The sequence below is a fragment of the Xenia sp. Carnegie-2017 genome, unplaced genomic scaffold (genome assembly GCF_021976095.1).
Source record: "Xenia sp. Carnegie-2017 unplaced genomic scaffold, XeniaSp_v1 HiC_scaffold_24, whole genome shotgun sequence".
Classification (NCBI taxonomy): Eukaryota; Metazoa; Cnidaria; class Anthozoa; order Malacalcyonacea; family Xeniidae; genus Xenia; species Xenia sp. Carnegie-2017.
This window is the reverse complement of record NW_025813487.1, coordinates 9,885,882-10,010,178: the sequence shown is the minus strand read 5'-3', so window position 1 is coordinate 10,010,178 and position 124,297 is coordinate 9,885,882. Positions and strand designations below refer to the sequence as shown.

The 124,297-nt window shown below is 34.6% G+C and overlaps 6 protein-coding genes, 10 long non-coding RNA genes and 2 pseudogenes across 17 annotated transcripts; 8 read left to right on the top strand and 10 right to left on the bottom strand.

Moving 5' to 3' along the window:
- Positions 1 to 1,095: 1,095 nt before the first annotated feature.
- Positions 1,096 to 1,965, bottom strand: LOC124451341. The gene is made up of 2 exons (XR_006950419.1): positions 1,891 to 1,965; positions 1,096 to 1,583 (listed from the first exon to the last, which is right to left on the bottom strand). It is a non-coding gene; the product is annotated as an uncharacterized LOC124451341 (long non-coding RNA).
- A 16,046-nt stretch (positions 1,966 to 18,011) lies between these two features.
- On the top strand, positions 18,012 to 36,023 carry LOC124451172 (acrosin-like). Of its 2 annotated transcripts, XM_047001804.1 has the most exons (6): positions 18,012 to 18,180; positions 18,261 to 18,419; positions 29,350 to 29,559; positions 32,901 to 33,080; positions 33,599 to 33,751; positions 34,860 to 36,023. In XM_047001804.1, the coding sequence occupies exons 3-6, from the start codon at positions 29,415 to 29,417 to the stop codon at positions 34,952 to 34,954; spliced, it is 573 nt and encodes a 190-aa protein (XP_046857760.1). In that variant the 5' UTR covers positions 18,012 to 18,180; positions 18,261 to 18,419; positions 29,350 to 29,414; the 3' UTR covers positions 34,955 to 36,023. The 2 variants fall into 2 exon arrangements, with proteins under 2 accessions (XP_046857760.1, XP_046857759.1); XM_047001803.1 differs by lacking the exons at positions 18,012 to 18,180; positions 18,261 to 18,419 and having other exon boundaries at positions 28,273 to 29,559.
- A 17,208-nt stretch (positions 36,024 to 53,231) lies between these two features.
- Positions 53,232 to 54,144, top strand: LOC124451591. Its single transcript, XR_006950557.1, has 4 exons — positions 53,232 to 53,275; positions 53,341 to 53,480; positions 53,861 to 53,945; positions 54,048 to 54,144. It is a non-coding gene; the product is annotated as an uncharacterized LOC124451591 (long non-coding RNA).
- A 153-nt stretch (positions 54,145 to 54,297) lies between these two features.
- Positions 54,298 to 54,716, top strand: LOC124451843. Its single transcript, XR_006950696.1, has 2 exons — positions 54,298 to 54,480; positions 54,560 to 54,716. It is a non-coding gene; the product is annotated as an uncharacterized LOC124451843 (long non-coding RNA).
- Positions 54,717 to 62,999: 8,283 nt separating this feature from the next.
- On the bottom strand, positions 63,000 to 64,670 carry LOC124452108. Its single transcript, XM_047002700.1, has 2 exons — positions 64,206 to 64,670; positions 63,000 to 64,094 (listed from the first exon to the last, which is right to left on the bottom strand). The coding sequence occupies exons 1-2, from the start codon at positions 64,668 to 64,670 to the stop codon at positions 63,000 to 63,002; spliced, it is 1,560 nt and encodes a 519-aa protein (XP_046858656.1).
- Positions 64,671 to 70,792: 6,122 nt separating this feature from the next.
- On the bottom strand, positions 70,793 to 71,332 carry LOC124451489. Its single transcript, XR_006950489.1, has 2 exons — positions 71,144 to 71,332; positions 70,793 to 71,059 (listed from the first exon to the last, which is right to left on the bottom strand). It is a non-coding gene; the product is annotated as an uncharacterized LOC124451489 (long non-coding RNA).
- On the top strand, positions 71,248 to 71,755 carry LOC124451490. The gene is made up of 4 exons (XR_006950490.1): positions 71,248 to 71,281; positions 71,359 to 71,412; positions 71,488 to 71,508; positions 71,659 to 71,755. It is a non-coding gene; the product is annotated as an uncharacterized LOC124451490 (long non-coding RNA).
- A 1,779-nt stretch (positions 71,756 to 73,534) lies between these two features.
- LOC124452107 lies at positions 73,535 to 78,734 on the top strand. Its single transcript, XM_047002699.1, has 3 exons — positions 73,535 to 76,400; positions 76,745 to 76,812; positions 78,303 to 78,734. Exons 1-3 carry the CDS (start codon positions 73,535 to 73,537, stop codon positions 78,732 to 78,734), a joined length of 3,366 nt encoding a protein of 1,121 aa, XP_046858655.1.
- Positions 78,735 to 88,743: 10,009 nt separating this feature from the next.
- LOC124451162 lies at positions 88,744 to 89,554 on the bottom strand. The gene is made up of 2 exons (XR_006950350.1): positions 89,222 to 89,554; positions 88,744 to 89,056 (listed from the first exon to the last, which is right to left on the bottom strand). It is a non-coding gene; the product is annotated as an uncharacterized LOC124451162 (long non-coding RNA).
- A 586-nt stretch (positions 89,555 to 90,140) lies between these two features.
- Positions 90,141 to 92,239, bottom strand: LOC124450998. Its single transcript, XR_006950300.1, has 5 exons — positions 92,215 to 92,239; positions 91,935 to 92,005; positions 91,657 to 91,758; positions 90,521 to 90,678; positions 90,141 to 90,452 (listed from the first exon to the last, which is right to left on the bottom strand). It is a non-coding gene; the product is annotated as an uncharacterized LOC124450998 (long non-coding RNA).
- A 457-nt stretch (positions 92,240 to 92,696) lies between these two features.
- Positions 92,697 to 96,725, bottom strand: LOC124452106. The gene is made up of 3 exons (XM_047002697.1): positions 96,624 to 96,725; positions 92,874 to 93,289; positions 92,697 to 92,802 (listed from the first exon to the last, which is right to left on the bottom strand). Exons 1-3 carry the CDS (start codon positions 96,723 to 96,725, stop codon positions 92,736 to 92,738), a joined length of 585 nt encoding a protein of 194 aa, XP_046858653.1. The 3' UTR covers positions 92,697 to 92,735.
- A 1,187-nt stretch (positions 96,726 to 97,912) lies between these two features.
- On the top strand, positions 97,913 to 100,200 carry LOC124451043 (annotated as a pseudogene).
- A 735-nt stretch (positions 100,201 to 100,935) lies between these two features.
- LOC124452105 (threonine--tRNA ligase 1, cytoplasmic-like) lies at positions 100,936 to 102,875 on the bottom strand. The gene is given in 5 exon segments (XM_047002696.1): positions 100,936 to 101,325; positions 102,428 to 102,542; positions 102,676 to 102,708; positions 102,710 to 102,723; positions 102,869 to 102,875. Coding segments are annotated over 5 exon segments (318 nt in total). The 3' UTR covers positions 100,936 to 101,176.
- A 917-nt stretch (positions 102,876 to 103,792) lies between these two features.
- Positions 103,793 to 105,337, bottom strand: LOC124450848. The gene is made up of 3 exons (XR_006950225.1): positions 105,148 to 105,337; positions 104,825 to 104,908; positions 103,793 to 103,975 (listed from the first exon to the last, which is right to left on the bottom strand). It is a non-coding gene; the product is annotated as an uncharacterized LOC124450848 (long non-coding RNA).
- Positions 105,338 to 107,224: 1,887 nt separating this feature from the next.
- LOC124450847 (threonine--tRNA ligase 1, cytoplasmic-like) lies at positions 107,225 to 109,261 on the bottom strand. Its single transcript, XM_047001511.1, has 6 exons — positions 109,177 to 109,261; positions 108,717 to 108,821; positions 108,480 to 108,552; positions 108,241 to 108,346; positions 107,536 to 107,701; positions 107,225 to 107,465 (listed from the first exon to the last, which is right to left on the bottom strand). Exons 1-5 carry the CDS (start codon positions 109,251 to 109,253, stop codon positions 107,556 to 107,558), a joined length of 507 nt encoding a protein of 168 aa, XP_046857467.1. The 5' UTR covers positions 109,254 to 109,261; the 3' UTR covers positions 107,225 to 107,465; positions 107,536 to 107,555.
- Positions 109,262 to 110,608: 1,347 nt separating this feature from the next.
- Positions 110,609 to 112,019, top strand: LOC124451291. Its single transcript, XR_006950396.1, has 3 exons — positions 110,609 to 110,823; positions 111,082 to 111,180; positions 111,719 to 112,019. It is a non-coding gene; the product is annotated as an uncharacterized LOC124451291 (long non-coding RNA).
- A 1,989-nt stretch (positions 112,020 to 114,008) lies between these two features.
- Positions 114,009 to 115,778, top strand: LOC124451293 (annotated as a pseudogene).
- A 2,145-nt stretch (positions 115,779 to 117,923) lies between these two features.
- Positions 117,924 to 120,741, bottom strand: LOC124451426. Its single transcript, XR_006950456.1, has 3 exons — positions 120,554 to 120,741; positions 120,314 to 120,379; positions 117,924 to 118,258 (listed from the first exon to the last, which is right to left on the bottom strand). It is a non-coding gene; the product is annotated as an uncharacterized LOC124451426 (long non-coding RNA).
- Between the last annotated feature and the right edge of the window lie 3,556 nt (positions 120,742 to 124,297).

Here is a 124,297-nt window from a genome sequence, read left to right as displayed (position 1 = left end):
GGCTGCCATGTTTGTGTGTCAATTTATAAGAATTTTGATAAAGTTTTTTTTAAAACACCAATATATGGAGGCACAGCATCCTAAATGATTAGTGATGATAATTCTTATTTTCAGCAACGCTATTTTGTACACAGTGTCGTCGTAAAACTTAATTCACACTATCTTCAATTTGAATACACCGACAGTACTTTCGCTCATAGACATCGAAAATATGGCGGAATCTTCATTGTGAATTGTTATAAATAATTACGCCCTCCCCCAGAAATGATAGCTCCTGTACGCCTGTGCTTTTGCTATTCGTGCTGCAGTTCCGTAATTAATTTATTGGCTCATATCGTGTTATTATAAAAATAACAATAACTCCAAAGAAGCATTTCGCGCGTAGGCTTTTTTACGATCTTTGCTTTGTTGCACAATCAAGTACCAATTTTCCAGTACAATGTTCGAAATGACTTTCGGTGTACTGCTCCAGCAAGAATAGCCAATGTGAAGAAAAAAATGCAATTTTAATGCTTATCTGCTTCAGCGTTTTAATAGTTTCTCGCATCTAAAATGTCCGAACTTGTAATAAGCGTAACGATGTTCCCTTTTTTTTTAAAAATATAAAAAATTAAATTTCCCCTTAAGTCCTTAAGTGGTTTATTCCAACATGCTTTTCTTCCGCCTTATCGTTACAGATTAGCGATGTCTTGAAAAAGAATAGATGTAACAATGAATATTTAATTCACGTCATGTGGATTGAATGGATTAATACTTTTATTAAATATAAGATAACAAAAGGTTTACGCGCTAAAAATTCGAATTATGAAGACACAACATAATCATCGTTATGAAAAACATTCTTTATTGATTTGAAATCATCACCGCGAATTAAAGCTGGGATCAAGTAACTTTTTCAAAAGCAACAACACCAACTTGTTTTGTAGTTGAAATCACAAACAACAAAACCATAATAAATTTGTCCAAATTTGTTTACACCCAAACTATGGCTAGTATATGGGGCATCGAACAAATTCCCTTTTTCCAAGGTCGAATTTCTTTTGTCACTCTTACTCTAGTCTCGAAAAGCTTTATAAGACGAAAGTGTGAATTTGATTTAAACAACAAGAAATTAACTCATTTATTAACACAATATGTCTTTCAAGATTCATAATGAAAATTTGTAATACAACTTTCATATTACTGAGATACAAAAAGTTGCCAAATATTGTTAATCACGATACTAAGTATATTCAAAACTGGTGTTCAATACAAGAAAAACAAGGACAATGACAAAGAGAACCCAAAATGCTTTCACTGGTGTATGTTTTGCTCCTTCTGTTACAGAGATCAGATTTACAACATGAACCAGTACACGATTTTAAATTCCATTTATCAGCCAATCTTTGGCAAGGATTCTACCATTTGAACAAAATCCATCAGTTGATAAATCGTCACATCCCTTTATAACGACATCTGTTCCGTTATGAGTAGTGAATTTCAACGAGAGGCAATCTCCAGCATGGAATTGTTAAACCAAAGCATCTTTAGTTGTTTTGGAAAATAGAAGTGTAAGCGCACACATAACATTGGTTTGGCCCCGCCTATAAATATAAGGAAACGTAGGGTTTTGAGCATTCAACCAATCTTACTACATTTAAGAACCGAACAAAATTGTTTTTAATTAGTACAACGCAATTTGCAATTTTGACTAGACTTTACTCAGTTTATGCTGACATCAGGAAATAGCAGATCAAAGTCACTTTCAAGGAAAACAAATATTGAAAACAAATTGAACGTGGTCAGCGCAAAAGATGTTTCTGTCGGCTGTATAAACAGTCACGAACATCAAATTAATTCTTTACCATATTTACACTGGAAAAACTAAACGATAGATCATTGAACACAAACCTGAGCTAACGGAGATCATCATAAGCAAAACAACAGCAAAGAGTTTGTTAAACATCGCCATTATTTAACTATAGTGGAATAAAAAAAGAAAACATCGATAACTGAAGGTGAATTGATGTTGAGTTGATATGAAAATTAAAATGTGACTTGTGCAATTTCGGTCATGGTATTTATGTCTTAATGGATAAAAATTTAAAACATAAACACCCTATTTCCAAGCCGCTTGTTCTTGAATACACTCTGTCTTACTTGTTGTCGTTGAAAAGTAAGGGCCGATAAAGAAAAAAGCTGACCAAGAACTCTAACAGGAATTTCAATGAAGTTGCTACCTAGCTACCTTTTGAAAAGAATGTACACTAGAATAGAAAGGAATGCAATGATTGTTGTTTCGGAAACACCTCATCTCATTTATAACCTGCCCAAATCCTACTATTCCACCTGTTACAATCAACCATCAGCAATTTCGGCTGAGTTTATGCTGATATCAAGAATTACACTGGTCAACAAAAAGAAACTTTTTAAAAGGTGTCTGATATTTTTTGACTGATTTACTATATTTTTGCTATGCTAAATCTAGAAATAACATTCATTTTGCTTCGGAGGTCAAATTTTTGCAAATTTGAATTTAAAATTATGCGACTTTAGTTATATTTTTTTAAAACAATGTTTTCAAGATTTACATGTTTTCAAGATGTTTCAAAACAAAATGTCAGTTTTTATGATAAAATTGCAGTATTCCAAGAAAGAATCATGTACACTTCATGTACAGTACATGTAACTAAAAATGAAAACTTAATGTTTGCATTATTACGGTCTAAATTTTCGTTTTTTTTGATTGTCGCGAATGTTTTGGTGCTTGCACATCTCTTTTTAAATTCCAACAGTAGTCCGCCATCATCACCATGTCCCACCTTTCTTAAGTCATGGTGAGCGCTCTCCTTGCTCATCGCTTAAAGAGCCAAGATTTTCGGGATCAATACCAGCTTTTAATTTTTCAGTTGACAAATTGGGGAAGGTTTTACACGAAACTGAAAACATAGTTTAGAAAACTCTTTATGTGCAGTGGAGGAAATAAAATACGTCCCGTCAACTAGAGGCTTGTTTATCACATTTTTGCTCTACAACTAGCAAGCTCTTCACGTACTGGCCATTCTTTTCACGTAATGATGAGTACGATCCCTACTATCCCAGAGGCATAAAAAGTATGGGTATTTGGTAAATCCAGACTGTTGACCAAGCAAGAAGTTGACCATTTTTAAGTCAACGCAAATCAGCCATTTATGTTGGTCATAAGAAATTTTTTCTAGGACGTACTTAATTGCTTCATGCTGTTCTTTAATGTTGTCGAATGTGCCAATGGCACAGATGCAAATTGATTTCCATTGTGTAACAACACACATTTCAAGGACCTTTTGCTGCTGTCAATAAAAGTCGCCAGTCCTCTGATTTGTATTCAGGTAATCGAGATGTTTCAGTAGCTCTACTATGTCATTGCGATAGACTAATTCTTTTCTTGAGCAAAATATCTTAAAATTCCTGGTGCCTGGTACGGAAGAAACTTACCTTAACTTTACCATTTAGCATGTTCTTGTCCTTTAAACGAGATGCAAGAAGTTCGGCAGAGTCTTTTGGCAACAACGAACAAGATCGTTTAGTTCGTTTTGGAAAACAATTTTGGCTGCTCATCATTGTCATCGGGAAAGGATGCATCATCGGTAGTGGCAATGCTTTGAGTTTCATCCTGGCTACTACTGCTTTCTTCAATACTTGTATCTTCAAATACAAGTACGGGAATTTCTTCACTATAAGGAGTAGGGCGCATAGCTGACGGTAGATTGGGATACTCCAGTGTTGTGCGATTTTTTCTGTTAATTCACATGACATTGATAGCACAAAGTAGCATCGGTTGCATGATTTAAGGCTCTCGCCAAATCATGGGGATGCCAAAGTTCATGGACTTTGCGTGCCTTGCTCCATTGACGGAGATGCTCTGTGCATCTTTTGCAAACCATGTGAGGTGCCCAACGTTTGTCTTGATCGCCGAGCTTCATGCCAAAATATGCATAGTAAACGCGCTTGATAAAGGTGGTGACAGTATTGCGATTTGTGCAAGGTGTATTCACCACAAACATAGCAAAAACATCTGGCTTATTTTTATTATTTCTACTTTTTATTAGTTTTACTTACATTAATATGTTGGTGTGTTTTAACAAGTTTTACCATTGAATCAGTATGGGCTAAATAAAGCCTTATTTTATCTTTAATATCCCATAATAATCGCAAAACCTTAACTCCCTAATTGAAATTCAATCAATAATTGCTTATTCAAATGCTTTCTTTGTATTGCTAGTGCTAAAAATTTAAATTTGTTCAGATAATAGAACTTTAAAAGGTAAATGGTTAATACTTCTGTTGTACCTTTCTCGGGTATTTAAAAGTTAAAAAATACAAAATTAACGATAGCTTAAAAATCTCGACCTGACCCAGCAAAAATAGTGTTATTTTTGGACTCAGCACATCAAAATTGTCCAAAATCAGTTTACAAAACCGAGACACCAAATTTGCTGTTGACCAGTGTTATTTAGACCGAGGTCACTGTTATCCGCCGAAGCGAAGTTGAGGTGGATAACATTAGCGAGCTTTAACAAGAGTACGACTACGAGTACGAAGTTTGACCGTGTAAGGGAATGGCACGAGTAAGTTTGTTGTCGTTCCACAGATCTCGAAATAAGACTAGGTCAAGCAACTGTGTATTTTTAGTAAACAAATTTTGAAGCCACCGCCGCCGTTACTAAGGAAACAACACATCGAAAGATTTTTTAACAAAACTATGGAAAACAATTCTATCATGTTGAATTGCCTAACCCCTTGGTTAAAATGTTAATTAAAGCAAAATGACGTTTATACTCTGGGAAACGATCATCGGCCTTTGCCAGACAACATCGTCAAAACACTGAAGCATGTAACATTTTCTCAGGATTTGAAAATATTTATGTATTCTTTTCTGCACTTTGCACTACCAATCACCTCATGTGAATGTGAGATCAATTTCAGCATTGTGAATCTATAAACCTACCAAAGGAGCACTATATGTAGAGGAAAGTTTTAAATGCGATTAATCCTGACATAGAAAGAGCTGATCGATAAGTTTGCCTAAAGGTAATACGCGTTCGAAATTTGCTTAATGTGTTATGGCTACGTTACTGTAGAAATATCAGAAAACGCAATTGGCTGCTGTAAATTCGCCTTCGTGCATAAATCAGATTATGCAACTGGTCTCTGTGATGTGCCGTTTCTGAAGAAATTGATAATTTGGGGGGAGGGGGCAATAGTTATGTATTCTTATTTTTTAATCTTCGTTAGCCCATAGCCACAATTAATTTTAATATAAGTACTACGAAAGTACAACATACATATATAAATATTACCCCATCCCACTATCGAATTTGCGTGGCCTCTGGATCGATTTACAAAGGCTTGTACGTACGTGGGTCGAATTGTCTGCAATCAGTTTCAACTACAGCTTGTTTTTTCTATAATCAGATGTTCAATGGTGATCTGATTAATAGTTTAATCGTCTTTTCTCCTAATGCGATACATTCAAGTGTGGATCTATTGAAATCCGACATCTTCAATATTGTGGTTAGTTTTTCATGCAAACTGTGTATCGATATGGAAGTTCATTAACAGAAGTAAACACATAGAGATAATAATTAATAGAAGGAGTGGTGCATCGTATTATAATCTATATTCCAAAATATAGCGTACGTTTTTGGGGCAAAATCGATTCCCGTATGTTAAACTACCGTGGCCGAGTAGAATTTTTGACGTTTTGATATAATATGCAATGCATTTTGCAAAACTTGTCATGTTTGTGTTGCTTTATAATCACTGGTAAATTATAGTCTGAGAATCATTGCTTGAAAAAAGGCCTTTTCCTCTTTAACCTAACTGCTAAAAGACTTCAAAAACAGATATATTTTATGTCATCCATACCGATAAAAATATTTCTTCGATTGTTTCGATCGGTCATCTCTTTCTTAGATGGTTCAGGAATCAAAGCCACATCAACGGTTAAGATAGCATCTTCTTTAATCTTCTTTGAGTTTTGTATTTCTTGCACGCTCAACTTAAGGTCAAAACAAGAATACTCAAAATTTGCAGAACAAAGACACGAAATAGACGAAGCCTCAAAGCTGGTCGATGTTTCGCACAAAATATAAATTAATTTTCGTCTTTGTGGCTTTTTTTTCTTCATTGGGAAACAGATGCACTGATATTCCTTCGGTTTTGAACGCTTGGCGTAACTTACTTCCAATAAAAGTTTTTCAACTTCGCCTTTGGTTTTGAATTTTCATTTTCTTCCAGTTTTGTTTATTTTCTTGTCACGTTTCATTTAAATTATTGTTACAATCCCAAAGTTCGTCGATAATTCTTTCTATATCTTCAGATATAGTTTTAGTGACGTCAGCTTGAAATCTCATCTGATTGCCCACTGCCAGAATAGAGCTTTTGTGGATCGTGACCATTGAGCTCTATAAGAACTGGAGGAAAAAGGGCCTGGCCTCGTGGTCAAAACATGGCGGTAATGGCGGATTTTGGTTGTCAAAACTTCCACTTTGAGAAAAATTTTAACATTCGCTCCCTCCCGAAACGGATCTCTATTACTGCTCATAGTAATGACAACCAGCGAAAACAACCACGATACCGTAAGCATAAAATATTGAAAATAATGCTTCAGGTTTTTGTGAAATAGACACACACATTTAAATGAGGTAAATCTACTGTAAAATAACGTATATTTTTCAAGTAATGCTTTAGCTATATTAGAAATAAATATCAAACGGCATTCTTTACACTGTCAATGTGTTGTTAAGCTTTAATGCATAATCCCATGCGCATTACTTGTGTTTTTGACTGTTTGTGAACAGCTTGGTGCAACTGTCTTCTTGAATAGATGGGTAAATCTTAGTTAAAATGTCCAAAAGGAGTTAGAAAAGTTAGCTTACCCCTACGACTTAAGTCGACTGGAAATATATTAGTAGGTATGTAATTTTGAGTTTTTTGGTATTGATTCTGGATGTCTTATAAAGTATTATGATATTCTGATAAATCTACTGAGAACTTATGAGAAAATATCTTGAACTAGGAGAGCAAAAGAACGAAATTCAGAAATTCTATAATCATGTTGCTGGTTCTGTTTTGAGCCAAGATATTAGAAACTGGATTGTTATTGACAACCATGGATCTACTACTGAACAGAACTACGTTATTTCCCATTGAAAATACTATTTCTTAAATTAAAGTGCATTGGTTTCTCTGACATAACACTTTTCTTATTGCTGCATGAAGGCAAACCTGTTTAAATAATTATAATGTAGGTGAAGATATTTAGCATGTTGTATAATTGTTATTATACAGACATTATTTATAATATTATGGCCTTGTGTAATGTATGTCAAGAACTTATTAATTCTCAAAATGCTAACCTTCTTGCACTACTTTTCTTTGTGTCCTTACAAATTACAGTTACCTATACTAATTTTTCTAGGTTCAAACAACTTGACAAATTTTGAATTTTACATTATGCCTTTGAATTTCTTTTTGTCTTTTGGTAAAAATATCAGTGAATGACTTAAAATCAAGTTTATCTAAAATAGTATTTTGTACAAAGTAACTATACATAATTGGAAAAGTCTCATGTTGAAGGCAGATGTGGCTTTACTAGATTGCTACTCTTATTTTTAAATGATATCGTAATTCTTCAAAAGACATAAAAGTTCTTGCCATCAATTTTGCTTCTTCCACATTCAACTTCATTGCAACCAATGCATCTTATGTGAATTTTAATCACCTGGAATTGAAAACGATGGATTTTGTCAGATGATGCAGTACTGTATTTAATGTTTCATGCATGCCATTATAAGCTTTTCTTGAGCAAATATTTCAAGGTAGGAGCAAAATTTGGCACATTATTGAACAAAGTAGTTTTTATCTTGGTTTTGATGTACTAACCTGTTTACTATAACAAACAATTCATTTACAGAAACACAGAATGGCATTTAAAACTTTTAGCATAAAGCAAGCCTTTACACACCATCATCATGATTGTCCATAATCTGTCAAATTGTTCAGGCTAGCTGTTTAAGACAGGTATTTTTTATTGTACGGCATGTACCAAAGAGTTCATTAATTAATCCTGCACTGCATTTGATTTCAATACAGCTCTGTTCTTAATATTTGCTTCATAATTTCAGAAAAATATCATGAAAAATCCTCCATTTCAACTCAGTTGAAACAAGGAGTTTTAAGATATGCATATCTCGATAAGAACTGGTTGCTTTGCCTCGTCTAGCAATCGATTAAGTAAAGAACAAATAAGACTGGATAAACATAACTTAAATTATAACTTAGGAGTAAAACATTCACAAAATATATGCCATCACACTCAAGTATTGACTTAAACAAAACACTGAACACTTTAAATAGTAAACAATCTTACGTTGCTTACCGGTGTCATGAAATGTTTTTCTGGCATTACTTCAGCATCCGTATACCAAACAAGTTTGCAGCATGTTTTAAAGATAAAATTTCTAAAAGTTTTTGTGCTTGGCATTGATATATTATATAATCGCAATTGTGGTTGTCAAATCCGGGTGGGCGAAAAAAATTTCATTTTATGAGCCCGCGTCTTTCCGCTGACTTTGACAACCAAAATCCGCCATGTTTTTGACCACGCGGCCGCGCGCAATAATTTTATAGTAATTTTGTTGACGTTTCCTCCAGGTCTTTAGATCTCAATGATCGTGATTCAACATACGAGCATTATTATTTATAACATATGAAAGTTGATACGAGTAACATACATACATACGAGTAACATACGAGGCACATACGAGGATACGACTATTTTTCTGTCAACAAATGAGAAAAATACATCTTTTCAATACATTGATATTATTTGTGTTTATTTTCTAAAATAGGTGATTTTTGGCAAACATGACGGATTTAAAATTTGTGCGCTGCATTTTATTTTCACAATTTCACATTTTACTCTGTATGTTTTAGCTGAATTTTGTTATAGATATTTTGTCGATGCGATTTGCCAGTATTTGAGCGCTTTTGACACACACTTCCTCCTAGGAAATACATATTTATGAAAGCGATTAAATAAACAACGTATAAATAATGCTTTCAAAACGCGCTACATGAAATAAATGTACATTATATACATATTTGAAATTAAATGAGAGTTGCACTGTTACGTATAGTCCTGAGACGGACTGTTTTGTTGTTGTTGACTGACGTTTCGACAACCTAGCGGTAGTCATCTTCAGAGTCAAAATGAATGTATAATCGCTTCATAAATATGTATTTCCTAGGTGAAAGTGGTTCAAAAAGCGCTCAATACTGGCAAATCGCATCGACAAAATATCTATAAACAAATTCAACTAAAACATACAAGTGAATGTAGTATGAAAACAAAATACCTTTTCATCATTTAAATCCATCAAATGGTTGCCCCAAAGTCCACATAAATACAAGGAAATAAACCCAAATATCACCGTATTGAAGAAATTGTGTTGTTTCTCATTTGTTGACCAGAAAATAAATGTATGTCACTCGTATGTATTTCGTACGTTACTCGTATGTACTGTATGTTACTCAGATGTACTTTGCATGTACTCGTATGTACTGTGTGGTGCTTTAGTCACATCACTGTGCACTTCATTTTAAAACTACTGGTTGTGATGTGTACATCGCATAGTTTGCAAAGCAAGACTAAATAAACGGGTTGGAAAGGCCCCTCGGTCATCCAAATTTTGTGTTGAAACATTTTATTCCTTCAATGCCTCTTGTTTTCAAATTTTCAGTGAAACAATAGCACTCAGGTCTTTGTTGACAAAATCTCTTGTGTTTATCTTCGACAAAGTCGACTTGTAGAGTGTTTGATAGTTGTTTGCTTTTAAACATATCGGCTTCGGCTCTGTTAAAATGAAAAATAATCAACAGTCTTAACAATATGAAGATGAAAACACCAAACAACACTTGATCGAAAAAGTATAACTGATTTTAATCAAATTTAGCGCTTTTTATAACGACACAAATTTCTTAAAAGTATACAATGGTTTGTATTTTCAAGTTAGCAAAAGAATGATACAGTTTATAAGATTTAGTAATAAGACTTATATTACATCTTGATCGCTTTTCCCAATTTCAATACTCAACCAGTGTGGTAGCCTATCTGCAAATGTTTTCTTTTGATGAAAATTTCAGGACATTATTATTATATGTTTCTACATACAATTAACTACTTGTTTTTTACTTTTTCTTGGTTAGTGAATGAAAAAACTGTTTAGCAGGATAAATAAAATGGTTGCCTGCTATCCACCGTACTAAATGCATATGAAAAATACTGAATTGTAAGAATGAGCTAGTGTAGTCCTTTGCTTACTTGTGCTCTACGAAAAATACGACTAGATTTAAGCATTCTTTTAGAAGTGAAAGTTGAAAACAAAGACAAAACTTGTGTTTTTATTCATTTCCTTGCTCTTTTTGTAAACATTGCACACCTTTGCAATAGTTCTTCATGGCCATAAATTTTTGAAATGTTTCGAGGGCTATCCCGAAATCATCCTCAAGGTCGATCTCAGTGCCATGGTGTATTAGAGTTTTTAATATGTCAAATTTTCCAGCTTCAGCCGCACAATGGGCTGGTGTCCAGCTTCCAGTCATTCTGAGTAAGAATTTGCTCCCGATTCCAACAGTAGCTTTACACACCTCGTGTTTCCTTATGAAAAAAATAACTAATAGAAGAGAAGGGAGGAGAAGGGAAGGGTTAATTCAGGAGGAGAATTTAAATTTAACTAAGGTACTCACCTCTTTCAGCAGCACAATGCAATGGAGTTCTATTTCATCCTTCGTCAGTTATGTTGATCAAAAATCGTTCCGCGTTTTATGAAGGATTGAAGTTCTTCAATTCATATCATCACCATTTGCTGCTGCTTCAGAAGCAACAGTTCCATTACAATATGAGAACCATTAAATGACCACCTGATTACTGACATAGAGAGGACTCCGGTCTTGTATTTTTTACAACGATAGAATTATGACATATGGACAATTGTAATGAATGGATTAGACAGAACTATATAAGGAATGAAGTTTTAACTTTAGTACTACGTTCAGTACTACGAGAGCCCAAAAATCAAAGTAAGTTTTTAAAGAAGTAGACTAGATCAGGAGCTTGTTGGGTGCTACTTACGCTTAATATAAGTCCTTTCTACTTTGACGTGCTTTGTTAGTTCTACCTAGAGTTAAATTGCACTTGAACTAGATTAGGGCCTACACTAACACGCTGCTGATTATAAAGGGTGGTGTGTATATTTACATATTAAGTTGTGCTCGACTGATTTCTTTTGAAAGTGAACTGGCTTTCTGAAGACGTCAGTCGACCACAACTAATTATGAATACACACCACCGCCACCCACAATTAGTTTATCATATAATTACCCCGAATGAACGAGATACACGGGACTATAAAACTGCTCTACGTTCATTTTCTAAAAGGACGACAGCAAAAATGATTATTTTTCTTACCGGGTAGTTAAACTGCTATCGTTGGACTTGTTTAGTTTGTTGTCAAAATTACACCACACCATAAAACAGCAGTTCCACATCCGTTGAGAGTGCCTTAGTAGTATGATTTTTTGCAAATCCTGGTGGATTTAATAAGGCAAACAAGACAATACAGTAATATTTATGCACTTAGGGGAGCTATTTAAAACAAAGTTGATATTATTTATACATAATTAAGCTGTCAATTTGTCTTAAATTGTCCAATTAAAAGTAATCCCTGCTAAAGTGCGATATAAATTTTTAGTCTCTCTATCAGGCGCTTGGCAATCTTGGCAAAAACTTTCCTGGCGTGAAATGATCCAATTTTAAAAATAAAATCCGTATCGTCAATTAAAGGAGAGAGTGAAGAGATTCGCTTTCAAATACATTTTATAATGTTATTCTTTATATTTTGAAGAACAATCAAATAATTTGTTTCTCCTCACCTGTCAAATTAGCGTAGAGTCAAATATCTGCTTGTTTATTAAGCGTGTTCATTACATATTTTGCTTAATTTGAAGTGTTTATTAGTGAAATACTTAATCGCCTAAAAAACAAGTAAAGCCACTATGTAATCTGAATTTCAGAAAGGAATTTTCCCATGATGCTTAACAATGAGCAAATGCGTATAAGAAGGGTAAAAATTAGTAGAGCAGTGAGCAGACATGCCAAAACAGGTATTGATTTTATTATTATAAATAGCAATGGTTACATTATTTGTTGAAAGGCATCTTAGATTTTATTGCCTTAAAATGTAGTGTTGTCCTACTGTCAGGACATATGTAGTAGATGGTCCACCAGCTCTATTTGACAGCATCCCTGGTTAGCTTGTTATTACAAAACCCATGATTCATAAGGCAACTAAATTGTTTCTGGGTCAAGTGGTTCAACAATTCTTGGGCAAATGTGCAACATCTAGCATGATTTAAATTTCAACAACGTAGTTGGATAACAGCATTTGTACATTTTTGAAAATTTGCAAGATACAACAAACTCATGTAAAACTGCCTAAGTACCACCTTACATATCCATTGTGACAATTCTATCTTTAAGACTGCTCATGTGCCAGTTTTATCATGTTGATTTTCTTGATCTTAATAATTATCATCAAAAGAGTTTTCATGGAAGAAGTAAGCTACTACCTGTATGAAATTCTATGAATGCAAACTGCAATTAAGAGTTAACATTGATAATTTACATTTTATGTTTTGTCTGTTTCGGTTCACCCTATATACTTTACATGTATTAAATAAGTTATTTAATAAAAATAAATTAAAAGAAGTATTCAATCAATAATTCTATTGAGTAAAATTAAATTTTATTTTCAAATGTGAAAATAGAACAGCCATTATATAGCATGCCTGAAAAGCTGAGTGTCATATATGTATTGTAGTAGACGTTACGTCGATATTTTTTATTTAAACTATAGTACAAAATGAAAAGTCCACGCCGAATACTTCGACATACACGACTATAAAACGCAGTCTGGCAGAGTGAGTGAATTGAAATCTTTCTTCTTAATTCCACAAAGCCATTTTTGACGCTTGTCGATATTGTTTTTTTCCACTAGGGACCAAGTACGTTTCACACCCTTTGTTCCTTCAGTATGTATAATTAACACAATATAAAACCGAACTTTTTTTAATTTAATTCAGTTAAACGATAGTTTTGTATTGCGCTCAAGGAACAAACATGTCGGCGAGTGACCTATTTAACCATATTCACTTAAACATCTTGCAGAATACAGAGAACAATACATGCTTCATTTTTCTCAATACAGGGCTCTCGGTACATATACTTATTTTAAAAAAAGTGCTTTTGTGGGATACCGTGACAGTTCAAAAGCGCCTTCTTTGCCTATTTACAGTTAACACTTACGTAACATGTTACAATTCTTTTTAGCGTTAAAGCGGATCTCCACTAGACGATTTTTATGACGATCGTCTTAAAAATTCGCTGCGCCACATGCGCAGTAGAAAATAAAAATAGTCAATTAAATCGTCAAGCGCTTGACGATCGTCGTAAATTGAACCAATGAAATTTCATCCCGTGAAACTAATTACCATTTCTCTAAAGTCAAAATGAATGACTGCCACCAGTGGAGAAAACGAATTCCAACTGAACGGTACCAATCCTGTAGAAAATATACCGTCAGAGATTCAAATACTTGCATCTCCGAGGAATATCTCAGTGGTGCAACATTTTGTTGATCAAAATGTGGTACAAGATGTTGGAGAGCTCGATAAGGAAATGTTTTTGCAAGCTCTCCGAGACTATAGTTGCTTGTGGGATACAAGCAATATAAACTACAAAAATAGGACCATGAAACTTAATGCATGGAAATCTTTGTCTCGAATGTTCCAGCGAGAAGGTAAGTGTTCTAAATTAATGGAGGACTTCAAGAAACTTGAGAATTTCACTTATGTCCAGGACCAGGTCAGCCTTCTTCAAGCTGTTCAAGCGTATCAGATGAGGCAAAATATGGTAAAAGAAAACGTCCTAATTCTAACGATCAACTAGACCCATTTCTTGACCATGTGAAGAGTATGGACCAGAAAGTGGTAAATTATTTAGAAGGAATGTCAGGTAAAAGAGAAAATGAAGATAAGGATGAAGCAGAGTTATTTTGTATGAGTCTTGTTCCAGTTTTAAGAGATATGGAAAAAAAGCAACTCAGACAAGCTAAATTAAAAATTCAACTGCTTTTGTATGATTTACAATATTCAGATACCTAAAGAAAATTGTTGTAGAACTTCACAGATGGCATTAAAAATTAATAACATACTCTCACTTATACAAGATACATTCCTTCCAATGAATACAGATATATAGCAAGTGAAATCATTTATTTTTAGAATTATAGCTTAAACATGTATTGCTAACTACATAAGTGAAAAACCCCTTTCGTATGAAAACCCATCACATCACTAATGCTCATATTGAATATAAATGGCTTTAAATTTGTTTTTTATTTTGAACACCTTACTATATGCCACTGCCAGTCAACTGCTCCTTCATTATTAAAATAATCAGCAAATTGTTCACGAACCCACTTAGCTTCTGCACCATAGTTATTTGATAAACCAACATCTGTAATGTCACCCAATCCATTCATACAATTTGCATCTTGTCGCCACTCACCAGGGTTAAACTCATTACCCATTTGCCCATCTTGATCAGCAAATGATGGTGGGCAGTATAGATTTGAATCGTCATCTTCATTTATGCTCACAAGGAAGTTATGCAATGCCACAACAGCTTTAGTTATGGCAATCACGTTATCAACTTTGGCAACTATAGGCCTATGAAACACACGAAACCGACTAGCACATATACCAAAAGCATTTTCAATGACACGTCTGGCTCTGCTTAGCCTGTAATTGAAAATTAGTTTCCTCTCAGACAGGTTTGAAAAAGGATAGGGCTTCATCATGTGGCGTTTTAGGCCAAATGCATCATCCCCTACAAATACGTGGGGTAGTACTTTCGTTGAATGGGTAATCTTGCCATCTGTGGGCATGTTGAGAAGCTTGTTTTCAATAGCATAGCCAAGATTGCTGTTGGCATACACGCTGCCATCACTTTGCCGCCCACTATCACCAATATCAACAAGTGTGAATTTATAATTTGCATCACTAACTCCCAACAAAACAATGCTATGAGTCTTTTTGTAATTAAAAAAACTTGATGCCTGTCCAGCAGGAGCAAACATCTGCACATGCTTTCCATCAATTGCTCCCAGCATATTAGGAAAGTTCCATCGATCTTCAAAATCTTTAGATACTTTTTCCAGTCTTTTTCAGTGCAAGGTGTTTTCATGAACCCCATTTCCTTTAGTTTGTCCCAAAGTGCGTTGCATGTTTCGTAGATAATTCGACCAATAGTCATTGAGCTCATTCTATAATTGGCAGCGATAGTTGTATGAGCATCCCCAGTTGCCAAATATCACAGAGTGACTAAACGTCTTTGATCTACACTTATTGGTTCTCGCATTTTCGTCTTTTTCTTTCTTATCATCGGGGCAATATACCCCAACAAGGTCTCAAAAGTGTCAGGTAACATCCTGAAATATCTGAAAAACATTTCATGATCGTCTAATCGCAAGTCTTTAACCAGCAAATTGTACTCTCCTTTCTCATTTATTTCCTCGTACAGTTTACGCATCCAAAATCTTGGTCGTTTTCGCTTTGTTTTCATGGATCTTACTCTACATGCATGCAGTAAAATCAAATGCCTTCGAAGAATTAAATAATGCATTAAAGTTTGATTCACATCCGCCATTTTCTCAATTTCACATTGCAATTTGCAATCGTCTTTGACGATTTTGTTGACGATTTTGTTGACGATTTTATTTCCTACTGCGCATGTGGCGCAGCGAATTTTTAAGACGATCGTCATAAAAATCGTCTAGTGGAGATCCGCCCTTACTTAGCCTAAGCAAAAAAACAAACATCATTTTTCTTCTCAGCCTCGTTTCCATTTTTTGCATTTTTTTACCATGCGCATAAACTCAGGCGTATAGGAGCTTATCATTTCTGGTGGGGAAGGAGGCAGTGAATATTTTCCCCAAATTATAATGAAGGTTCCGCCATATTTTCAAGCGACTAACGGTTAAAATTTTCCCAACTTTTCAATCTTCAAACTTTCATGGTGGGGTGGGGCAGCTGCCCCTTTTCTCCCCATCATGTAAGCAATGCGCATAACTAGGAAGATAGGTTATTTCACAGATGCCTCTATATCCAAAATTAATAAGAACATCGAGATAAACATATGCTTGCCAAATTTTATGCTTTTATCACAAAATGAAGAATTGTCTCACCTAACAGCTGGACTATGTCTAGGAATGTGATAATTTCATTGAGCAATAAGTGATAACAGTAGGAACTATCGATTAATGGTAGTTCAGATATGACCTATAAGAATTATAAACACTAAGGTGATGAAATATTGCGTAAAATGTTTTTCTAAAATTTAGCCAATAATTCTGTAAGTAGCTGAAATTGAAATTTGGGTTAAGAACTATGAATTTAGCGTTGAAGACGACGTGATTCAACAAATCCTGTTGGCATTTACTATTTGTGGCATGCATGTTACGTCCCGGCCGACATCTTCGTGGATACGTCGTTGGTGATCTAAGAACTTTTAAAATAAGAATGCTCGTATACCTGAGTGCAGCCAAATATTCGTGGCATGGTGTTGTCAATGCAAGCTGAAAAGGCTCTCAATCATTATCAAGCAAGGTCACATTTATCAGCGAACATTTTGCACTCAAGCTGTTGGAATATATTAATAATATCTAAAAGTGATGTGGACAATATGACGGAGGTCTTGCACAATGAAATGGTTTGGTAGACGCAGTAGCAGATCCCAGACTAGTTGCATACTTGTATTATCAAAAAGAGATTCCTATTTCTTTTTATTCGGGGTCAAAGAAAAAGCAAAATCGTTGATTCAAGTTAAAATTTCTTTAATGTCTTTCTTTGATCGATATTTTCCTTGGTTTATGCACGAATGTCATTCACAATTGAGAAAGGACAATTCTATCTTCTTCTGTCGAGATTCGAGAAGATTCTTTTCAAGCGCTCTTATACTAGAGGCGATATGTCATGTCTACAACCTTATAAGAGCAAATCTTTCAAACGGTTGACCACATTGTCTCAATTGTTGTTTGTTAGTAAATAAAACATTCAAACGTAATTCAAGTAGCTTAAACTGCACGTTGCAATTGGGCACTGCACAGTTCTAATGATGTTGTAATTAGACCACAAAGCAATTCGGCAATGCTACAAAAACTTATAAAAAGGTTTTTATTTTAAACTAGCGCCCTCCTTTTAGGATGGAATAAAGAATAAAATACAAAACTTCCTAAAATCTATAACTTTTTGATTATAGAAATCTCGCAATGATCAAATTCTCAAAGAACCCATCTCTTTTCTTGCTGTTGGCCATTTGGAAAAAATGCCGATACAGTCAAGGGCACATACTGAATCAAAACACTTAAAATTCCATGCACAATTATAACAAGGATTTTTAAGAAATGGTCCCCCCCCTCCCCCCTCCCTGCCTTCTGCTTGACTCGAAACACTGTTATTTGTTTTATTTACTAGATTCCAAAGTTGCTGCATGGAAGCTACATATCTAAGAAAAATATTTAGCTAAGCGTAATTGATAACGCAGTGGTCTGTTTTTTCCATCGGGAGGTAAAAGAAGTTGAAACAATTAACGGGAAACACGATTTTTTGCTCAAAGTTTTAGAGTTCTTATATTTTCAGCAAGAAGGATTACTAACTTTATTTAACGTTGCCAACAATTTTTGAGACTCCTCAGGAAACAAAATCAGAAAATGTCAAAAAGCACCACAAAAAGTTCATAGCAAAGTCTTTCGAAGCACAGCTGTTCTAGATATGTCGTAATAGAACTTTCAGATTGGCCAATCGTGCTCCCGTGTCGTCATTAAATATTTTAAAAGCTTCAAATTGATTCACAGCTAGCGTCACAGTGGTAAGGGCTCAGTATATAAAAAGGTTCTCAGGTTGCAACGACGCAAAAACGAACCATTTGTCTGCAATCTTACGCGGACGCAAATACATAATACATGAAAAAGGACGAGAAACTGAAAACAGACAATGTGGAAGACAGTCTTTTATGTTTCAGTGCTAATCTTCGTGAAAGTGAGTATTGACAGAATTTCACTAAGTCCAATTTTCGTTGCCACAAATCCTCCTCATACTAGCTTCTATTTCTATTTCAGTCGTGCACTTCAGTCATTGCAAGTGCACTTTCATTTCAGTCAAGCGCAAGAAGAGATAGGACGGGTTTTTTCATTAAGCTTTTATATTAGCTTAAATAGTGAAATAATCGCTTTCATCTTCAAGACGTCTCATTACAGAAGAGTGAAATATACGGGCAGGTGTTTTTACAGGCGTTATTGCGTTTGCTTATTTATTTATTTGTTTCTTATCACTGCCAATAACATGGTAGATACACAGGAAACAGCAGCATTCATAAATGGCAGGAAATACCCATTGCCTCTCACCGTTTAGAACGAAAATAGATGGCAAATGTTTTTCGTACATCATGAGAACAATTTTACGGTATATTAAACACAAACTTGGAGGTGAACAAAGAGTTGCGAAATGTTGCAAAACTATACACATGTCTTTAACACTGAAACCTACTAATTTCTTGATTGATAAGTTTCTCACACACTTTTCAACAACAAAATGCCAAAAATGAAAAGCATTTGTAATTCGTTCGTCATTTGGCAAAGTCTTTTGTACAATATCTACTGATCCAAATTTTAATAGTTACGTATATAAGTAAAGATAGCGCGCAGAAAACACTTTGTGATATATATATATTTATATGAAGTGTGAATAGGAAATGTATAAATTTAGAGGAAAATTTCACTAATCCGACACTTTCTTACAAAACAAGGAGCTAATGTATGTTGTCTTTCATTACTTTCAAATTAGCAGGAGTTCTTGAAAATTAAGTTGTCAATATTGGGGGCAAATGATATCGCAGCGCCAGAAGCAAACACAAAGTCAATATCACACTGATTTTTACGCGCAGAGCTCACTAAGAGTTCATACAGAGCTCACAGCAGTAATGCCAATGCAACAGCTGGAAAATTCACAAATTTCTTTCCAAATATTCAAGAGTGTTCGATGATTGTTTCTAGCTAATTAATCTCTTTCCACGCATAGACGAGAAACAATTGTCCGCATTATTCAAATTATCATCAACTTGTGACATTTGCATTTAATTTCAAATGTTGCCAAAGTCAAAGCCGTTTTCCCACAATTTATAAGCTATCCGATAAACTTTGCTATTATAAGCTAGTTGCGATAAACTTTGATCTCGAGCTTGCAGTTTGGTTGGATTGAACATCTTCAAAACTGCTATCATGCTATCTTTCTCAATTGTGCAACTTGTGAGCAAGTAAGTAGATGATTTTCATAATTTCCACAAGCCTTTCCAATATGTAAAGAACTGCATTAGGAGTAGGCTATAGTCTAGGAAATAAAATGCAAACGGCTGCGTTACTTGTTTTTTTTTTCTTTTTGATTGCTTTTTGTGCTCAGGTAGCTAGGACTTTATGAAACTATGGTTTATTTGAACGCATACTAGAATGTCGAGAGAGCTCGATACAAAAGTACTCAAATATAAGATTTATCGTCCAACTTATTTTTCATGCGTACTCACGTGACAATGTTAGATTGTTCATACGTCATAGTGTAAAATGTGACGTATTTAATTACAATACACATGTTTTTATACAGCAGTAAAGGAGATACGATTGAGGTGTTATATGACTAGGAAAAGAGAAAATGTTAACTAAGTTAGATCAATATGTACATACGACCTCATTAAAACTAGAAGTGGTTTCGGGCTTGCACTGATCTGCTCTCGTGTTCTCCCAAAGGTCTCCTCGGTTTGCATAAGCCTGTGTAAACACAGTAAACATCTTTTATTTTTTAATTGAAACATTGCAAAAAAAGTTCCTATCGCTTTTAGATCGTGACTAAAACACCACACAAGTACATACGAGTACATACGAGTACATACGAGTACATACGAGTGACATACGAGTACATACGAGTAACATACAAGTATATACGAGTAACATACGAGTACATACGAGTGACATACGACTATTTTCTGGTCAACAAATGAGAAACAACACAATTTCTTCAATACATTGATATTTGCGTTTATTTTTCCTTGTATTTGTGTGGACTTTAGGGCAACCATTTGATGGATTTAAATGCTGAAAAGGTATTTTACTTTCATACTACATTCATTTGTATGTTTTAGTTGAATTTGTTATAGATATTTTGTGGATGCGATTTGCCAGTATTTGAGCGCTTTTTGACACATGTAAACGTTTTACGTAAATGTTGATATTCAAGAAATAGCGTAAGATTTATTGTTTATAGCTATAGTTTTAATTCAGTTTAAATATGGTAATATTTTTTTGGAAAAAAGTTGATTTTCATCGTTGATTTTATTTTAAAAAGTGTAGGAAGTAAAAATTGCAAAACAGATCGTAGTGAGTATTTACAATGGCAAAACAGTTAAACTATACTTAGCCATTCGGTGAAATTCGTGCATTTTGGATCCTTATCTATAAAGTAAATGGTTTGAACCCGGGAGTATCGTTACATGTTTGTAAATGTAGATCGTCCAGGTTGGTATAGTCCTGAGAAGGACTGTTTTTGTTGTTGTTGACTGACGTTTCGATAACCTTAGCGGTAGTCATCTTCAGAGTCAAAATGAATGTATAATCGCTTTCATAAATATGTATTTCCTAGGTGAAAGTGGTTCAAAAAGCGCTCAAATACTGGCAAATCGCATCGACAAAATATCTATAACAAATTCAACTAAAACATACAAATGAATGTAGTATGAAAGTAAAATACCTTTTCAGCATTTAAATCCATCAAATGGTTGCCCTAAAGTCCACACAAATACAAGGAAAAATAAACGCAAATATCAATGTATTGAAGAAATTGTGTTGTTTCTCATTTGTTGACCAGGGGCCGGTTGTATAAAGCTCTTAACTACTTTTCAACTACACTTTTTGCAGTTAAAAAGTAGTTAAATTTAACCCCGCGGTTAAGTCGGTTGTATAAAAAAGTAGTTAGCGCTAAATGCAGTTAAAAGGTAGTTAAAGTTAACTATGCTATGGAGCATAGTTAACTTTTCAAAACACAGTTAAATATGGCGGCTTACCTTCTCAAAGACAATTATGGGCGAGATGTTGTTGATCAACAAGGTTTTACGTTGAGTTTTTTGTCACATATGTATCTTCCATGGCAAAGGCTTTTAGAATAAGACCTTTATGGACAATGTACTACATTCGTCAGTGCTGTAAAACATCCCAAGTTTTGCTGACGAAAAACAGCCAACAATTTATCCACGTAACAAATCCTTTTTTACACAAGAGCAATTGCATTTTTGTATTATCTTTCTTGCGTCCGGTAGCTCTTTGCAACTCACAAGCGAGACTCTCAATTGAGATAGAGCCACTTCTTTAAGATTAGTGCACATAACTCGCTGACATTGTCTTACAAATACGTAAAATTCGTTCAATGACAAGAAAAACGAATGTTATTCGAGCAATGAATCCTATAGCCTTGGATGTATCAAATATTCAAATTGCGGGTTTTTCCCTGTGCATTTTGCTTGATTGAATATCATATGCATCATATAAACTCTTTGCTCTACGGAAAATAAGCTAGATTATGTTAAAACAAATAGGTACTACAGTATAAATGTTGTTCTAAGTATACCAATGATAATACATATAGATACATGACCTTTACAACAGTTTTTATTCATGACTACTCTTTTGTGTATCAGCTGCATGAGATACAATGATTTTAGTTTCTTAAATACATAAAACATTTCATCAGCATGCATGGTGAAGGTCCATGTTGTTGATATATGTACATTATCCATTGCATATTGTTTATTATACAAGAAGAAAATATACATGACAGTCAATTAGTGGGTTTTATTGATATTTCATCAAGTATTTCCTATGTAAAAATTGTTATTTTCAATGTACATACAATCTTGCCTGCCAATAAAGATCTAGCTACTGATCTAGCTGTGAATATAAAATGTCACAAGCAGAGAAGACAGTTGCTGGATTACATGGCTACTAACTATGATGACTCAAAGAAATGTTTTCTAATAATAATTCTTCGCCTGTGAATTAAGTTCAATACAATGCACAAAAAGACTTTATAAACTATTCCGACAAAAATATTTTTGAGAATAGATTTTAAATTAAATAAGTTGAGAGGAAATATTCTATGTACCTGGGGACACTCCAAATCTATAATAAACAAAATGGCATGAGTTTAACAGGATAGAAATGACAATGAAGACGAAATGAATACAATATTTATTCTATATGCTTATGTTACATTTTAATGACTGAGGAAAGATATGTCATAACAGTCGTGAGATTACATTGTAACTATGATGACCTTTAAGAAATGTTTGCTAACAAGTCTATCAATAAAAAGTCTATGACTGTCTTCTTTTGCTCATACAATCATACCTGTGACTAAACAATGATTACAAAACAATCACTCGTCACAAAACAATGATTAATTTTTTTGGTTAACAACATTTCTTCCAATGATTAGCAAAACAATATCTTTCTCTTTTATACACTATTACTGATAGTGTCAATGGCTGTTTAAAGCTATTCAAATACTTACCAAGATGCATACTACATATATTTCCTATGTAAAAATGTTTATTTTTAATGTACATACAATCTTGGCTGCCAATATTTTTCTAAGAGGCAGAAAGCTCTAGCTACTGTTTGATGATTTAAAAAGTAGAAAAAAAAATAAAACTCCCAAGCTTTAGACAAAAAGAGGCTAATAAATCACAAAGGCATGAATAAAAGTTCCATAGCTAAGGCTCATTAACAAATATATCCAATAGTTTTTATAACTCAGTTTTTGAAAGGTAGAATTAAGAACAAATAAGTATTTTGTGTATAGCTGTGAATATAACATGTCACAAGCCGATAAAAGACAGTTGCTGGATTACATGGTTACTAACTATGACAACTCAAAGAAATGTTTTCTAATAATAAAAAAGTCCATCACTGTCATCTTTTACAAATATGTGTGACTTATGTCTGTACAAACACATTTCTTTCAAGCATTTTACTCAGCTGTTATAAAGAGAAACGAAACGACCCTTTTCCTTTGTTACCCTCAATCTCTCAGTTTTAAATTCTGTAAAAGCGAGGCCATTCAATTATTTAAATACTTGCACATAGAACACAATATGAATCAATTTGAGAAGAGTTCATTGTTTCGTTTGCCAAAGTCCATTATATGTAATTGGTACATGAAAGAAAGCAATCCTTGCCGAGATTCATATCATTCGTCAACATCGTACTGTATTACACAGAAGATAAGGGTCGATTTTCTTGAGAAAAGTCCAAAGTATATGCTACAATTTAATCCGGTTACCATGTCATCGTGAATCGTTTATTAAATTTTATTTTCGCATCATCAACATCCGTAAAAACGACAATAGTTTGCCATATTTTAAGATTTTTACAAAAGCCAAGAGATTTTTCTTGATTTTGAAGTCATTTTATAGTTCACTTGCCCTCCATTACAAAGCATAAATTGATTAAACTTTATGTCATTTAACGTAAACAACATTCCACGCAATTTCCACGCAAGTTAACTACGCAGTTACTTAACTATCCGACTAACTACGTTTAGTGCAACGCAGTTAAGTCGAGCAGTTAAGTTACTACAGTTAAGGAGTTAACTACGGTAGTTAGCGCTAACTATAGTTAAAGTTAACTACGTTTTTATACAACCGGCCCCAGAAAATAGTCGTATGTCACTCTTATGTACTCGTATGTTACTCGTAAGTACTTGTATGTTACTCTATGTACTTGTATGTTACTCGTATGTACTCGTATGTCACTCGTATGTACTCGTATGTTACTCGTATGTACTCGTGTGGTGTTTTAGTCACGATCATTGAGTTCTATAATAACTGGAGCGGCTATCTCAAGCGCGGCCTTAGATATCTGGTGACGCCAAAAAAATGGCGGATTTCGTCCGTTGCCGCTGAGATTTACCGAAATTGACCGCTTTTCCGAAAATTTCACAATTTCCCACTCCCTCCTGAGGAAAGAGTGAAGAAAATGTATGTGTGTATTTGGGATTCGGCAAGCAATTTTTTGATGAAAATCACGATAAAAACCTACAATTCGTAACAGCGAGTCAACATAGCTTTCCAGTTATCGGCTCCTACGAGGATGTATTTATAACTATCGATGAAAGAGCTATATGTCGGCTACACATCTATGAATGCAGATATGCGTCGTTTTCTTACCAGCGTCAAACTTGTTTGATCGATTAAACTCTTTAGTCTATACAAAAGTATATCATAGTTCATCTCCACAGTGGTTCACGAGAGAGTTAGCTTATTTTTATCATTGCTATTTTGCTTCTTTTTACTTGTTTCTTTAAAAAGTAAATATTAAATCTCTGGATATTTACGTATTTTCTGTAATTGAGTTTCATATTAAATTTCAAAAGACTCAAGTCTGCATAGGTTTGGTAAATGAAAACAAACAATATTGTATAGAAATTACTTTAAGTAACCTTTTGTGATGTTCTGAAGTGCAACTGCATCAAATACTTGTAAAGTTGTAGCACATTTTGATTTTGTTGTATTGATATATAAATTGGGCAAAATGCAAATAATCATCAAAACACTTATGCTTCCAATGGTGTTTATAATTCATTTTAGTTTTAATACTTCTACCCTTATTTTTCACTTTGTTTTGTTTTTCCTATATTTTCAATATAAGTGCACAATTTGAATGATTAAAACAGTTTTCACTTCAATAATAAATTTCATAAGCAGTTGGTAGTGCATTTTGTTCTCTGAGTATCCACATTTGGTGTTTTCTTCATACATGAATGATGAAATGCATATGGATATGTCATAACAAGGCAATAAAACCAAATGAATTAAATACCTATAGTGTACTTTTATGCTAGAAGCTTAACAGCTTTCTAGAAATTATAAAGTTATTGGATTATATTACCTCTATATCATCAATCTCATGAAAAGAAATAAGAAGCAAAATATTTGTAGAAAAGCTTTGAAAAGTGAAAACATTTATTTAAAAAGCAGCAATGATGCATATGATAAATCCCATTCTGTACTCTAATAGGTAAATAAGCTCAAACTGTTTCTTAAAGAAATATAAGAAATATATAAGAAATATACAGTACAGTAAATTTAAAGGTTTCATCACTGAATCTTTAATGCTTCAGTATAGTGCATTAGATATTAGTAACATTTAAACAACACTCAACTAAAATATTTTGATAAAGATATGCCATGATTTAAACATTATGTTATATAAAACCCAATGGCTTATTCAGTTTAATGCTTCACATCTGCATCAAGTCATCATCAATCTCAGTACAAATGTTTACATAGACACAAACTTTATGGCCTTTCCATTTTATATGTTGTGAATTGACATTTAATTAAGCATCAAAACACACAACCTTCTTGCCATCTTTTTTTGGTTCATGAACTTCAACTTCAAAGCATTCAAGGCATCATTAGTGAATCCATTGTCTCCATCCATAGAATTTGACCATGATCAAATTAAATAACTCTGGATAAGGCAGACAATAAATCAATTATCTTTACAGCATTATCATTTTTAAGACTCTGCCTGATCAATAACATCTTCCAGTCATCTTTACTTCTTGGTCTTCCCTGCATGTTGTCAGCAAATACAACATAACAAGCTCTGCTCCAAATCATGGGTACTGTTGGGGCTGATCATTTCTTCTTGATACTTTTCACAGAGCAAAATGTGTGCAGGGTCTTTTTGCTTTAGGGAAACTATTTTGCAAATAGATAGGTAAATTTACGATTTCATGCATTAACAAATGACAGAAAAGTATGCAGAAATTTATAGACAAAAACAGGAAAACATCAGTATATTTGGCGTTCAAGTCAGTCTTAAAAAAATACGATCTTTAATATGTATTTTATGGCTTTTCAAGTGCATGTATAATTGCTTTTCAATCGTTGACGGACTAACAAAACAAACAACTACCTCACCTGTGGGAAGCGATATGTACCTTTTTGTGGAAACTACGACATCCAACAATTGAACGATTGAAGTGTTGGCATTATAAAAGAAATGCCAAAAAAGAATCGTCACAGAATATGGAACTAACGATATCCATATTCTGTGATATCGTGTTTGTTTTTGAAAAATTCTTTATAATTTACTATAGACACCAGGGGGAGGTCGAGAATATTATTTTTCTGCAAAGCGATCATTTCAGCGGAAATACGTCCGTTGGCCGCCATTTTTTTGGCGACCTCGCCCCAGTAAAGATAGCCGCTCCAGTTATTATAGAACTCAATGGTCACGATCATCGCTTTTAATCATTTCAAAATTGACTTTCTCATTCACATTCAGATTACGAGCTCAAGATTTGTATACAAAGCCATAGTTAAAGTGGGAAAATGTTTTAGTAATCATGCTAGCATTCATAAAGAATAGAGTCGATATTAATAGGTTTCCTTAATTCGTTGTTTTATGCAATTACTGTTGTTGGCAGTGTTTACAATAAAAAGCGAATGATTCCCCCACAAGATTTCGTCATTTTAGTTTAATTTTTGTTTATTTATCTTTAAATATATTAAAGTTGTATTTAATGGTATCTTTCGTCTTCTCTAGAATTGTTTTCTGAAGTAAACAATAAAGTTCTGAAACCTGATTACAACACAAACGGAAGCCATATTTTTTGCCGTTCGCTGTCTAATTAATAAGAATAAGAATACTAGTACGATTCAACTTATTTCCATTAAAACAGGCCAAGCTCGTGGAAAATGTGAAATCATTCGGGATGAGATCGTAAGACGACCCAACTCGGATAAAACTATTTACATTCCAATATGTGACCTAGACGGAACGTTTGCTAGAAAACAATGTCACTACCAGCCCCCCAAAGTAACGTGTTGTTACGTAGACAAGAACGGCAAGTCTATTGGTAAAAACAGATACATCCACGTAATCAGCACGTATAGCAGCCAGTGAACTCGACATTTGAATAACTGGAATGATAACCGAAGCCAAAAATTGAAGCCAAAAAAATATTTGTCGTCATCATTCGTCATCACACGTCAGGCTCTAGTCTCTCGCGTGTTCATTTTAATTTTTTTAAATCATTTGTCCTTTGGTAATGGTAGAGTTCGGATCTTGATCAGAGCGTAAAAATAACGAAATTTTTGGAAGGAAAAGGTTCACGGAAAGTGAATCAAAGTGATAAATCAAGAAGCAGGGTGAGGTGAACTTAGTCGATCTGCTTTTACGCTGCGGTTTTCCTTTAAAACATATCAAAGTCTTTAAGGTAAATGGTTTGAACCCGGGAGTATCGTTACATGTTTGTAAATGTAGATCGTCCAGGTTGGTATAGTCCTGAGAAGGACTGTTTTTGTTGTTGTTGACTGACTTTTCGACAACCTTAGCAGTAGTCATCTTCAGAGTCAAATGAATCAAACGATCTACATTTACAAACATGCAAAGTCTTTAAGGATATTCAATTATTGATATCGAGATGACAACCATGTAGTATTTCAAGCACAATAAAAATCGATGAAAAATACAATCGCTCTGTAAAAAGTAAAAATGCGAGTTATAGACTCAGTATGTTTTATGAAACTGGATATTCAAGTTTCTTTTTTCTTCGGAAAAACAGATCTTTAAATCCACTGAAATGACAAAAAAAGACAAACACTGTCTGACACCGTGAAAATTTACCTTCGGACGAAAGAAAAGTTTATGCTTGAATATTTTCTCGTCATATTTTCTATTGTATTGTCTTTTTAGCATACAGTGTAATTTTCATTTGGCTTTTCCTCGTTACAAGTTGTAAGTTACAACGAACTCACTGTAGTAAAGTTTCAGCTGTAAAAAATAACCTTTTGCAAGGAGTTGGCCTCGTGTGTTGTTTGTCGTGATGTTGTTTATATGTTTATGCTTTCTCAATTTGTATTCAAATTTATATTGGCCGTGTATGTTTGGCACTCAGGGGAATGAAACTGACGTACAAACCGCGTGAATATTCAACTTTGAAGGACTGGAACTGACGTACAAACCGCGCAAGAGACTAGGACTTTGGCTTCAACTTTTTATCTATAAAATGTATTGTTGTTATCATTCCAGATATATATATATATGGAGTTCACTGATAGCAGCACGAGAAAAAAGACAATGACGCTAACATAACAGCAAATGACAAACAATACAAAGAGAACAATTCGACATAAAATAAGGGCGTCAGATAAAGAAATCATCGTAACATACCCGTTGATGGTAGACAAGAAATGCCTATATCAGTAAGGGCTGATTCTCACTGTTTTTCTTCTCAAGTAAACATCCTGCATAGCAATTGTTGCTTTTGGAAAGAGAATCACCTAATTAAAACAACAAGGTCAACAAATGACTTAAGCCTGACTTCAACTAGAAAACATTTCTCGCAAAACGATAAATTTTGAGATGAAAATATTCGTGAAAATGAGTATTTGTCTTCTACAGGTAATAATAAACATGAAAATCACGAACAAACTAATACAAAATGTCTGTATCAAACACTACCTTGACAAATGCTACTGTTTCAAAATAACATGTTATGATTGTTACTGTAACGACGACCAGAACAAAGAAGCTAGTACAAGGAACGGTTCACCATACGTTGTTTATTTGTGGAACGGGCTCTGAAAGAAGAATTTCCGTCTTCTCTTGAGAGAGCTTAATTTTTATGACCGGCAAAATGTTTTCATTAGCATGGTTTGTTTTGTAACTTGTCTAAGAAATTTCTTAATCAAAATGGTCGGTTCCTGTAGAGTATATAGAGTCGTCAGATGGTATGAAAATTCTTTTTACGTGCATATAACTCGAAAACTAAATAAGATAAAAAAGTCAACAAATCAGACTTACTTAAATCTGATTAGCTAGAAAATTTTTTCAGCAAAAAGTGCAAATCATTCGAACTCAAATTTTCGTCTTGCTGAACAGTTTGCAAGTTTCATTAAATTTGCAAACTTCCTTCTTGGAATAAGATAGCGGCAAACCACCACTTTTAAAAGCACCTCCTCTCACTACAAAAAGCCACTGGCTGCAACAGCCCCTCTTTCCATGTTTTTTTCTTTGAGTCAGGAAGAGGAAAGTGCACCCCTGCTTGGCGTAACTGTAAAATGCAAACTTAGCCTAATAACATTTTTTCGAACAGCCGTAAAGTATTTGACAAAATGCGAGAATTTACGAGAAAGAAGACTTCGTCAAGTCCGTCCTCCAATGATGATTCCGAACTGCACCAGAGATGGGGATTTTCAACTCGAGCAATGTAATGTATACAAAACGAAATGTTGGTGCGTTGGAATGAATGGAAAGAAAATTCGTGGGACTAAAGTTCGCAACAAACTTCCGGAGTGCTATTTAGGTGAGTTTATGCGACTCAAGTTTGTTATAAACGCACATCAGGCCTTCACTCAGTCTACTCGTGAACACTGTTTGGCTGTATTTGCGTAGTATAAAATAGTTGGCAAAAAGCACAATAAAAATCACATAATGCAATTTCACATGCAGCAATGTATTATGTAAATAAATCAATTTCATTATATATGTCATTAGCGACACTCACACGTGCAACGCTCTAAGAAACATTTTGATTGGTTCAAGGACTTTGTGTTAGTTACGTGTGCTTTATGTATCTCAGGACTACATAGGAAAATCCGAATTTCAGGCCCATTTCAAACGTCGATAAATATATGAACCGTCCGAATGCATTCAAAACAAAATATATTATGGAATTTCATCACATTTTCTTTTGTTTTTAATACATTGTACACATTCCGACGTTTGAAACGAGCCTTAAACTCGAGATTACGCATTCATTACACAATGAAATAAATTAAAGTGACTGCTTAATTATGTGTCGCTTAATACAGGTTGACAGTATTATTTGACCGCCCGGCATAAAAAGCTGGAAACTAATGTTATTTGTGAATTCACATCATAGAAGTCGTCTTGCATATTTTTTTAAGAAATAGATTTTTTATACATAGACTATTTACATGTGTAATGCGACAAAACATTGTGCTTTTGTAATTAAGTTGGTCCGTATATGCCATAGCTTCTCGGTAGAAATTTGCATCTACTTCATGCAGATCAAGTTTCTCCAAACAAATCCGACTGTTCTCTGTACAAAATGAATGTACAGAGAACAGTCCTCATCCACATAAATGTTAATCTTCTGCGTGTTGAAATGCTAGTCTCTTCTCTATGCTAAAATTACCTTTCTCTATATAAACACACTTCCACTTGACAAAACTAACACCAGTGCAAAGAGTCGTGGTCAGGGGGAAGGGACAAAGCCCTGAATTTGTAAGAGTTGGGAGACGTATTGTTTTCTGCATTTTGAATTTTGATCAAGGTGATTGGGTAGAATGGGTCTCATGGGCATCTAGCCGCCATTTTTGCTTAGCCGCCATGCTAACCATTTTATACTTAGGAGATAAATTACAAAAAAAATGTTTTCAATGATTTTTTTGTTGTGTTATAATAGTTCCAATCAAAGTGATGATGAACAGAAACACACGCCCTTCCTTGTGGCAAAAAACAGTGTTAAAGGCGTATAATTACATCCACTGCATTAAATAAATGCTTTTATATCATTATGACATCTATTAACAACTGAGTTTCAAAGGTAGGGATCGCTGTCTATTCATGAATAAGAAAACACAACAGAAAATTTGTCTTTCCACCATTAAATGCTCTATATTTGCTGGCTTTTGGAACAAAATGGCGGACGCTAAGCAGTTTTACTCTGGTGTTATAACTCTCCTAATACAGGACTCTAAGAAGGGGGTAACTGAACGCAAAACAACTACAACACCATGATAAGCAACTTTTGTCCGAACTTTAAAAAAGACGTATTTAATGTCAAAATTTTATGTTTCTTTCCGTGATAAAAGAGATAGTAATGATCAATTGTACATAGACAGTATGATTTTCGCAATTGATCATTTTAGCAGTTTACTTAAAGTGCCTATATTACCCTCAGAGAAAATATCTATTTTGATAGAGTTGACAAAATTCAGAACATTTACAATATATTTTTGGTCGTCCTTGACTTTTCGAGCGTCAAAATTGGCTTTTTTCGTCTTTACCCTAAGGAGCTGTGACTGGGTCTAGTTTACCGGACGTGACGTACATTGGATAACCCGCTTTTTTTAACGCTGATATTCATATTGAAATTTGTAGCAAAGTCAAGAAATATATTTTTCCTGAACTTGAGTTATATTGCGCGCTTTGTTAATAAATCACTTTGTGATTTTACTGCGTAAAAGCAGCGTGTTTCCCAATGTACCTCTCATTTGGTGAACTAGACCTAGTTATAGCACCACACTGTGAAACACGCAAAAAACGAACTTTGACGTTGAACAAAATAAGGAAACTCAAATTTTCGTCTGATAAAATATATTGCAAATATATTTAAAATTAGTTTTTCTGGGGGCAAGAGCGTCCCGCAACTTCGTTTATAGAGGGGAATATAATTTTAGCATGTAGAAGAGGTTTGCTGTATGCTCGTAGCAACCTTAGGAGAAATAACATTTGAAGATGCAGAAGCTTGACATTTATGTGGAGCAAGTCGTTTTCCTTGGAGAAATGTTGAGTTTGTGCGGAGTAGATTGACTGCACACTCAATTTTTCGTACGGAGAAACTTGACATGCATGAGACAGATGCAAATTCCTTCGAAGAAGCTGTGGTACACACGCTTTTGAGATATTACAAGAAAAATATAGTGTTTAGCATGTTCTAACATGACTTCAGATCTGGGCTCTCTGGACAGTCAAATAATAAATACATGAATAATTTCTCAATTCTGATTGGTATAAAGCACTGATTTTGAAAAGACTGGATCAAACAACTGTATATTTGTAGTAAGCAAATTTTAAAGCCACCGCCCCTTTACTAATGGACTAACACATCGAAGGCTTTTGACAAAACATGGACAACATAGCAACATATGGCCAAATTATGCTTTGAAATAACACAGAAGGTGAAAAACAACCTTTGTGGCGATAGTAAAGCGATTCAGAAGGAATAATAAGCCGTATAAAAGAAAAATGCATATAGGTTTCATTCTGAATCACTCGTAAAAAAGGCTTGTAATTTTAAAGGATTGATCAGTTTATGATCGTAAATAAGATAATTAAAGAAGTTTGTACTTCTAAGGTACGATTCCAACAATTCCAGATATTTATATGCAGTTGTGGGTTATTTTTCTTAGTTTTTCCATACCACAGTAGAGTTACCGACGACAAAAATCGCTACATTTTAAATATAATTCATCATATTTCATCATATTTTTAGCTTTTCTATAAACTGATTTATCTCTTAGTTATCTTCATGTAGTTACATTTTGAACTTTCAGGATTATTCACGTACAAATCCACAATACATTTGCTCCTTATTTTCGCAAGTTGGTCCCTTAGTAATGGCGGCGTTCCTTAATTTTTGTCTTCAATTTTTGTGCTAGATGCTTGATCCAGTCTTATTTCGAGATCAGTGGTATAGTGGCAGTCCGATTCTTATTTAATACCAAAGTAAAATAAGAAACATAGGGCAAAAAATAAGCATTCAGACAATAGCGATAAGCATAAACATCTTGTCTTTAATATTTATCACTTCGAAACAATCAGAAAAATCCCAGGAAAAAAATTATGTTAATTATTTACGTTAATTTCTAATTATGTTAATTCACATTCGCTATGTAGATACCTGTGGAAAAAGATTCAGGAAGGGGCCGTCACGTATTCGTCGCATCGTCGGCGGACGAGAGTCGAGCCCAGGTACATGGCCATGGCAGGCAATGATTCGCTCCAAACACCGAGGTCACATATGCGGTGCGACGTTAGTGCAAAAAAACTGGCTCGTCACGGCAGCTAGCTGCTTTGGTAAAGAACAAGACTTAAAATAAAACTCTCATGAAGAGCTAAGGATAAAGTTATTACAGTAAATTACTCAAATTAAATAAGGAAATCAAAATCGCCGTTTATATATTTTAATGATCGAGTTTAAAAAATCACAAAATCTAATCAGGAAAAGAATAAAGCAGAAACGTACAAGGCTTTCAGAGTTTAGTCTTGCTCTTCGAGCATTATCGATGCTCATTTCTTTGTAGAAATCTATTTTTTGCAGTGAGCGAGTATAGATACATTTTTATTTGCCTAATGCAATGTGAAATGCCCTCTTTTATAAAGATGTATGAATGAAGTCGTCTTCCACATTGCTCTTATCGTATCAAAACTATTTGTTGGGCCTGCAATGTTAGACTAGCAAAAAGCAGGCCAGAATATTGCTAACGTTTAACGACCACTACCTATTGATTTTGATTTCGAATCAATCTGAAACATGTTTAACAAATTGGCTACAAATAGATATGTTTCAAAAATGCAATTCTCTGTTTATGCAGATAACTACACAAAGTGCATCAATGAATGGACGGTAATACTGGGAGCACATGAACTAAACTCCAGCAGCAACACCAAGATAGGAGTTGAAGCAATACACATTCATCCGAAGTATCAACCAGGAAAAGAAACACATCCTGGAGATTACGATATCGGTAAGTGATGACAATAGATGCATGGTTTTTATGAAATGACTTGATATCGGTAAACTGGAAAATAGCATTTCTGATTAAGACACTAAACTAGAGTACATAATAACTCAAGTTTCAACATCAGATCACTCCTGATGAAGACACTAGACTGGAGTATAAAAGGACTCAAACCTTTACATCAGATCACTCCTGATGGAGACACTAGACTGGAGTATATAAAGACTCAAGTCGCAACATAAGATCACTCCTGATGAAGACACAAGACTGGAGTACATAAGAACTCAAGTTTTAACATCACATCACTCCTGATAAAGACACTAGACTGGAGTAAAAAGGACTGAAACCTTCACATCAGATCACTCCTGATGAAGACACTAGATTGGAATATATAAAGACTCAAGTCTCAATATGAGATCACTTCTGATAGAGACACTAGACTGGAGTATATAAGCACTCAACTTTCAAAATCAGATCCCTCCTGAGAAAGACAGAGTAGAGTATATAAGGAGTATTTAACATCAGACCATTCTTGATGAAGACAGTAGAGTGGAGGATTTAAGTTTCAAGAGAATATCTCTCATAAAGATAATACACAGTATAGTATATGATTAAACTTAGAACCAGTGTCAACAACAGATAGCGTTATAGCAAAACTTAAGTTATAGCAAAACTTGTGAAAGTTGAGGAGCAACTCGAAAATTCTGGGAAACACTAGCACTGCGAGCTCGTTCTTGCAAAGCAATTTTTCGTGTCTTCCAAATTTTCTCTCGTGTTTCTATTATAGCGCGTTCAGACTGAGTGACAGAGTATGATAAACTGGTAACCATTCACATTGGTAACAATTTTTGAGTACCGTGCAGGGCACTCAACCTGAACGCGCTATTACTTTGTATTTTCTACTTCCTAAATGCAAGCTATCTTAGAACAACATTTGTGCAACAAAAAGTAGGATGAATAAGTTCAGTACACAGAAAAACCTAAACAGAAGGGAAAAAGCAAAAAATAAATACCCGTTTGCAGAAATAAATTGAAACCCATGCTTTAATTAAACACAAAAAATCTGAGAGGAACCGCGATCTTTTTAACTCACAAAAAATGATTTTTATCCTAGATCATATAATGGTACCATCAACGATCGCTTTGTATGTGCTGGATTTAAATAGGGTGGAATTGATGCTTGTCATTTCGACACGGGAGGTTCGCTGACATGTCCAATGAAGGGCGGCGCTTGGGGATTGGCTGGCATAGTCAGTTGGCGTCGGTCATGTGCACAGCCACACAAATACGGCTTGTACACCAATGTAAGAAAGGTACAACAATGGATTGAGAAAATCCTCACGTAATAAATAAGGCCCTAAAGAATCGCCACCATCACCATCCTGCTTTACGCCCCTGGTAAGGGCATGGCAAGGAAAGATTGACACGAGGAAAGATTGACACGACCGCAATTGGAAAAATATTAGCTCTCCTTTCGTTTTTCGATAACGTAGTTGAGAATATAATAATGTAAATGTTTTAAGAATGAAACATACTCCGATGAATAAAAGACATCTTGGAAACTTAATATATGAGTTAAATGGAAAAAAAATAACAAGATTTAACTTTTCCATTGGTCACTTTTTCGACCCTTTTTCAGAATCATAGTCTGGTCTTCACAACGATATCTGGAGATGGTTTACAAGATATCTTTATTCAAAGAAGTGTGTTTCATCCTATATTTTTTGAAATATAATATAAATATTATCTCATTTAATATAAACGACAAGTCTTTTTAGAATAGACATGTTTCGACATGGTAGAGTTCATCTCAGTTGTTGACATTTGATAGTGGAAAGCAGAGAAACTTTGAATAAACGCCGAGTGAAAGACAATCTTTGAGAAACATAACATCTAGTTCTGACCTGGTAAATAAGTGACGTAAGACATTGTAAGGGTGCAGAATCTAGGGCGGACAGGTAGTGAAATTATCAAAGGTTGTGTAGAAACTTGAAATTTTCAGTTCAAAAACATAAAGTTCAACCGTACTAGTGACTTGTTTGGCAAAAAATGGAGGGAGGGAAATGTTTATTAGTATATATTATAAGTTAATCTGCTGTTTGGGGGTGGTACCTCCAGCAACTACCACATAGTAAATCCGCCTATGGTAGTTTTACAGCTATTTATCATAGTGAAACACATACATAGGGACATACTTAATAATTAAATGTAAGAATAGAGCAATTTAGCATCAATGATTATATGAAGAATGTAGAATGATAACTACTACATTTTGAAATCTTTGTCGAAAACATTTTCCTGTGACATACACACGTACACACAGTACGTAAAGTATTAATGAAAAAATTTAAAAAAATCGCAAATAGTAGGTTAAATGGCAAAAACAATAACCGAATAGCCCATAAAAGAACCATTTAAAACCAGAACTCTAAAACCAGTAGTTCTAAAAGAACTGTTTTAAAAGTTTTAAATTTTCATATAGCGACGTTGTTATATGAGGATTTTAATGTGACCCAGATAAAGTCTCTACTTTATTACAAAAGTATTAATAAATTTAGCATTAAATTATTGTACACCAATTTCAACCTTAAAATACACTATGTATGCAAACGCTGCGTGAGAGGCCTCCTCCAATCCTAAAAAGAGGAAGTTCTTAGAATAGCATGTACAGCGTATGCTATCTGCAAGGCAACAACTAGCGGAGCAAAAAAGAGTGACATTGTCTCTTTCAAGACTCAGATTTTCATACCCGAAGTTGATCCAAACAAAAACAAAAAACTCTTAAAATTTCGTCAAAGCATGTCGTATTTAACATAACACATGGAATTCATTTCTCCTTATGTCAGTGTATTGAGCTCACTAACACGAACAGAGATGTTATGTATTGAAAAGATTGTGAATGACTAAACTTTCCAGCCACAGATGCCTCTATCATCAACAACCATCTGAGCAAAAAATTTATGGTGAAAGTAATAAAATTATGTCTTTTCTTATTTGGTCGTAATGCCTTGATTCTAATGCAACAGTTTTGAATTTTTCACAAGCACATTCTGTCATGTTATCATACCAAGAACGCTCTGCAAAATAAACAGTGCCATCAACAACTACTATGATTCATCGCCATTATTGCCTTAGAACAAATACCAGTATCAATATAAGCACAAATACTAGTATCAGTAACCGCGTGACAAGGAAATTCTTTAAAATGTTCAAGGTATAGACATCGAATGCATAGAACCACCAGCCCAGCAAAAGTTGCTTCTTCAAAAATTTCATACACACGAGTTTCCCATTTTAGAAGAGGAAGTGGAAAAACAACTAAGGAAAGAAATAATAACAAAATTTTATTACGAAACAAGACCATATGTCTCGGGTGTATTCCTACACCAAAAAGAAGAACAGGTCACCTACAACAAACGCATTCAATATGGAACAAAGTGAATCTCCTTAGTTGCCTCTAGTCTGGAAGAGCATAGAATGGCAAGAAGGACACGAAACATAATTATGACCGCGTGAAGAGCGGGTATCACATCTAAGCAATTCAGATCCTCTTTAAATAGATAAAAAGTTTATTGCTAGGAGCGCAATTTTGAAGTTTTTCAACGGGGACTCAAACACTCTATTGAATTTTTTGGCTCAATGTATGCTGCAGGAAATGACTATAGTAACGTAAAACTGCCCACTCGGAACTACAGTACTGGCCTGTATGGACATTTTAAAGTCGGTGAACATTCATTGGTGTGACGATGCATGAAAGGTGCTTTTGAGCTGAAACCGGCTTTGTCCAGGTATTCCAAAATTTGGGACGTCAAGGTAGTTTTGGATTATTTGAAAACATTTGACCATGTTCCCGAGATGCCCACAAAAGAAATTACATGAAGCTCGCCATGCTACTATGTCTCACTATGGGTCAGAGAGGACAGACCATTTAAAAAATTGAAATCAATTGTATGCAAGAGTTAGCAGACAGATGTCGTATAAGTTAAAACAGACTAAACCTGGGCGACACCTGTAACCATTAGAACAACGAGTTTTTTATAAGGTTCAAAAACTCTGTGTTGTACGACCTCTGAAAGAATATCTACGTCGAACTAAACGACACCGGAAAGAACATAAAAAACTACGCTTGAGTAACATTAAAACCTATCATCCTGTTTCTAAGAACACAATATCTAGATGTGTTAAACAGATCCTTACATCAGCTGCAATAGACATTCGAAAATATTCAGTGCATTTTATTCGTGTAGCTGAAACATCCAACTGTAAGCAGAAAGAATTTAACATCAACGACACCTTGGAAGCAGCAGGATGGTCCATGATTAACGAACAGACAATGTAAATTTAAACTTTGGTACTGTTTTGTTAAGACCGTAAATTAGGCCACAGGATTGTAAAGATTTTGAAAGAATATGATAATGTTAGGTTGAACGAATTAGCTCGTAGTACAGAGCTTTGAAGTCTCATGTGACTCCGTGGTGACGTAGACTGATGACAAGATAGAATCACAATCAAACTTCGATTTCCAAGTAAGCCTCGTTTAGTTTTAAAATTATAATGCTTTCATATTTGCTATTTATTAAATACTATTTTAAATATTTCACCTTTGATTGGTAAAAATCCTGCAAGTTCCCAAACAGCCATGTTGAACATGTTCTCATTTTTTATACCTACATAGAACAAAATAAATATCCATAAGCAAAATATAACAGGATATTTGAAAGCCATAGCATAATATAAGGCATAAGAATTAGGTCAATTCGTGATTACAAACGAGATTATTAAAATTTTGCAAGCTCTTTAAATGAAGTTATAAAAGAACTGGCTAGTCTCTTTGAACATGACGTTGTGCAGGTTTTTGTGTGGGTTTTTTTTTATCTTAGATAAACAGTGGGGGCTATGGATATCCTCTAGAAATATGCTGTGGATAATAGGGGAAGGTTGGTGTTGCAATAGGATAACTCGAATGTGCTAACAGACGAGTTTTCAAGCTGCCTGGTCTTTTGAAGTGATCACGTATCAATTTTCTTCTGTGTTTTGCTGAATACTTACGAAAATACTTTCCTATATTTTGTCGTCATAGTCCAGAGGATATACAAATGCGTCTCGCTGCAAGATTTACTAACGAGGCTCTGTTAATGTTGCAAGAAGGCATTCTTAACAGTCCAGTTAGTATGAAGTTCAGCAGCAAGAATAGCATTGGTCTTTCTATGGATCCCCTTAAATGTATCTGTTTACCTTTTTTGTTTTCAGACTTTCGTTTTTGTTTTTGTGTTAGGTTGATGGCGATATAGGAACAGTTTTTGGCTTGGGTTTTCCCCCTTTCCTCGGCGGTAAAGTTGTGTTTTTTTTTCTCAAATATTTGCTAGTCTGTGAAAGTTGTTTAACTGCTTTTTACTCGGGAGCTACCAAAGGTCAGCCCAATTTTAAAATTCGGATTTTCCTGTATTGTCGCGAGACTAAATAAAACACGCGTGACCGAAATTGCCCCTTATAAGAACTATTTAAGAACCGAATAAAACTTTTTGTTAAAGATGTCTGCCAAGTTTACACTGACATCAGGAAGTACAAAGAAAATAAAAATTCGCATTGTAAATAACAAATTGAAACAAATTTGAAAGTGATCAGCCCAAAGATTTTCTGTTGGCTGTACAAAAAGGCGAGAATGTCAAAGAATGGACAAAGTACTAGTCGTCAACGCCATTGGTAAACACATAAGAAACTTTTACTAATTTTCTTTTGCAAAAATTCAAAAGGAAAAACAAAACAATAGAAATGGTTGATTTGAACATAAATCATTAAATACAACCCTGAGCCAACGGAGATCGTCATAAATGAAATAACTACAAAAGGTTTGTTAAACATCGCCATTACATCTACAGTGAAATAAAAAGGAAACATCCATAACTGAAGGAGTAAGGGTGAATTTGATATTCAGTTGACTTTAAAATTAGAATGTGACTTGTGCGATGTTTTCGGTCATAAAATGTATACATTAATGGATGAAATTTAAATAAGATCTTCGGCAGCCCTGAAATGATTGATAAACATGAACACAAAATATTTCAACTTACTTGTTGTCGTTAAAATGAGCTGAGTGTCGATGACCAGAAGTTCTCCCAACAAGCCGACCGTGAACTTTTCCCGGAAATTTATAATTTTGCGACGTTAAATAAAAAGTTTATGCGAGTGCTTCACATGACTTTGAAAGATACAGCAAACTTAATTATCACTCTGAAAGATATTCTTTATTCATTGGAACTCATCACTTCTAGGTATTGCAAAACTTCCCTCTCATTCCCGTCATCATTTTTGTACCATTGTTCTTATTCATATTTCTAATTATTTCATTAAATATGTGTAGCTATATATACACAATACGCGCTCTGAAACCTGAAAATGGGAAGGTAAAAATGTTTGTTTTTTTAAGACATGTCAAAGTATCTTTACTACTTCGTCCCTAGGCGCTTGCTCATAAAAGTAGATAAAAATTTAAGTATATTGAATACGAAAAGGTTTATATAAGGCATAGCGAGCAATATTAAGGTAAGCGCGCAATGTGAGATGTTTTAAGAATTCGTTGTAAACAATGTCACAGTGACTCAGACAAAGAAAACTTTGAGAAACACAAATACATCGACACTATTAACAATCCTGTTACAATTATATGTTTAATTATCAAACAATGATTGCCGTGTTTAGTTGGCCTTATCCAACACTTGGGAATGTTGCTCGACGAAAAGCGCACATCGCTTGCACATACTGTATATTTGTACGAGAATGACTCTAAGTTTTCAACATGTAACTACATGAGCATAACTTAACTTCCCGTATTCTAAAAGCTCACTCACACTCATTGAGTTGGACATAAAAATCACACTCTATCCAAACAAGGCCGAAGTCATTTCTCAATCTATGGCAAGTGTTTTTCTTAGATATTTCAAATCAATAATCAGTGGGATGAAATTGACGACTTCGAATAATTATATTGATTTTGAAACCCCACCCAGTAAGTGTAAGTGTGTGAGTTTTTAAAATACGGGCGAAAGAACCGTTTTAAACGTTGCATTTTACATGAGTCAAATGCATTAAAGAAAAAAGAAAATGAGATAAAATTCCTCATCATTTGTTGTTTTCAATGCATTCGGATCATGTAAAATGCGATGCTTAAAACGGCTCTAAGGAATAAATCAGTTGGTAAAAGTGTTAAAAATATAATAAAATATGATCAAAATGCCGCTATTTTTGTCATCGGTGACTTGAACTGCTTGTTAAGCAAGACTGAATACATATTTCTTCTAGTGACTTTTAGTCGTTAAAAAGCTTCGTGTCGATGATCAAAATACTTCAAGCAAGCTGACCTTGGACGGTACCAGAAATTATAATTTTAGTTTTTACCAAGTTGTACAGAAATTTGACGTCGTGCACTTTGACGTTCTTGTTATATCATCAAAATTGATTTCTCGCTCCTTTGTTTGGAAAGAAGATAAAGACTTTCATTAAATACAAGTCAATTTTAGCATTCTAAAAATTTTTGACGTTATATGAACAATCACAACATGATAATTATCGCCATGAAAGACATTCTTTATTCTTTGAAGTCAAATTTCTAGTTTCAACGCAACAACATCAGTTTGTTTAGTTGTTGAAAACACAAATGACAAGATCCATAACCGATTTCATCCAAATTTGTTTATCGTCGAAAGGTCCAAACCAAACTATGGCTTTTCTATATGGTGCATGATCATGCATCTATGCCTATGACGTAAAATAAACGTCCTCATATGGTTGAAACGTGCAGTAGTGCACGATAAAATCTCTCTGAGATATACCAGGAGCCTCCAGAGATAGACAAAGAAGACTTTCAGAAACATAAATACTCTTATAACTCTGATAAATCCCTTCGCAGTTATATGTTGTTTTCTTTTTGCATCAATATGATATTATTTAAGTGCCCCTGCAGCGATGATTTTTATTGGTGTTAATAAAACTATGTGTGATATTTAACGTTTCAAGGATGATTTTTTTCAATTTGGTTGAATTGTCTTCTTGTTGTGGCAGTTTAAAGTTGCCTTTCACTAGACCTCGTCCGTCGTGGCATGAAGTCTGGGTATAGAAAACTTTTTTTTTCTAACAAAAACAAACTTTCTAATAATTTAAAAAATTTCGCTTTTTCTTTGTAAAATTTCTTTGCAAAACTTCTATTCTAATGTTGAAAGGCTTAAACTTTATATGACAAAAGTGTAAATTTTATTTAAACAACAAGAAATCAACACATTTATCTATACACACATTATAGCTTTAAAGATTCATAACGAATAATTTGCATTACAATTTTCAAATTACTGATATAGTTTATGCAGCTCGTAGTTATACAGTTGAAACACAAATCTTTCAAATTTTTTATTACAGCTGAACTATCTGTGTACTGCATTGTTTTAGCTCACAATTATGTATGAAAAAAATCATTGCTATATCTTAAGTGTTGACCTTTTAAAACCGTCTTTTTAACTTAAACAATTTTTCATTCCAGTTATCGGGGTTCTACATTACAAACAAAATTGCAAAAAAAGTAAGTAAGTATAATCAATTAGAGTATATTTAGTACGTCCAAAAGTCGGTGCTCAATGCAAGAAAACGAGGACAGATACAAAGAGAAAACCCAAAATGGTCTTCAATGGTGGATGTGTTACTCCTCCGTTACAGAGATCAGTGTCACAACATGAACCAGAGCACGTTTTCAAATTCCATTGAGATGTTAGGTTTTTGCAAGTGTCTTTTCCAGGGGTACAAAATCCATTAGTTGATAAAATGTCACATCCCTTTACAACGACATCTGTTCCGTTAGAGAAAGTGTATTTCGCCGAGAAGCAATGTCCGGTGGTACAAGGAATTTTTATATCAAAACATTTTTGAAATTGTTTTGGATAATTGGACTCGTAATAACAAAAATGACATTGGCTTGGGCTGCCTATCAAATTATAGAAACATGATTTTCTCGAGCATTCAACAAAGCTATGTTATAATAGGAATTGATAATCAAATAATTTTCAATATATATTTAAAGATCTATGAGTAAGAAAGTTAATTAAATATGTCTTTAACAAACACTGTAGATACCTGGGTAGAGGTCTTATAAGAACTATTTAAGAAACATGCAAAACTCTTTGTTAAAGAGCGCGGTACTGCATTTCGCAGATTGCACCAGATTTCCTCCAGTTTATGTTGACATTAGGAATTTTAAGAAGAAATTGAAAACCCGCTTTTCGAAAACAAATTGAAACAAAGTCTGCATCACTGCCAATAGTAAATACACATGAAACTTTTTCAATCTTTACATATTTGTCGAACGGAAAAAAACAATAAAAATGGTTGATTTGAAGATAAATCGTTGAATACCAACCTGAGATAACGGGGATTGTCACAAGTAAAACAACTGCAAAAAGTTTGTTAAACATTGCCATTATACCTACAGTGAAATAAAAAATAAACATTAAAAACTGAGGGTGAATTTGATGTCGAATTGACATGAAAATGACTTATGCATTGTTTTGTTCATGGTATTAATATTTTAACTGCTAAAAATTAAAAACATAAACGGCAGTCATAAACTGCTTGTAAAACAAGAACACATATTTCTTCAACTTACTTGCAGTCGTTAAAAAACAGATGACCAAAATTACTCCGAACAAGGTGATGGGTAACTCCACCAGCAACTATAATTTTGCCACATTGAACAGAAAGTATATATAAGTGTTTTCATATCGCATTAACGTCGTTGTGACATCATCAAGACATATGCTATGTCTTCCTATAACGTCACACACTTTCCGCGTGCAGAACTTCTCTTATACTTAATAAAAGTCTTTTACTTTCTGACCAATCAAAATGACCAGAAAAAATTTTGATGATGTCACAACGACGTCAATGCGATTTTTGTTTTTGTTAGAAAAAAAGTTTTCTAGACCCAGACTTCATGCCACGACGGACGAGGTCTAATGAAAGGCAACTTTAAACTGCCACAACAAGAAGACAATTCAACCAAATTGAAAAAAATCATCCTTGAAACGTTAAATATCACACATAGTTTTATTAACACCAATAAAAATCATCGCTGCAGGGGCACTTAAATAATATCATATTGATGCAAAAAGGAAACAACATATAACTGCGAAGGGATTTATCAGAGTTATAGAGTATTTATGTTTCTGAAAGTCTTCTTTGTCTATCTCTGGAGGCTCCTGGTATATCTCAGAGAGCTTTTATCGTGCACTACTGCACGTTTCAACCATATGAGGACGTTTATCTTACGTCATAGGCATAGATGCATGATCATGCTCCATATATAAAAGCCATAGTTTGGTTTGGACCTTTCGACGATAAACAAATTTGGATGAAATCGGTTATGGATCTTGTCATTTGTGTTTTCAACAACTAAACAAACTGATTAAATGAGATATGATCTTCGCACTTAGCTGGACAATTTAAGCAATCGTCTCAGGACCTGAAAAAATCAGGTGACTCAACGGGATTCGAACCCATTTAAATTGTCCAGCTAAGTGCGAAGATCATATCTCATTTAATTTCAAAACACCGCACTGCATAAAATAAACAAACTGATGTTGTTGCGTTGAAACTAGAAATTTGACTTCAAAGAATAAAGAATGTCTTTCATGGCGATAATTATCGTGTTGTGATTGTTCATATAACGTCAAAAATTTTTAGAATGCTAAAATTGACTTGTATTTAATGAGTCTTTATCTTCTTTCCAAACAAAGGAGCGAGAAGTCAATTTTGATGATATAACAAGAACGTCAAAGTGCACGACTTCAAATTTCTGTTCAACTTGGTAAAAACTAAAATTATAATTTCTGGTACCGTCCAAGGTCAGCTTGCTTGAAGTATTTTGATCATCGACACGAAGCTTTTTAACGACTAAAAGTCACTAGAAGAAATATGTATTCAGTCTTGCTTAACAAGCAGTTCAAGTCACCGATGACAAAAATAGCGGCATTTTGATCATATTTTATTATATTTTTAACACTTTTACCAACTGATTTATTCCTTAGAGCCGTTTTAAGCATCGCATTTTACATGATCCGAATGCATTGAAAACAACAAATGATGAGGAATTTTATCTCATTTTCTTTTTTCTTTAATGCATTTGACTCATGTAAAATGCAACGTTTAAAACGGTTCTTTCGCCCGTATTTTAAAAACTCACACACTTACACTTACTGGGTGGGGTTTCAAAATCAATATAATTATTCGAAGTCGTCAATTTCATCCCACTGATTATTGATTTGAAATATCTAAGAAAAACACTTGCCATAGATCGAGAAATGACTTCGGCCTTGTTTAGATAGAGTGTGATTTTTATGTCCAACTCAATGAGTGTGAGTGAGCATTTAGAATACGGGAAGTTAAGTTATCCTCATGTAGTTACATGTTGAAAACTTAGAGTCATTCTCGTACAAATATACAGTATGTGCAAGCGATGTGCGCTTTTCGTCGAGCAACATTCCCAAGTGTTGGATAAGGCCAACTAAACACGGCAATCATTGTTTGATAATTAAACATATAATTGTAACAGGATTGTTAAGAGTGTCGATGTATTTGTGTTTCTCAAAGTCTTCTTTGTCTGAGTCACTGTGACATTGTTTATAACGAATTCTTAAAACATCTCACATTGCGCGCTTACCTTAATATTGCTCGCTATGCCTTATATAAACCTTTTCGTATTCAATCTACTTAATTTTTTATATACTTTTATGAGCAAGTGCCTAGGGACGAAGCAGTTAAGATACTTTGACATGTCTTAAAAAAACAAACATTTTTACCTTCCCATTTTCAGATTTTGGAGCGCGTATTGTGTATATATAGCTACACATATTTAATGAAATAATTAGAAATATGAATAAGAACAATGGTACAAAAATGATGACGGGAATGAGAGGGAAGTTTTGCAATACCTAGAAGTGATGATTTCCGATGAATAAAGAATGTCTTTCAGAGTGATAATTCAGTTTGCTGTATCTTTCAAAGTCATGTGAAGCATTCGCATAAACTTTTTATTTAACGTCGCAAAATTATAAATTTTCCGGGAAAAGTTCTCGGTCGGCTTGTTGGGAGAACTTCTGGTCATCAACACTCAGCTCATTTTAACGACAACAAGTAAGTTGAAATATTTTGTGTTCATGTTGATCAATCATTTCAGGGCTGCCGAAGATGTTTTTTAATTTTCATCCATTAATGTATACATTTTATGACCGAAAACATCGCACAAGTCACATTCTAATTTTAATGTCAACTGAATATCAAATTCACCCTTACTTCTTCAGTTATGGATGTTTCCTTTTTATTTCACTGTAGATATAATGGCAATGTTTAACAAACCCTTTGTACTCCTCATTTGACTCTGAAGATGACTACCGCTAAGGTTGTCGAAACGTCAGTCAACAACAACAAAAACAGTCCTTCTCAGGACTTTATTAACCTGGACGATCATCATTTACAAACATATAACGATACTCCCGGGTTCAAACCATTTACTTTAAACCCTTTGTAGTTATTTCATCTATGACGATCTCCGTTAGCTCAGGGTTGTGTTTAATGATTTATGTTCAAATCATCCATTTCTATTGTTTTGTTTCTCCGTTTGAATTTATGCAAAAAAAAATAGTAAAAGTTTCTAGTGTGTTTACCAATGGCGTTGACGACTAGTACTTTGTCCAGTATTTGACGTTCTCGCCTGTTTGTATAGCCAACAGAAAATCTTTGGCTGATCACTTTCAGATTTTTTCAATTTGTTATTTGCAAAGCGGCTTTTGATTTGCTTTGTACTTCCTGATGTCAATGTAACTGGGCAGACATCTTTAACGAAAAGTTTTATTCGGTTTCATAAATAGTTCTTATAAGGGGCCGATTACAAGGGGCAATTTCAGCCTAGGCTGAGTTTCAGCCCCATTGACCGGTGCTTAGACTGGGCTAAAGCTTACGAAGCTCGTCCGAGGCATGATCGCCAATTGTCGTTCATTTGTTGTCATTTTGTTGTCATAATGATAAGCAATAGGTGCGCAATTACGCAAGCGTGAATATTTTCAGTCCGAGCTGAAACGATTATATGTCAGATTTTTCAGCCCGGGCTGAAATTGCTCCATTTAATCGGCCCCTAAGAACCACATCATGGTATCTACAACATTTGCTAAAGACATATTTAAATTTTTACCTCTCAATCTTTACGATGAAATCTGTTTGTTTATTTATTATTATTATAACATAAAAAAAGGGCGATGATTGGCTAAACTCTCGGAAATTACAATACATCAACTTACGAAAAAATAAAAAGGCGCTAAAAGCAACACAACAAACAGCGAAAGAGCCATAATAAATCGACAAAAAAAGACATTTCAGATTGTTAAGATATGGCTACACTCGTGCGCTAATCGGAAAACCTTCGTGGCTATCGTATCGTCCCAGTTGCTTTGGTCAACTATCGGTGCACAAAGTAAAAAAAATGTTCTGTACGATGGCAATATGTCCCACTGACGGTTTCACTGCTCAGAATATATTAAAAAAACTGAGGACGCTGTTGACAAAACAGCTCGTTCATATTGTGCGTTCATTAATTTATCAGAATCATTGTGCCTCTTCAAGTACGCAATTCCAAAACCCTTCTATTAAACTCTAGATCTTTGTGTTGTAAATTGTTTGATTATAAATTATTGACATTGAAATTTCTGTTTTAGCACAAAGTCTAAGTTGCCTTACATGTTATAGCGTCCTGGCAGGATCATCTAAAGCTCAGCACAGTTGTATAAATAATGACACATAATGCTACTCGGTGAAATACATCCTCTTTAACGGAATAAATGTCTTCGAAAAGGAATTCGACATTTCACAGTTGCGGTTTGTGTAATCACAAAAAACACGCGTATTAAAGTATGTGAAACAAGTAAACGCAAAAACAGTTTGCTGGTAGGGTCACAAGGTAATATTTGCGCAAAAATTTGATCTATAAATTCAAGCACTTATTTCATTTAACCCACTTGCAAGCAGACACTTATCGCAAAAGCACTGTACTAGAAAAATCATTGAAAATGGGTAAATGTCAAAAGAATCGGGTATTGTGAGAGACGACACATGTCAAAAGACGACAAACAAAAATAAAAGAGCAAAAGAGAAAAGTATGAGGCGCGAAACGGGACAATATTCGCGTAATATGGAAAAATTATCGATTGTTGGATTTTTAATTCGGAACTTTAAAATCATATTTCAAACTCGTTTTATTTATATGCTAAATCTGAAAAAAATGTGCGAAACTGCAAATTGTTATTCTAAACTAAAAATATTTGCTAAACTTTAAAAATTGGTTCTAATTATGCAAATTTATGCATGATAATTTACGCGATGTAGTTGATAACTTGATACTGATATCTGTGTTGTTTTCACGTTTGCTGTGTGGAGAAAGTCATGGAAGATGCGTTAAATAAGGCGTTACAAAGAATTTCTGACCTAGAAAGGATAGCTAGGACTCCTAGTATATCTCAATTTGGAAGGGAAAGCGTTGCAATGTCGACAAATAGTAGTTCAACGGCGAATGCAACTACAAGTACGAGCGTCCCAGAGGAAATTTATCGACGGTTTCCAAGCCTACGTAGGCCTCAAGCATCCCCTGAAACATCAGTGTCCCGCACAGGACGAAGAGAACAGAATTTTTACCAGGCCGCCACTGGTAGAAAAAAGTCAAGCACCAGTGCTCGTAGAAACAATAAATATTCAAAGCCTGTACTGAGAGACTTGGTTCTTATCCCCGATCCAGGAGAAGAAATTGTGCCCACGCATTCCACAAGAGTTATGTTGGATAGTAAAGGCTTTGTAGTGCGCAGCTTTCCTTTTCAACGTGAGTGGGATACACAAATACTAACACGTAAACTTGCGGAGGCATTTCCGAAGTATTTGCTGTTATGCTTCGAGTACATGAAAGTAAGTTGAAAATGCTTTTAATCTACCATATGACTGCAATGAAATGGTTATCTGTACATCAAATTATCAGAAAAATGCCTGTTTCTTTTAATTATAACTATAGAACTAAAAAATGTTTTGGTTCATTATCTCTACGGACATTTCAGTTGAGTAGCATTTGTGTGAAAGAAAATTCGGAATGGATCATGAACTTCTCCATTTGTTTGACTGAATCTTCACTAACAGTAATGTAAATTTACATTAGGCATCTTATGGCAAACTCATCAAACCAAACCTTGCACCAGGAGTGGAAATGACTGGTAACCTTTTGCTTAAACTTTCTGGTCAAGGATCTGTCAACATTCGTTCCTATGAGTGTCTGGATGAAGATAGTGATTATGAGAGTGCTCTGGTTGATTCACAGAAGGCTGATAAGTCTAGTCCTACTCATGGTGAGACTTTAGACGTCATTGAGCAACAAACAGTCATAGTTGACGATGATGCTCACCAGCAGATTTCTGAGGTTGGCGGTCAGTCAAATCTGTCAACCAATTTATCTGTTGATGTTGCTTATAACATTACCATCTCTGATGAAATGGATGCCATTGTAAATCCTGAGCATGGCAACGATTCCTTACCTCTTAAAACACAAGGTCAGGAAATATTGAAATTAAATTCAATCAGCATACTTTTATTTTTTTTAAAATTGAACATAAGCATTCTATTTTTTAGATCGACAACTATTCCAGAATGTTGAATATTCTGATATTCAGGGACCTTTAGAAATTCAAGGTAAATTGCAATGTTTTTAAATCAACATTTTCCTTATATTTTTTATGTTTAGACTTAGGGTATTGTGTATTTTGGTAGACCTACCAAGTAAACTACCAGTCAGAGAAGTTCTAATTCACAGAAGCCATGTTCTTAAGGATATCATAGATGAATTCAAGGATCCTGCTATTGTTGGTTGCACATTAAGTATTGCCATTGTAGATGAAAGGGTAATATTGAAGATGGTAGAGGTTCTGGGGTTACACGTGAGGTTGTTAGCCTGTTTTGGCAACAGTTTTGGCAACAGTTTTGGCAACATTTATGGTATTTGGTTATTATACCATTAAGTATTTCCTTGTTTCATTGTCATGCATTTTCCTTATGTCATGTTTGTTTGGGGAAGAGGCAATCACACATGATTTGCTTCTTGAATCATTTTACAAATTTCTACCAATTGATGAAGCTGAAACATTGAAGAAAAGAATGATTTTGATCCCCAGGATGAAGATCTATTAGACATTTTATCCAGCTACAAGTGTTACAAGAACCCCACTAAAGAAAATATTTCAATGATTGTCAGTCAACTTGCTCATCAGGAGTTAATACAGAAGCCACGTTACATTTCCAATTGTTGGGGTCTCATATTACAGCCATTGAAAAATACAAGTCAGTTCAGTAACATTGAGATTATAAAACAATTGTATGATAAGAAAAAACCCTCTCCTAAAGATGTTGTAAAAATACTAATTGCATCCCCATCATCAGACTCTGAAGTCCAAGCATTTGAATATTTAAAGAAGTTTTTCAAAACACTTTCAGAAAGTTCTTTAGAATTGTTCTTGCAATTTACAACAGGAAGTAATATGCTAATTGTACCATCAATTGAAGTGGCTTTTACAGCTGCAGATAATGCACTTTGAGTACCAATTGCTCATACATGCGGACCTACCATCTATGTTTGAACTACCATCTACCTACCAATCATTCAATGAACTCTCAGAAGAGTTCACCAATATCATGGAGGAGAAAGAATCGTGGTCCTTTCATATTGTTTAACTTTGTCAAAGCTACTTGATAGCTACTTTGTTATGTATATATTAGGCTTTTGAATAGTTTGTAATACTTTATTTACTGTTATGTTCATGTTTTGTTTGAAGAAATTAAACTGTTACTGTTTTGTTACATGAAATGAACATCAAAGAGCATTTTTACAAATATTTTTGGCAGCAACAAAGTCAAAATAGTTTTGAAGGAAACAAAATATTTTTTGTAAAAATCATCAGTATGTCATCCAATTACTAATGGAACTCTAAAACGAACAAGTATTCAAAAAAAATAAGGTTTTCTCATTACAAATATAATCAACTTCCATCAATTAATCTTTTGTAAATATAGTTTTTTTCCTTTAAATGCAGTTTGACAAAGTTTTGATTAAATACTCTCTAAAAGTGAATGCATGACAAATAAAGAAATGTTCCATTACTTTCATCATTTGCTGATTCATTGATATGTGGTTTTAACACAGCCCAAACTTCAGCTGAAGAAGTAAATAAAATTCTGGAACAGGTACCTGATAATCACTGTCCTCAATTTGCAATGGAGCATCTAAATCCATGTCAATCCCACTCCCCAGATTTTCATCATTCTTCCCAACCATGCTGGTATCTGCAATGTATGCTCCACTTGAAAAAGTTCCCTAACAAAAAGTTGGTCAGGACTTAGGTTTGACTCTGTGCTCACAGGATGTGAGTTCCATTGGGCAACAAACTCATCAAGTGCTCTTTGAATTCTAGGTATGTAGACACAATGAAGGCAAAACAAATGCAAATCATTCATAGCATCTAATATTCCTTCATTCTCCATTTCCGTGAAGAGTTTTACATATTATGACAACACCCCTTCATAGACATCACGATGTAATCGCTCCACACGAACATTATGGACTGATTTCCCAGTAAGAATACTTCCTCTATTCAATCCTCTGTTATGCAACATAAAACATGCAACCTCCACATTCTCTAGACCATGATCACACCTCACCCGAGATGGAAGCCCCCATTTCTGCACTCCTACTAGAAATTATTCTTTCACTGTGGCAGCTAAGTTGTTGTTTGGACAATGCAAGTAAACAATTAAGCGACTGTAGCCATCTATACATGCATGAATTACCATTCTCCAAGAAATTAATTTATGATTACCGTCTATGTGCCAAAGTGCATTTGGATAGGGCACAGAATACCTACTACGATAGACAGCTTGGTTCCATCGAAGAAATGTTCCCAATGGATCTATTGTTCTCATTATTTGACGAACTCTAAATCTTTGTACATGCGTGCCACGGCTTCGAAGTGCACCAAGCATACGCGCTTGACCTATATTTGGAGTTGTGAGGCTTACCTCTTGCATTACTTGGGTAAGGTCTCCATCACTTATATTTGTGTAAGGTTTATCAGTAATGCCCAATTGTTCTCTGTGTCTTTGAAGCATTCGAATTGAAATATTAAGCAATTTTGCAATTCGCACCCAAGAAAATCTTTTTTCGCGAAGGAGTTCTATTTGGCTTTTTTGTACAGTGTACACTCTAAAAACATCCTGGTTAAAAAATCCTGGTTGAATGAATTTCAACCCCAAATATGTTAAGTTAACTTAGATTTTGGTTAAAGCCGGGTTAATCTTTAGTTCAACACTTTAGTGTAGTTTATGGAAAGCCATAGCTGTCTTAGGTCTTGCAAATTTCACGCGGTGCTTTGACCATTATACGCGGTGCTTTAAGCATTATACGCGGTGCTTTAAGCATTATACGCGGTGCTTTAAGAATTATACGCGGTGCTTTGACCGTTATACGCATATAATGGTCAAAGCACCGCGTATAATACTACGCCTAAGAAAATTTCATCAAATCCAAACGATTTCATTGGTAAATCATACTATCCCTTACCTTTTCAAGCTTCCTCATTAATTGGAAATCTTGGTATTGGTTCTTCTCCATCCTGGGACATCAATATAAACAATAAATCGATCAAACTTAAAATAGAATGGTATGTTGGAAAGAACAATAACAGTTCTCATGAATTCCCAAAATCTCTACTTAACATACTATCAGCCTACAACCTTGTACAACCTACCTGGTCCTCCTCCTTTGCTGAAGCGAAACTGTCTTTCAAGTTTGAATGGAAACTACTCTCTGATGTTACTAACCAACCTGAACAAAAAAAAAACATTCATACGACATTCCTTTCACGAGAAAACATGAGCCCAACAATATTGACCTGCTCACCACTGTGTGACTTCATAGCTCAGTTGGTCAGAGCACTGCACCGGCACAGCAGAGGTCATGGGTTCGATTCCCGTTGAGTCACCTGATTTTTTCAGGTCCTGAGACGATTGCTTAAATTGTCCAGCAAAGTGCGAAGATCATATCTTCATTTAATTTCAAAACACCGCACTGCATAAAAAAACATTTGTATGCTGTTTTGTCATCGTCTTTGCATTTTTTGCAGTTCTTGAATTTCAAACGATTGCAGATTGCATTTTGTAAAAATCTTTCTTTATTACAAATACCATCGTGTTGCTTTTAATACAATTACCCTTATTCACGTTAAACACTAAATTAAATTGAACAATATAAACTTTCTATGGATGCTATTTATTTTATCCAATATATGCATCTTCAAGTCCCGAGTTTACTTATCAGCCAAAAGAAAGCGAGGCAAAGCGTTCAGTAGCAGCAAATCAGCTATATTCGAGAACTGTGGGGCTCAAACTTTTCAACCGAGAAAGAAACCCAGGAATGATTTTGTAAGCATTAACACTTGTAGAGCAATTAAACATCAAACACACTTTTTTATCTTTTTTTTTTAAAGAATATCAAATCGATTTTGGAAGAGTCCGAAGTTGGTGCTCAAGTGATTTGCGAACTGGATACGGATAAATTAAGCAGAAAAAGCAGAATCAAGATGGTTCAGATACTAGTGGCTTACATAATTAATCAGTTTGGAGAAAGGTTTGTGAAAATATGAAAGACTAAATTCACCACTTTTACTGCAAAATGTAAGTCTACCTATGATGTCATCGTAACAGTAAAAAATCGTAAAAATAGAAAATCAATGAGTTGTACAAATTAACACAATAGTAAAATGAGATTTTAGCAATGAAGCGTCGTGTTCGAGAAACATGTAAATGTTTATACTTTTTAGAAAAAGGTAAATTTTTTACAGGAAATAAGCAAAATGTTTCTATGAAATTATTATAATGTGAGATTGATAATCCGAAATTTGACATTTATTACATTTTCAATGACGTCATAAGTACACATGCACGCTACCGTAAAAGTTCTGAATTGTTCAACATCCATAGTAAAATTTAAATATTTCAAAAATACAGGCCTCATGCAGACATCAAAATCCAAATGGCAAAGGCAGTGGTATAGCAGTTTCCTTTCCTTAAAGACGAAGAGGGTCAAGGATATGTACGCGTTTCTCATTACGTTTAACTTTTGATTTGGAATCAAATGATGTATTTTACAAATGTTTGTTTCTTTCTTGTACGTGATCGCTTTTTCAATATTTAGGAAGCTTGGTACACGCCAGGAAAGGGAATTCATTCTGCTACAGGGTGGTTGGAAGAACGGCTTAGAAATGTTAGGAGAAAGAACATAAAACACCGTCAGACTGAACAAGAATTTGGCTCAACTTCAACTTCTCTAAAACACTTGCCAAGATCTCTACGAGGTTAAATTCGTCAATTAAAAAGATATTAGTAGTTTAATTGGTGGTGCTTGTAGAAAATTTGCTTTTTTTTCTTAAAAAGAGCCAGTCTTAAATGGATCTGACCATGATGGAATGAAGCAGTGGATGAAAGGCAACTGGGAGCATATCTCAACCCTAAAAAGTTATATGCAGAAGACCGTCTTAAATCGATCAGAATGGATTAGAAAAACGCCACAACTTACAATACTAGAGGTTATGAAAGAATACCCTCGACTTTTTGATGTCCCTGGCATGGTAAAGAAAATTCTTAGACGTTCTTTCGTTATACATCATCTTGTACGGCTAGCCAAATGTTTTTCAAAAATTTATTCAGGTTGAAATAGACTTTGCAACATTGTATCCAGATGTCGCGGATAATCTTTTTCTGCGTTTTACACCAGAAACAGTGGAGAAAATAATTTGTTACGCAGATACACAAACAGAAAAATGGACAAGATACTTGAATATTGCGACAAGAAACCTGAATTCCGGTAAAAATTGCAAAAACGGTTACATAATGCATAAAACATATTTGATACATGAAATACTTTCTTCATCTAAAGTCCAAAAACACTGACTTTTATTTATAAACTACTTTATAGATGAAGAGAAAAGAAATGCTGCGATCGGTCTCCTTCCATGCATTTTTCCTACTGGAAGAAAAAATAAAAAGAGGTGTACAACTGATGAAGCATTATGTGCTTTTATCGATTGCCAACCGGTATCTATCAAAAATCTTTTCATAACTTATTCACAGTACCTAATACAAATTTTGTCAAAAAAGCACGGGCGTCAATCCGTTGTTAATTGAAGAGGACCATATTTTTATATTCTGTCATGCCCTCCTGATTTTTTTTGAAAGGAAAATTGTTTTGAAAAGAAATTAGGCTGGTGTATGAGTACATGAATATGTTTTTTCCCCCGCATTAAAGCAAGATTGCTGCCATTGCAGAAAAAAAAAAATAACAAAAGCCATGCATTATTGAATTTTGGTACTTTATAGCATTGTCTCGTGCTGCTGTCAGTAAAATGTGTGAAAACATGAGCATTTTTTTCCCTGAGAAAGTTTTTCTTAAGTCCTATGAAACAGTGACAAATATCAATTATTTAAAAAAAGATGAAAGTCAACATATGCATGGACTGTTTTGCACAAAATGCTAGATGATCACCATTTTCAAACATTTCAGTACCAGCTCTGCATATAAGTATAGTCGCATAATCAAACTCGTGTATTTGATGTAAAGTCTCAAGTCTACTGTTTAATTATTTTTAGGTCGGTACAAACATACCCAGATATTTAGAAACAGCCTCAAGATGGCCAGTTGTTTTAGCAATTGGTAGTCGATGCAGCCCAACGCAAGCGTTCGTTATAATCGAAAGCCAGGGCTTGGAGCAGCCTAATCTTGTGAGGGCAATTGATGTTTGCTTTAAACTATTTTACGTACTTGATGTCAATTACCCATGGCAGAGCTGTTCGTCGTGGGAGTTCATACAAAAGGTTTTGTATGGCATTGAGGACAATGGAAAACAGAAGACTACACCTGCTGTTGTTGCAATGAGAGCAGCATTAAAGTAATCGGACCATTGACGCTAGAAATATATTGATATAAATCTAAACTTCTCAAGCTATTGCATGTACCTGTTGTTAATATACATGATACTTGTCTATCTTCTGTTTTTAATTTTTACTAAATGTAAGTTGTGTCCGTGCAATGTTTTTTTCTTAACTAAATATACTTTTTTAGCATAAATACACTCTCTCAATAAATCACTAAGAAACGCACGGGAATTTAACAAGGCAATTAGTTAATTTTAACTGGGACAAGTGTCAAAATTTTAACATTAGGTCGTGGTTGAATTTAACCAGAATAAGGGTTAATTAATTTAACCCCGATCCCTTGTTAAAATAACCAGGATTGCGTTGGTCCCATTTGGAATACTTTCCTGGTTAAAATTTAACCCCATCCTGGTTATTTTTAACCAGGATGTTTTTAGAGTGTAACGCAGACGTCCTCTCCTGCCCAGGGGCGGATCCAGGGTGGTGCAACTGATGCGAGTGCATCAGTCATAAAATTGAATATTTCACAACATTATAACTTACAATCAATACGAGCAAAATGCCAGAAATATATCAGATTGGAACGTTTATAGTTTCTAAATGCTTTAAATACCTTAACACTGACAATATATTGACAACAGATGTACATTGATCATTGAGAAATATTGTTAAAAGCCTTCGTAGATTGTTTACATGTGAGTATCATATTGATTACAGCCGCATTATTAAAAAATGCGTCGCTAAATATGGCGTTTTATGTGTCGACATTTTTGGCGAAAATTTGTTTCATCATCCAGCTACACTGAGCTGAATTTGTACTACTACGTCACGGTGGCTAGATAGTGAATCACTACGTCACGGTGGGGAAAAAGTGCACCAGTTGGTGCAACAGTCCCGAGTCTCTTTGGCCGAGTGAACCACCTAAACGTCACGAATTTCATTGTTTTTTAGCCTACGTCACGGTGGGAAATCGCTGCTGACTGTTGCACTTAAGCCCACGAACACCAAAATTTCATTCTGACTGGTGCACTTGAGCCAGCGTTATAAATCTTCAAACCTTCAAAATTATAATTACATGACTATGGCATTTGGCTTATTTATATCTTGAAGTCATCATGGCTGAAAGTAGGCATATATACGATCTTGGCTCATTGATTCAAGACAGTAAAACCAGCGAGATTTCTTCTGTAAGAAAGGATTATGAAGGAAAAGTCTCTGCTGCCATTCCGACTAAAACAGACCTGTTTCGGAAAGGAAAGCTGGCGAGAAATCTTAACGCAGAGTTGCTTATCCCTAAGCATATGGGAGATAATTGGCGGGCTTTAAAGTAAGTAGCTTGAAGTGCTTACTGCTTACTATGCTTGACATTGTAATGCATAGCTATAGGTCTATACTTGTATTTCTGTAATGCTTATGGCTTACTCTCTTTAATGTTAGGAATATGATGGGAAGGGGCACATGGGGTGTTTATTCCCTGTTGCATTTATTTAAATTTCAAAGCATCCTGACCTGCATTAATCTATGAAATGGAAATTTACTGTATTGTATTTTACAATGTCAATTTTCAAACTTCATGTCCAATATTGTTGGCTCAATGAAATTTAGCCAGTAGTATAGTGCAATGCTCTGGATTTATGCCATAACTAGTGTGCACATAATTATGCATGTTGTTGTGCCAAGTTTATAAATTGTCATGTAACATAAGATCACAAAACATTTTATTCACTACTACATGTTTGAATTTGGGTAATCCTGCATATTTATACTGGAGATTTCTTCGGATTAAAGTCACTGGTAGAAGTCTCTACATACTTCCTGGAGAAATCTCCACTCTAATTGTGCTCACATGGATATTGTGATTTCAAAGTTACTTAATATACATAAAAATACAGGAGATAATAATTTAATATGACATTACTTCAGGATATTTCATAGATTTATAAATATTCCATGTAATATGTTGTAATATGTGCTCAATGTGACAGACAGAGAGGGCACATTTTTCATACATTTTGCTTGTTTATAATTTATCATTACTTGTTGCCTGCCTTTGGTACGATGATTACATCATGAACATTTCTTTGCTATGTCTACGTATCTTTTTCTGCTGTTGGAGGAGTGATATTATCAATGAAAGAAGAAGAATAACATTTATCATTACTTGTTGCCTGCCTTTGGTACGATGATTACATCGTGAACATTTCTTTGCTATGTCTACGTATCTTTTTCTGTTGTTGTTGGACGAGTGGTATCAAGAGTGATTAATGGTCAAAAACTTGTGCTTCATTTGTGAGATATAAAAGGTTTCTTTGCGTTTCACGACAAAAAATGCGCCATGCTTCTACCTTTTTTAAATCACTCGTGGATTGGAATGATACCTTCCTGATTGTAAGTTTTGGCGAAGGTATGAAACTTGATAAATCTGAAAGTAGTAATGAAAATGTTTAAAGGTTAGTAGAATTTTAGATTTTATATCATTGAAATTTGCGAAATGTTTACAAACTAAGTAAAGCCAAGTTTTTTTTAAATTCTGTTGTCAAAACGCAGGAAATCGCATTTCCGACGGTCTAAAATATAAAATTTTCCGGGGGTATCTTCCCAGACCCCCTACAGAGCTAGCGCCTTTGGCGCTTGCAGTGGTGCATCAGTCACGAAAATTGCTGGATCCGCCCCTGCTCCTGCCCGTGCGTGTTAAGGGGCAGGTATAACCTGTGCCAACTGCTTCTGTGCTGTTTCTTAGAATGTCACACTTTTGTCTGATATTATCTTTGATTTGATTTGCATAAACTAAAAATTCATTGAATAAACTTTGCACTGTCCATGTATATTCTCTTCCTTCTGCTAGCAATGAAAAAGACGAACAAATTTCCTCAATACGAGTTTCAAGTACTTCGAACTGGTCTAGAGTCTGAGAGGCTGTACTACAAGCAGCACGAACTTCCACAATTACTGATTTGACAGATTGTAAAAACGAAAGAAATTCTGCATCGAAAACAGTTTGTCCGACTCTTCGGTACACGGGCATGTCAACATCCTGACAACAGTTGCGAAATTATCATGCATAGATTTGCATTAATTAGAACCAATTTTTAAAGTTTAGCAAATATTTTTAAGTTCAGCATATATTTTTTAAGTTTAGCATATATTTTTTAAGTTTAGCATATATTTTTTAAGTCTAGCATATATTTTTAAAGTTTAGCATATATTTTTTAAGTTTAGCATATATTTTATAAGTTTAGCATATATTTTTTAAGTTTAGCATAAGTTTTTCAAGTTAAGCGTATAAATAAAATGAGTTCGAATATTGTCCCGTTTGGGGCCTCATAGAGTATGTCTTCACAGTCAAAAAGTATGGTTTTACCCAGTGATTGCCGCTCCTACTAAGCGCCATCTTTTCTGTCTGTCCCACCCACACTCACAGTGTACGGAGGTCTGGAGAGACAAACATAGCCTTTAGATAGCACAGAAAGCAATCTAATTTGGCTATCTTCCGCATTCTAAAGTTTAGAACTCTGAGTAATACCCATTTAGAATGAGGGAAACGGGTGTCTAAAAGCTCACTCACACTCATTTACTTCGACATAAAAATCACACTCTATCTCAACAAGGGCGAAGTCATTTCTCCATCTACGACAAGTTTTTTTCTTAGATAATTAAAATCAATAATCAGTGGGATGAAATTGACGCCTTCAAATAATTGTATGAAATGATTTTGAAACCCCACTCAGTAAGTGTAAGTGTGAGTAAGTGTAAGTGTAAGTGTGAGTAAGTGTGAGTAAATACGGGCGAAAGAACCGTTTTAAACGTTTTAATGCATTTTACATAAGTCAAATCAATTCATCTCGAAAAGAATTGGCAACTTCAAAGCTTATGACATGCATTTACATAAATAAATGATTGGACCAAAACCAACATAAATTAAATCATAAGTTAGTGGTAAAAAACGTTAACCAAATAAATGCTATCACACTACAAGTTTAGTAAAACAAAATAACAAATATTGAAGACTCAACATTTTTAACGATGAAAACATTATTATCTTGCTTACCGGCGGTCTCATAAAACCATGGAAATGTTTCCTTTTCTGGAAGTTCTTCGGCAACTGTATATTACACACGTTTTCAGCATGTATTTTTGATGAGATTTTAAAAAGATTTTGCGTTTGTAATTATACTTTTGATTTTTTTTTATAATCGCATGGATATTAATGATATTAAATTGTTGGTGGAAATCAGGAGAGGAGAAAAAGTTTCCTTAACCTGAGCCTGTGCAACTCCGCTCGTATTTTCATCCAAATAAGGTATGGCAGCATCCATGTTTTTGACAACATGTTGCGCTTAATAATCTATAATAATTTTCATGAGGTTTCCCGTCCAGATAATTACTATACAGGTCAGTGACTCGAGCTCATCGAGCTCCGATCGCAGAGAGCTTGCAGGCACTATTCGTCAGTGTGTGCGGGAAGAAATCGACTTGCAACGGGTAGGAAGGCAAGAGACAACTAATATCTTACAGCAAACGAGAGACCTTATTGGGAACGCCACAACATCGGTGTCTCGTGAGTTTGATAGACCTAGTTCTTCTCAAAGACAAATATTACCATCAAGTTCATCTACACTACTTCCTATTGGTCCATTAACCTCAACTCCTAACCATGGAGAGAAGTAAGAGTCAACAATCCAATCTGGCCAAAAAGACATTCAACCAGTGTACTTCTGACCCGTGTCGGTTTTAAAAAAAGAAGGAGACAAAAAAGCAACACCAGGGAGAGTTTTGATAAAATCCATATATTTGATTGACGAACCACCTGAAAAAGAGAATGGAAATGATGGACTTGTGCCCGATTATAGCATTTCAGATCCTATGATTTTAGTTAAAGGCTATTGTGATATTTCCACTACCTACACTGAATCTGAAATACGAAAAGAAATTTCTGAAACATTTCAACAAAAATTTCCATTGATGAGCCCAAAGTTATTTGACTGTGAAGAGGGAAAGAAATACTATCATTACACCAGTTGTCAAACCTAGTCATAAATGGGACTTTCCTCAGGTGAAAGAACTGCGGGCCCCGGGAAAATAGTATGTTCGCTTAAATGCGAGTCAAGAGGCACTTACGATGTCTAACGATGATGACCTGGTAATAGAAAAGGGTATTGAAAATACAGTGTACCATCCACAATGTTCATCAAGCCATACCTCTAAAGTAGTATCACCCTATCATCAAGCTGTAACTCAAGCAATTTCCAGACAAAATAGCGAGGGCTATTCTTCTGTTGAAGTTACTATTTACATCAGTCCACCATATTTTTGATAGCATTTTCCGCGATAAAGATTTCTACACTAATATTTTAAGAAATGGTGCAATCCAACATTTAGTGAATCGTATGTACAAATATTTGGCCAAATACTAACTTTTTTTGATATACGTAAAGTAAATAGTTATGTTGATTATGGCTGTTTAGATTTTGTTCCTGTAATATGATACCTTAAAGTGCCCCTGTCAGCAAAAATTTTTATATGCGGTGTAATTTACACATAAGTTTTTAAAAGTGGTCTAACTATACCATTTACATAGTGGTTTAAACTTGGCAAAAACACTCTTTTTGATGGATCTTGTTCGTCATCAGAAAAGTCTGGAACGACTTACATTTGTGATGTCATGCAAGGGACTTGTCAATACAAAATATAAATACCAATTACATTTGATGATGTCAGAATTTAGCTACACCCAAACTCCATTCTACGACGGACAAGGTCCATTGAAAGATAATTATTAACCCCTATAAAAGAGAACAAATGGACCAAATTCAATAGTTTTTTCATTGATATGTTAGACAGCCCACTTGGGTTTCAATATTGCAAATAAAAATTTTCGCTGACTAAGGCACTTAAAGAGTTGTTTACAGTAGTTATCCATACAGAATGGTTCTTTATTTTTTCCTGTAACAAAGACCAATAAAAGATACTATTCTAAGAAAATTGAGACATTGTAACAGTTGAGCAAGTTGATCAGTGGCGAAGCTGGTTGAGATAACAAGGTCATGCTCATACGCTAGTGCACAGCCCACGAGGCGCCACCATGGTTGGCGCCGAGCGTCAAAAATTTTGAAAATTAAATGCATTAAACTCCCGGAAAACGCTTTTTTTGGTTTTTATTTACGAAGCTATAACATGGAACGTCACGCCTCGTACAACCGTTTAAATTTATTTTTCAAATATCCTTCAGTCTTGGACTGTTTCGCCCTATGTCAGGGCTCATCAGCATGCCTAGGAAACACACAACACATCCACTCTGGAAGTATAAAAATGTGATTCCGACATAGACAGCCCTCATTAGAGCCTTTTTAATGAGCAGTCTGGTTTTAAGGCGCCAGATTCTCGCCCTCACACCTCAGTTGAAAAGAGGAATTTGGTTAGAAATGGGAGACCATCTGGGACATTTTTTAAAGAATGAAAATGCTCAATTCTCATCTTATCCCGGTCTTTTTCCAACCCTTTAAAACCATTTCACAATTTTTCCAGAAAAGTTTAACCTTTATCGAGCACATTTTTTAAGCGCAGTTTATTTGGTTTAGTGATTATTGCTGATCTGCTTCAGAGGAGACAAATGGTTGTATCAAGTGCAATAACTAATTATCAAAAACATACATTTTCAAAGATTTGTTTTTGGTTTGCTTAAAGCGGCATTAGAGAGTGAAAAATGAGCCATGCAGACTCATTTGTATGAAAAATTTAGTCTGCGAGGTTTTTTAATAAACTTATCCAGGATGGCTGGATGTAATTGCTTTTGATCGTCTTTTGCTTTTAAAATATCTTTATGAATTGAAATTCTGCATAATGAGCCAAGGCGTTCATCCCCCATTGAATTCCTTAAAAAAGTTTTCACCCTATTTAAACATGAAAACGATTTTTCAGCTGAAGCACTAGAAATGGCAATAACAGCGTTAAGTTTCAATAATTTAACAAATTCGGGTATACACTGGTGAATACCAATGTGATAAATGTATTTCAATAATTCCATGGAGTTATCTTTTAAAAAATCTTTATCTTGGTACACAAAAAAAAGTTGACTTCGAAGCCTAGGTATATTAAAGAGAGGACCATATTTTACTGATAGTTGTTGAATTTTTTCATTAGGAATAGCTGTTTTCCACTGCACAAAAAGTTTAGGATTGACTAAGTCAAGAAATGAAAAGCTCTCTGCATCCGTGAATCATTCCTTAAGCATATTTGTTACACAATCAATGACTTCGTAATAGAGCTGTTTAAAATTTATATTTGTCTCAGATTTTCGAGATGGAGGACCAGTTTTACTTTCAGTTGCATAATAACAAATTTCAAAAGCTGTTTCATTGCGGAGGGAAATTAGAAAATTACCAAATTCTTCAATTTTTCTCATGCCAAATGCATAATCAGTAGACCTATTTTGTAGAATATCATATAAAATGGCTGATCTCTCCAAGATTTGGTAGTAAAGTAGTAAAAGGAAACAAAAAAGAAATGATTCAAGGTAGTGGAGGAGGCCATCAGTACGTGTACTTGTTTCATCAGTCCATTTCCAAGGATTTTCACTTATCTCTGTAAAGGCTTTCACTAGTGTATCATAATTATTAAAAATAGCAGACACAGCTCGAGATTTGAAATACCACCTAGTTTCCCCTGGAGCAGGTATATCAACCCCATGAGATTTCAAATGGGATTTTCTTTCAGGACTGGAATTTGTAAAGGTGGAAAATGCAGAAACATTAGCAAAAAATATTTTCACCTCCTTAATTTTCAAAGCAGATTGACATAAAACCAAATTAAGCCTATGTGCTGCACAATGAAAAAATAAGCATAGGGCCTGTAAACCATTTAGATGACCACTCATCACAGATGCCCCATCATAAGTCTGCATCACTAATTTAGGTATTACAGCTTCTCCATATCTCTCTAAGATGCCTTTAACTATATCACTAATACCTTGTGCACTTCGGTTGGTACTAACATTTCTAAATTTTAAAAATCTTTCCACAATTTCACTCCCTTTATCTAGTCGAATAATGGCACTGAGTTGTGCTTTTGCTGTAACATCAGTTGTTTCATCAACTTGAATGCCAAAAAACTGACACTCTTTCATTTCATCATCAATCTGATCCTGAATGACTGAGTCAATACACTCAATTAAATCATTTTGGACATCAGCTGAAACCCCAGTAAAAACTCCACCTTCATCCACTCTCTCTGTACCTTGCAGTCTACCTTGCAAACGACGGTCAAAAACAGAATCCAATTTTCCAAAGCATTTTAGTAATTCTCTATAATTACCCTGGTTAAGACTAGCCCTGCTCTAATCATGTCCTCTAAATGCTAATTCCTGTTTGGCAAGATATAAAACTGCCTCCCCAATATTTTTTAGCATCTCTCTGTTTTGCCTTACCTCCTCATTGTGCCTCTCTACTGCTTCTCGCCGAGCTCTCGAAAACAAAACATCAACACTCTCCCTCGAATCAAATAACCTCCACTGTTTGTATGCCTCCATGTGAGATTTTGTTTTCTCGAGTTTTATGCTGTCACCACTAAAACTATGCATGTTATGATAGCCTGTTGAAGCCCATGGAGACTTTCTAGGGGAAGAATGAAACAAAAGACATGGCCAGCAAAACAATCTATTCTTCCTCACACTACCACACAGCCAGTCCTTGTTCGAATACCAACTTTCTTGAAAGCTCCTATCATTCGTCTTTAGTGCAAGCTTCGGTATCGGCCTTGACATGCGAGCTATTTGTTTCAGCTCACTAATATTTCGTGAGGAAAACGATCTCTCTACCAGCTCTGCTACTATATCCTGACCATCAAAGGAGGAAAAGGAAATCGTCGATTGATTTTGCTCAACTCCTTCCATGACCGAAATAAACAATCGAAGTAATTATATGATCGTATAATAGCGTATCGTCAAAACAATCAAACTCCTGCGATGAGTTCATGGCATGACTTCCGCATGACTTTTGGCGGAAGTATGCAAGAACTTAGCCTAATTTGGCCAATCAAAGAAGCGTATTTTCGAAGGAGTCATGCTCTCAAGTGGAAAGCAGGAGTTTCAAACGTCATCAATAAGCAACGTATCCAGCGCTCAGGTGGCTAAGGTTTTCCCTAATTGCGGGCTTTTTTGCGTAACACAACGCGTAGTCCAAAAACTCAAGCGCATTTCTTCCATGCACTTTATTGTAAAAGCCTGCAAACCAAAAGCTACGTCTTACAGACAAATCAAAGAATTAATTATCGAAAAAAATCAAAATTGCCGAAAAAGTAAGTCAGCATGACAAGCATGACCTCTAGCTACGCCACTGAAGTTGATGTGAGCATACATCTCAAACTTTCCAAGTTTTCATTCTTAAACAATAAAGCAGCAGCAACCACTTTTTAACAACTTAATGCAATAGCATATTTTCAACATGGCTCGAAGCAGTGCGATAGAGACCAACACCAAATGTTGTAGATTCAGAGACTGGGTCAACCTCTTCATTCAACACCCTCATTATTTCATTTGAAAGGCGTACTTGTGAAACCATTAGTGCTTTTCTGAAAGTACTTTGAATTTAAAATTAAGCAGCTTTAATTTATTTTGCTCGCTGCTGCTCGCTGTGACTACCCCGAAATCCGCTACTGCGTAGTTGCACCATTGAGTTCTATAATAACTGGAGGGGCTAACTTTACTGGGGCGAGGATGCCAAAAAAATGGCGGCCAACGGACGTATTTCCGCTGAAATGATCGCTTTGCAGAAAAATAATATTCTCGACCTCCCCCGGATTGATGTTATTGATTTTCCCGCCTTCAGTTGAAAATTTCAAATGCAATTGCAAGCTGTATGATAAATAAACAATATTTTTCAAGGCCAAAACAATATTTTTTTCAAAAATGCCTAATCGATGTTCAATTGTAGAATGTCGTAATATTGACAACGCGAAGCACATCGCTTTTCACAGGTGAGTTATTCGCTTATTTTGTTTGTTCCTGAAAGATTGAATCGGCATTTATACAATTGAAAGCCCCAAAATCTGTTAGGCCTTATGAAAAAACATTGTCTTAAATACTGCATACACTGATGTTTTCCTGTGTGTTTTTTAAAAAATTCAACAAATTTGTTTATTTATTTGTTGAATCAACGCATGAAAGAATAAATTTACTAATCTATTTCAAATAGTTTTCCTGACGAAGAAAAAAACCCAGCACTTTTTTTGGAATGGGTAAATAGTATAAAGAAATGGTCGCCTCTCACAGTTCTAACTAAGTGGAGCAGAGTTTGCTCAGATCATTTTTCCGATAGCATGAAGAGAATATCAGGTAACAAAGTGTGTCTAGAAGATAGTGCCGTGCCCACATTATTTCAACAGGTGAAGGATGTTGAATGTACGAAGAGCACTGAAAAGGTGAGTGGTCATTTCTCTACTCATGATCACTCGTATTGTCTTAAGTCTCCCAGGAGACTGAAAAGACAATTGGAAGATGTTATAGACCGGGCAGAGTATTATAGAAAGAGGTTAAAAGTGTCTAATATGGAAAAAAGTAGACTGAAAAAAAAGGTAAATGATTTATTGTCAATCATTGATTGCCTTAAAGATGATAAAATGATCAGCTCTGATCAAGCTGAACTTCTTAATGCTTCACTAACTGGGGTTCCTGAAGATATTTTGAGTCGTTTAGTGGCAAACACTCAGGGTAAAAAAGGTGCTCAATACCCCCCAGAATTGCAAGCTTTTGCACTAACTTTGAAATTTTACTCGCCTAAGGCTTATGATTATGTTCGTGAGAAGTTTAATTTAGCCTTACCTCACCCAAGAGTAATTCGATCTTGGTATAATTCCGTGGATGGTGACCCTGGTTTCACCAAGGATGCCTTGAATGCTTTGAAAGTGAAGGTTCAAGAATCAAAGAAAGATGGCACGGAAGTCATATGTGCATTGATGCTGGATGAAATGTCAATCCGCAAACACGTAGAATGGGATGGTCAAAAAGTTTGTGGTTATGTTGACCTTGGTACTGGGATTGACGATGATTCACTCCCTGAAGCAACAGAAGTTTTGGTATACATGGCTGTTGCTCTAGATTCATCTTGGAAAGTACCAGTTGGTTACTTCTTGGTAGATGGCCTCACTGCAGAAGTAAAAGCAAATTTAACCAAGGAGTGTTTGATGCAGTTGCATGATGTTGGTGTTAAAGTTGGAAGTTTAACGTGTGATGGTCCATCCACACATCTTGCAATGATGAAGTTGCTTGGAGTGAAACTTTCACTTAATGATTTCCAAGCATATTTTTTACATCCATCTGATTTAATGTTGAAAATTTATGCATTTTTAGATCCTTGTCATATGATCAAGCTTGTCAGAGGAGCAATTTCTGAATTGAGAACTCTGAAGGATGAAAAAGATGGTTTGGTAAGATGGCAATACTTAGTTGAGCTAGAAAAACTGCAAGCATCAGAAGGCTTGCGACTTGCCAACAAACTAAAGAAAGCTCACATAAACTGGAAGCCACAGAAAATGAAGGTAAATTTAGCAGTGCAAGCACTCATCTCGAGTGTTGCAGATGCTTTAGAGTTCTGTGAAGGTAAGCTCAAACTTCCACAGTTTAAAGGGTGTGATAAAACAGTCAAATTCATTCGAGTATTTGATCGCTTGTTTGACGTTTTGAATTCCAGGAATCCAATTGCTAAAAATTACAAAGCACCAATAAGGAAAGCGAATTACAAGCTGATAAAAACCTTCTTGGATGAAGCAAGGCAATACGTCTTAAATCTGAAGGGTGCTGATGGAAAGTCGATTTTTTCCCATAAGAGGAAAACAGGATTCTTGGGGTTTCTGTTGTGCATTGAAGCAGTGCAAGGGCTTGCTGAGGATCTTGTTATAAGTGAAAATTCTCCCCTTAAATATTTCCTTACTGATAAGACAAGTCAAGATCATTTAGAATTGTTTTTTTCAGCTGTGCGAGCGTCAGGAGGTTGGAACAACAACCCGACATCTCGACAGTTCAAAGCAGCGTACAAGCAGTTGTTGATGCGACATAACATTAAAGGAGGTCATGGAAATTGTGTTGCTCAGGATGGTACCGAAATTCTAAGTAGACTAGAAGATCGGTGTGAGAGTGAACAAATGTCGGCAGATATTTCCGATGTAAATACTGCAAGAAGATACGATCTAGAACTGCGTGGGCCAGAACAAACTGACCACGATTACAGCGACACCTCAAACTACATTCAGCTTTCAGACTACAAGGAAGCAGCAATATCGTATATAGCTGGGTATGTCGCAAAAATGGTGAAAAGGAAGATCCATTGTGATGATTGTATGGATGCTCTGACATCATCTAAAGAAAGAGCACCAGAACTATTTGTGGCATGGAAGAGCAACGGTGGTTTAAAAATACCAACTGACGATCTTCTGAAAGTGTGTCAGGAAACAGAGAAATGTGTAATGAGGATGGTAAATTCCTGCCATGGTGGCTTGCCACATGCAGCAGCAAACATATCGAGTGCAATTGCTGCGACGGTATTATCTGTGTGTGTAGAGAAAAAAGTTTTTAGTATGTTAGATGAGCATGTGTTAGAGTCGACCGTTACAGATAATCATGCTTATAAACTGATAAAGTGTTGTGCTGAGGCATTTGTGAAAATAAGAATGCATCACTTGACCAAAACGCAAAACGATAAGTTGCATGGTCAGAAAATTCGTAAAAAGCTGTCTAAGCTTGTGTTGTTCAATCATCAGTAGATTGAACGTTGCCTGGACACTATTGTGTTTTCGAGGCTTTGCCTGTGCCTAGAAATGGAATTTTTCATTTGACTATTCCATTTTTTTGAGGCTGTAGGCGTCCTGGCACATAGCAATATGTGTTTCGAGGAGAAATTTAATGGTGCCTGCACATATGTGTTCGAGGCTTAAAAATGTAACATGAAATTATAACCTAGTTTACGTAACTAAACAATTAAAAAGAATGAGAAGTAATTCGAAATGCAAGTCTTCTATGTGAGTATTCCTCTACAACATAGTAGAATATAGAACAACAATAGCACAATATTCATTTTGAACTATTTTTTTTATACAGAAAAAAATACTCAACAAAACAGCCCAATTGGACGACATAAGAAAACTATTTTGTGGTCCTAACATTGATAGCACTTTCCTGGCACATAGCAATACGTGTTTCGACAAGAAATGTAATGTTTCCTGCACATTTGTGTTCGAGGCTTAATATTGCAACATGAAATTATAACCTAGTTTACGTAACTAAACAATTAAAAAGAATGAAAAGTAATTCGAAATGCAAGTCTTCTATGTGAGTATTCCTCTACAACATAGTACAATATAGAACAACAATAGTACAATATTCATTTTGAACTATTTTTTATAGAGAAAAAAATACTCAACAAAACAGCCCAATTGGACGACATAAGAAAACTATTTTGTGGTCCTAACATTGATAGCACTTTCCTGGCATATAGCAATATGTGTTTCTAGGAGAAATTTAATGGTGCCTGCACATTTGTGTTCGAGGCTTAAAAATGTAACATGAAATTATAACCTAGTTTACGTAACTAAACAATTAAAAAGAATGAGAAGTAATTCGAAATGCAAGTCTTCTATGTGAGTATTCCTCTACAACATAGTACAATATAGAACAACAATAGCACAATCTTCATTTTGAACTATTTTTTATAGAGAAAAAAATACTCAACAAAACAGCCCAATTGGACGACATAAGAAAACTATTTTGTGGTCGTAACATTGATAGCACTTTCAATCAGATCGAGCGTTGTAGTAAGTGCTTTTTTCAAAATTAAACCAGTCTGTCAATTGATAAATGAATTGTTAACGTTCTTTTAAAAATAAACGTTACTCAATATTAAACGCACGTGTTTAACTTACAGGTGACATTATGAATATTGCCGGGATGATCTGAATGCGGAAGTCCTTGAACAACGTTCGTGATGCGTAACATTTTATCTTTAACATTTTTTTGTACCCTATAGTTCAATGAGTTCACATTGTTTATATAGTTTCTTGAGTTGTAAAAAGCCAATGGTTAAACTTCGAATAACTTGAAAAAAAATTTAGAAGAATGTTACTTGAATGCAGGGGTGTGACTTGAGTCCTGAGAATGGAGAGGGGAGAAACGTTGCAGAATTTGATTTGCCCAGGAATAACGTAGTGTAATTTTGTATGTTAATACCAGCAAAATCGCTTTTTACTTAGTTATGAGTTGATCCAAACGTCATCGCTAATATTTGCCGTTTTAATTTCCGAAAAATTACATGCTTTGCTCAACAAAACTGCTACCTTTTTGAAGGGGAGAGGCTGAGCCACCACATATCAATCCCCTCTCCAGGATTTGCACCCCTGTTTCAACGTTACTGATACAGCAATTTACGATTTGTGCACGCTAAATTTACATGTATATTATCATGGGAATCATCTCTTACAAACTATAAAAAACTTTAAAATTCAATGCAATATTTAGTTCTTCATGGTTAAAAAAAAGTTTGATTTGTTAACCAATCAGAATACAGCATTGGCGTTTGTCATTTGCATTTTTTTCCCGCTTTTTTTTTAAAAAACTATAAATATTTTTAAAACTTGTCTAAATTTTCCTTTGCTTATTTCTTGTTTTTATTGTATTTGCCAACTGTCTATTGTGGTCCATGGATGAAAAAGAGGTTAGTACAGATCAATAATTTAATAATTTCTGATCTAAAAAGCTTCATAAGAAGCTTTCAGCATGGAAGTAAACAAAAAGTGATTCATTTACATGGTTTAAATCCCTTCTTGCAAAATATCTATTTACACTTTATCGTTTTTTTGCATACAAAAACACCAGATGCTAGATTATACAGATGAGGAAAAAGCAATGGACACTGGCATCAAATGTGTATAAAATTTGTTTTTGTTTTGAAAACTGAAAATCACTCAAATAGTTCAATTGCATTCAAACAGGTCAGGGAACTGAAGAGAAAGATAACGAAAATGCAAGTGTGTATTTAGCCAAAAATGGTTATACTGTTTAATGATTGTTTTTTGCATTATTACACAATACATCAATGCATCAAAATGTGCTAAAAATCTACTACTATTTGAGGTGGCTACAATTCTGAAAACCAAAAAAATAAAGAAGGTAAACAGTGCTTTGTATACAATACTGTTCTCGTTCATATATGATATATGCCCATCAGCTCTCTCATGATACTTTTGTCTTTTCACCTGAGTCTTTTCACCTGAATCTTTTCACCTGAGTCTTTTCACCTGAGTCTTTCACCATGAGTCTTTTCACCTGAGTCTTTCACCATGAGTCTTTTCACCTGAGTCTTTCACCATGAGTCTTTTCACCTGAGTCTTTCACCATGAGTCTTTTCACCATGAGTCTTTTAACCTGAAATTTAATCATACACATAACAAATCAAACAGCACCTAACAAATGATTTGTTTATGTAGAAAGCAATGCCAAAGCAAAAAATTCATTTAAAGGTGTGGTATAGTGTATACATGTACTAATTGCCTTTGATGCCAGGCTGATAATTGCCATTGTTTTTTTTTTAATGAAGGAAGATGCTATAATTGTGGCCACAAAGGCCACAAAATGAATGAATGCGAGAAAAGTAATGACAAAAAATGAAATAACATTTCTTTCATGACCATTGTAATTGACAATTATATACTTTTTTTTTGTATAGAGTTTAATCGTATGAGAAGAAGTAAGTTTGATTGACCTATTGATAAAACATCAGCTTGATTAGATGGTTGAAAACTTCAAGTTGCATGCATTATTGTTAACAGAAATAAGCTAATGACACAAATAAATAAAAAGTGTCATGAACTGCAACTTCCTTATAAATATTTAACAGGAAGACGTTGCTACATATGCAAAAGATTGGGCCATGTTGCCAAGAACTGTAAAGAAGCAAACCTACCAGTCAAAAACGTGCTAAACAATTGCAGCAACTGTACAATAAACCTTACGAGAAAATAAATTTTAAATATTTGTTATTTTTGTCATTTAGTAATCTTTATCAGAAATACAAAAAGATTATATATTGTTTTTTTTCTCAAAACTTCATTAAAAGAAAATTCTTATTGCAAATATGTTGTGTAACTTAGTCTGATTGCAATAACATACATTACCACATTGACATAAATATGACTATAGAGTACTCTTTAAGAGTTAAGTAAAAAACAAATTCTGAAGAAACAAGATATCTTGAGATGAAAAAATGTGAATGAAAACAAAACGCGAAGTGAACTGTAAATTTTCGATTTATTTCAAAGTCATCCACAGACAGAATGATAATCCAAACCATGCATACACATATATATTATATCAGGTCAACTTTACCAAGAGTGATCAATAGTAGTTTCTTAATTTGTTTTGATATGGATTCATATGACCTACGTTTGAAGAAACGTGCTGAGCGTAAAAATGCGAAAGCAAAACGTCTTATAAGAAAAATCCAGAAAGAATTGGCTAAGCCTAAATCGGACTTACGCAAAGTCTTACGTTGGCAAGAAAAAACTGCCAAGCTACTAGAACAAAAGTTCAAGCTGCTGAAAAAAATAGATGACCGTTTGGCTGATCTCTCCGCAGACACAATACACTTCAATATGGAGAAGATATCCGAAAAACACGTGAAAAAGTTTGGTGCATCAGCGTGTGTTTTCAGGGCTACGATGGAAAGACCTAGAGATGATAAAGTGTACAAGATTAAAGATATTGCTAAGGAATTACACGAACTTTTTGCCAATACAATTGATCAGGTAAAAAAAAAATACTTCTCTATTTTCATGCTTTTCCCTCACATAGCTTAAATCAAGAAAATGTTCTTTTTCTGCACGCAGGTAAAGAAGGCGTGTGATTTAGTCACACCTCTAGAAGACAGAATGCGAATCATGATCCGCTCGAGTGAACTCAAGTCCCCCATAAGCACGCAACTGTTGCCTGCAATTCAAATGACTTCAAACCGGGTGATGTCCGAAATAACAAAAGTTTTGCAGAGTAATGAAAATATCCCTTTGGATCAGTCGTTTACTGTTGATGTTGTTGCTGTAAGACAGCCGACAGGGTCCGGTAAAAAACATTCTACTTCATTAAAAGTCTTAGATTATAGCAAAGACAGCCTAGTTAAAAAGTCAATTATTACTATACGAAATAAGGATAATTTCTGCTGTGCTCGCGCTCTTGTTGTTGCAAAGGCCATAGCGGACAAGAATCCGAAACTCAAACAATTTAAGCAGGGTAAAGCTATTCAGAAGCGAGAAGCTTTGAAATTATACAAGAAGGCCAATATTTCCTATGGACCTTGTGGACTACGGGAGTTGTCGAAGTTTCAAGGGGTTCTATTAGATTATCAAATTCAGGTTATTGATTTTAATGCTCGAAATACAGTCATTTACGAGGGACCCCCAAAAAATAAAAAGCTTATTTTATACAAACAAGGTGATCATTACAATGTTATTAACCCTGCGAAACTTCCGGCTTTCCACGGTGAACGTTTCTACTGTGACAAATGCTTTCAGTTCTTCAAAAATGGTTTAAATCACCCTTGTTATAATGTCTGTAAAACGTGCAGACAAAAAGACTGCGTTGAGATTTCAGATGAAAAACATATGTGTTCGGATTGTTTCAAGATTTGTCGCTCTACTGCATGTTTTAATCGTCATAAAAAATCGCGTCGGTCCAAAGGGGTTGACTTGCCATCAATGTGTGACAAGTCGTTTCGATGTCAAATGTGTTCATCTATAGTTGACAAAGACAGACAAAACGAACATCGCTGTGGGGAAACTGTATGTCATATATGCAATAAGTTTGTACTTGATGATCATTTATGTTTCATGCAAACGGAAAACCCAAAACCCAAGAATGATAGTCTAATATTTTACGATTTTGAGACAGATTTTTCAACCGGAGAACATGTGGTTAATTTTGCTGTTGCACAATATTTAGACGGTACAGAATTTGTTTTCAAGGGTTACAACGCATTGAACGAGTTTTGTTCCTTATTTTCAAGAGAACATAAAGGTTTTACAGCAATTGCCCATAATGCTAAGTCATTTGACGGTGTTTTCATTCAGAGATGGTTAATTGAATACAGACCGACTGCAGATATACATGTTATTGATTCGGGAAAGAAAATTATGCAACTGACAGTGAAAGATTATCAAATCCGTTTAATTGACTCGCTGAACTTTTTACAAATGCCTTTAGCTAAATTTCCTAAAACATTTGGACTCGATGAAACAAAATTTTCCAAAGGTGACTTTCCGTTTTTGTTTAATACAATAGAAAATCAAAATTATATTGGCCCGATACCTGATATCAAATATTACAGTCCTGATTCAAAGTTCGAAAAAGATCGCACTAAATTGATTGCGTGGCATGAAGAACGAAAGAAAAATAACTTTGTCTTTGATTTCCAAAAGGAAATGGCTAAGTACTGCTCTCAAGACGTTACCATACTGCGTTTATGTTGTTTGCAATTTAGGGATTTATTTCTCGCAGAGACTAAAGTTGATCCATTCTGTTATTGTACCATTGCAGCAGCCGTAATGGCAATTTATCGGTCAAAATATCTTCAACCGAACACAATCGGAATCGTACCGAAAAATATGTATCGAAATTCAAATAAACCCTTCTCTCAAAGCGCAATCGTGTGGCTTGAATTTGTATCTGCGCAAACTAACTGCAAAATACAACACGCTCTCAATGGCGGAGAAAAAAAAGTTGAAGATCCGGAATTAGGTAAAGTGTATTATGTCGACGGCTTTTGTGAAGACACAGACACTATATTTTCTTTTTATGGTTGTCTTTATCATGCATGCCCATCTTGTTACGATTTAAGAAACGATCATCCCTTTTTTAATGAGAAACAGATGGCTGACGTATTTGATGAAACAATTAGACGACAAAATAGACTTTTACATTTGGGTCACGAGGTTAAGACGATTTGGGAACATGACTATTGCAAACTTAAGGAAACGGACGAAATGAAACATTTTTTGGATAAAAATGACATTATAACAAATCTTGAACCACGCGATGCGTTTTTTGGTGGCAGAGTCAATGGGTTTAAGCTATTTAGGGACGCCCAAAAAGATGAAACAATTGAATATGTTGATTTTACCTCGTATCCTTACGTTAACAAAACAAAAGTTTATCCTATAGGTCATCCAACAATTATTCGCGAGAATTTTGAAACAATTTCGAATTATTTCGGACTAATAAAATGCAACGTTTTAGCACCCAGAAATTTGTATCTTCCAATTTTACCTGCACGAATAAAAGATAAACTCTTTTTTCCTTTATGTAAACAGTGTGTTGTACAAAACTCTTCAGTGTGTACTCATTCGGAAAATGAGCGTGCTTTTTGGGGTACTTTTACCACAGTTGAAGTGTTGAAAGCTATCGAAAAAGGATATAAGGTTATTGAAATTTTTGAAATTTGGCACTTTGAAAACACAAGCTCGGATTTGTTTTCGGATTATGCGAATTATTTTCTCCGTATAAAGCAAGAGAGTTCAGGATTTCCGAGTCGTATACAAACTCCTGAGGACAGACAGAAATACGTGGCCGACTATTATGAAAACGAGGGAATACTGTTAAGGCATGATAAAATAGATTACAATCCAGGCTTAAGAGCATTGGCTAAGCTATGCCTTAACAGCTTGTGGGGTAAATTTTGTCAAAAAGACAATCGACTAAATACAGAATTCATTAATGATCCTCTACATTTCTACAGACGTTTGAACGGGGCCGACATTGAAATTCACGATCTCTGCATCTTGAATGATGATTTAGTCGAAATTGTCTTTAAGAGAAAGCATGAGTATGAAGTAGAAAACAAACTAACAAATATCTTCATAGGAATTTTTACAACTGCATGGGCTAGATTAGAACTTTACAATGTGATGGATCTGTTACAAGGTAACCTTTTATATTGCGATACGGACAGTTGTATTTATGTAAATAAACCGGGGGGTTCAAGGCCACTCTTAGGGGATTACCTGGGTAATTTAACAAACGAAATCACTCAAGAACATGGGGTAGGTAGTTACATTACAAGATTTGCATGTGGGGGTCCAAAAAATTATGCGTACGTTGTAAATAATGGGAAAAAACTTTGTAAGATACGAGGTTTTACTTTGAATTTTAAAAATAGCCAAATTCTTAATTTTGATTCTATGTATGAAATGGTTTGTAACTATGTACGTTCAGATGACGAAAATAAGAAAAATAAAATAGATGTTGTAAATAACAGTAAAATAACACGAGAAAAACGGACCCGTCGGCTTGTCAACAAGAAAGAAGTAAAGCAATATCAGATCGTCTACGACAAAAGAATAATTGACAACTCTGGTGAAGACACAATACCTTACGGATATTATTGGTCACCAGCGTCTAACTCTGCTAGTCCGTCTGTAAAGCCCATTATACGTCTTCCAGATTCAATGCTTTATACAATGGTACAGCCCACGACATTAGGGTGTAGAGTAAATCATAGCTGTGTTGATGACAAAGCTAACGATGGGACATGTAGTGATGAAGAAATGGAAGACGTTTTGGTGTATAAAGATGTTGTTAAGGATGGTGATGACGGTGACATGATTTTTGAGAATGAAGAAAACGCAAACGATATTAGTTTATTGGAAACTGACGACGAGGAAGATATGGATTTTGAATCAGAGAACGAATATGATAAAACATTTATAAATGACATTGAAATGTCTGAAGATGAAAATAACGTTTCTTTTTATCGAAGGTTTAATAGTAATTATCAATTTAATGCTTATTGACATCGTATTAATATTTTCAAAGATACATTTAAAAAGTAGTTAATCCATGTCCATCATATTTTCAATGTTCAATTTATAATAATGATGAATATTTACACCCTCATCATTCTCCAATTGTTTGATATTTTTCGCAATTCTATCTTGAAGGTCGTGGACCATTACTTCTTTTGCATTTGCACGATAAACGAAGTATGTTGGATGTTGCATTGCTTTTGGTACTGAGACACGATCCAAGGTTTCTAACATTATTTGTGCCAATAGAATGATGTGAAGGCTTTGACTGTTCATAATTCTAGTTGGAATAATATTGGCATATGCCAAATGCCTTATCAAGTCTGTTATACAATGTTGACTATTGCTTCCTTGAGTTGAAGAAACCCAACTTTTCACAACGTTTTGCCATGTGAACGACATGATTAACTAATCAATTGATGAAAGAAAATGTTTGCGATTGATTATGTGCTCAGTGTTTTAGAGCAGAGCATCCAATCAGCTTCTTGTTGATTAAGTATTTAACTTGTTTATAGAGTATATTTAATTGATATATGCATGATGGTATATAGTCTGTTGTAAAATAATTCTGTTTTCATTTGCAAGACAATGGACGTGCGTTTTAAAACACCAGCTAACTTTTACATTTGCGGGCAAAGCCAATCTGGTAAGAGTCATCTCGTTAGGTCGATGCTTTATAATTTGACCCAGTTGTTTCACCCAGTTCCAAATAAAATCATTTACTGCTATGGCGAACCTCAGATGGAATTTGACGAAATGGTTAAAAGGATACCGAATGTAATTTTTGTTGAAGGGTTCCCTGACAACTTGACCGATATTTTGGAAGGATGTCAAAACTCTTTAGTCATTGTAGACGATCTTATGTCAGAATGTTCTAATGATCAACGAATGTCTGATTTATTCACCCGTGGGTCACATCATCGGGGATATCTGTCATGTATTTAACGCAAAATTTATTCCCTCCGGGTAAACAATCAAGAACGATAAGCCTTAACTCCCATTATATGATCATTTTTAAAAACCCGAGAGATTCTCTAGGTATTTCAACTTTGGCCCGTCAAATGTACCCTAAAAATGTCAACTACATTTTGGAGTCGTTTCAAGACGCTACGAGTCGTGCATACGGTTATCTCATGCTCGATTTACATCAATTAACACCTGACAATATGCGTGTCAGAACAAATATCCTGCCTGATGAAAAGCACATTGTGTATGTACAAAAGCGATAATCATGGACATCAACAATCATTTAAGCACTATGTCTAAGCGAATTAGGAACAATCTTGCGTATTTGCAAGTACTCGCAAAATCTAAACCAAAAGTTCGAAAGGTGATAATTGAGCATGGACCCTCCGACGTTATTGTGTGCATATGTGAATGTGCTATCAATGTTTTAAAAGGAACTGTTCCAGTATCTGCCAGTCAAAAGCGAGTGTTGTCAAGGTACAAGAAACACCTGAGAGCTCTAGCTAACAAAAAAATCTCACGAGCAAAGAAGAAAAAACTTTTAAATCAAAAAGGAGGAAATCTGCTGACTGCGTTACTACCTCCGGTTTTGACAGTGCTAGGTAGTTTGTTGACAAAATGAAGCATGCCAAGCGTATGATTCTTGTACCTGAAGATGTATTTAACAGATACGAAAAACAACAAAAACTTGAAACTAGTCCGATCATGATGAATATGATGAATAAAGACTCGCAGCTCTCATATTCTTCAACAAGACGACATGAGTGACGATCAAAGACAAAAACTTTTTAACGCAAACTTTGAACAATTCCTTAAATTGAAGCAACAGAAAGATAATCAGATACCCATGGTACGTGTGGTGGACACTGTTGATGGGAATGAAAAAAACATAATAAGTGACAACGAAAATCAGACATTAGCTGACTCTGTCATTGTACAAAGTGTGCCAAAAACTATGCGTGAGCGGGCGAAAGCAATATTGCAGCGCCTTAGAACACAGCCAAGTATAATATCTTGGGACGGTTCTGGACAAGTCAAACTTGAGGGAGTCACCATTCCGCAATCAAACATAACAGATCTAATTAGCGATGCTGTGAGAGGAAGGAAAAATTCAATCCTAAAGGGTCTAAAGAATTCTTTCGTGTTTTATCAAAAATAAACATTCCTCGAGATTTGGTTAGGAACGATATGAGATGGAAGGAGGCTCAAATGGAAACTTCACCACGTGAAGAAAACGAAACAGTTTATCCTAGTTCATCAAAAACGAAATTCATAACGCCCAAAGCTTCCACTACACACAAGAAAACTCAATTACGTTGGTTAAGCTATTAATATGTCTTGTAAAGGATTTTTTCTTTAAATAAAAATCGCAGTTGATATCATTTTCCTCTTTGTTGTCAATGAAAATATGTAAATACAAAATGCAAGCAATTAAGTCACACAAAGAACTTTTTATTCATTATTAAACACTTCAATCTTTTACAAATAAGTTTGTACTTGACTGATTTCCGTCGTTAGGGATTACACTAGTTTCTACTTGAAAATGTTTGTTTACAAAATTCGATACCTTCTTATCGTTTTCAACAGTATTACCATCAAACATGCTTACAATTCTACTCATACTATGACCTCGCACTCTTTGGCTTAGGTAAAATATACAATATTGTCCACATACATTGGTCCAAATACTTTGTAATTTGCGTGCATTAAAATCCCAATCATAATGTTTCAAATAGTCTCTAAAGAATTTATGATAAGTCTCAGGCGACTGGCCATAGCTGTCGAAGAATTCGGCTTTTCGTTCAGACGGAAAGTAAAATGCAACCCAATGACTTCCAGGTTTTCCGCTGATATCGGTGTTTGCTATAAACCCATTCGGATAACTTTTGATTACTTTAGGTAAACGATTGGCTGGAAAAACACCAAGAAATTTCTTGCTTGTAACAGGATCCGATCTCAAAGCAGACGATATTTGTGAGGTGTTCATTTAACCAATGTAGTCATAGACAACATTCCTCTCAGAATCGATAAAGATCACGTTTTCAAACTCTCCATAGCACACAAGACTAACAGCATTAGTTGGTGCTGTTGAGAATTGTATGTCAATGGCAAGATTTCCTTTTTGCACTGTATTAAAATGTTCTCCCGTACCACACATATCAGGCGTCAAATCAAAACAGTACAAAGCAAAACCCTTTAGAAACTCGTCACGATCAATTCCATTTCCGGCGTTCAAAAACATTTTTCCAGTGCCAGCAAATTGTGATAGAAATGCTTCTATGTATCTAGGATTGTTACCAAACGACAGCTTGAAAGGCTTAGATGGTAGAGATTCGCCGTTTACAGAAATGCCTAAGGATGAAACGTTGAAATGCTGGAAATTGAATGGGTTTAATTTATAAGCACCATTGAATGCAGCACTTGCAACAAGTCCGACGACAAGTGATTTCGGTACCAAACCGTTGAAAAGATTATCTTTTTGCAACGATGGGTTTCCTGATGGAATGATGAAACTTTTGCAGTCCACACGCCTTACAGGGTAAACGGCTGGGCTTTTTTTCAGTGCAACTTCGTGAGACATAGCTCTACTAGGATTCACTTTAACTTTGCGAACTTTTAGATAAACATCCACCAGTTTCACTTTAAATGCTGCATCGTCCTCGGATGCCATTAGGGCAAACTCGTCACTGGTACGGTTCAATACCACTTTCAAATCAACATAGCTAAGCAGGAGGCGTTCACCGAAGAAAACATCACAAAATATAGGGCCTCCCATTTCGACAATTGCACTTCTCGCACTAAACTTACTTCGTGTTTTCAAGCCATTGTTTGGACTGGCGTTTGCTGGGTCGGCAACCTCCATTTTTGAAGCTTCGTCCTTGTAAAACAACGCAGCTGTCAGCTGGGATTGTTTAGCTGATGGACCATAATTCAAAAGTGTATCGATATATGCACGATAAGGATAAGTTCCTGTCGCTTGGGTTACTAGCTTCCCTTTCAAAACACATCAACTTGCTTAAACAAACTATGCAAGAAATTGTTCACCGGTCCTACTTTAGCGCCATCGTCGAGATTTCCACCGTCAGCTTTCGTTACTTTTGCTCTGACCATCAACATTGTGTTAGACAAGTCAACATAATCTTCTGTACCTGGCGCTAAAAAGGTAATCGGACCGCTTTCAGATACACTAGAGACAGGTGGATGGTCTATCCATCGCCCCTTTTCCAAACTGGTTTGCGTTGGGGTACGAAAAATATATCAAGTTCACTTTTGTACATTCTGCTGATTTTGGATGAACGAACTCCATATTTAACCGAAAATATCTTCTGCTTCTTTAGCTGCTTTATGTCTCTTGGCTGAATGGTAAATGACATGAGAAGACGATGCTTTTCTCTTTTAGCTGTTTTTTTCCTGTTTCTTCTGGGGTTTTCCTCTTCCTGTTTGAGCAAACTGTTGTATACGGTTTACAGCTTTTTCCCTGTTTCTTTGCTGCTTGATTAACACGAGATTTTGCAGACTTTTTAAAACTTTTCCCTGAGATAACATCACCCAAAACGTTTGCACCTGTATCGAGGGCAATTTTACCTAGAGCTTTTGCGCCGGTTTTTGCCAAAGGTATTGCAGCTCTAGCCAATCTACGAAATAAACCACCAAGACCATAACCCATCTGCCCATAACCTTTTTGCCAGGATGCTCCTCTAAAGACAGGTTGTGATCCGTATCCTTTTTGCTGATTGAGATAATATTGAACATAACGGTTTGTTCTACTCATATTTTTTCTTATGTAAAATAAGATAAGGATTGTTTTCTGAAATGAAGTGTCACTATCGACTTCCCTCGTTCAAATGCGATGGGATTTCCTAACTCGTCCCTTAAGAGAATTTCGATGTCCTCAAAAGATTTTGTTTGCACGGGTAAGTATTGGATATTAGTGAATGTTCTTGAAACAATGTCTCCATATTTTCCTTGAATAGCAACTGCCTTTAGTAATTTTACATTGACGTCTCCAACAACTTGCGGTTGTACAATGTTGCAATATACATACATCATGACGGATCCGTGCAAATCACAAGCATAAGGACTTTCGGTTGTTTTGAAAATCTCTACGTCTTTTCCGCCAAAGCCGAGTAAGACCGACATTCGTTGATTAAATGATATTTTGTAACCCTGTCTTACATGCACTTTAATTTTTCTGTTCGCGGGTCAAAGCTCAATTTGATATTGTCTTTTACTTCTTTGTCAAGAGTCTCGTTAACTGATTTTACTAGGTCGAAGGCTTTTCATACAAGCCATAGTCGACAAATACCGGAGTAGGTAGACCTGTTTTGTGAGTTACATATATATGTGTATCCAAACCTTTTTTCAACGTGTACCATGTATGAGGATATGTAATTGAATACAATCCTACTTCCCAATTACCATTTAAATTCACAACGTGAGGTAGTTTTACGCGATAACCTGAAATCTTATTCTCAGGAAATACAGAGAGAGATGCATTACTAGGTAATGTCAGGTAGAAGTGTGTCCCGCTCATCTTTAAGGTATAATGTGAAATGAAAAATCATGAAAACGGTTACGTTTTATATATGTATTTCCCATGCTAGTACCCATGAATTAAATTTGTTAGGGTAGCCAGACCACTTTACAAAATATTGTACATTGCCCCCTCTACCACGTTTCTTAAGTATTTTTTCAATCTCATAAACATCGTCTTTCTTGATGACTTTTTGAAGTTCTTTTTCATAAAATGTTCCTTGAAGTTCGTCCCCTTCATGATCTTTCAGTCTGTATACAGGAGGATTGCGCGGTATTTTTTGACTTACAGTGAAAATTTCTTTTGAAAAATTCGGTAAATACCCCTTCTCAAACCTTCGTTTTATTTTACTTATTCGTACTTGGTTACCTATATCAAACTTATATTTTACATGCATAGGTTTATTTAATTTGCTATCCTCGTATAGATTTTGCCGAATTCTATCTTCATTTTCACTTGTAACGTTGATCGGTTTTTCCTTAATGCTGCGATGCATGCTATGATTATAAGAATACAGTAGATCAGGAAGCATGTCAATGTATCTCATGGTTTTGTTTGCTGTGAAGTAGCGCCACATTTTAGTTTTCAGTGTACGTATCAAACGTTCAACGATGGATGCCTTCGTCTCGTTAAATGTATTAAATAAGGTAACGTTTTCTTCTGCCAAAGTTTCTTAAAGTCTCGATTAAAAACTCCGAGCCTTGATCCGTTTGAATGTGTGTCGGTTTACGCCCTGATGACAATATCTTTTTAAAAGCTTCTACCAACGACGATCCTGTTTTCTTTTTTAATGGAACAGCCCATGCATATTTGGAAAAAACATCGATACAGATAAGAAGATAGCGATAACCATCATTATACTTTTGCAAAGATTGCATGTCTGCAAGATCCAATTGCCACTGGTCGTCAATACCACTCACTACGACACGATTTCTTTCAAACTTTCTTCGAATAGGTTTATGCAAAGAGTATGCGTCTTGTTGCATGAGCCATTCTTTAATTCTTTCACGACTAATGTCATATATTCCTTCTGCCTTTACATCGCGGTACAAACGTTCAACACCTCCGTAGCTTCCAGGACGTTTTGGATTGAAGTATACACCGGCTAAGTACTGGTCAACGTTACTCATGACAATGTTCTCGTGATAATAATTTTGCAATTAGATGTCAATTTCTTTTAACTACTCATTATCGACGGGTTCAATGTTTTCAGTTACAGGCAGTGTTTCTTCTATCGCATTATCTGTTGGAAGTTTAATCGCAGCGGGTCCATAATTTTAACAGTTTTACTTGTGTATCCTGCTTGCAAATGACCCTCAAGATTGAGATCGTTGCGTCCGAAACTTATACCCAAGCGAAACATTTTCTGACGATTATGATTTTTATCCCTTTTGCATTTCTATTTTCACGTTTGCTGCTACCGATTCCCATTTTCACAATGACATGGTCATAAAACAACTGAAGTCAAAATGCAATAACATTGAAATTTATATTTTTATTTTTCTTTTGTCAAAGCAATTACATAGTTGATTTGTATTTCAGTTTACAACTACAATCAGCATAGTCAAAGAGATGTTGAAAAAAAGGAGGACGTTTTGTCTCCGTGTAAATTAACATTAGTTCTACCCAAGTAGCACTAAACAGTTTGTCAAAATATGTCTTGTGAGAGTTCGAAGGTCCACAGTTCTTTAGAAACTTAAAGGCTTCACATATTCCATTCCAGACATGTTCGCGATTAATTGTTTCGACTGCTCGAGCTGCAAAATTGAACCAACGATCTTCCTCAGTCATCATTTCTAAAACGTTTTGATACTCTACCCAAGGATCTGCTTTACTTTCATCCTTTTCAGCTCTTCGTAGCTCTTGAATCTTTTTACTTATAAAATCGACGAAAATCAAATTGATAAGATCGCTGTGACTAACTTCTTCAAACTCAACAGTGTCTGCATATATCTGATTAAACATGTGTGCCATATTTTTTGTCTTTTTTCAAAACGTCCAAAAGCAATGCAATAATGAACAACGCAAATAACATTTTTTAAGACGATAGTTCGACTATATAGTGAATCGTGTAATGAAATACACAATGAGGGCTTTAAGACATTTTATTGGATGCTTTAATAAATTAGATAATATTTCTTGTCAATTGTTTCATTTCCCTTTATTACGATAACCTATCACATTCAACATTCCCCCGCTAAGTTCGTTTCCGGTTTACACGCGCGCGCCCTGTTTACTTCTTAGGACTGGAAACTAATTGACACGGGTAAGAGCTCCGTTTACTTCCGGGACCATACCTGCACCATAACTACTGAAAGTTCCTGTACGCCTATGCTCTTATGGCTGTATATTAGTTTTTTTTTGTTTGATTCAATTACAATTTGATTTGAATTCAAATTGGCCTAAACAACCATGTTAAAAGATTGCTCCAATGGGCATCTGCGTTACACAGCACAAAATCAACACAAACCATTTTTGCTAAATGCGATTGTCTATCAATATGGAACCAGTGGAAATTGACGGTGAAAACACAGCAGAAAATAGCAACTTTAAAATTACTTTTATATTCGTTTCGTTCAAGAGAACGCTCGTATTGACATAGTTGTAATGGCTGTATTAGTTTTTCTGCTTATTTATTGGATATATTAACACTTTACAGTTCAGACAAATGTTTTAAACTTTACAGTTCTGCAAATATTTAAGTAAAAAAGTTCATATGCTGTTCAGAAAATAACTCATTATATATAATAATTCGTACATTAAATTGTTGTCCAAAAATGGGGAAAATTTTTTCCATAAAGTATATGTATTGTGCAATATATTGTATATACACTTTGTATACTACGCTCACTGCTCGTGGGTAGTTTAAGCACTGTCGGATTGTGTAGAGAGTCTCTTATGGAGACGTTCACCGTGTTCGCGATATGCAAAGCTCACTTTTATAGGTTTGAGCGCTGTGGTGACTCTACAATACAATCCATACAACGTGTAACCGTACGTCCTGTGTCCCAAGTGTAGGAGTCACCATTTTACTGTGGTGATAGCCTGGAGGGCACATTGTATATACACTTTGTATATGATAATGATAAGGATTCTCTGGATTTGTTTTAAATTTTTTATTAAGCTTTCAACTCGGTGCTTCGAGCCTTCGTCAGAATGTGACAATATATTATTTACAAAGATTTTGTTACAAACACTTTGTATATATATATATAGGAATAGATATATTATTATGGATAATATTCCTGGATAAAAGAGCGTTTCTATATATTAGAAGAGCGTAAGATAAAATGAACTAAAATAAAATGGACAATTGTTTGCTGTCGCTACTCGGAGTTTCACGCCGTAGGGCGATCTTCAGGCAACTGACAGATTATATATTATTTGCTGACTATATACATCGACTAAAAGGTGTTAAGTTACATGACGGCATGCACTAAACATATCGGAACGTTTATTTAAAATGTTCTTTTTACGTCCTTTCAGGATAAGTAGCCTTTCTTCAAGGCAAAGACGGCAGGTTCTTTGGTTTTTGTTCGGAGGTGGAAGTTGTTTGATGAAGTCCCATTTAATGTTGTAGTTACGTTTGTTTTCTTTCAGTTTTCAGGTTTATAACAGTGAGCGCTGTTATAAACCTGAAAACTCGAGGACAATTATGCAACAGATTAACTTTAACTATTCGCTGAAAAACATCGGCCTACCAGCTAAAGACAGTTATCTCAGAAACCTCATCACCAAAACCCACGAATTCGTACAACGCATGAGATGGAAAGCTCACTTCCTTCTCCGCCACACTGACGACGCCATTCGCACACAAAGACCGCACACTTATGGCTTAAAGACAAAACGAAATCCACCACCAGTTCCATCCTTAAAACCTTTTGAAGACGACCTTTCCCAGTTAATCGAAAACATCGAGTTCCGCAACATCCACAACGATTTTCTAAAATCTTTACACAAAGACATGAACAAAATCAACGCATCAAACAACGTCTTCATCTTCGCCGACAAAACAACAAACATCTATGAAATGTACGCCTCAAATTACAATAAACTACTAACAGACAATGTGACAAAGACATACAAACACACGCAAGAAGACACTGTAGAAGAAATAAATTCCGAACTAAAACTAATCGCTGACAACCTAAAAATCGCCGACCGAATAAACACCATGAACCATACTCCAGCATTCATATCTTTAAAAGACCACAAACCAGACTTTGAAAACAACCCCAAATGCCGCCTCATCAACCCGCAAAAGCCACCTCGGAAAAGTCAGCAAATACATCCTGACAACATCAACAACATAATACGAAACAAACTAAAACTAAACCAATGGCGCAACACAACAGATGCTATCACTTGGTTCAAATCCATCACCAAAAAACAAAGAAAATCATTCATATCATTCGACATAGTTGACTTTTACCCTTCGATCACCGAACACCTACTGGACAAATGCCTAGCGTGGGCAAAACAATACACAACAATCACAGAAAAAGACCACACCATTATAAAACACGCAAGAAAATCACTTCTTTTCCACCAAAACAAATCATGGTCGAAACGCAACGCTACCAACATGTTTGATGTAACCATGGGCAGCTATGATGGAGCGGAAGTTTGCAAGCTTGTAGGGCTATTCTTACTCGACCAACTACAGCAACGGTACGGAAATAACGTCGGCTTATACCGTGACGATGGCCTTGCAGTCATAAATACGAAATCTGGAAGACTCTGCGACAAAGAAAGAAAAACCCTCTCACACCTATTTGACGAGCTTGGACTAAAAATCACAGCGATGACAAACCATGAACGCACAAACTTCCTTGACGTAACACTTGACCTTAGCAACGACACCTACAAACCATATAAAAAACCCAATGACGAGCCCCTCTACATTCACAGATCGTCCAACCACCCACCACCAGTATTACGCCAACTACCCACATCTATCAACAACCGAATTAACACACTCTCATCTGGCAAAGACACCTTCGAAAATGCCGCACCAATTTACAACCAAGCTCTTAAACAAAGCAACTTCACCACCCAACTCACCTTTAATCCATCAAACATCAATGTAAACACCACGTACAACAGAAAACGTAACGTCACTTGGTTTAACCCACCATACAGCAAAAACCTAAAAACACACATCGCCCATGACTTCCTACAACTTATCGACAAACATTTCCCACCAAATACTACTCTCAAGATATTTAACCGACACACAATACGCGTAAGCTACAGCTGCGAAAACATGAAAACTTTCATAACCAGACACAACAAGACTATTTTAAAAGACTTAACTTAGACACAACCCAGAACAAGAACAACCCACCAAGAAATATAACTGCAGACAGAAACATCTATGCCGACAAATGGCAATTGCCTGAAACCCAACGTGATTTACAAAGCCGACGTGACAACGACTGACAACAACAGAAACAAAACTTACATAGGTGTTACTGCATGCGCTTTTAAGACACGATATCGAAACCACATTAAATCCATTACGAACATTAAATACCGGAACAGAGACAGAACTTTCTAAATACACGTGGACACTGAAAGAAAACAAACGTAACTACAACATTAAATGGGACTTCATCAAACAACTTCTACCTCGAACAAAACCAAAGAACCTGCCGTCTTTGCCTTGAAGAAAGGCTACTTATCCTGAAAGGACGTAAAAAGAACATTTTAAATAAACGTTCCGATATGTTTAGTGCATGCCGTCATGTAACTTAACACCTTTTAGTCGATGTATATAGTCAGCAAATAATATATAATCTGTCAGTTGCCTGAAGATCGCCCTACGGCGTGAAACTCCGAGTAGCGACAGCAAACAATTGTCCATTTTATTTTAGTTCATTTTAGGAATAGATACATATATAAATAGGAAGTTTATATTTGATGATTCTCCGTATAAAACAGTGCTCGATGCCCGAGAGGAGCAGAGCGTAAATATGTGTAGTAGTGTTGAGAAAAAATCACAAAAGTACAGATTCATCCCGACAAGCCTGTTTCATGATTTCTCACTCTTCAGGGGATTTAATAAATAAAATACTTAAATGCTAAAAATATATATACAAGATTTTGTGATTTTGTGATTTTGTGTGCGTCTGATAAAATAAAACAAAACCAGTTAAAATAGTAGTTAACAAAAGGCAACAAAGGTAGTTAAAAATAGAAAAAAGATAGTCATAAAGATAGACATGAAGGTAGACATAAAGGTAGACATAAAGATAGACACAAAGGTGGACATAAAGGTAGACATAAAGGTAGATATAAAGATAGACACAAAGGTAAACATATAAGGTAGACAAAGGAAAAACAAAGAACGTTAAAAAGACGAATTTTATAAAATGATGACTTTCTGATTTAAATCTTATCAAGTGACAGCTTTTCAAATGCTGCTTTTTACAAAAATTACTACATGGTTACATGAAAATATTTTTTCAACAAAATATGTTAAATGTAAATGGTTTAAGCCGGGAGTATCGTCTGTTTGGTATGTTTAGTACTTATAAGCAAACATCAGGTACTTGTTTCTTGAGCAATCACAAAATGTATGTTGTGTAGACAAATACAGTTAAAGCAGTCAATGTAGTCATTAGAGACGATATGAACGACATTTCAAAAAGTCATTATTTCATAAGAAAAGAGATGAGACGATATTTGAAAACGTCGTTATTTCACAGGAGTAGCTATGTATGATAGTACAGAATACGTTAACTCCAAACAATCAAGTTAAACTATCCACAAAGCTAAATTACTAAATTACCAAAACCGCAAAATATATTTGTTAGCTAAGTTTAAACAGAAAATTTAAATGATCCCCAACGCCATTACATTGACTAAGAACACGCGCGTTATTGTCTTGATTCACCACATGGCAATGGCTGACATTGTGTATACTTTTTTCATCTTTGTCTTTGCTGTTGGTAAAACATAAAGTGTCAAACAAAGTTAACTTTTGATAGCGACGCAAAGCAAAGCTCTTCATATTTGCAACGAGGGTGACAAAGCAAAAGTGAAAGATACTATTTATTGGGAGCCTATGGTGTGATTCGGAAGACAATAAATGCTGTTCTGTCACATACAGTTGTAATGTTGTCGGCGGGTTTCCACGTCACTAGCTTGTGTGGCCGAGCGGTACAGTTAGCCGTGCTGTGATCCCGCCATTCGGGCTTAAATCTTGTCCTTTTACTTCTCAATTTGCGAGTTAAAACATGTTGAATATTTACTTGTACATTTAGGATTGCATCTTCTTGGGTTCAAGATCAACTCGTTTTGAGCACAAAATCAACACAAACCCTTTTTGCTACATGCGATTGTCTATCAATATGGCAACCAGTGGAAATCGACGGTGAAGACACTACAGAAATTGCAACTTTAAAATCACTTTTGTGTTCGTTTCGTTGAAGAGAACGCACGTATTGACACAGCTGTAATGGCTGTATTAGTCTTTCTGCTTATTCATTGAATATATTAACACAGTTTTTGCTTTTAAGGTTTTTAATTGGTTGAGTTTGAAGTACGTTTTTAGCAATATCCAACAATATATATATTGCAGAAGTAAAAAAGCGAATACTGCTGACTGTTATTTAAAAATGGAAAAACACACAGGTCTTTATTGCATTTTAAATTAAAGAAACAGAAAAAGTGCCGATCTAGAAAATTGGGCAGATAATCCATTATATCACATCTTAATGGCAGCATTTGTATTTTTGCATGTTGCAATATATGTATTTGGCATTGTTGGAAATACTCTTGTGATCACTTCAATTTTAAAACAAATGATTCTGTTAAAGAAGAACTACTACTTTCTAGTCTTACATCTCGCGATATGTGACGTACTAGCACTTCTAAGTCTATTTGTCATTGACATTTCTTATTATGCTTCGAAAAGCGTCCCAATTTTGTTAAACTGCTCATACATAAGTGGCATAGATACTTTTTTCCAAATAAGTGGAGTATCTATAATGTTGATCATTTCAGTTCTACGTTATCGTGCGACAGTTCATCCATTGAAACTTTCTTTCAGTCGAAGAAAGATAAAAATCGTTTGTGGTTTAGCGTACATCATTGGTTTTGTTACGACAGTTGGAATGACATTTCAAGAGTGCATTGTGGATCCTCAAGGTCGTTATTACATTTACGAATTGTGTGCGTTTTATTCATGTGTCTACATTTTCCCAATAACCTTCATGACTGTGACTTACTCCATAATCGCTCAAGCATTGATGAAACAAAGAAAAGCACTAAGAACTAACTCCAATCCGACACATTCTCATCTACAATCCTCCACCAGCTCAAGTCGTCATCGAGATGCTAAAAATAAAAAGATATTTTTCGTCTGTGTGTTCACAGTCCTCTGCTTTTCAGTTGGTCATATTTACCTTCTAGTTGTGGATGCAATGGATATCAACAACGCGCTTTCATCAAATACTTCAACTAATCAGAACATTGCTTCTGTTGTCCGCATTTTTGGCTTACATTCGTTGAATCCTCTGATCTATGGAATACTGGATAGAAAAATTCTTTACTTCTGGAAGTACTACAGAAAATAGATAAAGTTTACAAAATTCAAGCAATTTGAGAGACCAAATTTTAGCGTATTGAATAGTGTACTCCATACATGTTGTTGAAAATTGTTAATACACTTTGGTTCTGATTTGAAACATTTTTGCTATTAGAAATTTAGGATATGCCTTATATCCTAACTGCTTTATATCCTATTCCTTATAAATGCTTTATTCCTATATAATAAGTTTATGCATGTTAGCATCGTAAAACCGTAATTTACTTTAAAATAAAACTTTAATTTACTTTACCAATAAATAGTAAAACGTATTTGAGATGATTATGTTCGTTGACAGCATTTTCAAAATGCATGTAAAATACGGCAGCAGTTTATGTAGAAATTGGACGTATTAACAACAATCCTGTGGATTTAGAATGAAATACGTAGCGAAAATACACGCAATTAACATTTTTCCTTAATTTATTTGATAAGCCCATAAATTTTCAATAAACACAATCATCACGAAAGCTCTAGAAATGCATGTGAATCATGGAAAATTTGGTGCAGGCAACATAAACAAAAGGAAATAATCGTAAGGTTTAGGTGTTCATGAGAAAAATAAAAAAGGACAGATACTGGTAAATGGCTGTGTAGTGATTAATTTTTCCAATAGAGAGAGAAACATACAAAGAAGGACAGATGGGGGTAGATTGCTAAATAACTGTATATAGTGAACACTTTTTCCAACAAAGAGAGAAACATACAATAATTTTTTTCATCTCCAGAAGGGCACAGAAAAAAGATTCAATTCATATGCACCCAAAGATAGGCCATTAGATGCCAGCATCATTAGAGACCAACATCACAACTTTTAAAAACATCCTTATACAGATCTTAGCAGGCGTTTATATATTGTGTAAATGTCTCTCATTGGCGTTACTCAACTTTGTTTGATAACACTGCAATACATTATTATGTATAAACCATTGAACTAAATAGATGGAAGGCTACCTCAGTCGATATTTTGAAGCCAGTAGAGCCCAGTCTTTCCACGCATTTGTAAGCACACGGCCGATAGACAGAAGCGTAAAATAACTTGAACAAACTACGAAGCTTTAAAATAAAACACAAATTCTTTTTTGTATTAATGTGGCAAACATAAAAATGCGCATAAAATTCAAAAAAAATTATCAGTTTGTAAATGTATTTTTATCCAAAACAATTATTATCAACGTTTTTCTGTGGAAGTACAAATTTACAGAAAAACACAACTCTTAGCTCAAACTTACACGAGATTTGGTTTTGAAAGATAAATGAGATAATATAGAATACTTGTCACATCCTCCGAAACTATGGGTTTCTGTAAATAGATGTACGTACAAATATGTATATTATTGAATACATGGAGAAGCATGTATATTATTGAATACATCCAGTTGGATCTTTTCAAAATAGAAAAGTACTTGCTAAAATGTTTCGATTTGTATAAATTGAACGATCAACGATGTTATTGTTGGTATAAGCCACAATACTTCCACGTTTCAGGTGTAATTGTTAATGCTGTCATACCGATTTGTTAGAAGGCACATTAGAGTACAGATGCTGTAAGGAAATAGGACCAGCTTTGCAGAAAATGACATTTGATGGCAGCATTGAGAAAATATGCATAACACAGCATACCAAATTTGGGCCTTTAGTTCATGAGGCTGTCCTTGAAAACGTCAGGCCACTATTGAGAGATAGGAATGGACGTGCTTATCGCCGCCAAGCATCACAATCATTAAATATATAAGATTGTAAATTTATGAGAAACAATGTTATCATCAACATTGTTTCATCAACAATAATTACTCCAACCTTTTTATTTACTTCAGGTAGTTGAGAGCTGTTACATACAGATGGTTGATGCGATGGTTTTGTGAGTCTATGGGATGGGAGAATACTCGGCCTTTACCTGCTTGTGTTTACCACATAAAGTTCTTTTCAACACATTTACCACAATTTTCTCTACAATGGCCATCGAACCAATCTTTTTTAATGTGTACGTTTAAATTTTCTCCTTGCAGTTAAAGCAAAATTTTTCAAATAACTCAACCGATTGAGATGTAAAATACCATGAACATAGGTTGTTCATGCGAGCTTGCTCCTCCATCAATTCTGAAACACGATTAAGAAAATTCATTATTATGAAATACAACAGAGATCTAATTCTTTATAAGATAAAATACCTGACTGTATTACTTGTGGTATCTTCATCTAAATCTTCACTCTGACTAGACTCTTCAAAAGAGGAGTAGTCCATGTATGATTCTCCTTCGAAAAGCTCTTCAGCACTCCCCTGCATTCCATCGTCTATATTAATGCTGGTCACCACTGATGTATTACGATTTTCCCTGATTTCGCTTCGATATTCATTTTGTAACTTCTGGGCCTTTTTCGTTAAAGATGCTTTTGTCTTTTTATACCAGCTTAAAGTCTTTTCTAAAGATGTAAGTTTTTTCTTAAGACGATGGCACGATTTACATGGAGACTGGGATTCACAAATATCTTCACCAACTGCATGTAGTTCTTCAAATGGCGAATAGTTTGCTACCTTAGTGCATACTTCAACATGCTCAGCTCCATCACTAGTAGATGGTTCTTCCTCATCAAGAAAACATGTTTCATTCAGCGATGGCTTATGGAGAGTATGTCGAATAATCTACAAAACTTATATCGAATTTACATATGACAAAAGAAAAATTTACATAAACAAGCGTAAACTTACTTGTTTTCGCTTTCGATCGGTTATTTCGTCCTGTAATGGTTCAGGAATCCCAGCCACGTCAATGGTTGGGATAGTATCTTTCTTCAACCTTCTTTTGAGCTTGACTTGCACGTTCAAATTAAGGTCAAAACAAGAATCTTCAAAATGTGCAGAACACAGACACGAGGTAGAGGAAGCCTCAAAACCCGGTCTATGTTTACGCACAAAATTTACCCATTTTCTATGTCTTTGCGGCTCTGTTTCTTTTTTTAGGAAACAGGTGCATCGACATTCCTTCGGTTTTTGAATCATTGGCGCAACTAATTTGATTAGGTCCGCCAGCAACACAGTGTTTTCCTCCGCGTTTCTTATTAAGATTACTAGTAGAATACGCCATGTTGATATATGTGTTCAACTTTCTACGTCACAAGTAATTAGCATACCGACCAAAAAGTTCGCAAAAATATGCTGAAAATCATGACTTTGAACGTCCGTAAAATCACTTTCACCAATCCAATTTCAATTATAATTGCAGATTTAAAATCACTGAAACAAGGCCTTTCAATTAAGCTCATAAAAAAGGGGGGCTAAAATTCGTAATATTAGCACTTTAATGGGTATTATTATGAAGTATCAGTTTTCGTGGGTGCTCATTGGTACATTTAAATACACATTACCCGCAGAAAGACAGTACAAATATATATACAGCATACAAGCATAGCTAATAGCGACAAAAACAACAACGAGACCGTACTTTAGTCAAACATTGCAACTTGACCTATTAACTGAAAAAACAGTTTTTCAATTGAAACATAGACTGATAGGAATACATCAATTTAATTGTTATGGCTGCTTTTGTATTTTTGCGTATTTGTATATGTGTATTTGGCATTGTTGGAAATACTCTTGTGATCGCTTTGATATTAAAACAAAAGATTCTGTTTATAAATAAGAAATACTACATTCTTGTCTTGCATCTCGCTATATGTGACGCACTGGCACTGCTAAGTATATTTTTCATTAAGATGAAAAGCATCCCAATTTCTTTAAACTGTTCATATATAGCTGGCGTACATACTGTATTTAAAGTAAGTGGAGTTTCTTTGATGCTATTCATTTCAGTCCTACGTTATCGTGCGATAGTTCATCCATTGAAACCTTCCTTCAGTCAACGAAAGATAAAGATAATTTGTGGTTCAGCGTACATAATTGGTTTGGTTACGACAGTTGGAATGACTATTCAAGAGTGTATGGTAGATCCTCAACGTCGTTATGTCCTATACGAATTGTTTGCTTTTTTTGTCTGCGTTTACATTTTCCCTATAATGTTCATGACTGTTACCTACTTCATAATCTTTCGAACATTGGTCAAACGAGGAAAAGCGCTAAGCGAACTCTCAAATTATGCATATTTATAATCCTCCACAAGTGAAAGTCCTCAAACATACACCCAAATTAGTAAAACATTTTTCATCTACGGGGTGAAAAATGTTTTTTACTTTGCAGTCAGTGGGTCATGACATTACTAATTACTGAATGGGAAAGCTTGTATGAAGAACTATCTAGGCAATGGTTGGCCGAGCCAAAAATATTATAAATCAGGCAATCAAAGGAATGAAAATGCTGCTTTAAATATTTATAAAGAGATTTTGAAGCCCCACTCTTTGAGTGTGAGCCTGACGGGCGTAAGCCATGACGTGAGATGACGATTGATTGACGACGACAATAATTTTCCGGCTTGAATTTGACCCATGGATGTCGCGTAGCAACATATGTAGTAGTTCCTAGTGGTTGCGAAGAAGGCAGCAGTTGAGCCATGGGAAACGACCCCCCTGCATTTGACTCCTGTGACTGCTTGCCTCTCAAATTTCAAAATCAGGCCCGACAATGTGTGTAAACTGCTCGTTCGTATGGCTTGACAATAACACATATTTTAAAGATTAATTTTTTCAAATTGACTTTCATGTACATTTGAGTTCTTTTAGAATAATAAAAAAATTTACTTCGAAAGTGTCTCCTGGAAGCTTTAAGCGGTTTTGACGAATACCAATATAGGCGATAACAGTTTGCACTTGTTTAAATTGAAACATTTTTAGGTAAGTACAGCTATGGCCCGCCTATCTGCACTAAAACTGCACTTAATCAACTTCATTTCATCGTTGGTCAGCCCCAATGACCGTGTAATTGTCTACAGTTTTCGTTCCAGCCAGTTATATTCTAAATATTCTGTTGACTGGCCGAACATAAAAATTTCTGAACGAGATAATGCAAAATGTATTCAAGCAGTAGAAAAGTAAATTTTATTCAATTTATCATTAAGTTACCCTAAAATATAATTGTACTTCAGTAGCACTCGAATTGAATGACGAGCAATATAGTTAATGATGAGAAATTGAGTTTTGCAAGGAAATGCATGATGTTATCGTACGTCCTAACTGCTGTGATTTTAAATATTTAATGTAGTCAGATTTTGTTTCTGTATGTTTAAAATAGAATGTTAATCTGGAAAATACATTCCTCACTCGCAGAGAGCTTTTGAACAAGCAAACGAAAAACTTACAGAGGTTTTTCAACAAACCGCCAATTAATGGCACGTGAATGCTTTCAGATATGACTTTCTGAAGAGACGATATTCCTTAACATCTCAAAAATAGCAGCTCCCTTTAAGGCAACTACTATTTCAACACAGAATTCCAAAAATAACCACCCCGGCCCTCTTGAGACGGACTCTAGGCATATTTATTTTAAAAGTACAACAAAAAAAGAGCACACTCGAACTAATATCAAACTGGGCAAAACATTGATCACAACTAAACGCTTTTATACTTTACTTTGCTCTATCCTTAAAATAACAATGAGAGATGCTGCTAGGGTCAGGGTTAGATTATGATTAGTTTAATTGTTAAGGTTAGGGTTAGAATTGTTTAAAAGTTTCTTATAAACGTAGAATTAGTCAAACTTATCAACACTTTGTTATGCCCCTCGTAATATCGGTGACAATGTTAAAGATGTTTATATTTCTCTTCATAACTTTGTGTCTGCATATTTTCTACATAAACAAACTGCTTTAATATTTATGACAGATATTATAATTCGTAGATCGAGGTAGAAGAACTGCTTGAAAATGAAACTTCCAACATTGAAACAAAACCAAGCATGGCAGAAGAGAAACAACGACGCTAGGTTAAAGATAGCTTGATGAAAGTGAACGTAGTTCAAGCACCTAACATACGCTCGAGAATTTTGGATAAACACTTGTCAACCACTGAAAACTCGAATGATTCCAAGCATGTTTACCACATAAAGGCTCCAGCGAGGTAGGTTGTTGCGGCATATCGAAACATCGATAAATATTGGGGGGTTTTTTAATTATCGGTTTAGCGATATTGGTTTCGGTATATCGATGTACCGAAAATATCGAAAAAATATGAAAATATTCGTTGTTTTCAACAACAAAAAGAACTTTTACAAAAATAGGAATTCACCCCCCTGAAAATATAATTTTATCATATTTCAAAATTTTCATCAAAAAAAAATTTATCATTTTGAACAGATTTTCCACAACAATAAAAACTTTTACAAAAATAGGAATTCCACCCCCTGAAAACGAATTTTATCATATTTCAAACTTTTCATAAAAACACTATAATTTATGCATTTGAACAGATTTTCGGCAACAAAAAGATTTTTTATAAAAATAGGAATTCCACATCCCCTAAGAATGAATATAATCATATTTCAAAATTTTTATCAAAAAACTACAATTTATGCATTTGAACAGGTTTTCCAAAAAAAAAGAACTTTTACAAAAATAAGAATTCCACTCCTACTGAAAATAAATTTTATCATACTTCAAAATTTTTTTATATTTTCACCATCATGAGTTGAACATTTGAGTTACCTTGCATGAGTCGTTTTTACTTAAAATATGTTCTTTAACAATTTTGGTTCATCATTGTTATTGTTTTCTTGTTATTGATTTTATTTAGTATTTGGTAATATTGCAACTAAAATATTAACTCGTTTCAGTCTCCGCTTGCTGAAATCAAGATGGCTTCTAACCTTGAACAATACAAACATTACAACTCATTGGTTGCAACCAATGAACTATTTAATCAAGTTACATTTGTTTCATTGTGTGCAATTCCTCTTTATGGATATCAAAGGTATAGACAGTTATTCAAGAATGAAATAAAATATAGAATGTTTTCATTTGTTGATTTGTCATACAGATTGGTTTGTTTACCTCACAAAAAAGGGAGGCAATTTGTTTACAGCGAACATAAATGCAGCCTTTACAATGTTTTTTAGTTGTCTTGTTAGAAATATCGAAAATGTGTAATGATTGATAATATTTTTAATTGTTTAACTAAATGAGTTAGTTTTATACTTTATTAGAAACTGATGGAAGCTTTGAATATATTTGGTCAAAAACGACAGATAAATCCTGGGGATGGGGGATGAAGCTTTCTATGTTTATAGATGTATACCATTGTGAATTTATAATTTCATTGCTATCACAATTTCTAGATTAATGTAAAAATTTTTGATGCTATGAGACGGTCTCATCAATGTGCAACAATTGAACTGGATTTCCAATTTCCTGTGAGATTCAACGTCACTTACGCTAGGTTAGTTTTGCCAGTAAGCTTTTTGTTGAATAACCTCACTACGGTCTTGATACTTAATTCATTTAACCAACAGTGGCATGATTATTTGTTTCTATAGAAACCTATTGTTATATATTTATATGCTTATATATACTATATACTTATATGCAGCCTGCTACATTCCTGAACACTGAAAGTCCCACCTGCATTCAAACTCGCCCACAAACAAACCCACCCGCATATAAGTATATGTATATGTAAGCCTGTGTATTATAGTCAGAGGATTATGGTACAGTTTAAGTTTCCATGAAATTGTAGATCTTTACAAATTGTAACAATTTAGTAATTTATCAATATTCTATCACTCTATTGACAGTGGTGAAGGAGATGAAAAATTACATCCTGTTATTATTCATCAAGCTATTCTAGATTCAGTTGAAAAAATGATTGCTATTCTTGCTGAAAGCTTTGGTGGAAAATGGTGAGTGTTTTCTTGGCTCATGCCAGAGCTTAAAACAAATGAAATGTCCTTAAAATGTTGAAATAAAATGGTACAAAGTTTCATAATTGTTTGGAAATTTTTTATCATTTTTACATTACTTTATTTTAAAATTTTGACGCACTGCATTTTCTGTTATTTTCTAGGATTTTATGGCTTTCTCCCCTTCAAGTTGCAATAATTCCTGTCAGTAGTAAATATAATGATTATTCCGAGCAGGTAAATTTAATTTAGTAAGCCTTAGATCAAACTTGCACAAGCTAATGCAAATTCAGCTATGGACAAATTGTTACTATTTTATGAATTGGATTTTTTTTGTCCTTTTTTTTTATTGACATTTTGGTCATGTTTAGATTCAAAAGAACCTCCATGCCGCTGGTTATCGCGTTGATACAGACCTGGATAACGGATCAACACTAAATAACAAACTTCGCAATGCACAACTTTCACAGTACAACTTCATTCCTGGTATGAATTAAAGCCTTTTTAAACTATTTTTTATTTACTGTACAAATAAATAGAAATTAAAAAGGTTTGGAACCATTGTTGGTGTTCAGAGTTTACTGACGTTTATACAACATTAGTCAGGTTCGCCGTATTTGTTTTCTAGACGTCATGACAGAGAGGGAAATATGTGGATGTTTTAGTTTGTGTGGTATACTTATTAATTGTTCGCTTGTAAGCCGTTTATAAGGTGCTGATATTTGTATTCTGTTCAATGATTTTTGTTTTGAGTTTGTTAACCTACTTTCTAACGTAAGTCTTTGTCTATAGTCAGTGCTGCTTGTAATGTTTTGCATTGTGATGCTCACTTGTCAGTACTTGTTGTTCTTGGTAGTCAGTTGATGCGCGAGTTGTAAAATGTAAGGTATTATCATTTGCTGTTGTTGGATTGTTTGTTGTTTGTATTTTTGTTTGTTTGTTTTGTGTTCATTGTCTTTTTAAGTGTTGTCTACTTTAAAAAGCAAAATAGATGGTTAAATGATTTCATGTTGTTTTTTAAACAGTTGTTGGTGAAAAAGATACGGTCTCAGACACGGTCAACGTCAGAACACATGACAACAAAGTACTCGGTGAAAAGTCGGTCATGGCCATGATCGAATGCTTGCGCAAAAATAAATTTGAATGTAAATCCCATGATACGTCGCAATTATAGAAAAATAGGTACGCGTACATGCTATTGGTCACTGGCAGACTGGCGGCAGTGGTCACTGGTACTTTATCAGTGGTGGTAATATTGATTTTATCGTGGTGGTAAATTCTTCCATTCGTAATTTATGGCGATAACCATCAGCAACTTTTCAACTTTTTACCATCAAGTTTTCACTCAAACGAGATCGCTTCTCTTTCATATTTTGGCTTGTTTCTTGAGCTAGTAGGAGGCTGTATGCGTTGATACAAATCTGTTGAAAATTGATGAATTATACAATGACCAATCATGTAACTACGCGAAGTTCTTAAATTCATTAATAATGAATATTTTTGAAGATTTGTTGAAAAAAGTAGAGTTGCCATATTAAATAATTCCGACGAGCTCACGATCGGAAATTATCGTCGTGACGTCTAATTCTTTCTCAAAAACGAGGTAGTTTTCCATCGTCGTTCAGGATAGAATGAGAACTTCTTCACTATATCTCTGTAAAGAAACGACAATTTTAGTGTTGGAAATATATGTTGTTTGTGTCTTATTTAGTTTTAAATACGGCTAACTTATCTACTACTTGACGTACCAAAAGGTTTCTTTTTTGTGGTCCCTAAAAGCTAGCCGAAAAGCAGCATTTGGAAGCCGAAAAAGATAGTTGTGCTCGACTTCGACAAAGATATTTGTGTTCGACTTCGACCAAGATACTTGTTTTCGACTTCGACCAAGATATTTGTGCTCGACTTCGACAAAGATGGTGTGCGATTTTAAACAACAAATAGTTGCTTTACGTATGATTTTTGTCGACGAACGTCTAGATCCTGGATGCTATAGATTGCAAATATCTGGGAAAATCTTGATAGTGAGAATTTCATAGCGACGTATGCACGTGATAAAAAACCAATAAAGAAAAACTTTGCTATGCAGAGGAAGGTAAAGATATTTTACTCGCAGAATTACTATATATTCTTCAACAAAGTAGTTAGCCGTATTTAAAACTAAATAAGACACAAACAACATATATTTCAACACTAAAATCGTCGTTTCTTTACAGAGATATAGTGAACAAGTTCCCATTCTGGCCTGAACGACGCGGGAAAACTATCTTGTTTTTGAGAAAGAATTAGGACGTCACGACGAAAATTTCCGATCGTGAGCTCGTCGGAATTATTCAATATGGCAACTCTACTTTTTTCAACAAATCTTCAAAAATATTCATTATTAATAAATTTAAGAACTTCGCGTAGTTACATGATTGGTCATTGTATAATTCATAAATTTTCAACAGATTTGTATCAACGCATACAGCCTCCTACTAGCTCAAGAAACAAGCCAAAATATGAAAGAGAAGCGATCTCGTTTGAGTGAAAACTTGATGGTAAAAAGTTGAAAAGTTGCTGATGGTTATCGCCATAAATTACGAATGGAAGAATTTACCACCACGATAAAATCAATATTACCACCACTGATAAAGTACCAGTGACCACTGCCGCCAGTCTGCCAGTGACCAATAGCATGTACGCGTACCTATTTTTCTATAATTGCGACGTATCATGGGATTTACATTCAAATTTATTTTTGCGCAAGCATTCGATCATGGCCATGACCGACTTTTCACCGAGTACTTTGTTGTCATGTGTTCTGACGTTGACCGTGTCTGAGACCGTATCTTTTTCACCAACAACTGTTTAAAAAACAACATGAAATCATTTAACCATCTATTTTGCTTTTTAAAGTAGACAACACTTAAAAAGACAATGAACACAAACAAACAAAATACAAACAAACAACAATCCAACAACAGCAAACTTCAACAAACTACAACTTTCACAGTAAACTTCATTCTGGTATGAATTAAAGTCTTTTTATTTTTTGATTTACTGTACAAATAAATAAAATTAAAGAGTTTGGAACCACTGTTGGTGTTCAGGTTGACGTTTCCACAACATTAGTCGGTTCGCCGTATTTGTTTCAGACGTCATGACAGAGAATATGTGGATGTTTTAGTTTGTGTGGTATACTTATTAATTGCTTCTTGTAAGCCGTTTATAAGGTGCTGATATTTGTATTCTGTTCAATGATTTTTGTTTTGAGTTTGTTAACCTACTTTCCAACGTAAGTCGTTGTCTATAGTCAGTGCTGCTTGTAATGTTGTGCATTGTGATGCTCACTTGTCAGTACTTGTTATTCTTGGTAGTCAGTTGATGCGCGAGTTGTAAAATGTAAGGTATTATCATTTGCTGTTTTTAAAAGCCTCAGTTTTTTAAATTTTATGTCTTCATATTTATGCTTTTTAAAGTAGACAACACTTAAAAAGACAATGAACACAAAACAAACAAACAAAAAGACAAACAACAAACAATCCGACAACAGCAAATGATAATACCTTACATTTTACAACTCGCGCATCAACTGACTACCAAGAACAACAAGTACTGACAAGTGAGCATCACAATGCACAACATTACAAGCAGCACTGACTATAGACAACGACTTACGTTAGAAAGTAGGTTAACAAACTCAAAACAAAAATCATTGAACAGAATACAAATATCAGCACCTTATAAACGGCTTACAAGCGAACAATTAATAAGTATACCACACAAACTAAAACATCCACATATTTCCCTCTCTTTCATGACGTCTAGAAAACAAATACGGCGAACCTGACTAATGTTGTGGAAACGTCAGTAAACTCTGAACACCAACAGTGGTTCCAAACCTTTTTAATATCTATTTATTTGTACAGTAAATAAAAAATAGTTTAAAAAGACTTTAATTCATACCAGGAATGAAGTTGTACTGTGAAAGTTGTGCATTGCGAACTTTCTTATTTAGTGTTGATCCGTGATCCAAGTCTGTATCAACGCGATAACCAGCGGCATGGAGCTTCTTTTGAATCTAAACATGACCAAAATGTCAATAAAAAAAAGGACAAAAAAAATTCAATTCATAAAATAGCAACAATTTGTCCATAGCTGAATTTGCATTAGCTTGTGCAAGTTTGATCTAAGGCTTACTAAATTAAATTTACCTGCTCGGAATAATCATTATATTTACTACTGACAAGCAATTACTACAACTTGAAGGGGAGAAAGCCATAAAATCCTAGAAAATAACAGAAAATGCAGTGCGTCAAAATTTTAAAATAAAGTAACGTAAAAATGATAAAAAATTTCCAAACAATTATGAAACTTTGTACCATTTTAATTTAATATTTTAAGGACATTTCATTTGCTTTAAGCTCTGGTATGAGCCAAGAAAACACTCGCCATTTTCCACCAAAGCTTTCAGCAAGAATAGCAATCATTTTTTCAACTGAACCTAGAATAGCTTGATGAATAATAACAGGATGTAATTTTTCATCTCCTTCACCACTGTCAATAGAGTGATAGAATGTTGATAAATTACTAAATTGTTACAATTTGTAAAGATCTACAATTTCATGGAAACTTAAACTGTACCATAATCCTCTGACTATAATACACAGGCTTACATATACATATACTTATATGCGGGTGGGTTTGTTTGTGGGCGAGTTTGAATGCAGGTGGGACTTTCAGTGCTCAGCAATGTAGCAGGCTGCATATAAGTATATAGTAAATATAAGCATATAAATATATAACAATAGGTTTCTATAGAAACAAATAATCATGCCAATGTTGGTTAAATGAATTAAGTATCAAGACCATGGTGAGGTTATTCAACAAAAAGCTTACTGGCAAAACTAACCTAGCGTAAGTGACGTTGAATCTCTCAGGAAATTGGAAAACCAGTTCAATTGTTGCATATTGATGAGACCGTCTTATAGCATCAAAAATTTTTACATTAATCTATAAATTGTGATAGCAATGAAATTATAAATTCACAATGGTATACATCTATAAACATAGAAAGCTTCATCCCCCATCCCCAGGATTTATCTGTCGTTTTTGACCAAACATATTCAAAGCTTCCACCAGTTTCTAATAAATTATAAAACTAACTCATTTAGTTAAACAATTAAAAATATTATCAATCATTAAACATTTTCGATATTTCTAACAAGACAACTAAAAAACATTGTAAAGGCTGCATTTATGTTCTCTGTAAACAAAGTCCCTCCCTTTTTTGGGAGGTAAACAAACCAATCTGTATGACAAATCAACAAATGAAAACATTCTATATTTTATTTCATTCTTGAATAACTGTCTATACCTTTGATATCCATAAAGAGGAATTGCACACAATGAAACAAATGTAACTTGATTGAATAGTTCATCGGTTGCAACCATTGAGTTGTAATGTTTGAAATGTTCAAGGTTAGAAGCCATCTTGATTTCGGCAAGCGGAGACTGAAACGAGTTAATATTTTAGTTGCAATATTACCAAATACTAAATAAAATCAATAACAAGAAAACAATAACAATGATGAACCAAAATTGTTAAAGAACATATTTTAAGTAAAAACGACTCATGCAAGGTAACTCAAATGTTCAACTCATGATGGTGAAAATATAAAAAAATTTTGAAGTATGATAAAATTTATTTTCAGTAGGAGTGGAATTCTTATTTTTGTAAAAGTTTTTTTTTTCGAAAACCTGTTCAAATGCATAAATTGTAGTTTTTTGATAAAAATTTTCAAATATGATTATATTCATTCTTAGGGGAGGTGTAATTCCTATTTTTACAAAAAATCTTTTTGTTGCGGAAAATCTGTTCAAATGCATAAATTATAGTCTTTTTATGAAAAGTTTGAAATATGATAAAATTCATTTTCAGGGGTGGAATTCCTATTTTTGTAAAAGTTTTTATTGTTGTGGAAAATCTGTTCAAAATGATAAATTTTTTTTTTGATGAAAATTTTGAAATATGATAAAATTATATTTTCAGGGGGGTGAATTCCTATTTTTGTAAAAGTTCTTTTTGTTGTTTTGAAAACAACGAATATTTTCATATTTTTTCGATATTTTCGGTACATCGATATACCGAAAAAACCAATATCGCTAAACCGATAATAAAAAAAACCCCCAAAATTTATCGATGTTTCGATATGCCGCAACAGCCTGCCTCGCTGGAGCCTTTATGTGGTAAACATGCTTGGAATCATTCGAGTTTTCAGTGGTTGACAAGTGTTTATCCAAAACTCTCGAGCGTATGTTAGGTGCTTCAACTACGTTCAATTTCATCAAGCTATGTTTAACCTAGCGTCGTTGTTTCTCTTCTGCCATGCTTGATTTTGTTTCAATGTTGGAAGTTTCATTTTCAAGGAGTTCTTCTACCTCGATCTACGAATTATAATATCTGTCATAAATATTAAAGCAGTTTGTTTATGTAGAAAATATGCAGACACAAAGTTATGAAGAGAAATATAAACATCTTTAACATTGTCACCGATATTACGAGGGGCATAACAAAGTGTTGATAAGTTTGACTAATTCTACGTTTATAAGAAACTTTTAAACAATTCTAACCCTAATCTTAACACTTAAACTAATCATAATCTAAGCCTGACCCTAATCCATACCTTAACCATTGAACCAATGTATGAAATGTAGTCAATTGTAGCCACATTATAAAGCCTAGTTCCTTTGTTTTTGAAGTTCAATGTGTATTCTAATCTTTCGTTTCCATTCCGCATTTTATTCTTGTAATCTTGTAGTCCATATTCTTGCAAGCATTTCTCAAATGGATATTCACAAATGGAGACTCGACAAGATATGTTAATATTTTTTCTCCAAACAAACATTTGTCATAGTCTGTTACGGGTCTTGCAGCTGGAATATGAAATGTTTGTAAGTGTAGCTTTATATAGCTAGTCTTTGTTTTGCTATGTTAAGCATTACACAATAACAAGAAAACGAATGAAGAATTGGTCACATTTACGACTAAAAACAGTAAGATTCTAGAGCTCCAGTACGAATAGCAAATGACTGTCGAAACGAGGGACGATCTTGGCCCACTGCGATAATATTTTACCAAATGAAGGGGAATTCCACAAAACATTTTCATTTGGACATATTATACAAGTGCACATGTGTCAACTAACCCTGGTTTAACCAAGGTTTGCGTTAAATACGACGCTTTATATTTTTCATCGCTGTAGTATGAACTACTTTGTTGAAGAATATATAGTAATTCTGCGAGTAAAATATCTTTACATTCCTCTGCATAGCAAAGTTTTTCTTTATTGGTTTTTTATCACGTGCATACGTCGCTATGAAATTCTCACTATCAACATTTTCCCAGATATTTCAATCTATAGCATCCAGCATCTAGACGTTCGTCGACAAAAATCATACGTAAAGCAACTATTTGTTGTTTAAAATCTTGATAGAACTTACGCAGATATAAAGATAGTTTTCAACTTTTCACAATGCAATTCAATAGGTTTTAGTTTTCCAGAATAATTCACCACCAAACTCAGTCTACTACGTGAAGATAGCTGTCTTTTATATACTCATGCCTCCAGTCCATTTTTGATCGCTAACATCGCTTCCCAAATACATCCTTGCCCGAAGTCGCGTTTTTTTATACATTTTAGCCAACATTTAAATATTCTTGCTATAAAATGATTGAGGCTCCGTTTACACTATACCGGATTACATTGCTATCGTAGCAGGTTGAAAATTCTATGTATTAAAAGGCAGTGAAATTGTTCAACGTCAGAAACACAATCAAATAGACTAAATCCATCAGCTTAATAAGCTTTTACTCCGAACAGTTAACACTTGAAAGCAAATGAAGATGTCGTGTTGAGCGAATCCGGTAAAGTGTAATCCTTAAACTGACAATTGTTCTTTTTAATGAACAAAACAGTTTTATTGTTTGCACAAGTGATGTTTGATTGCTAATATGCGCATAGGGATCGTTCATGCAAGCAGTTCATCGTCAATCTTAGAAAAGTATGCAAATGTTGCTGTCATAAGTTTGTGACGTTCTTTGTCTTGGACTAAACAATATTCCCTTTCGATTTTATTCCAAGAATGTCGTTTGTCCAAATACAAAATAGCCTTAAACATAGCAAAGCTAAAACTTATTTTTGATAAGTGTTAAGAAAAATAAATTATTCACCTCTTGCTTTCGTCTTTGTCAAACGCACACCATCTTTGTCGAAGTCGAGCACAAATATCTTGGTCGAAGTCGAACACAAATATCTTTGTCGAAGTCGAGCACAACTATCTTTGTCTGCTTCCGAATTCTGCTTTTCGGCTAGCTATTAGGGACGAAAAAAAAGAAACCTTTCGGTACGTCAAGTAGTAGATAAGTTAGCCGTTTTTAAAACTAAATAAGACACAAACAACAACATATATTTCAACACTAAAATCGTCGTTTCTTTACAGAGATATAGTGAACAAGTTCCCATTCTGGCCTGAACGACGCGGGAAAACTATCTCGTTTTTGAGAAAGAATTAGGACGTCACGACGATAATTTCCGATCGTGAGCTCGTCGGAATTATTCAATATGGCAACTCTACTTTTTTCAACAAATTTTCAAAAATATTCATTATTAATGAATTTAAGAACTTCGCGTAGTTACATGATTGGTCATTGTATAATTCATCAATTTTCAACAGATTTGTATCAACGCATAAGGCCTCCTACTAGCTCAAGAAACAAGCCAAAATATGAAAGAGAAGCGATCTCGTTTGAGTGAAAACTTGATTGTAAAAATTTGAAAAGTTGCTGATGGTTATCGCCATAAATTACGAATGGAAGAATTTACCACCACGATAAAATCAATATTACCACCACTGATAAAGTACCAGTGACCACTGATAAAGTACCAGTGACCACTGCCCCCAGTCTGCCAGTGACCAGTAGCATGTACGCGTACCTATTTTTCTATAATTGCGACGCATCATGGGATTTACATTCAAATTTATTTTTGCGAGTAAATTCATTTTTTCTTTACCATAAAAATGTTGTTTTATTTCAAAAATCTTCGATTGTCAGACTTCGTGAGCTGACTAAATCTTGCAAGCGTTCGATCATAGCCATGACCGACTTTTCACCGAGTACTTTGTTGTCACGTGTTCTGACGTTGACCGTGTCTGAGACCGTCTCTTTTTCACCAACAACTGTTTAAAAAACAACATGAAATCATTTAACCATCTATTTTGCTTTTTAAAATAGACAACACTTAAAAGGACAATGAACACAAAACAAACAAACAAAAATAAAAACAACAAACAATCCAACAACAGCAAATGATAATACCTTACATTTTACAACTCGCGCATCAACTGACTACCAGGAACAACAAGTACTGACAAGTGAGCATCACAATGCACAACATTACAAGCAGCACTGACTATAGACAACGACTTACGTTAGAAAGTAGGTTAACAAACTCAAAACAAAAATCATTGAACAGAATACAAATATCAGCACCTTAAAAACGGCTTACAAGCTAACAATTAATAAGTATACCACACAAGCTAACACATCCACATAATTCCCTCTCTTCCATGACGTCTAGAGAACAAATACGGCGAACCTGACTATTGTTGTGGAAACGTCAGTAAACTCTGAACACCAACAGTGGTTCCAAACCATTTTAATTTCTATTTATTCGTACAGTAAATAAAAAATAGTTTAAAAAGACTTTAATTCATACCAGGAATGAAGTTGTACTGTGAAAGTTGTGCATTGCGAACTTTCTTATTTAGTGTTGATCCGTGATCCAAGTCTGTATCAACGCGATAACCAGCGGCATGGAGCTTCTAAACATGACCAAAATGTCAATAAAAAAAAGGACAAAAAAAATCCAATTCATAAAATAGCAACAATTTGTCCATAGCTGAATTTGCATTAGCTTGTGCAAGTTTGATCTAAGGCTTACTAAATTAAATTTACCTGCTCGGAATAATCATTATATTTACTACTGACAGGAATTACTACAACTTGTTGGGGAGAAAGCCATAAAATCCTAGAAAATAACAGAAAATGCAGTGCGTCAAAATTTTAAAATAAAGTAACGTAAAAATGATAAAAAATTTCCAAACAATTATGAAACTTTGTACCATTTTAATTTAACATTTTAAGGACATTTCATTTGCTTTAAGCTCTGGCACGAGCCAACAAAACACTCACCATTTTCCACCAAAGCTTTCAGCAAGAATAGCAATCATTTTTTCAACTGAACCTAGAATAGCTTGATGAATAATAACAGGATGTAATTTTCCATCTCCTTCACCACTGTCAATAGAGTAATAGAATATTGATAAATTACTAAATTGTTACAATTTGTAAAGATCTACAATTTCATGGAAACTTAAACTGTACCATAATCGTCTGATTATAATACACAGGCTTACATATACATATACTTATATGCGGGTGGGTTTGTTTGTGGGCGAGTTTGAATGCAGGTGGGACTTTCAGTGTTCAGCAATGTAGCAGGCTGCATATAAGTATATAGTATATATAAGCATATAAATATATAACAATAGGTATCTATAGAAACAAATAATCATGCCACTGTTGGTTAAATGAATTAAGTATCAAGACCGTAGTGAGATTAATCAACAAAAAGCTTACTGGCAAAACTAACCTAGCGTAAGTGAGGTTAAATCTCTCAGGAAATTGGAAATCCAGTTCAATTGTTGAACATTGATGAGACCGTCTCATAGCATCAAAAATTTTTACATTAATCTATAAATTGTGATAGCAATGAAATTATAAATTCACAATGGTATACATCTATAAACATAGAAAGCTTCATCCCCCATCCCCAGGATTTATCTGTTGTTTTTGACCAAACATATTCAAAGCTTCCATCAGTTTCTAATAAAGTATAAAACTAACTCATTTAGTTAAACAATTAAAAATATTATCAACCATTAAAGATTTTCAATATTTCTGACAAGACAACTAAAAAACATTGTAAAGGCTGCATTTATGTTCGCTGTAAAAAATTGCCTCCCTTTTTTGTGAGGTAAACAAACCAATCTGTATGACAAATCAACAAATGAAAACATTCTATATTTTATTTCATTCTTGAATAACTGTCTATACCTTTGATATCCATAAAGAGGAATTGCACACAATGAAACAAATGTAACTTGATTAAATAGTTCATTGGTTGCAACCATTGAGTTGTAATGTTTGAAACGTTAGCTAAAGTCCCTCGGTGCTACAAGTCTTGTGACTTTTACTACAAAATATGCCTCAGCTTTCAAGTACATTTAATCACTAAGTTACCTCATTACCGTGCATCGTTTTACTTACAATAATATTGCAGACGCTAAAATTTAGATCCATTAACTACATACATGTATGGTCTTATATGAGCCAGTTTTAAATACTCAAAGAATATTTAGGCAATCAGAGAGTAAAATATTTTTACCTTACTCTGAAGAAAGCAGTTTTACTTATGAGTCTTTTTATCACAGGGATACGTCGGTATAAAATTTTCACCACTAAAAGTGTTGGTGAAGTGTTGACTGTGTAGTAAGATGGTCGATACAACTCATACGTAACGCATCAATTTGCTGTTTAATATCATCATAGAACTCATGCAGATAGATTGGATTCACATAGCCAGAATAACAACCAATAACTTTTAGCTTCCAGAACAATTCAGTGAATTCACCACAAATGTCAGTCTGCTACGGGAAGATAGTTGCCTTGTATATGCCTCAAGTCTTTTTTACGCTTCAAAATTGCATCCTTGAACGCCTTATTTTATACAGTTCAGCCAACATTTATCTATTCTTGCCATAAAATCATTAAGTGTGCTCCAAATTGACTGAAAATAAAATTGTTCAGCATACGCCATTTTGAAAGCATGTCTATAATTATCCACTATCATCCATTGTAACCACTATCAACATCCTAATTTCATTGGTCAAAAATATTCACATGTTTGATTTACATTTGCCTTTCATTTATGTCATTTCCAGATATGAATTTTCTTATTCGTCCAAAGTTCAATCAATAATAAAAAAATATTTATTGTAAATTTTATGATAGCAAATGAACGTGAAGCCAAGAGTTTGTAAATTACATGCAATTTTTCGTCGTGGTATATTGAATTATCTATCTCGACCTTATTTAAACCTGAACACATTTTTACGAAGATGGTTGGAAAGTTTTCTGTAATCTCCCACCAGTTTAAAGAAGCAAAAGACAAAGTAGGATCTTTAACTCAAGATCCAGGGAATGAATTGAAGTTGAAGATGTACGCCCTTTTAAGCAGGTGTTTTACCGATTCATAAAGATATTGTATCCGGTTTTTACATAAAGTTTGAACATTAGTTGTTGTATCTCCTACCTACAAGTTCTTCAATTAAATGGTGACTTTACATTTTTGATACACAATGTGCATCATTGCAGTTGAATCACATTTTTGCAAAGGCACAGTCAATTTTTTCATTTATAACTGTTCACAGTCCCACCATACTATACAATCAAATGAAAAATAAGAGGAGCCCAAATAACAATATATCATTTCCAGGGTTCTTTAGGCAAATGTAATACACCAAAGCCTGAGATTTTGGACTTTGTTGGAAAGTCAATATGGAATGCGTGGAACGATTTGGGTGATTTATCACAGGTGAATATTTAGTTTAAGAAAGGCTGCACTTATCTTATAATGAACATTCAATATGTATCTAGTTTCAAACATCACCAAAGAACTGTATGTTTCAACAATTTTATTGAACACTTTCACAAGTCTTACTAAAATCTATCGTCATCAAATTATTTACAGTAAAAAAGTTGTTTTGTTCAAAGTTGACAGCACACTGTTAATTAAGAACTGAGTGTGTGGGTCTTCCGGAAATTATAAGTACATATAGACCTACCGGAACATACAGCTTAAATATCTACATGTAAATCTGTGCTTTTCAATAGTTTTAATATACATAGTTTCTCTCCAAGCCATGCAATCTGAATGATTTCCCCTATTTGTATTTGCAAAGAATTCCTTAACATTTAGGAGAGTAAAATTTTGTACTTGACATTCTTAGTATTGGTGATGCAGGAAAAAAAATGCAAATGTGACCATTGATTCTCTATCAAATACCTATGTACTTTTGAAAAAAACTTCCATTGCATGTAATGAATACTTTTAAATTGAACTTTTCTTTTAGGTTGATGCACAAAAACAGTATATAGCACTTGCAGGATCTTTACTAGGTGATTTTGAACTTTGCTGTGTATTATAAACACAAAGCTTTTCTGCAAAATATTCTGTATAAACATCATTTCTCTGTTGTGTACATGTGCTTCTCAACATTGAACTATAGAACAGATTTTTTGTCTAACAATGTTTCTAACATTACATTAAGTTTGTTATATGTTTACAGTTACTAAAGTTAAATTTTGTTAAAAACGTTTGACGTGCAAGTGAAACACCTTAGTCATTCATTAAGGAGATGAAACATCTTTGAACTCAATCTCTTACACTTTTGGGCTGTTTAGTCCAAAACAGTTATTGCAAATATATTCAATATTTCTTAAATGTAACTTCAGGAATACATACAAGATCTGTAAGGCTGCTAATAACTTGCGGTTTCTCTTGCATAAAAAGGAATGAACAACTACAATTTTAAAATTATAGTTTTTCACAGACGGTTTTTTTATTGTGAAATATTCTAATGCAAAAAGTTGTCGATCTACAACAAAAGTCGTGGTAAAAGAGATTAACCACATATCAATTTGTTATAAAAAGTCAACTTAGAAGATTAGAGAAAGCTGTTAAGGCGTGGCACGTATCGAAAATTTTGTTTTGACCATTTATTGATTGAACTTTGGACGAATAAGAAAATTCATATCTGGAAATGACATAAATGAAAGGCAAAAGTAAATCAAACATGTGAATATTTTTGACCAATGAAATTAGGATGTTGATAGTGGTTACAATGGATGATAGTGGATAAGTATAGACATGCTTTCAAAATGGCGTATGCTGAACAATTTTATTTTCAGTCAATTTGGAGCACACTTAATGATTTTATGGCAAGAATAGATAAATGTTGGCTGAACTGTATAAAATAAGGCGTTCAAGGATGCAATTTGAAGCGTAAAAAAGACTTGAGGCATATACAAGGCAACTATCTTCACGTAGCAGACTCACATTTGTGGTGAATTCACCGAATTGTTCTGGAAGCTAAAAGTTATTGGTTGTTATTCTGGCTATGTGAATCCAATCTATCTGCATGAGTTCTATGATGATTTTAAACAGCAAATTGATGCGTTACGTATGAGTTGTATCGACCAGCTTACTACAGAGTCAACACTTCACCAATTTGGAATTTGAAACATTTTAGTGGTGAAAATTTTATACCGACGTATCCCTGTGATAAAAAGACTCATAAGTAAAACTGCTTTCTTCAGAGTAAGGTAAAAATATTTTACTCTCTGATTGCCTAAATATTCTTTGAGTATTTAAAACTGGCTCATATAAGACCATACATGTATGTAGTTAATGGGATCTACATTTTAGCTAGCGTGTGCAATATTTTTATAAGTAAAACGATGCACGGTAGTGAGGTAACTTAGTGATTAAATGTACTTGAAAGCTGAGGCATATTTTGTAGTAAAAGTCACAAGACTTGTAGCACCGAGGGACTTTAGCTAACCTGCCTGGGCTTTCAAGTGCATTTGATTGCCAAAATATTTTAGTCACTGCTTCACACACTGTTTATAAATTTGAATCTGCAGCTATTATTACCTAAGTGCAGATCTATTGATTGTCATGATTTATTTTATCTCCATGTTTTTTTATATTTTCACCATCATGAGTTGAACATTTGAGTACCTTGCATGAGTCATTTTTACTTAAAATATGTTCTTTAACAATTTTGGTTCATCATTGTTATTGTTTTCTTGTTATTGATTTTATTTAGTATTTGGTAATATTTCAACCAAAATATTAACTTGTTTCAGTCTCCGCTTGCTGAAATCAAGATGGCTTCTAACCTTGAACATTTCAAACATTACAACTCAATGGTTGCAACCAATGAACTATTTAATCAAGCTACATTTGTTTCATTGTGTGCAATTCCTCTTTATGGATATCAAAGGTATAGACAGTTATTCAAGAATGAAATAAAATATAGAATGTTTTCATTTGTTGATTTGTCATACAGATTGGTTTGTTTACCTCCCAAAAAAGGGAGGCAATTTGTTTACAGCGAACATAAATGCAGCCTTTACAATGTTTTTTAGTTGTCTTGTCAGAAATATCGAAAATGTTTAATGATTGATAATATTTTTAATTGTTTAACTAAATGAGTTAGTTTTATATTTTATTAGAAACTGATGGAAGCTTTGAATATGTTTGGTCAAAAACGACAGATAAATCCTGGGGATGGGGGATGAAGCTTTCTATGTTTATAGATGTATACCATTGTGAATTTATAATTTCATTGCTATCACAATTTATAGATTAATGTAAAAATTTTTGATCCCAAGAGACGGTCTCATCAATGTGCAACAATTGAACTGGATTTCCAATTTCCTGAGAGATTCAACGTCACTTACGCTAGGTTAGTTTTGCCAGTAAGCTTTTTGTTGAATAACCTCACTACGGTCTTGATACTTAATTCATTTAACCAACAGTGGCATGATTATTTGTTTCTATAGAAACCTATTGTTATATATTTATATGCTTATATATACTATATACTTATATGCAGCCTGCTACATTGCTGAACACTGAAAGTCCCACCTGCATTCAAACTCGCCCACAAACAAACCCACCCGCATATAAGTATATGTATATGTAAGCCTGTGTATTATAGTCAGAGGATTATGGTACAGTTTAAGTTTCCATGAAATTGTAGATCTTTACAAATTGTAACAATTTAGTAATTTATCAATATTCTATTACTCTATTCACAGTGGTGAAGGAGATGAAAAATTACATCCTGTTATTATTCATCAAGCTATTCTAGGTTCAGTTGAAAAAATGATTGCTATTCTTGCTGAAAGCTTTGGTGGAAAATGGTGAGTGTTTTGTTGGCTCGTGCCAGAGCTTAAAGCAAATGAAATGTCCTTAAAATGTTAAATTAAAATGGTACAAAGTTTCATAATTGTTTGGAAATTTTTTATCATTTTTACGTTACTTTATTTTAAAATTTTGACGCACTGCATTTTCTGTTATTTTCTAGGATTTTATGGCTTTCTCCCCTTCAAGTTGTAGTATTTCCTGTCAGTAGTAAATATAATGATTATTCCGAGCAGGTAAATTTAATTTAGTAAGCCTTAGATCAAACTTGCACAAGCTAATGCAAATTCAGCTATGGACAAATTGTTGCTATTTTATGAATTGGATTTTTTTTGTCCTTTTTTTTTATTGACATTTTGGTCATGTTTAGATTCAAAAGAAGCTCCATGCCGCTGGTTATCGCGTTGATACAGACTTGGATCACGGATCAACACTAAATAAGAAAGTTCGCAATACACAACTTTCACAGTACAACTTCATTCCTGGTATGAATTAAAGTCTTTTTAAACTATTTTTTATTTACTGTACAAATAAATAGAAATTATAACGGTTTGGAACCACTGTTGGTGTTCAGAGTTTACTGACGTTTCCACAACATTAGTCAGGTTCGCCGTATTTGTTTTCTAGACGTCATGACAGGGAGGGAAATATGTGGATGTTTTAGTTTGTGTGGTATACTTATTAATTGTTCGCTTGTAAGCCGTTTATAAGGTGCTGATATTTGTATTCTGTTCAATGATTTTTGTTTTGAGTTTGTTAACCTACTTTCTAACGTAAGTCGTTGTCTATAGTCAGTGCTGCTTGTAATGTTGTGCATTGTGATGCTCACTTCAGTCACTTGTCAGTACTTGTTGTTCTTGGTAGTCAGTTGATGCGCGAGTGGTAAAATGTAAGGTATTATCATTTGCTGTTGTTGGATTGTTTGTTGTTTGTATTTTTGTTTGTTTGTTTTGTGTTCATTGTCTTTTTAAGTGTTGTCTATTTTAACAAGCAAAATAGATGGTTAAATGATTTCATGTTGTTTTTTAAACAGTTGTTGGTGAAAAAGAGACGGTCTCAGACACGGTCAACGTCAGAACACGTGAAAACAAAGTACTCGGTGAAAAGTCGGTCATGGTCATGATCGAACGCTTGCGAGATTTAGTCAGCTCACGAAGTCTGACAATCGAAGATTTTTGAAATAAAACAACATTTTTATGGTAAAGATAAAATGAATTTACTCGCAAAAATAAATTTGAATGTAAATCCCATGATGCGTCGCAATTATAGAAAAATAGGTACGCGTACATGCTACTGGTCACTGGCAGACTGGCGGCAGTAGTCACTGGTACTTTATCAGTGGTCACTGGTACTTTATCAGTGGTGGTAATATTGATTTTATCGTGGTGGTAAATTCTTCCATTCGTAATTTATGGCGATAACCATCAGCAACTTTTCAACTTTTTACCATCAAGTTTTCACTCAAACGTGATCGCTTCTCTTTCATATTTTGGTTTGTTTCTTGAGCTAGTAGGAGGCTGTATGCGTTGATACAAATCTGTTGAAAATTGATGAATTATACAATGACCAATCATGTAACTACGCGAAGTTCTTAAATTCATTTACAATGAATGAATTAAGTAACGAAAGTCAAGCAAAAGAAATTAAATAGTTTGATATTTACGAAAGCGGAGTTGGAAGAGCTGTCATATTTTAAAAGGATGAATTGAAACAAGAGACCAGACTGGTGGAATGAGTGTATTGTAATTTAAGAGAAGAGTTGTAATTCTTTGCTAGCCTTAAGTCCCGTGTTAAGAAACCATTTCTTAATATATGTGTATGCATGGTTTGGATTATCATTCTGTCTGTGGATGACTTTGAAATAAATCGAAAATTTACAGTTCACTTCGCGTTTTGTTTTCATTAACATTTTTTCATCTCAAGATATCTTGTTTCTTCAGAATTTGTTTTTTACTATCTTTTTTAAATTGTCGGCTGGACATGGCTTTAAGACTTTCTCCTTACCTTGAAAAGAGACCACATCGTCCACATCGTGCACATGTACATTAGACACGATGTTTAAAAACGTTCAAAGAGTTGTTTCGTACATAGTTTATAGTTAATAGCTTTCCTCGCAGGAGCCGATGACTGGAAAGCAAGCACAGTTGACTCGCTGTTACGAATTGTAGGTTTTTATCGTGATTTTCATCAAAAAATTGCTAGCCGAATCCCAAATACACACATACATTTTCCTCACTCTTGCCTCAGGAGGGAGTGGGAAATTGTGAAATTTTCGGAAAAGCGGTCAATTTCGGTAAATCTCAGCGGCAACGGACGAAATCCGCCATGTTTTTTACAACATGCAATATCTAAGGCCGCGCTTGAGATAGCCGCTCCAGTTATTATAGAACTCAATGAGTTGCACAGTAAAGGACCAGAACAATATTCGAAATGACCGTCGGCTTACTAGTCCAGTAAGAATACGGAATAGCCAATGTTAATAAAGATAGGTCTATTCTTACCACACTTTTCTCTTAGTGTTACAAAATAGATAATAAAAATGAGAATAGATGATAGAAATGATTAGAAGTTAACTATCATCATATTGATTTGTTAGAAAGTATAATACTTTCATTAAATAAGAAAAGGTTTACGCGCAAAAAATGCGAAATATAAATACACAACATAATCATAGCTAGGAAAGGCGTTCCTTTACTCATCGGAAATCATCTCTACTATTTATTATTCCACGGAATAAAGTTGAAATCAAATAACTATTTTAAACGCAACAATATCACTCTGTTTTGTAGTTCAAAACACAAACAACATAGTCCATAATAAAATTTGTCCACTTTTGTATATAACCAAAGGGTTTACCCAAACTATCTCTTGTATATAATGCATGAACGGCTACCTACAACAATAATTCGAACTAATTTCCTTTTTCCTGGTCAAATTTCTTTGTATCACTCTCACTTAAACTTTGTAAGACGAGCGTGTAGGTTTGATTTAAACAACAAGAAATTTACCCATTTATTAACACAATATGCCTTTAAAGATTCATAATGAATAATTTGAATTACAACTTTCATCAAGTTTATGCAGTTCTTAATTATACATAACAAGCACGAACTTTTAAAGTATTTGATTACAAATGAACTCTTTGTAAAAGAAAATTGGAATTATGAATGAAAAGAAAAACTGCTATATATCTAAGTATTGACCTTTCAACACCACTTTAACTAACCCAAACAATTTTCTGTTCGAGTTATCGGGGTTCTAGTCTACAATCAAATATTTCAAAAAAAAAGTAGGTAAATGTAATTAATGAGAATACATTCAGTATATCCAAAACTGGGTGTTCAATACAAGAAAACGATGACAATTAAGAAGACAAAACCCAAAATGATCTTCATTGGTGTTTGTGTCGCTCCTCCGTTACAGAGATCAGTGTCACAACATGAAATGGAACACGATTCCCCTACTCCCTGTAATATTCGACAAGCCTCTGTTGTATTCGGACAAAATCCAAATGCTGTTGTGTCACATCCCTTTACAACTACATCTGTGTTGTTAAGTTGGGTGTATTTTGCCGAGAAACAATATCCGGTGGTGCATGGAATTTTTACACCAACGCATTTTTGTTGTTCTTTTGGAGCTTTGGAATTGTAAAGACACGCATAACATTGGTCTGGGCTGCCTGTAAAAACATTGAAATACGGGTTTTTCGATATCTGGGCTGTTGGTTTTTAAAGCTATGTCATATTAATAATAAATTAAGTGAATAACAAATAATTGTCGACATAAAGATCAATAGAGGTAACAAAAAAACTTATTAAATATGTGTCTAACAAGCGTTGTGGATAACATGGTAGAGTTCTTTTAGGAACTATTTAAAAACCGAACGGAACTTTTTGTTACAAAGCTCAATGCATTTCGCGTTAGAGAAGACTTCTGCACAGTTTATGTTGACGTAAGGAAGTACAAGCTAAATTAAAACTGACTAGCTTTACGAAAACAAGTTGAAACAAATTCGAAAGTGATTAGCGCAAAGATGTTTCTGTCAGCTGTTTTTGTACAAACAGTCAAGAGCACAAAAGACTGGAGAAGTTAAACTCATCACCGCCATTGCTATAAATTCCTTTTATAAATACTTCGAACAAGCTGGCCACGTTGAATAGAAAGCATTTTGCCACGTTGAATAGAAAGCATTTGTGAATGCTTTGTATCACTTTGATGTTCCGGTGACATCATCAAAATTTATTTCTCACCATGCTGCTTGGTTAGAAAAGACTTTTATTAATTTAAGAAAAAGTTTGCAGGCTAAAAATGTGAAATATATAAACACAACATAATTATCGCTATGAAAGATATTCTTTATTCATCGAAAGTCATCTCTACTTTTCATGATTACGAAAAAGTTCATTTAATGTACGATCAAATCTCTGAGATTTACCAGAATCTTCCCTCCTATTCCCGCTATTATCTTTCTATACTGAAGTTTTTCATCATATTGTAAATGTTTTACTGTGTGTAAAACAACGCACTCTCTGAAAATGAGTGATTTGTTGTTTTTTTTACAAACATGTGAAAGCATCTAATTGTGTTTAAAGAGTTCTTTGTAAATACCGAGGGAGACAAAGAAGACTTTGAGAAACATAAATACACAGGCTGTAATTATCTCGTCGAAATTATGATGTAGTCATTTGCATCAATATGATACTATCAAAGACCTCTACCGTCAAAAATTTTATTCCCGTTGTTGAAACTATATGTGATATCTAGCTTTTTGATGATTTTCCTTTTTTTGGAGAAATTATTTTATTGTTATGGCAGTTTAAAGTTGTCATTCAATGGACCTTAATTTGTTTATGCGGTCGCATGAAGCCTGGGTAAAGCCACATTCTGATATTTTCTATTGACGAACTTGCATGACGTCACCACAACACTCACTTTAAAGTTGACTACCTCTATTAGTGTCCAAATGTCAGTCAACATCAATACCAACAGTTTTTATCAGAACTCTACTAAAATGGACGATCTATTTATACAAGCAGCTCGTAATACGTGAATGGTAAAGTTTTTATAAGAACTGTTTAATTAAGAAACGAACAAAACTTTTTGTTACCCAGTTTCTATTGACTTAGTAAAAGTAAATCAAAACTCGTTTTGCGAAATCAAATTGTAATAAATTCGAAAGTGATCAACACAAAGATGTGTCTGCTGGCATTATAAACAGTCAAAAGCTCCTATGGGTGGACGAAATAAAAGTCTTCACCACCATTAGTAAAAGCACGAGCAACTTTTTATAAATACTACAAACAAGCCGACAAGGAAGTCTGCCAGGACTATGATTTTGCCACGTTGAATATAAAATATTTATGTTGCTTTCACGTCACTTTGACGCTCTTGTGACATAATCAAAATTCATTTTCTGCCATGTTGATTGGTTGGAAAGTAAATATTTTTCATTAACTTTAAGAAAAGGTTAGAGCGCTAAAAATATCAATTATGAAGGCATAACATAATTATCGCTATGAAAGACATTCTTTATTCATTCGACAAATTCAAAAGATCAGTGCAAAAATGTTTCTTTTAGCTGTACAAACAGTCAAAAACATCAAAGAGAGGACAAAGGTCACCACCGCTAAGAGGATGTATACCAACAACTTTTCAATTTCCTTTAACACATTTGTCAAACGGAAAAGAAAAAAATATAAATGGTCGATTTGAAGAAAAATTACTGAACACCAACCTGAGCAAACGGAGATGGTCATAAGTAAAGTAACTGCGAAAAGCTTGTTAAGCATCGCCATTTTGTCTACAGTGAAATAAAAAGAAATCATCGATAACTGAGAGTGAAGTTGATGTTCAGTTGACATGTAAAAGAGAATGTGCCATGTTTTAGTCAGGGAATTCATACCTTAGCTAATGGATGGAAATAAAAGATATAAACAGCAGACCTAATTGAAATTCTTGTTAAGCAAGAAATTACTTCAACTTAGTTGTAGTCTTTGAAAAACTTAGTGTCGATGACCAAAAATTACTCAAAACAAGCTGACCAGGAACTCTAAAAGCAACTCCACCAGGAACATTAATGATTTTGCTACGTCGAATAGAAAGTATATATGAATGATTTCTCTCTTTTTCACGTCATGTGACATCATTAGACTTCATTTCTCCTAATATTGATTGGGTAAAACGTATAAAAAGTCTTTTATTAAATATAACAAATATATGAAGACAAAACAAAATCATTGTTATGATAGACGTTCCTTATTCATTAGAAATCATCTCTACTATTTTATAATTCAGCGAATTAAAGTCGGAATTAGTTACCTTTTTTAAACACAACAACATATCAGCCTGTTTTAAAGTAGTTAAAAACGCAAGCATCAAAATCCATATAAAACTTTAACCATTTTTTTTATTGTTAAAAAGCAAAATTGGCCATGATCGTGTATCTATGTAAGACAAATGAATATATGTGCATGGTTGCAACCCCAGCAATGCACGATAAAAGTTCTCTGAGGAAATCGAGAATAATTCCTCCTGCAGCTGATGTTATCATCTATCATAGTTGTTTGTTATATTTTTAGATATTTCATGATGTGAATAAAACAACACACTCTCTTAAAACGTGCTGTTTTTGGTCTGGTTTTAAAACATGTCAAAGTATCTATAATTTTGTTTAAAGAAATCGTTATAAGCAATGAGTTTCAAAACATAAATACACAGACTTTGATTATCTTGTCACAATTATATGCTGTTATCTTTTGCATGAATTTGTTAGTATCAAATAAAGAGCCCCTCCCTAGGCAAAAACTTTTATTTGCGTATACAAAAATATGTGTGATTTCGAACGTATCGCTTGAAATTTTTTTCAGTTTGTTCAAATCATTCTCTGGTTATAGCAGTTTATACATCTTGATCTGCTGATAGTTGTATTCGCTGACACAAACTGGTTTTGTTATTCTTCGGCGATTGGCGCGCACAAACTCAAAGTCCATGTCCGTTACGAGAGAAAATTTTATTTTAATTGCCTCCCCAAGTTTACAATGATCAACCTCACTAGCTGCTTTTATGACCTCAACGAAGCCTTGAAGTGCCACCATCTTTTCTTCGTACACAATTGTCTCAACTGTGTCCTTGCATTCTCTTAATTGGAGATGGACAAACTCGAAAATCTTTGAAGTTTGATTGTTTATAACACGAGGTTTTTTGTTTTTGTTTCCGATTCTGGTTTTGTTGTTCTCAGCCTTTCTTTTTTCCTACTCGTGAGTATAAGCCGTTCGAGGAAGATTTCTGGATCATCAATCTTTCCCGGTTAACTGCGGAACTCACGACACTGACATGCTGGCTAGATGAAGATTCGCATGATCGATTTCTTGCTGTATCGGGTCTTGGACAATGCTCGGTTGACTGCAACGAACGGTCGGAAGAGGTCAAAGTTTGTAGCTGTTGCAAAATTTCATTAAGTCACTAGCCTAATTTAAACAGTCTGACAGTTTACGAAGATGGGCTTTCTCGCCGGCCATTTTGTGAAAACGTTCGTACTCGTTGGTTCGCTTCATTGACATGTGTAGAACTCAATGCTAGTTTCTGATTTCCGCCGGAAACGTTACTTAATTGATTGAATGATTTTCGTTGAAGATTGAATGTTTTCGTTGAAGGTTTAATATTGTTGTTGAAAGTTGAATATTTTAGTTGAATGCGTTTGTTGAATGTTGAAATTCTTTTGGTTGAATATTGCTACAAACGGCTTGCCATACCTGGGTATTTATTATTTCATGGGAGGTAAAGTTGAGCTTTTGTCTCAAAAATTTGTTGATCTAGAAGGTGCGTGGTAAAAATGTAACTGCTTTCTAAAATCAAATATGAATAACATTAAATCTTAGGCCTGTTTTCAAACGCCGAACTTTACATGAGCCGAACACATATAAAACAAAAGATAATGAAGAATTTTATTTCATTTCCTTTTGTCTTTAATGCGTTCGGTGCATGTAAATTTCGACGTTTGAAAAAGGCCTTAAAGGCCATGAAATAAACACATTTATACATTTTACTCTTATTAGTTTGAAACTCGTCAGTGACCTAGAATCGTCAATTTGGTATGCAGTAATAGAAAAGTGAAAATGTGTATTGTCAAGGCGTACCTTTGTGTATTGATGACTTCCCCTGTTAACGATTTGCTGGCAGATTGATCCTATGAGAGGTTAACCATTGTTGCTTGTAGTGTTTAAGCGCACTTAAACAAATCTGCCTGCCAGCAAAACGTAAACAACGCAAGTACTCCAAAGTATGAATTGGGGCTGCTAATTTGTTACGTACGAATGACATTTAAGAAATGAAAGATGTTTACTGTGTTTGCACAGGCTTTTGCAAACCGAGGACCTGCTCAAACGTCACACAAACGTCTCTGAGGTTTGCATAAGCCTGTGCAAACACGAAAAACATCTTTTATTTCTTTTATAAAATAATAATAATGCGAAACAGACAAATTCAACGTTTTAATTTTCCTCTAAAATGCGTTCATGATGCATTTGCAAATTCTCTTTGACTGATTGATTGTTATGATTGATTTGATTAGTTAAGCTCGGATATGTTTTGCACAGGCTAATGCAAACACAGCTCTAGACCAATCAGCGCACGCGTTTCTTTGTTTTTATTTTATAATTTCCAATCTAATTTCGGTTCCGAGTAGGTATGTTTCTCCATAAATTATATGCATATGAATAGCTTACCTAAACTGGCTATGATAACAGGAATCAGTAAGCTTAGCATTAATTTAAGAATTAGTTTTATCTATAAAAGCTGACTTTAACCCTCGTTTAATATATATTTGCGAATGAAGAGAAGGAAAGTGTCTACCAAAAATTGCATATTTGTGTAGAAAATTTTTGAGTACGTACTAAATTGACGGCTCCCTTTTCGTTCCTCAATCAACACTGTGCCTATTCAATAAATCCTCATCTTAACCTTCTCTAGTTTTCAACCTAATATCAATTTCTTGTCGTAATCTTAATTCTCAAATCTCGCCTAAATCTTAATTTGTTATCCTTATTTCAATCTTATTTCATTATCTTTAGCCTAATCTACATTGCTAACCTTTATACCTATAATAATTTAATTACCTAAAATCTGAACTTAAATCATTGGCTGAGTTAAATTTAGAAGAGCATATTTCTTTATAATTTTCCCATTTCACATGAATCTTCACATTGGCAATTCATGTTTGTTCAACTTCAATGCTACTGAGCTGTATTTTACCCTTAGTAAAAGCTGGCATCTTGATAGTTGCACAGTACAACCAAACCGACTTCTGGATGGCAAAGCCCCTATCAGCTAAGATTACATCTCCGGGTAAGAGCTTTTCAAGAAGACCACTATTCTCAGTCAAATGTTTTCAATGACTTTTCCTCCCCAGCCACTAGAATTAAAGCTTACTGTACCTTGGAGAAGTACCGCAGTTAAGTATTTAATCCTGTTGTGGTGCTTGTACGATGAGTAAGTTTGTACCCTCGCGAGAGGATTTAATGCACAATCCAAAAAATTTCAAAGCTGTCAATGATGGCCACAAATTTAGGGCAGTGTTTTCTAAAATCCATAGGCAAGGTCATTACATTTTTCTGTTAAAGTTAGTACAAACACCCTAAGAAACAGAAAAAAAAGACAAACGGTACTTACTGAAGATATAAAACGACGCTTGTGGCGAGGCCATCCTTCTTCGATTGCATGT

What these genes read in the sequence shown, in the direction of transcription:
- LOC124451172 (XM_047001803.1), top strand. Translation starts at nt 29,256, where the DNA reads ATGTTTTTTTCTTTGAGTCAGGAAGAGGAAAGTGCACCCCTGCTTGGC. An exon ending in ACTTCCGGAGTGCTATTTAG is followed by an intron (nt 29,560 to 32,900) that starts GTGAGTTTATGC and finishes TTCGCTATGTAG; the next exon opens with ATACCTGTGGAAAAAGATTC. An exon ending in TCCTGGAGATTACGATATCG is followed by an intron (nt 33,752 to 34,859) that starts GTAAGTGATGAC and finishes TTTTTATCCTAG; the next exon opens with ATCATATAATGGTACCATCA.
- LOC124452108 (XM_047002700.1), bottom strand. Translation starts at nt 64,670, where the DNA reads ATGGAAGGAGTTGAGCAAAATCAATCGACGATTTCCTTTTCCTCCTTT. An exon ending in TAGAGAGGCACAATGAGGAG is followed by an intron (nt 64,095 to 64,205) that starts GTAAGGCAAAAC and finishes AGTCTTAACCAG; the next exon opens with GGTAATTATAGAGAATTACT.
- LOC124452107 (XM_047002699.1), top strand. Translation starts at nt 73,535, where the DNA reads ATGTGTTCATCTATAGTTGACAAAGACAGACAAAACGAACATCGCTGT. An exon ending in TGTTAAGGATGGTGATGACG is followed by an intron (nt 76,401 to 76,744) that starts GTGACATGATTT and finishes TCTATCTTGAAG; the next exon opens with GTCGTGGACCATTACTTCTT. An exon ending in TGGATGTTGCATTGCTTTTG is followed by an intron (nt 76,813 to 78,302) that starts GTACTGAGACAC and finishes TGATGAATAAAG; the next exon opens with ACTCGCAGCTCTCATATTCT.
- LOC124452106 (XM_047002697.1), bottom strand. Translation starts at nt 96,725, where the DNA reads ATGCCGCAACAACCTACCTCGCTGGAGCCTTTATGTGGTAAACATGCT. An exon ending in TTTATCCAAAATTCTCGAGC is followed by an intron (nt 93,290 to 96,623) that starts GTATGTTAGGTG and finishes TTTCTTGATGAG; the next exon opens with GAAGAACCATCTACTAGTGA. An exon ending in ACCACAAGTAATACAGTCAG is followed by an intron (nt 92,803 to 92,873) that starts GTATTTTATCTT and finishes ATCGTGTTTCAG; the next exon opens with AATTGATGGAGGAGCAAGCT.
- LOC124450847 (XM_047001511.1), bottom strand. Translation starts at nt 109,253, where the DNA reads ATGAGACGGTCTCATCAATGTTCAACAATTGAACTGGATTTCCAATTT. An exon ending in TTTAACCTCACTTACGCTAG is followed by an intron (nt 108,822 to 109,176) that starts GTTAGTTTTGCC and finishes CTCTATTGACAG; the next exon opens with TGGTGAAGGAGATGGAAAAT. An exon ending in GAAAGCTTTGGTGGAAAATG is followed by an intron (nt 108,553 to 108,716) that starts GTGAGTGTTTTG and finishes GTTATTTTCTAG; the next exon opens with GATTTTATGGCTTTCTCCCC.